This window comes from Tubulanus polymorphus, chromosome 3, assembly GCF_964204645.1.
Source record: "Tubulanus polymorphus chromosome 3, tnTubPoly1.2, whole genome shotgun sequence".
Taxonomy (NCBI): domain Eukaryota; kingdom Metazoa; phylum Nemertea; class Palaeonemertea; order Tubulaniformes; family Tubulanidae; genus Tubulanus; species Tubulanus polymorphus.
In genome coordinates this window covers 27,658,656-27,768,152 of record NC_134027.1, presented here as the reverse complement: position 1 = coordinate 27,768,152, position 109,497 = coordinate 27,658,656, and the positions used below count along the sequence as shown (strand labels likewise).

At 39.4% G+C, this 109,497-nt stretch overlaps 8 protein-coding genes and 1 long non-coding RNA gene across 14 annotated transcripts; 5 read left to right on the top strand and 4 right to left on the bottom strand.

Moving 5' to 3' along the window:
* Positions 1–3,956: 3,956 nt before the first annotated feature.
* On the top strand, positions 3,957–24,522 carry LOC141902276 (uncharacterized). The gene is made up of 43 exons (XM_074789924.1): positions 3,957–3,968; positions 4,109–4,763; positions 4,847–5,182; positions 5,670–5,842; positions 6,370–6,580; positions 6,751–6,786; positions 6,872–6,952; positions 7,309–7,469; positions 8,052–8,244; positions 8,449–8,597; positions 8,679–8,826; positions 9,767–9,946; positions 10,035–10,313; positions 10,697–10,951; positions 11,693–11,869; positions 12,245–12,353; positions 12,435–12,543; positions 12,789–13,038; positions 13,424–13,720; positions 13,914–14,095; positions 14,208–14,367; positions 14,616–14,759; positions 14,861–14,981; positions 15,204–15,427; positions 15,603–15,800; positions 16,114–16,206; positions 16,285–16,538; positions 16,735–16,797; positions 17,159–17,276; positions 17,391–17,558; positions 17,636–17,708; positions 17,976–18,161; positions 18,480–18,603; positions 18,681–18,784; positions 19,224–19,326; positions 19,444–19,591; positions 20,413–20,546; positions 20,639–20,721; positions 20,836–20,962; positions 21,422–21,574; positions 21,851–21,983; positions 22,737–22,766; positions 23,323–24,522. The coding sequence occupies exons 1-43, from the start codon at positions 3,957–3,959 to the stop codon at positions 23,331–23,333; spliced, it is 6,945 nt and encodes a 2,314-aa protein (XP_074646025.1). The 3' UTR covers positions 23,334–24,522.
* A 6,155-nt stretch (positions 24,523–30,677) lies between these two features.
* Positions 30,678–35,020, top strand: LOC141902475 (steroid 17-alpha-hydroxylase/17,20 lyase-like). Its single transcript, XM_074790208.1, has 10 exons — positions 30,678–30,812; positions 30,898–30,981; positions 31,066–31,173; positions 31,281–31,377; positions 31,471–31,629; positions 31,882–32,096; positions 32,420–32,545; positions 32,774–32,878; positions 33,555–33,683; positions 34,369–35,020. Exons 1-10 carry the CDS (start codon positions 30,686–30,688, stop codon positions 34,731–34,733), a joined length of 1,515 nt encoding a protein of 504 aa, XP_074646309.1. The 5' UTR covers positions 30,678–30,685; the 3' UTR covers positions 34,734–35,020.
* A 3,244-nt stretch (positions 35,021–38,264) lies between these two features.
* On the bottom strand, positions 38,265–45,395 carry LOC141902546 (uncharacterized). Its single transcript, XR_012618900.1, has 4 exons — positions 45,110–45,395; positions 44,674–44,802; positions 38,484–38,537; positions 38,265–38,392 (listed from the first exon to the last, which is right to left on the bottom strand). It is a non-coding gene; the product is annotated as an uncharacterized LOC141902546 (long non-coding RNA).
* Positions 45,396–46,773: 1,378 nt separating this feature from the next.
* LOC141902916 (protein spire homolog 1-like) lies at positions 46,774–56,966 on the top strand. Of its 3 annotated transcripts, XM_074790873.1 has the most exons (15): positions 46,774–46,793; positions 47,486–47,698; positions 48,287–48,457; positions 49,240–49,398; positions 50,175–50,264; positions 50,366–50,483; positions 50,579–50,611; positions 50,682–50,708; positions 51,960–52,057; positions 52,523–52,658; positions 53,416–53,663; positions 54,193–54,330; positions 54,411–54,512; positions 54,593–54,690; positions 54,958–56,966. In XM_074790873.1, exons 2-15 carry the CDS (start codon positions 47,591–47,593, stop codon positions 55,322–55,324), a joined length of 1,893 nt encoding a protein of 630 aa, XP_074646974.1. In that variant the 5' UTR covers positions 46,774–46,793; positions 47,486–47,590; the 3' UTR covers positions 55,325–56,966. The 3 variants fall into 3 exon arrangements, with proteins under 3 accessions (XP_074646974.1, XP_074646975.1, XP_074646977.1); XM_074790874.1 differs by lacking the exon at positions 50,682–50,708; XM_074790876.1 differs by lacking the exons at positions 50,579–50,611; positions 50,682–50,708.
* A 48-nt stretch (positions 56,967–57,014) lies between these two features.
* Positions 57,015–61,569, bottom strand: LOC141902917 (creatinase-like). Of its 3 annotated transcripts, XM_074790879.1 has the most exons (7): positions 61,126–61,569; positions 60,968–61,012; positions 60,717–60,868; positions 58,452–59,070; positions 58,164–58,278; positions 57,673–57,917; positions 57,015–57,376 (listed from the first exon to the last, which is right to left on the bottom strand). In XM_074790879.1, exons 3-7 carry the CDS (start codon positions 60,864–60,866, stop codon positions 57,177–57,179), a joined length of 1,329 nt encoding a protein of 442 aa, XP_074646980.1. In that variant the 5' UTR covers positions 60,867–60,868; positions 60,968–61,012; positions 61,126–61,569; the 3' UTR covers positions 57,015–57,176. The 3 variants fall into 3 exon arrangements, with proteins under 3 accessions (XP_074646980.1, XP_074646978.1, XP_074646979.1); XM_074790877.1 differs by having other exon boundaries at positions 60,968–61,569; XM_074790878.1 differs by lacking the exon at positions 60,968–61,012.
* Positions 61,570–62,821: 1,252 nt separating this feature from the next.
* LOC141902286 (creatinase-like) lies at positions 62,822–66,839 on the bottom strand. Its single transcript, XM_074789945.1, has 6 exons — positions 66,663–66,839; positions 66,020–66,171; positions 64,107–64,725; positions 63,834–63,948; positions 63,360–63,604; positions 62,822–63,047 (listed from the first exon to the last, which is right to left on the bottom strand). Exons 2-6 carry the CDS (start codon positions 66,167–66,169, stop codon positions 62,848–62,850), a joined length of 1,329 nt encoding a protein of 442 aa, XP_074646046.1. The 5' UTR covers positions 66,170–66,171; positions 66,663–66,839; the 3' UTR covers positions 62,822–62,847.
* A 9,686-nt stretch (positions 66,840–76,525) lies between these two features.
* LOC141902275 (uncharacterized) lies at positions 76,526–91,457 on the top strand. Its single transcript, XM_074789923.1, has 7 exons — positions 76,526–76,561; positions 76,857–76,966; positions 77,925–78,139; positions 80,981–81,119; positions 88,607–88,712; positions 88,900–89,115; positions 90,549–91,457. The coding sequence occupies exons 1-7, from the start codon at positions 76,526–76,528 to the stop codon at positions 91,455–91,457; spliced, it is 1,731 nt and encodes a 576-aa protein (XP_074646024.1).
* Positions 91,458–92,031: 574 nt separating this feature from the next.
* Positions 92,032–99,121, bottom strand: LOC141901329 (palmitoyltransferase ZDHHC3-like). 2 transcript variants are annotated; one of them, XM_074788507.1, is made up of 9 exons: positions 99,050–99,121; positions 98,639–98,693; positions 97,612–97,975; positions 96,924–97,048; positions 96,704–96,800; positions 96,034–96,115; positions 95,620–95,703; positions 95,064–95,194; positions 92,032–94,407 (listed from the first exon to the last, which is right to left on the bottom strand). In XM_074788507.1, the coding sequence occupies exons 2-9, from the start codon at positions 98,662–98,664 to the stop codon at positions 94,249–94,251; spliced, it is 1,068 nt and encodes a 355-aa protein (XP_074644608.1). In that variant the 5' UTR covers positions 98,665–98,693; positions 99,050–99,121; the 3' UTR covers positions 92,032–94,248. The 2 variants fall into 2 exon arrangements, with proteins under 2 accessions (XP_074644608.1, XP_074644609.1); XM_074788508.1 differs by lacking the exon at positions 95,620–95,703.
* Positions 99,122–100,856: 1,735 nt separating this feature from the next.
* LOC141902274 (myophilin-like) lies at positions 100,857–102,356 on the top strand. The gene is made up of 5 exons (XM_074789922.1): positions 100,857–100,907; positions 101,069–101,146; positions 101,228–101,286; positions 101,900–102,107; positions 102,246–102,356. The coding sequence occupies exons 1-5, from the start codon at positions 100,857–100,859 to the stop codon at positions 102,354–102,356; spliced, it is 507 nt and encodes a 168-aa protein (XP_074646023.1).
* Positions 102,357–109,497: the final 7,141 nt, after the last annotated feature.

Here is a 109,497-nt window from a genome sequence, read left to right as displayed (position 1 = left end):
CCCCTTCCTCATTCAGGACCCCTTCCTCATTCAGGACCCATTCCTCATTCAGGACCCCTTCCTCATTCAGGACCCATTCCTCACTCAGGACCCCTTCCTCATTCAGGACCCCTTCATCAGGCTGGATTCTCCTTCCTCAGTCTGGACCCCTTCTACAAATAGGCCTACCATACATTAAACATTTTATCAGCTCACTTTCCCAAACTTATCGTCCACAATTAACACATACTAATGGAGTCTGAATGTTTCGAGGAAGTGAACTGATGATACATGAATTTGTTTATGAAATGTCGCCTGCCACAGTAAGTGTCTGGTTTCGTAATTTTTCTATCGATTTTCAGCAGCTAATGGGACAATTTCAAAACCGTTAATGACAGCCATATTAGATCACCATGGTGATGGAGTTTTACGTATAAATAATGCAGGTAACGCTTATTGGAAAGTATTATTGAGTAGAACCGATATCGGCTGAAGTTGTGATACCTCCAGATACAGCAGCTTCATTGAATAATCAACAAGTATTAATTGATATAAAACTAGTTGAATAGAGATTGATCTGACCTCCAACCCCTTTTCATTAAGATGAATAGTGTAGGTGTTAAAGATGTTGAAAGCGCCAAAAATGAAAGGATTTTCTTTAAAGCATCAAACAAATATGGTAGCGGTAAAAGACATCTTACGAATACTGAAGACGAGCGTTTCCCCGAGATGACTACAGTTGAATCCGCTTAATTCGGATCATTGGGACCAACAGAATTCATCCATTTTAGGGGAAATCCAGAGTCATCTTTTGTATATTAATGAACAAATTGACTACAATTAATGTTGTCCGGGTTTGATGAATGATGAATGAAAATAATTGAATAAAAAAACAAACCATTTTGGACTGTGTTTATTCTACTTAGTGGCTAGATTTGATATAACATCACGTAGCGCTATTGATAACAAGTATCTTTGATTTAAGAAAACAATTCCGGCCAAAAATTAGTGATCCGTCACCCAAAAACCAGTGATCCATAACTCTAACCCTAGATCGGCCCTAACCTTGATTGTCCCTAAGCCTAACACCACCTACGCGTAACCCTAACCCTAGCTCGGCCCTAACCCTAACCCTAGATGGGCCATAACCCTGGCAAGACTCGAACCTGTCACCTCGAGCATGCCAGTCGAGCATTCTAACCACTAGACCATAGACCAGTAGTGATCCGAAGTGATTGTAAGTTTGTCTGGTCAGTGTGGGTGACCCATTTAGCTGCGGTGACCAGTCAGGTGTGGTCTCATGAGACTTGACCTGAATTTAGTGCTGTCGTAACTCATCCGTACATATTTCAAAGGTCACAATATCATATATTTGAAATGAAAGACCTTTTAATTTAGATAACTGACCAGTTACGTTCTGTATGAAGAAGTTCTAACCCGTTTAGAACCCTGATCCACTCGGGATGGGGCCTCTAATCGTTTTCACAAATAATTCGAAATGAAGCAACATTTTCATGTGAAATAATAAATGTTTGATATTAGAGTTGAATCCATTATCAACAATTCGTTCGTAGCAGCAGCAGCAGCAGCAGCAGCATGAACTCAGGACATCCGAGACAAGCATCACTGGTTGCTATGATACGATCTGGAGGAGGAAGCTGGAAGCTGATACCTGTGGAAACTGTGCACTCATTTCGGAGCCGAGCAGCAGTTATTGTTTGTTCGTAATGGATTCAATTTGAAAAGTGAATTTTAATTTCTAAACGGACAGAGACTCTTGAAAATGTTGCAAACGAAAACTGTTTCATTAAGAAGCTTTGAAACAGAACGCGGTATAAGTTTAAACTTCCCAGCGTAAAGCGGTCCACGCACACCACACCTGCAGCAGTGACTGTAGGATCCTGGATATAGTAACTGGTATCGGTGATCCAGTAAGGCTTACTCTCGAGAGAATGCTCATTCCGTTTTATGCTAATCGCGCAATGCACCGGTTTTATCAAAACGATAGTTCGATCACGTGACGCTGAATTATGTAAATGCGGCGAGAATTCGGTTTAATGGTGTTCTATTGGTTGGATGCGGTCACGTGACGATAGAATATGCAAATCGCGCAAGTGTTGGACGATCAGTTCAGTCTGCGAACAGAGTTGCAGCTGTATAGAAGTGTAGTCGTCACTTCTCTCTCTCTCTCTCTCTCTTTGTCGGTAAGTTCATTTATAAATTCTCTCAATTCTTAATCCTGGTTATCATAGAAACTATTGTAAAAAGGACGATGTCTTCTTTTCGGTATAATTTTGTAACTTTTCTTGGATCCAGTTCAACAGTTGTCAGTTATAAAGTTTGAATCTAAGACTAAAATTAGTTGATTTCAAACGTTTTAAAGATTAAAATTTCAATACTTGGATCCAGTAACTGTGGAATCCAGAAGCTGTGGAACTGTTGAATTGGATTTTGATATTAAGTGAGATTTTGTAATTGAGGTTAGTTTTTTTTACAAAATCAATTTTCTGTATGGTTAAATAATTTTTACTTTATAAATAACTTTATATATATACTGCGTTTTAAAAATCGTGTTTTATCTGAGCCTTCGTTAATTTTTTCAATCGCAAATTAAATAGATATTCTTAATAAGATGTTTATAGACAGCAATAAATGAGAATAATTCGAGGTTTGATGTGTTCGAACTGTTTTAAATGCGCAGCCTGATGTCAGAAATAGAAAATTCCATTTGTCTACAATCCTAAAACGTCAAAAAATTTCTATTATGTGGAAAAATAACTTTCTTCTATTGTTTTGGAGAATGTGCACGAAACTTTAGAAAAGGTTTTCTTTGTCCCGAGGTCCCGACGAAATCTGCATCATGGTTTTTTGAAAATATTCGTTGGGAAAATTTAAAAATCGTATTTTGATGCCCTCAGGACGCCAGAAAATAAATCTGCATAACGCCAAAATATGAATTTCATTTCAGTTCCTCTGGGGTAAAAGAAAACTGCAGATAATGCTAACAACATTTTCTATTGTGTTCAGAGAGAACGTTTCATTTTCGATTAGACGAAAATTTTCTAATTCAAATTTTCCATTAGAAAATTATATTTTCTCTTTTTTAAATTCATCCACTTCGGACCATGAAAATTCATCTCGATAAAACATCAAATCAAGTTTATGCAATTGCTACAAAATATTAGGAGTGATAAATATGAATTTATTCAAAATAAACCGCTTTGGATTCTAATGAACAAATTTAAGTTTAATAAATCTGGATGACGCCAAAATGTGAATTTCATTTTAGTTTCCTCTGGATGGAAAAAGAAAACTGCTGAACAACATTTTCTATTGTCCCGAGAACGTTTCGTTTTCGATCAGATTGAAATTAACGTTTTTTAATTGAATCTTTCTGTTAGAAATTAAATAATTCATTATTTTTACACCATAAAAATGTAATTATAAATATACAAAGTACGTTCATCTAATGATGTTTAAAACAAACTACGAAGCGTTTATTATTGATAGGAGTTTGTCATAAAAAAGAGTTCGGTATCGAATAATCAATGAACTTATGAAAACTGATGATTATAAAGTAGAGAATCAAGATAAAAAGTCTATTGGAGTCTATAGCATTGCACTGAATTAGGCAAATCGAAATTTAGACGAATTTAACTTTCTATTAGAAATTAGATTTTCTATAATTGAAAATTGAATTTTCTATGAAAAAAAGAAACTCACTCTTTATGATAGAAATAGAATGGTTTTATTTATTTTCTATTTTCAGGTTTTATCGATTTTCCTGAACATGGTGTACTTCGATTATCAACCAGAATATAATCAATATTTCACCGTTTTGAGTCAGAGTTATCTGTGGTTTCAATTATCGATCGCAAACTGCGAAAATTGATTTTAACGAGGGCGATTTCCCCGCTAAAAATCATAGAAATTTGGTTTTAAAAAAAACATGAAATTTTTGGGGGTTGGTTTTCATGATGAAACTTGAGGTAAGTGAATTTTTATAACTCATTTATTGGTCCATGTGATGATGTATTGAAACAGAGAAGGCATTAACTTCAAACCAGGTCCGTAGAGTAACGCACTAATAATATACTTTCTTTTCACAGCAGTTGTTTCATCGTTTTAGAATTTGTTAGTCATTGATGAGTCTTTTGTAGAAACTACAACTACTTCAACTACTACAGAGGCAACTACAACTACTACCGAGGCAACTACAACTACTACCGAGGCAACTACAACAACTGCAGCTCCGACTACAACTACCACAGAAGCAACTACCGCACCACCAACTACGACAACCACAGAAGCAACTACCGCACCACCAACTACAACTACCACAGAAGCAACTACCGCACCACCAACTACAACTACCACGGTACCAACTACCCCAGAGCCGACTACAACTACCTTAACATCAACCACTTTGGCCGTTACTTCAACATCCACGGTTCCATCTACGACATGTGCTCCCGGAAGTTCAAATTGTCCGACAACTTCTACATCTACAGAATCTACATCTACACAGCCTTCATCTACAGACTCTTCATCTACAGACTCTACATCTACAGCCTCTTCGTCTACAGGCTCTCCATCTACAGATTCTTCGTCTACAGGCTCTCCATCTACAGGCTCCTCATCTACAGGTATTACAACTACAGCAATATATTCCACATCTACAGCAATAGATTCTACCGCATCTACGCAATCGACAACCACTGAAGTGACGATAACTCCAGTTTCCGGTTCCGGTCCCGGTCCGCCGCCTGATATAGATTTATCAGGTAATATATGTAGTCATCTTATTTACATAAATTAATAATTAATCGTTAATATTCAACTGATCAACTGTGAATATTACTTTCAGATATAAGATATCACTTGACCGCACACTTTCACTACCCGCTGACTTCGGTTAAGACGACTTCCGGTTCTTATACGTTTCAAAATGACGGCCAAATATCCGGTTTCGATATCAGTGACGTCACGAATTTGAAATTGAGTAAAGAGAGTTTTTTAGGCGAAGGAATCAATATCGATCCGGTGACGAAATCATGTCTGAAGGTTTATCCGTTTGGACAGTCGCCTACGAACGAGCACCGGTGTACAGTACAGCCTGAATGGTGTTATAGCGGGTTGACTGTAGGAATGTGGGTGAAATTCCTCAACTGGAATAGCGGCATCAAAACTATATTCTCTACAGGTAAAAACTAATCAAACTTCTTCTCCGAAAATATCTGCTCTAGTTTAATCAAAGTCCAACGATAAAAGTAACAGCTGCAAATTCTAAAATGAATTTTCGGTCATTTTCACGTCCTGAACTAATTTAGGTAAAATTACAATTGATGAAATGATTAATGATATGATATGATGATATGATATGATATGATATGATATGATATGATATGATATGATATGATATGATATATTTTCAAGTAAAATTTTTACAAAATTAATGAATAAGGAAATGGATTGAAGATGTAATAATATTAAATGAGGGACTGCTTTGAAGCAACATTTAGCTTATACAAGAAAGCAGCCCTAGAAATAATTCTACAATTGATGAAATATCTTGATTATGTTCTAACAGTGTCAGGATTTTTCATTTAAATATCGGCTATGTCAATGTAGTTGTCACTGTAATTCAGAGGCAAAATGTCGTCAGTTTTTGTCTGGTACTATTTCGATAGGAGCTGATCAGGGTTACTGGGTCTACCAAGACGCTACTAATTTACACGCTCAACTTTCTACCAATAACAAGAAATGGACGATACAAATATCATTGACTGATAATCTCGGGGATTCCCCGCTCCACACCTGGATTCATATCGCTATTCGCTGGAGTTTAAGTAACGGGTTAGATGTGAGTAATTCAACAAATAGTTTTAAATCGTTTTGTTTGGGTTTATTCTTGTTGATTGTTAATAAGAACCACAAGTAAAAACCGGTACTATCGGGATCCATCTCCACAGTTGACCACAGAGTCAGATGTAACTGTATTACCGGGACTATCGGGATCCATCTCCACAGTTGACCGCAGAGTCAGATGTAACTGTATTACCGGTACTATCGGGATCCATCTCCACAGTTGACCACAGAGTCAGATGTAACTGTATTACCGGTACTATCGGAATCCATCTCCACAGTTGACCGCAGAGTCAGATGTAACTGTTAAGAGTTTAAATTGGTTCAATTTTAATGTTCTGTTGAGTCTAATTTCACTCGGAGAACTCCAATATGCATATGCTAATCATAATTTGAATATATTATGCTAATTAGCTTAGCCGCCATCATGGATTTAGGGAATTTCCCAAATCGATAGAATTTTCAGTCCAGCCTTGAGAAATATTCATAAAACAAGGAAGTGAAAATGTTTTTTTTTCAATACAGATGTTGTTGAATGGAGTGATTTATGGTTCAGATCGATTAGGTCAACAATTAACCACACCCATCACAAGCCGCCCTGTGTATCTATATGTTGGTTGTAGAACAGACTCTAGTGGTAACTATGTCGATATCACTAACGCGGAAATCGATGAGATCGCAATTTGGGAATGGCCAATACGTGATAACCAACTGGTGATGGTTACCGGGGCTTTAAGTAAGTACGACGATTATTAATTCTTTATTCATCCTCAATTAGATAGAATACACAATTACAATAGGTATACATGGAACATGACAGAATTAGTAAATCGATGACAGTATAATTTGCAATGTTTTCAAGTGAATTTACAATAATTTAATGGCTCTTATTCTATGTATTTACAGATTACATATTGAATGGATTACCCACAATGCCACCGTGTAAGTGTCGTCTTTCGATTATTCAATATTTCATATTTCGGCTTCATTTGAATATTTTTAGATATCTGTTATTCATTTATTTTAGTAACGACTGTAAAACCTCCGCCACCGAAACCGGCTTATCCCTATGGTAACACCAGTCGACTGTTGATTGATAAAGATGCAGGTTTGTTATCCCAGATAGAGTCCCACAATAATATACTGTATTCGATTAGATTTATTGAAACGATACCGCACAATGTGACGACTGTTGAATAAACGGCCATCATCAGAATACAATAACCATAAACGGAAGCATCTTCAAACGGAATTGATGAATATGTGAAATGAGTTTATAGGTGTTTCATCCATTCTGTTTGGGATGAATTCATCTGGTTATGTCTATTAGTCAACAGGTGAAACCGTCGCCGTTTCGTTTTTACAGAATTCTATTACGGCACTTTTTTCAATAACCTGTTCTATGTTTATGATGTTTATTAGCACTAGCTCTGCGATAATGATTAATATTGTTATTTATTTCAGGTTTGAATCCATATTACACGTCAGCTGATTTTTATTGGCAGTTAAATCCTATCGATTCTAGTAGTAATGGCGCATATACGGGGTCTCCCAGTTCGGCTCAAGGTTTACTAGGTTTCAATGATACGGCGTTCATGTTACCAGCGAACGATGCTTCAATCCCAGTAAGTTTATATCACACTTACTTCGTAAGGATGTCTTTTTTTATTGATGATAACTTCTGAACCCACTGAGCATCACAGCAGGTTCCCCTCAACCCCATCTCTGTCTGCCCGGTGCTGGAGGACCAGTCTCTGTTTGCCCGGTGTTGTACCAGTCTCTGTTTGCCCGGTGCTGGAGGACCAGTCTCTGTTTGCCCGGTGTTGTACCAGTCTCTGTTTGCCCGGTGCTGGAGGACCAGTCTCTGTTTGCCCGGTGTTGTACCAGTCTCTGTTTGCCCGGTGCTGGACCAGTCTCTGTTTGCCTGGTGCTGGACCAGTCTCTGTTTGCCCGGTGCTGGACCAGTCTCTGTTTGCCCGGTGCTGGACCAATTTCTGTTTGCTGCTTGCTGCTTCACTATCAACTACATGATAATGAAAAATAAATTCGGAATTGTTCCCTAGACCCTCTAGAGCATTTTGATTTTAATCTCTCCTTTTATTGAGAACCTTGATGTTTGTTAATCTCGATGGGAGGGAGCGAGAGAGCGAGAGGGAAACTCTGCCACCAGCTCTGCACGATTGACGACATGTTTGTAATATTTGTAGGTTGTTGGACCGAACTGTTGTTCAGATGTGACGTCATGTAGTTCTACGGGTTTTAGTGTCGGGTTGTGGGTAAAAGTACCCGCTGTTATTAACCACGCTCCAGGTGAAGCCGTCATACTCGTGGCCGGGATGCGAGGGCCACAGGTGAAAGGTTACGCCATCTTGTGGAAAGCCGATAAACCAATTATCAGAGGTTAGTAAATATCAGAGGATTTTGTTTTGTAAATTGTGAAACTGTCATTTATAATTAATGGTGTAAAGTTCATTCTTCTGAATCTTATCGAAATCCAATCTTCACAGAAACAATAATTAAATGTTGTTTTTAAGATCTGATCGTTACAAATAAAGTAACGGGGAATAGAATAGAATACACAATTTATTAATTTCTCTGCTGCAGTTTCTGACGGAACGAATGCGAAAGATATCGAGATATCTTCAACATTTAAAAAAGATTTCTGGCACAATATTGGATTCGTTTATAAGAATGGTGAATTATCTGCGTATTTGGATGGGGTTAAACAGACCGGTTCAGTGCGAACTGTTTCCGTAAGTATCTCCCCTAAAGCCAATTAGCGTTTCTTCAGTTTATGGTGTGGTCACTGTTTTTGAATATCGGTATATTTATAGATGACTCCGATTGGATCCAGTGGATCTGCTGCTGATATAAGAGTAGGTGCTGCCAGCGTCACGTTACCAGGGGTTACTGTAGCACATTTTGTTTGTTGGAGGAAGATGTTGTTTGATTTTCAAGTTCATCGATTTCTAGGAATAACAGGTATATATCGTCGTATAGTGCTGCCACCTCGCTATAGGCTGTTTCTACCCTGGCACGTGGAGTTACACCAGACCTACTTGCCACAGCAGGATCGGAAATATATCGTAAAGTAGTGCCACAGCGGATAACTTCACTTGCCAGGACATGAATCACATAATACTTCAGTTTAGTGCCTGCTGGGCCAGTCTCTGCCTGGTCTGAATACCAGTCGTTGTTACGGTTCCGAACAACGGCTAGGTACTAGACTAGTCTCTGCCCGGTGCTGAAGTCTCTAATGCCCGGTGCTGGACCGGTCTCTATATGCCCGGTGCTGGACCAGTCTCTGCTCGCTGCTGGACCAGTCTCTGCTCGCTGCTGGACCAGTCTCTGCTCGCTGCTGGACCAGTCTCTGGCCGATGCTGGACCAGTCTCTGCTCGCTGCTGGACCAGTCTCTGCTCGCTGCTGGACCAGTCTCTGGCTGATGCTGGACCGATCTCTAATGCTGGACCAGTCTCTGCTCGCTGCTGGACCAGTCTCTGCTCGCTGCTGGACCAGTCTCTGGCCGATGCAGGACCAGTCTCTGCTCGCTGCTGGACCAGTCTCTGCTCGCTGCTGGACCAGTCTCTGGCCGATGCAGGACCAGTCTCTGCTCGCTGCTGGACCAGTCTCTGCTCGCTGCTGGACCAGTCTCTGGCCGATGCAGGACCAGTCTCTGCTCGCTGCTGGACCAGTCTCTGGCCGATGTTGGACCGGAATCCCACCAACCATATAATAATGAAAAATAAAGTCGGAAATGTTCCCTTGAGTTGACGATCTTCTAGAGTCTCTTGAGCATTAGTGTCTCGTCGTTTGATTTGATTCTCTTCTCTTAAATAGGTTTTTAAGATTTTGAATGGTTGTTGAATAGTTGATTTATTGAATTCATTCACAAGATGTTGACGTATATTTGAATATTTGTAGCGTCTGAACTGATATATCGTAACGATCTAGCTGGCTACTGGAGCGCTGATACATTCAATGTTAAAGCACAGAAGATAGGAGCCGCTTACTGGGGTCGAAACAGTGGATTTGTCGCGGGTTACGACGTCAAAGGAAAAGCAGTTTCTGTGATCAATAATCCTGACGGCTGGATTTTATTGAGTCAGTAATATTTGCGTGTCATGAATAGTGAATTAATTAATTCATTACTGCTGGGTTTATTTCAGTTTGTAAATATCTATAATTTCAGCTCCACACAAAGTAAAGATAACTCGGGGTATGGGAAAGATCGCCGGACATTGTTTGACGAATTTGGAAGCTTGTAACTCGGGCTTGTCGTTCATGTTACTGTTTAAACTGACGGAATTACAAAGTGCATCCACTCAGAAATATCTAGTAACAACAGGAGAACAAGATTATAATTCACGAGGTTTTACTGTGTATCTGGCTGATAACGCGCTGTTTGTCGGGATGGCGAATGGAAAACGATTGTGGAAAAGTAGAATTGATCGCACTTTTCTTCCTATTGGTGAGAATTCCTTACACACTGACTCCTACATCAACTCAATTATCTAAATCTTTATCATCTAAATCTTTATCATCGTAATCTAAAGATGTAAAGATATCAATTAGAGTAGAGGAATTTTAAAGTTTTTTCATTGAAGTTGCTTTTCTAACAGCCATCATCAGGTGTCTGTTAGAAAATAGCCCGAACCTCTGTCTCAATGAACTGTTCATTCAGGGATTTCACTTTCATTATAACGTACTATTAAACTGATAAGTCGTCACATTACTGAAGATATCTATTCCTTCGAGTCTTAATTTGTATATCTATGTGTAAGTAACTATTTGTCGTCTCAACGATAACGAAGTCTCGAGCAGTAGCGAGTTTGACTCTCTATTCTATTTCAGACACGTGGCTTCATCTAGTTGTATCGTGGAACGCCGAGAATGGTTTCTATGTGGCGATTAACGGACAGATTTTATCAGTGAATAAACAAGGAAGTCCTGATGTCAGATACAGAGACCGATACACGATGTTTCTTATGGGACGAGAAAATAATGACGAATTCGTAAAAAATTTCGCCTCGTTTATATTCGATACGTTCGCGTACACTGAGAAATACATAGAACCGTTTGAATTCAGGCAGACATTCGGAATAACAGGTAAATCACTATCCTGTACTACATAACTACATGTACAGCTAGCTGTATGTACATGTACAGCTGTATGTACATGTACAGCTGTATGTACATTAACATATATACTGCACATCGTCGACTATTTTCAACTGATAATCGACCAGATTATCGTCGAGTTGAAATTTGACCTAAGAGTGGTATCATTGAAATTTTATATCACTATGGAACTGGATCCTGAATAGTAGAATAACCCCTACACTCTGACGTGGAAAGAGCCGTGTTAACCAGGGCCCAGTTTTAGAGACTGGTTAAACCTTTAACCCGGGGGTTAGCTCAATATTGATAATGAATTGAGTTAAGCCCCGGGTTAAAGGTAATACCAGTTTATAAAACCGGGCCCTGGAGTAGAATCAATAAAACGAGACAGATTGTACTTAATATGCGAGATTGTTTATTTGAAGTTCGAGTTTTCGTTACTGATGTATAAAAGCTTCATCAGGTGAATGAGTCGATGCATTAGATTCTAATGAAGTGAAAACTGGTACTTCAAATAAACAAGTGACGCGTATAAAGTTCTATCAGTCTCATTTTACTGACTCGGACAAGGAGGACACGTAGATCCGTAATACAATCAATATCTAATAAATACAAATTGAAAAAATTGAAAAAAGAAATTTATTTATTCAATCTAAAATTAAAAGACTCAACTTTTCAGACTATCATCAGATCAGGTGTTTGATTGGTTCGCGTCGCTAATTTTTTCAGATAATGATTATTACTCGACTTGTGTTTATTACTGGCAGAAACAACAGTTTATTGATAGTACAATAGATTTACTGTATGAGAGTAAACAAACAACTAAACCTCTACCGGGACTATCACAATCTGCGACTCCACGACAACACTGGATTCATCTAGGACCTGCTGGTCAGATTATACTAGGTCAGTCTCCAATCTCCCCTATGGAAAATTTAAAAAAAGATTCGATAGATTTGGTATTCTGTATGTAGAAATCAGGGGCCGGTTGCATAGTCATGGCTTAGATTTAAGATCGATCTAAGACCAACTTAGTTCTATAGCCAATCTAACAACTTGAGACCAGTCTTAAGATTAGTTTTGAACTCAAGCCACGACTTTGCAACTGGCCCCAGTATTCTATTGATGCTAACTTTGCTGTTGATGAATGGCCTCAATCTATTTTCTAGTACACACGTCTGATATTTCTATCCAACTAACATTTATCCATCTACTGAAAAATTTCTTTATATAGAAAAATTTCTTCTATTTTTCACTGATTTGTTTTTATTTTATTTACAGGACAATTCGCTGCGGATCATTTCCTATCTAATTTCACAGTATCAGCGTTCAGTATCGCTCTGTACATCAGAGTGAATAGAATCACTCAAAATGTTGTCCCTCTCCTCGCGTAAGTCTCCAGTATTTACTCGTCAATTATCGTGAATAATGTATCATACAATAAATGAAATGACGTGTGTTTTGTTTATAGATCTGAAGCTTTGCCCTATAGTTGGAAATGTGAACTATCAACAGTCAATAAAATGCTTCAACTTATCATTCAGAATAATGGAACTCGACATATTTATAGATCATCGAAGGTGAGAATTATGAACCCAGTTTCACAGTCGACTGTTCTCTAGAGTTAGTTCCACCAATGATGGAATCTTCAACTGTAGAACTGGATCCACAACTGTGGAACGGATCCACAACTGTGGAACTGGATCCTTTAAAACAATTGTTACCACAAAACGATTTCATAATGAAATCGTACTGATAAGTTGCTCAGGAAGTTCCTGCACTTGATTTCTAATAAATGAGTTAATCGAATGAATGTTGTTTTTAGGAAATTCCAATCGGGAAATGGATGAATGTCGCGTTCACCTACATGGACGGAAGCGATCCCGCTATTTATTACAATGGTAAAAAACTGAGTACAACCTATTCGGAATCATCTAACGGAGTTTCAGAATCTGGCGCTGTTCACAGTCTTACAATAGGTGGCGCTGCGGTCGAGGATATAGATGTGTTTAATGTAGCTGTTTGGAACTCGATTATTTATCCGAGTCATTCTTACAAATTCCTGGGAATGGACAGTGAGTAAACATGGAATAATTATACAAAATCTAATGAATACAAATAACCATTGATGAAACATTCAGATTTAAGATATGAAATCCCTGCACACTAAGAATAAAAAGAGTCTGAAATGTTTCTTTTAGCTAGTGTAGTTTATTCAACGTTTCCACTATATCCTAATAGTCATCTTCACGAATACTGATGTTGTCCTCATTATAACAACTGATGAAACAATCAGGGCCCGTGTTGTAAAGATAATTTCAATTCTACAATAAGAATAAAAAGAGTCTGAAATGTTTCCTTGAGTAGATCATCAAGAATATTACACGGAACCATTGCGGACCTCTGATCTCAGTGTGGGATGCGAAAGGTTTATATGAAATGTATTTGTCTCTATTTCAGGTAAAACTGCTCCATTATTCAATAACAGCGTTTATCTATGGATGATATCAGGTCCTACCGTAAACATGTTTACACAACCGACCCTTCACGGTGGAGCTACCGAGGTCCAAGATAGATTCATGACGGGGAAAGCCCTATTTACCGATGGTGCTACTCAGTGGATATCATTAGGGAATCATTCTCGAGGATGTATCACAGATCCAGCTCTTTGCGTCAATGGTTTTATGATTAGTATGCATCTAAAACTCTTCTCAAAACAAACAGGAATCATTTTAACATCGGGAGCTCATGATAACAGTAAGTAGATTTGATAGTTCGTATAGTAATAAATAGATGGCATCTGCGTCAATACAGAAATGACTGTTTATTTGCATCTCTGATTAAACTTTTATTTGTTTGGCTGAAATATCTAATAATGATAGAACCAAAAGTCGAGGCGTTTGATTCAGTGAATGATCCTCAATAAAATGATTTATGATTTCGTTTCCAGGCACGAAAGGCGTCAGTTTTGAACAGAATGAATCGATGATTGATATTACTGTCGCTAATGGGACGATGGTTTGGAAGAAATCCGTCGATGTCCCGATTGACCAATGGTTCCAATTTCAAATTATTTGGATGAGCCAATCAGGAATAAGCATTGTACTGGACAGCCAACGGAAATTAAGTCCGGTAAGTATCGATGATTAACATGGAAGATTATTTCACCGCTTTTTGTTTTTACTATGTTTCCACTTGTTTCCACTTGTTTCCACTTGTAAAGTCAATGTTTGAATGTTTACAGGTGGCTCGCACTGAACAGTCGAGGAATTCAGTTCTATCTGAAGTCACTTTAGGAAAATCAAATATTGATAATTCTGGATTTCTGAAAGCGACATATGACGATATTTCATTGAAATATTATCCGACTGCTAATGATTTCCCTGAAGGTTTCTCATTACAAGGTAAAGTATATCGAGTCGATCTCACTACTGTTTTAAAGTCGTCTGACAACCATTAATTACGTCGTTGATTTAATCCAAATGAAAGACTAAAATCTAAAATGATTGAATTTGAAATACAAATTGAGTCCTGAAAATAGAGTCGACCGCAGTAATGTGTGACAACTCAACGAGTTTTACAATCAGTTCTACATATCTCATGATTTCATGAGTTAATTGGTGTTTGATATTTTCTGTATACTCTGTTCTAGAATCGTGTTACCAATCCAGTGAACAGGTTTTCTATATCAGTGAAGATGACGGAGTTTATAAAACTCAAGGTCAATACGTCACGGATCGTCATAACTCCAGTAAAGGCGCTTATGACGTAGGAACAGCAGGATACATCAAACTAGGTATTAATTCTACCCCCTATTACCGGGGGGAGAGGGGCGTGAGGGGAGTTTTATTTATTCAGGTTATCAGGCTAATGTAACATATTTTTATTCTATTACAGGTAATTTTAAAGGCAGGTGTTTGAGTGATCCAGCTCTTTGTACTAATGGAATAACGTTCTCTATGTGGGTCAATATCAAAAATTGTCCCCCAGCTCAGCAGAAAGAAGGAACTATATTCTGGTTAGTATTAACATTGCGCGCCACCTGGGCCCGGTTTTATAGACTGGTATTAACTCAATTCATTATCAATTCAGTTAATTATCGTCTATGCTAAACTAACAAAAAGTTTCACCTGCACCGTTATGGCTTAAATTCAAGACCAGTTTTAGACCACCATGACCAAGTTTTAAATGTGCTGCCCCCTACCGACGTTTTAACGGTTTATTTACGGTTAATTCACAGTTCTGGGTATCGGGCATCTCGCGGATTCCGTATTTACATGACGTCATCGACTTGTCGGACCGATACGCTGAAAGCGGAGATATTCTTTGATATGACAGACGGTAAAGAGACGTGGAGAACGTCAGCGATGATTGACATGAGGGAGTGGTCTAATTTAGGGTTCATCTGGAAAGGAGATGGTTCTAATAAAGGGTTCTTTCTGTTCATAAACGGGAGACTTAATAGTAAGTATCTGATTATATAGAAATAAAGAATTATAGAAAAGTTGATGATAATCTAAATGAAATAGGCTACAAATCTTGTCTTTTTTGAGAAAAATTAAAAATTAATTTTCTTTTTTGAAAATAAACTATTTGATTGTATTCTAAATGAAATATGAATGATATTTCTATTTTCTAGTGTCAACTACAGTCCCATTCGCTAAAGCGAATATAGGTATTGACAGTTTACAGATGGTTTTCCTAGGAAAGAGTTCGTACAGTCCTCCGCAGAACGCTTACGTTGTTTATGACGATGTAGCTATTTGGGATCATGCACTTTCTATAACTGATCCATTCCTTACTAAAACATTACTGGGAATCTGTAGTAATGGAATAGGTAAATATAATTTATCTACTTCCCGGTACCCTGCACCACATCAGCCTGGTAGCCTGCACCCCTCAACCTGGTACCTGCACCTCCAGCCTCGTACCTTGTACCCCTTCAGTTTGGTGTTCTAAACTGACTGAGCGGATGAGGGGTACAGGCTGAGGGGTAAAAGTTCCAGACTGTTGTTTGAGGCAACAAATTGATATTTGTATTCGAAAAAGAGTTAATAATAACGATAGAATAAGCGGTACTGGACCCTCAACACGTGGAAAATATAAAAATATCAATCGGAAAAAATTATGTGTTCTTGTGTATTTTGTAGAGGAAGTGAATCCAAATGAGTTTACTCGACCTCCAGTTACATTTTACCCTCCAACATCAACACAACCAGTTACACAACCGTGGGTTACTCCTTGTAAGTAGACGCTTCTATAATACCTGTATCATCCGACATCATCGAATTAAATAATTCATCTAATTCCTCTTAATTCAGATATTTGCGCCAGCGGTTGGAAAGATCGCGTTTGTTTGGATCAAACTGCCGAGAACGTGGCTAAACTCGCTAAAGTTGTGACGTCAGTATCGACGGATGAAGTCGACACGTATCTCAATATGTTAAATGTAGCTTCTAAAAATGGTGGATTGAGTTCGAATCAAGTGAGCGCGACTATTAAATGGACCGGTTTAATCGCTACTGCTCCTCCGCCTGCTGCTGTTAATAACACGGTGTTCGATGATCAAATTCAGGTAGAATTATCGAGTTTTATTCCAGAAACGTTTTTATTTCATACAAACAAAATATGGATCACGATTAATAAGACACTTTATCCGTAATGAGAATCACATAATGATGAAATCAAAATAAAGCCGGAAATGTTTCGTTGAGCTAGTGTGTGTAGTTTATTCAATGTTTTCACTATATCCTAATCATTTTTGTTTTTAGAAATATCTCACAACAGTAAGTGACATTCTGAACCCGACTAACGATCTGGGAAATGTAGATAAGGTGAGACTTATAAACAGTTACATATTGACTGAAATTTCAAATTCAAATTCAGATTTAACCGAATTCCTACCAGATTCGAATCATAACGGTTTTAATATAATTCCACGCGTTAATATATTCTCAGCCCAGAATAAAGCCTTCTCATACTCTATCCTAGTACTCTGGTATACTTTAGCTTGTCCCGTCAAATATAGTCAATCAATCGATATTTTCAAATGAAATCTTTACACCCCATTGTTCATCAAACTAATTTCAGTTTTTTATCTGCTGTAAAGCCATTGAACTTATTGTTTATGGATTTTAGGCAGAATAAGTTATTTTTATCATTAATTTCTAATTCATAAATTTTGATTGATTGCAGTCTAATATCAGCTCAATACCAGACAATACAGAGACATTCGTCAGTTCATTAGTTGACAAGTTTACTGAGGGAAATATTCCGAATTGTTACACCAAGAATTTCAACTCCAATAATGCCAGTAAGTACTACATCTCGCCTAACTTACATCTCGCCTAACTTTCAGATAAGCAATTCTTGCCAGATTAAACTGAAGACCTAGCTCTAACCTTCAGGAACTATTTTCTATTTTTAGTAATGACTGTTGGTAAATTAGTGGTTACAGATTGTCAAAATGAAACAATAAGTTTCCCTAGTTACACTGATACAGCAGTTAAAACAACTCTTACAAAATGGCGTCCAGATTACAGTGATTTTATAGAACTACCGCCTAATGACATTTTAATGGATCACATTGTTTCTGGTAGGTTTTAATTCTCGACTTCGATTTGTATACGAACTATACGAAATTATTTAACACGTTTTTCATGTTATTTTCAGGAATAAAAGCGAATTTAGTTATGTGTTTATACAACAATATCGGACATTTTTATCCATCTTCAGTTGAACCAAAGTAAGTATAGCGTTTATAAAGGTATCAATTTGCTGCAACCCAACAGATATTCATTACTCCAATTTGTGCTATCGTCAACATGTGTCCAGTATTTCGCCTGAGACTTTTCTAATTGAAAATGAACTACAAACACCAGAGATTACACATTTTATCAGCACACTTTCACAAACTGATCGTCCACACTTCACACGTAGTGGTGAAAGTTCTAAGATTGATACTCAGAATTAGGCCTGATTTTACTAATGATATTGATTTCTATTTTCACAGTTCTCACACAATAAATGATAGTGTAGTAATAGTAAACAGTAATATAATCACAGCCAGTGTTTATCCATCTCGTACTACTGGATTTAATAACGGAGGAGTCGTTAAATTCAAACTAGCGCATCAACAGGTTAACAGCGGTAAAACTAAACTGAATGTTTATTGCGCATTCGTCAAACGCGTTTCAAAGTAAGTTCAACTTGACATCATCAATCTGTGCCTTTTACAATCTACATTGATACAGCGGAACCTCGGTTATAACGATTTATCGATTATTACAAACCTAGAATTTCGAGCCAAATAAGATTAACGGTTATTAGAAATTTAGTTTTTTGTTAAATAGGAAAATTTCGTTCATTCTGGATGCGACAAACTGTAGTAATAAGGAATATAACTATTCTTTCTGGTCCCAAAAAGTGAATGAAACTGTTCTACTCGGTTATATCGTTGATAATAATGTTTTGTGTAGTAGTGGTCATCATGTTGTATATATATATATTTGTGTAGGAACGGACATATAGAATGGGGCGGTGATGGATGTAGAGTAATCTCTACTGATAAAACACATACAACTTGTGAATGTAATCATTTGACTAATTTCGCCATTTTGATGCAACCGATTCCTGTTCATGTAAGTCTATAATACACGTCTTCATTAACCACTGAGCTGGAATTTAATGGATGAAATGTTGATGTTTTATTTTATAGACTCCAAGCGTTCATGAAACAGTCCTCAGAATTCTGACCTATATCGGTTTAATCGTTTCATTGTTGTGTTTATCGTTATTCTTCACTGTACTCGTTTCTAATCGGTAAGTATTGAATTGTCTTACACAACCAGAGTCCATGGGGCAGGGGTCCATTGGACAGGGGTCCAGGAGGCAGGGATCCACGGGGCAGGGGTCCAGGAGGCAAAGAGTCAAGGGGGGGGGGGGTCCATGGGACAGGGGTCCAGGAGGCAGGGGTCCATGGGGCAGGGATCTAGGAGACAGGGGTCCAAGAGGCAGGGATACATGGAGCAGGGGTCCATGTCTTGCAGCTAATCATGCATAGTACTTAAAATCAACAAGATCATCTATTGATACGCAAGATGAATCGATGCTTATTCTTATGGGAATTCGTAGGTTTTTTATACACTTGTATTTTGTGTATTTTCAGACACCTGTATTTTGTGTATTTTCAGACACCTGTATTTTGTGTATTTTGTGTATTTTCAGACACCTGTATTTTCTGTATTTTGTGTATTTTCAGACACCTGTATTGTGAGAGAAATTTCATCCATCTGAATTTAGTGATTGCTATGATTTTTGCTCATTTCTTCTTCTTATTGAGCGATTCTGCTTTAGTGAATAAGGTAGGCCTTTAAAATCGATCAGCACATTGTGAGAGATGGATGAATACCAGTTAATCCCGCAGTTTGGCAACTATATAGACATGTGTATAAATTTACAATTAATATGATTTATTATAGAATTTCTGTAAAGCAGTATCGATGCTGATTCACTATTTCTATGTGGCGACATTCGCTTGGTTATGGATTGAAGGATTGTATATATTCTACGCCGTCACGTCAGGTGTCACTAAAGGACGAATCAAGTGCTATATTCCGTTTGCTTGGGGTAAGATTTCGTTATTACAAGAAACGATACTTCGAAAACTGCTGATATCATCAATGTTTACATGGTTGACGTCATAGCCAATCACAGCCCTATCCCTAGGTCAGGTGACTGACGCGATAGTTACCCGTAACTCTAACCCTAGGCACGACCTGAGGCTACTAATCCCGGGTGACTGACGCGACAGTTACCCGTAACTCTAACCCTAGGCACGACCTAAGGCTACTAATCCCAGGTGACTGACGCGACAGTTACCCGTAACTCTAACCCTAGGCACGACCTAAGGCTACTAATCGCGGGTGACTGACGCGACAGTTACCCGTAACTCTAACCCTAGGCACGACCTGAGGCTACTAATCCCAGGTGACTGACACGACAGTTACCCGTAACTCTAACCCTAGGCACGACCTGAGGCTACTAATCGCGGGTGACTGACGCGACAGTTACCCGTAACTCTAACCCTAGGCACGACCTGAGGCTACTAATCCCGGGTGACTGACGCGACAGTTACCCGTAACTCTAACCCTAGGCACGACCTAAGGCTACTAATCCCGGGTGACTGACGCGACAGTTACCCGTTACCCTAACCCTAGGCACGACCTGAGGCTACTAATCCCGGGTGACTGACGCGACAGTTACCCGTTACTCTAACCCTAGGCGGACAGTCGGATGACCAGCCACTTCTGACCTTAGGCCACATGACAACTGGCAGGACAGTCCGATTGAGTTACTAATCCTAGGTGGAATAATGCCACATAATTTTTTTCGTCCTAGAATAAAAGTGACAATCAACTTTACTTAGAAATGAGATGATATATTTGTAGGTATACCGTTGATAATAGTTTGCGCTACAGCTGGAGTTAATGTTGAGGCGTATGGTTCTCCTATTAGATGCTGGCTTTCAACACAAGGAAATTACATCTACGCGTTCATCGGTCCGATACTGATGTTCATTGTGGTAAAATCACTTAACAACTTTTTATTGAGATAACAAATAAAAACAGGTGGATAATTTGTAAATATTGATTATTATTTTTTGTTTCTATTCAGCTCAATATGTGTGTGTTATTGATAGTTATGTGTAATATCTCAACACCAGCGATTAAACGAGAAGATCTGATAGTAGACCTCAGGTACTAATCATCTTACCCCGTTCTCTCATAAATACACTCAAACCTTACTCGTAACTGGGACCTTCGGGTTTTTGTTGTCGGCGATATTTTCTAAATGCGTGTTTCATATTATAGAAAGGCGACGTGTAACGGAGTATTGTTGTTACCAGTGTTAGGAATATCGTGGTTACTCGGTCTGTTCTCCGTGTTCGACTCGGCGATTACTGTGCAATATTTCTTTGTCATTTTCAACACGCTACAGGTAAATATAAAACGGGTTCAGTTCACGGAGTAAAACTAATTTATAACAGTTTTAGAGATAATTAGTAAAATAATGAATAAATGAATTATATAATGATACATCTCCCGGACCTGATGAATTGCCTGGATCCGTAGGGTCCAGCCTGATGGAGTGCATGGTCTGGGCTGAAGGGGGTTCAGGCTAAGAGAGGTGCAGGTTTTAAGGGGTCTAGTCTGAGAAAGGTTTCAGGCTGAGAGGGGTCCAGTCTGAGAAGGGTCCAGTCTGAGAAGGGTCTAGTCTGAGAAAGGTTTCAGGCTGAGAGGGGTCCGGTCTGAGAGGGGTCCGGTCTGAGAAGGGTCCAGTCTTAGAAGGGTCCAGTCTGAGAGGGGGCCAGTCTGAGAAGGGTCCAGTGTGAGGGGGTTCGGATGCAGTCTTCAGATCAGAGACGTGTATAGTTGATGTGTGTATATTATTTTGTAGGGTGTTTATATATTTATATTCTACTGTTTGGGAAGTGTTGAATTAAGAGCTGCTTTAATTCAAATGTTCCGATGTCGTCGCCACAGAAAACTGAATTCATTACGCAGTGAATCACCGGATTCAACGAATCTATCGGCGAGTACTGAAAAACTAGTGAGTATTCCAGACATGAAACACTCCGATCAGATAAGGCGCACTAGAAATGAAAAGAAATGACTCAATGAAACATTTAACGCTTTAATTGAGATTATTAGACACTTTATGAATATTCTGCGAGTAAATTTGTATCATTTGTTACGTAAATGTTTATAAGTACAAATGCGCCGGTTCCGACTCGATTCGATTTTACATACTGTGCAGAGACACTTGTACTTGATTGACGTGTATTAATTTTTGATGTATTTTTGATGTATTTGTGATGTATTTCAGCCGCTATGCGTGCTACAAGACTCACAAACTGCGGGAACCAGCACTGATTATGTTCCAGTGAAACCTCAACCTAGAAGTCGCCCTGTAACGCCTCGATCTAAACCGAATACTCCTCTTACACCTCCACCAGTCTGTAAGTATTGAGTATACCTCTCGCTATACCTCTCAATTTCCCAACATGTGTTTGACTGTAGCAATGTCATAAATGAAAAATCAAATACTAGAAAAATATACGAAACATTTCTAATGTTTGATTTTTGCATTTATTGAGATTCTGTAAGTTCATAAAACAGTGATTATAACATTTCGGCTGTTGAATTCCATCATTAGGGGGCGCTGCGGTTGTTTTAAAGTTGGTTCAAAGTTAACCAGTGGATAGAACTGACAGTTACAGTTACAACTACATCGTTATCGTGGTATTCACGTGATGGTTAACCTTGACCCCGGTGACAACAGCCGAAATATTGTGGTTTCTCTTTCTCTGTATCTGTGTAAATTTCCAGTAAGATTTTCTATATCTAAAACTCGTGAATTATTGAGAGAAAAAAACTAGAATATGAATATAAACTCTAATATATATATATATATATAGATGATTGTTAGGTAACTAGTTTCCTCTTACTAACATGAACCACTCCCTCTTACTCTCTTTCTCTTACTTTCTTTCTCTGTCTCATTACTTCTCTAAATCACTCGATCACTATTAACAGCAGTTTAAAACAGTAAGTAATCAACCCCGTCATTTAATAATCGTTTAAATATTTTCAAACATGAAAATGAAATCATTATTTTTCCTATACCCGTTGTCGGCGTTATTTCTTTCTAAACGTTTCTTCCAAACCAAACATTTTATACCCTAGTTTTAGTGTAACCCATCTCATTTTAGTGTTACCCAATGTCCCACAAGAAACTCATTGTAAGTAATAAATACATTGTAATACAATGTTCCCTTTCATGTATTACATTATTATATTCATTTAGTTTGCATGAAATTCTTAATATATAAAAAGTCCGAAAACTTTAGTTACAATTTCTAGATTTAAGATATATAAACTTTATATCATTTCTCTCTGTTAACTTTGCTCTAATAAATATGTATTTAAAATATCCAATAAATTAAATTTTTTTATCATATTCATAAATTCTCAATTATTGAAAGCATGGTTTTAACTCTCTTTCCTGCGAAAACTTCAAACTCTTTTTTTTAATTCTTATCTTTCTGTGGTGTTTTAAACGGCGTTGAATTTAATCAGTGAAAAATATCGAAATTTTGAAACATTGTAACATTGAAACATTGTAACATTGAAACATTGTAACATTGAAACATTGTAACATTGAAACTTTGTAACATTGAAACATTGTAACATTGAAACATTGTAACATTGTAACATTGAAACATTGTAACATTGAAACATTGTAACATTGAAACATCGTAACATTGAAACATTGAAACATAATATTTTTGTTTTTAGATGTTCCCTAATGAGACCAACACGAAACACGCCACCTTTCGACATGAGATGAAACTAAATGAAACTGCACGCCACCTGTCGATGTTTAGTGGAACTGATTGAATCTATATATTTTTCTACTGTTGTCCGTCAAGCGATGTCTGTGATAGACCGGAACTAGGCGGATATATTCGCCTCTCGCTGTGAAGTGGTTTCACTACTGGAAAGATTTTATTTTTTCGAAGATGAATTACGTAGTTTTCACAGAAAAAGATGAATTTTATAGAGAAACAAAGTGAAAAAATCCAATAAGTAACTTTAAAAACTTGTTGGGTTCAGATGGAATCCTAGGGAGACGTGAATCCTGTAATCGCTAATATAGATTTTGAGTTGCGAGTTGTTGATCATTTCAATTAAACATTTTCCGTTCTAAATTCTTTAAAACCTGTAATTAACGATACAGTTAAACCTGACAGCTTCACTCTGACGTGGTCAACTTGGACTTTTGGCTGAATTCTAAATACAAAATCATTTTTTAACTTCAACTCCTTAAACAGAGATTTCACCAAATTTTGACCAACTTATCCGAGGTGTAGCGAGGTTTATATCTGTAAATCTTCATTTTATCAGTGCCATATAAACATATGCTGTATGTAGTGTAAGACACTGTAAGCAGATAGATGTATTAATATAGATTAGATTAATATTGAATATTGTACTGTTTATGCTGATTAATATATGCTGATTTATGGTAATATATGCTGATTTATGTTTCTAGTGATTGTTAGTAGGTTATTGTATTCAGTGGTTATTACTGCTCAGCTGGTCTACTACATTTTAACTACGTTTATCACTCCTCAAATTCAGTGTTCAGTTTGTAACTTCATCGATGTAATTTTGTTTCGATTTTATGTAGTTCAATTCAAAAACAGGCCAATATGACGCACATTACGGCCAATATAACGCACAGTACGGCCTATCATCATGATTTAATTTTCGGTGAAAATAAGAATGAATAAATCGCATATTGTCGATCAACTTCAAATTCAGGATTTAGATTTTTTTTTCGTATGATATCGAGACTTGAGACCAGTGACCGAACTACACTGAGACTCCGCCCACTTGTCAATCAATCCGTCCATGTTTAGCTGCTGGTTATCATTTGTCGTCAATAAAAATGCATTTGATTTGAACAAAATGTTTTGTATATTGTTTTTGTGGTGGCTTTTGAGGTGGAAATTCAATATTCATTGACAGCGCCATCTATACTGCCGCGAGGGAACCCTTATTGACTTATCTTAGCGCCCTTAGCGCTTATCAGGAAAAGTATGAAATAATTTTAGTAAAAATTTCAAATGCAATTGGATTAATTTTGTTATAATAATAACAATAGTTAGTAATGATAATTATTATTACCGGTATTTATTATTGGGGATCGTGGTGAATTTATTGTTAAAGAGAACTAATTTTGTCATGGTGAATTAGTTGTTGAATTGTGATTTTTATTAAAGAGAAAATGTAGTCGAAATCATCATCAATTCTTTCAGTGGCCATGTGTAATTAGAGAAAACCCCTCAGAGTGCCCATCATTGTTACCTAAAAAGTAGGAAAATCAGTAGAATTTTTGGAGCTCCGTAGAGTGAAAACTGTAAGAGATAGAGCTTTATGATAATTGAAACGTTTGTAGGGTATGACCCTTGGAAAATTTTGGTGATAATTTTTCTCACTAAAAGTGACGTCTTTTGGAAATGAGCTAATAAATTATTGTCGGTGATCTATTTATTTGATAACCCATAAATAGCATCAGCTAACAGCTGGCAATGAAATATTTCAAGTCTAAATCAGAAATATAAATCATTTGGGTAGTTATAGTTGGAAAATGAGCTTATAGTTAGACCACGTGACCTCCGGATAAGCACCCGCTACTTTCAAATGCAAAAAACCAAATATTTTGAATAGCAACACCACAAAACGCAGCATAAAAACAAACTAACGTTGCGCTGCCATCTAGCGGCAGGTTTCTCTGCTGAATTCTATGCGAAAAACTAAAAATAAAACTGCTTTAAGAAATGTCGACGAACAAGTTCTTTCATGGCAGTTGAGGATTCCACGTATGGCAGGCGAGGATCCACCAGGTTCGCTAGTAGTTAGTTTGTCGTCCGAATTTTGGGAAAACACTCCACTTGACGCCCGCGCTCTTATTTCAGGATTAATCCATTTAGGTCTGTCTGCAGAGTTTCCAGAACCTGTCATGTCAGGGCCCAAGACCTGACATGACAGGTGGGACCTCAGGTGACAGGTCGATTCGCTAAAATGAAAATCGTTATGACTGAACCGATGATAGTCGATTAGAAGATATGATAGGCGCGGATTTAGAACAAATGATAGCCGATAAGAACACAAAGAACATATCGTAGTGCTTTCTGAATATGTTATTCAAAAACAAAAAACAAACTATGATGTGTTATAAATTCATTTAAGAATTTATGTTTGTCCGTTTATAAAAAGTTGTTGAACTATATCGCCTTATAATAATAAAGATGGAATGATTGTGAATTATTGGAGAACATTGAACGAATTGTTTACAATTAATTTATTTTTTTGTAACACGAAACATAAAAATATCAAGATCAGGCAAAATGATACCAGTAGTGCCTTGTAATCATAATCAGTATTAATAACACTCATTAAGATTAGGCCCTATATTATTATATATTATTATTAATTACTCGCAATATAATTAATTAACCAAGTGTACATACAATTCAAAAACATTTCAGTCCAAGCTTATAAGTTGACATAAATTAGACATAACACTGATTAATTAGTGAGGCCTCACACGGCAACGCGCGCTATTTTGCAGAGCTTCGGGACCTGTGGTGACAGGTCTGCATTAAAACTGATGAAATGAAGGAAAACTTTAATTTTTATGGTCTCTTTATAGCAATGAATATAATATTAAATTGCTAACCATGGATATAGGTAATCTTAAGTTACTATAAAACAATAATTTTGAAGCGAGACCTCACACGGCAGCTCGCGCCATTTTGCAGAGCCTTCGGGACCTGTGGTGACAGGTCTGCATTAAAACTGATGAAATGTAAAAAACTTCACTTTTTATGGTATCTTTATAGTAATGAATATAATATAAATTGCTAACCATGGATATAGGTAATCTTAAGTTACTATAAAACAATAATTATGAAGCGAGACCTCACACGGCAGCTCGCGCCATTTTGCAGAGCTTCTCGGGACCTGTGGTGACAGGTCTGCATTAAAACTGATGAAATGAAGGAAAACTTTAATTTTTATGGTCTCTTTATAGCAATGAATATAATATTAAATTGCTAACCATGGATATAGGTAATCTTAAGTTACTATAAAACAATAATTTTGAAGCGAGACCTCACACGGCAGCTCGCACCATTTTGCAGAGTCTTCGGGACCTGTGGTGACAGGTCTGCATTAAAACTGATGAAATGAAGGAAAACTTTAATTTTTATGGTCTCTATTATAGTAAAGAGTATAATATAGATTGCTAAACATGGACATAGTTAATCTTAAGTTACTATAAAACAATAATTTTGAAGCGAGACCTCACACGGCAGCTCGCGCCATTTTGCAGAGCCTTCGGGACCTGTGGTGACAGGTCTGCATTAAAACTGATGAAATGTAAAAACTTCACTTTTTATGGTATCTTTATAGTAATGAATATAATATAAATTGCTAACCATGGATATAGGTAATCTTAAGTTACTATAAAACAATAATTTTGAAGCGAGACCTCACACGGCAGCTCGCGCCATTTTGCAGAGCCTTCGGGACCTGTGGTGACAGGTCTGCATTAAAACTGATGAAATGTAAAAAACTTCACTTTTTATGGTATCTTTATAGTAATGAATATAATATAAATTGCTAACCATGGATATAGGTAATCTTAAGTTACTATAAAACAATAATTATGAAGCGAGACCTCACACGGCAGCTCGCGCCATTTTGCAGAGCTTCTCGGGACCTGTGGTGACAGGTCTGCATTAAAACTGATGAAATGAAGGAAAACTTTAATTTTTATGGTCTCTTTATAGCAATGAATATAATATTAAATTGCTAACCATGGATATAGGTAATCGTAAGTTACTATAAAACAATAATTTTGAAGCGAGACCTCACACGGCAGCTCGCACCATTTTGCAGAGTCTTCGGGACCTGTGGTGACAGGTCTGCATTAAAACTGATGAAATGAAGGAAAACTTTAATTTTTATGGTCTCTTTATAGCAATGAATATAATATTAAATTGCTAACCATGGATATAGGTAATCTTAAGTTACTATAAAACAATAATTTTGAAGCGAGACCTCACACGGCAGCTCGCACCATTTTGCAGAGTCTTCGGGACCTGTGGTGACAGGTCTGCATTAAAACTGATGAAATGAAGGAAAACTTTAATTTTTATGGTCTCTATTATAGTAAAGAGTATAATATAGATTGCTAAACATGGACATAGTTAATCTTAAGTTACTATAAAACAATAATTTTGAAGCGAGACCTCACACGGCAGCTCGCGCCATTTTGCAGAGCCTTCGGGACCTGTGGTGACAGGTCTGCATTAAAACTGATGAAATGAAGGAAAACTTTAATTTTTATGGTCTCTTTATAGTAAAGAGTATAACATAAATTGGTAACCATGGATAGAATTAATCTTAAGTTACTATAAAACAATAATTATGCAGCGAGACCTCACACGGCAGCTCGCGCCATTTTGCAGAGCTTCTCGGGACCTGTGGTGACAGGTCTGCGTTAAAACTGATGAAATGAAGGAAAACTTTAATTTTTATGGTCTCTATTATAGTAAAGAGTATAATATAGATTGCTAAACATGGATATAGTTAATCTTAAGTTACTATAAAACAATAATTATGAAGCGAGACCTCACACGGCAGCTCGCGCCATTTTGCAGAGCCTTCGGGACCTGTGGTGACAGGTCTGCATTAAAACTGATGAAATGAAGGAAAACTTTAATTTTTATGGTCTCTTTATAGTAAAGAGTATAACATAAATTGGTAACCATGGATAGAATTAATCTTAAGTTACTATAAAACAATAATTATGCAGCGAGACCTCACACGGCAGCTCGCGCCATTTTGCAGAGCTTCTCGGGACCTGTGGTGACAGGTCTGCGTTAAAACTGATGAAATGAAGGAAAACTTTAATTTTTATGGTCTCTATTATAGTAAAGAGTATAATATAGATTGCTAAACATGGATATAGTTAATCTTAAGTTACTATAAAACAATAATTATGAAGCGAGACCTCACACGGCAGCTCGCGCCTTTTTGCAGAGCCTTCGGGACCTGTGGTGACAGGTCTGCATTAAAACTGATGAAATGAAGGAAAACTTTAATTTTTATGGTCTCTATTATAGTAAAGAGTATAATATAGATTGCTAAACATGGATATAGTTAATCTTAAGTTACTATAAAACAATAATTATGAAGCGAGACCTCACACGGCAGCTCGCGCCATTTTGCAGAGCTTCTCGGGACCTGTGGTGACAGGTCTGCATTAAAACTGATGAAATGAAGGAAAACTTTAATTTTTATGGTCTCTTTATAGCAATGAATATAATATTAAATTGCTAACCATGGATATAGGTAATCTTAAGTTACTATAAAACAATAATTATGAAGCGAGACCTCACACGGCAGCTCGCGCCATTTTGCAGAGCTTCTCGGGACCTGTGGTGACAGGTCTGCATTAAAACTGATGAAATGAAGGAAAACTTTAATTTTTATGGTCTCTTTATAGCAATGAATATAATATTAAATTGCTAACCATGGATATAGGTAATCGTAAGTTACTATAAAACAATAATTTTGAAGCGAGACCTCACACGGCAGCTCGCACCATTTTGCAGAGTCTTCGGGACCTGTGGTGACAGGTCTGCATTAAAACTGATGAAATGAAGGAAAACTTTAATTTTTATGGTCTCTTTATAGCAATGAATATAATATTAAATTGCTAACCATGGATATAGGTAATCTTAAGTTACTATAAAACAATAATTTTGAAGCGAGACCTCACACGGCAGCTCGCACCATTTTGCAGAGTCTTCGGGACCTGTGGTGACAGGTCTGCATTAAAACTGATGAAATGAAGGAAAACTTTAATTTTTATGGTCTCTATTATAGTAAAGAGTATAATATAGATTGCTAAACATGGACATAGTTAATCTTAAGTTACTATAAAACAATAATTTTGAAGCGAGACCTCACACGGCAGCTCGCGCCATTTTGCAGAGCCTTCGGGACCTGTGGTGACAGGTCTGCATTAAAACTGATGAAATGAAGGAAAACTTTAATTTTTATGGTCTCTTTATAGTAAAGAGTATAACATAAATTGGTAACCATGGATAGAATTAATCTTAAGTTACTATAAAACAATAATTATGCAGCGAGACCTCACACGGCAGCTCGCGCCATTTTGCAGAGCTTCTCGGGACCTGTGGTGACAGGTCTGCGTTAAAACTGATGAAATGAAGGAAAACTTTAATTTTTATGGTCTCTATTATAGTAAAGAGTATAATATAGATTGCTAAACATGGATATAGTTAATCTTAAGTTACTATAAAACAATAATTATGAAGCGAGACCTCACACGGCAGCTCGCGCCATTTTGCAGAGCCTTCGGGACCTGTGGTGACAGGTCTGCATTAAAACTGATGAAATGAAGGAAAACTTTAATTTTTATGGTCTCTTTATAGTAAAGAGTATAACATAAATTGGTAACCATGGATAGAATTAATCTTAAGTTACTATAAAACAATAATTATGCAGCGAGACCTCACACGGCAGCTCGCGCCATTTTGCAGAGCTTCTCGGGACCTGTGGTGACAGGTCTGCATTAAAACTGATGAAATGGAAAAAACTTCACTTTTTATGGTATCTTTATAGTAATGAATATAATATTAAATTGCTAACCATGGATATAGGTAATCTTAAGTTACTATAAAACAATAATTTTGAAGCGAGACCTCACACGGCAGCTCGCGCCATTTTGCAGAGTCTTCGGGACCTGTGGTGACAGGTCTGCATTAAAACTGACATGACAGGTGTTCTGGAAACTCTGCAGACAGACATCAATCGATTAATCCCTGATGCTGTTATACTATACACGCAGACTTATTGTTGGTTCGTCTGTGATGTCAGGTACATTTTACATATTCTCCTAATGCTAAATTATTCGCTGAGATTAAACCACACCCGGGCGTCACAGATTGAATCTCACACCAGTCACAGATTGAATCTCACACCAGATATAAAACTGATTGATATAAAAAACTAATCTCACATCGAGTGCTCACTCCTGACTACATCACTCTTCAACATGGATCCGATAACGTTAACACTAATTGCCGGTGCGTTAGTTATAATCTATTTGTATTTGAGGAATGGTAAATGTTTCAATCTTCCGCCAGGACCGAAAGGATATCCTTTAATCGGTAATTTGTTAGGTAAGTTGATATTATATTTGTCGAACCACGAACGGTCGTGCGCATGACTTAAAAACGATTCTAATGAAATCTCTATATTTTCTAGACTACAAGAGGGATGGTCGTCCACCTTGGTTACATTTTCATAATCTTACCAAAACTTACGGTGATATTTTCAACTTTAAATTAGGTGAGTTTTATTCTCGTAGAGAAATTTCCGATCGATTGAAAACAGTGGAAATATTTGAATTGGTTTTGACGTGGTTTATTTCAGGATTTGGTTTTCTAGAGAATATCATAGTATTAAATTCAGGTGAAAGTATAAATGAGGCATTTTTACAACCGAAATCTCCTTTTGATGCTCGACCCAAAACCTGGTCACGTGAGTATAAACCCTGCTTCTCAACTTATCAGTTTTTTGAGAATCTCAATCGAGAATCTCAGTTTCAATTCGTCATTTCATTTACGAAAGTTTTCCATTATGAATAGTTGAGAAGTTCACAGATGGTGGTAGAGATATAATGATGGGTGACCCTGATGATCCTGTCTGGATGTTAATGAGAAAACTCACTTCAGGAGGACTCCGGTACAAACAACATTCTCAAGTTTCTATAGTTCTGAGATCTGACAAGCCTATTAAATCTCTACATTAAATTCATCTGTTTTTATGTTTTGATAGGAATTTTCTAAGCGGGGCTCGTATGGATCATAAATGTCATTCTTCGTTAGAAAAAGGCGTGACATTATTGAAACAACATCTCGGAGAACCGTTCGATACTAAACCAGTCTTAAACCTCATGATATTCAACGTCATTTGTGATATGTTGTTCAATGCGCAGTAAGTTTCGATTTCGATCACTAAATGAATGCTAAAACTCTAAGCAGTTGGAATTAGTTCATTCCGAAATTAGTAAGTTTTTAGCCCAACATTTTGTATAACTGGGTCTCGAGTCAAATGAAACAATACTGGTAGCTATTTTGTTACTGATTTAACATAAAAACTGGCCTATACACAAATACAGTTCTTTTCATACTGATTAAAAATAGAAATTCAACTGGAATATATGAATGAATATTAATTTGTGACTAGGTTTGAATTTGACGACGCCGAATTTGAAGATCTCTACACATCGCTAGACGCTGTCGATAAGATATTCGGTAATGTAATATTAGAAGATGTGATAACGCCGTTACAATGGCTACCGTTTAAAACACCGACTACAAGGAAAGCTATAGAGTTAGATACACATGTGCTGGACATACTGGGAAAATACGTCACTGATCACCAGGAGAAATATGATCCGGGTAAATTATGACTAACTAACCCTATGATTATCTCATTAACATTAAATCGGCCATATTGAATCGCGCGAGAGGATGCGAGATTCAAAATGGCTGCCGTTTCAAGTGAGAAACGTTTTTATTTCATTTCTTTACATGAACTGTGTTTGTGGTGTCGAATTGATAAACTCGAAAATAGAGGAAGTAAAACCTCCTGTTTTTATAAATCACATTCTTTCACACAATGCAATAATTTTACTTTTTTTTTAATAATAATGAACGCTTTTAGCAATAAGCAATTTAGATATTGAAATAAAATTGAATTTATCTGAACTTTGAATTTGTAGATGACATCTCAGATCTGATTGATTATATAATCCGAGCTAAAAAGAAATTAGAAATAGAAAATCCGAATCTGGCGGCGAAATTAACAGAGCGTCACATGGTACAAATTGTTAATGATGGATTTGGGGGTAAGTGGTCAGTTATCTTTCGAACTGTTCAAAATACCAGGATCCAATTCCATAGTTCTGAATTCAAATTCAGTTCATAGTTAATTCTAATTCGTAACTAATGGAACTGGATTCGGTGACGTCATCTGATATTCAATGCTACAATTACAATATAAATGAAATGTTTGAAGTGTTGAAGGCGTTTGTGACGCTGTTTGTGTGATACATGTTTTACCGTGTTTTTTGTAGCTGGTACATCAACATCAAGTCAGACTTTATATTGGATGATATTCTTTATGGCAAAATATCCAGAAATTCAAACTCGTGTTCAATCGGAGTTAGACGATACGATAGGTATAAACACCCATTTCCACAGTTCAGTATCCAACTCCACAGTTCTGTTCCAAGTTCTACAGTTCTGGACTCAACTGTGGAACTGGATTTTGTTAAATACAACCAACAGAAAAGAAAGCTTTAATGTGATTTTATTTCAACATAAAACCAGGATAAACAGTAACACCAGGTCACAATCTGGGACCGGTTGAAAAAATATCTTACCCTTAAAATCAATTTCATTTCTTTAATTCGGCGGTAAATGGTCATTCGAGCTTCTGTACCCCCCCCCCGCCATTTACCAGGTGGTTTATTCATCCTTATCGAGGCTTTTCATAAACATTCATCATATAGTCAGAGAATTAGGATTAACAGTATAAATCCACGTTGAGTATTCATGTATTAAATGGTATTGATAATACAACTGGAATTTACCGTAATTTGTTTAGTTTATTCACCACTTGTACCACGAGCTGCTTCCAGTAGGGTAGATACAGTTACTCAGGGCGCCATAACAGGAATCGAGGATTTCAAATAGATAAACAAGGGAATTGCCCAAACGACTTGCCAAAAATTATGTTAAGATATTTAAGATGCGAAATATTATGAGGGCATTATTGGTGAATATACATTTTTCTCTGGAACCCAGCCCTGGATCCGCCATTGTTACCAAAACTTTTACTTAAACTATTTTCAGGACATAATTTACCATCGATGAGCGACAAGCCTAATTTAGTGTATTGTGAAGCGGTAATGTTAGAATCAATGCGATTCTGCCCGTACGGGGCTTTAGCTTTACACGCTACATCAACTGACGCTAAACTATGTAAGTATGATTTACATAAAGTGTCTATACGTGCAACATATGCTGGAATTAAACCCACTTTATATTCATAGGAATAAAGATAAAAATGATCAAAATGCGTCTCATTTCGAATATTCATCGTCAATATATTTCCTGAACTGAATTTAATGAGTTTTATGTATCAGCTATATGTGTATGATGTATTCAGCTACGAATAAACAGTTTTATACAGCTATATATGTGTGTATGAACAGTTTTACAAATGTAATTGAATCATAATTGTGAGATTTGAATGTTTAACCAGAGAAGCGTAATGATGTTATCTAATGTACAGTTGACGTGTATATGGTTAATGTATCGGGCCTCGGTCGAATGTGATATGACGTCACGTGGTCTCAGGCGGTTGTGGTGTCGTTTGAAACACTAGTTAAAAGTTATTTCACTGATTGAATCATCTAATTCTAAACATAAATCTTTAACTCCTCGTTTTATGCGCGTTCAGTCAGACCTGACGATGATCTCTACAGTCAGTCCATCACGTTGTGTCTTTGATCTTTTATTTCAATTTTTGTTAATTGAGTTATTATTTCTAATCTTTGAAACTTGTATAATATAAAGGATTGTTATCTTATTTAGTATTTATGTTTTCTTTTTCATTTATCGTGAAATTTCAAATTATGTTTTATCTTTACATTTTTGATTACAGTTGATTTCGATGTACCAAAAGGTTCTCAGGTTTGGGCTAATATCTACGCTAGTCACCACGATGAGAAGATTTGGCCCGATCCGGATGAGTTTAAACCCGAAAGATTCATACAAAAGGACGGGAAGATAATGCCTCGTCCTAGATCGTGGCTAACATTCGGAGCTGGACGCCGTTCCTGTATCGGTGAACCAGTTGGCAGACATCAAGTCTTTGTATTCTTCACTAGTTTAATGCAGAAATTCAGATTTCGATTCCCGGACGGATGCGACTTTAAAGATAAACCTATATCTCCATCACGATTTGAAAGTAACGGATTTGTTTGTATGTCTAAACCATACGATATAATAATCGATGAACGTGCTTAAATTCCATCTTCAGAAAATACAGTTAGTTTAGATAACACTAGACTGCGCCATACTAGTTATAACGTGTTGGGATTGCTGTAAATATTCCATTTGAAAATCAGGGGACGTTTTCCCAAATGAACTTTAGTTGTAGCCTCGTAAAACCAGGTTTCAATGTTGTGAGTTTAGATTTGACTCAGAGTTCACTCATCGAAAATGAACTAGTTTTAACCACATCCTGGTGTAGAATCAGTAAAATGGAAATAGTATTTGTTAGTAGTGGCTTCTAGTAGAGTTATATCTCTTCTTATATCAATCACGTATATTCAAATAAACATGTATATTTATTGTAAAATATGATTTATGTTTGAGTTATTTTTTCTTTCATTTGCAAACTCTCAACGCGAGACTCTCAACACGTTGCTTTACTACGGAACTTTTTTATTAGCGTAAGGTTGTGTAAAAAAGTCGCACGCAGTCTCGCGTATAGTTACTGAAACAAGTACGAATCTTTTCTAACAGCCGCGGATCCGAGCTCAATGTACCGTCAGGTGCTGCCGCTATGCTCGTCATTAGCGGAATTTTTATGAACTGACACGAGTTGACTGTGGCAATCAACGCACTCGACTGCCGCAGTCAATTCTCGTTAGTGTTTGATAGTCCCGCTAATGATGGGTATAGAGGCAGCACCTGATGGTACCACTTTATTCATCCCTGTATATAATGGTAACAGATTGAACTTTTAGTATCGAAATTCATTCATTCAGTTTCGGCCGATTTTATCCAATACCCAAAGATTAATAGCATTGATAAATCACTATAAAGTGGGTTTAGTTTTAATCACCTTTAATCAGCTTCATATTCATGAACGTAGACTGAGAAATCTGTGCTGTTTGACGGTTAACTAAAACATAGAGCAACAGATCGATTTTATAGGTGAACAACTGGTGTATGGCATATAAATATGTATACTTCAATCTACCATCACCGAACCTAGACAGGCTAATCGGAACTGCATTATCCTGTCCGCGTTTCTCTTGTGTCTAATCGTCTGAAAGAAACATAGAACACGCGCAAAAACAATCAGTAGTTTATTGGAAAAGACTGCTCGCTCTCTCTCCTAATCCTAGTATCTTATTAATTGAACTCAGTTATTCTAAATATCATATCATATTCATTCATACATCTTGGAGTTTTTACAAACTTAAAGCAAAGAAGCGCAGTCCATTGATCCATATATGTATTTAATTGTGTCGCGTGAACGACTTCATTTCAGTTTCAGAGTTGTTACTTTTGAGTAGTAGAATAACCAGAAGACGTAGGTTCCCCTCTTTCATCGAACACGTGTTTAATTGTGTTAACATTATATTTGTTTATCGTTTTAGATACGTGTATTTTGTACGTTTGAACAATGAATATCGTGTTTATGATATATTATGATCGGACAGTAACTGATTGACAGGCTCAGTGTATCAGTATCAGAGACTGTCATCAGCTTTCAGAGTTCGGTCTATCACACATGTGGTTATATAATATTGTGGAATATGTCACTCTTCGTTTTGTTGTCCGATTCTCTAGTAAACTGCCCGTGCAATGGTGATTTCGCCAGCTGAAAACAATTTTACGACCCCTCTAGTAATAAACACCGAAAAACATGTTTCCCTGCAGCTGCAGCTGCTGCTGGTTTACGTAACCTATCGAGTCACAAGGCAGTTTGTGATAGAAGTTTCAATAATGTTCATTCGTATTCGTGAGTTGTGATTCAGAGTACTGATCAGATCAGAATGAAGTTAGTAATGTTATTTTACAATTTTAGGAACATTATAGGAAATACATCGGATATTTCATGAGAAATATCCCATTACGTATTTTATGAATGGGCAATAATTAATTACAAGTAAAGGATTTTCATGACGTGGTAAAACTTCGAGTGAAATATGCCCCACGCAGCTGAAAAACTGAAAATATCATAATGGATTAAATTAATCAATGGGTTAAAATTCATTAAAATCTGAATTTTCGGTTTTTCCACTAAAAAGCATCGCCAGGAATGACTTGATATGCGGCGTATCAGAGTTTATACGACATGATAAACGATTTATTTATAAGAGAACTTTCAATTACGCACAGATATTCTCTTTATTTTGATGTTGTTTTTTTTTTTTAATGAAGTTATCCGGCGAGTCGCGTCGTGTCCGCTGTTTTATTGGTCAGCGGTGTTTGTTTGCTGTGTTACGCGCTGATGTATATATCTACGTCAAGAAGTGATATTCATGGACTTATTGTGACGTTGATCTCGTCTGAGAAGGATGTCGATGCCGTGGAAGAACCGGAAGTTATTATCAACCCGAGCAAAATCGATTACGGTGATAATTCCGAATTCAATCTTCAATAAAATCAGATTCTAAAATTTGACCGCAAAAATAATCAAACTAACATTTTGTTTTTAGATTCGGACCCGCCTCATGACTTCCCTAAAAGGGAATATTATATTCCGAAATGCAACCCGGCAGTGAATAAAACAGTTGACAGCGGTGTATGCCGGTTGTTAAAGGCAACAGTAAGCGAATCACACAGACAGGCCTACATGCGACAACTGAAATATCTGGATGATTTGGCTACTCAAAGAAATTGGACGTATTTTATGATATTTGGCACTCTAATCGGTTCATGGAGACATCACGCGCTAGTTCCATCTGACGCAGATATCGATTTGATGATGGATTATAAACACAGACACGACCTTCTGAACACAATGGAGGCGCAAGCGCGATATATTCCCAAACAAATGTTGTATGATAAAATACGCCTTCACGATGCCAAATATATTCGTGGAACGGCATTTTATAAGAATGTGGGACGATGGTTCACGCCATCTTTAGATATTTTCTTTTACAAACAAAACGAAACGCATATTTTCAGTTCTTCGAATTCGAAAAGGCATATACTTAAAAAGAGCGACGTGTTTCCGCTGCACAAGCGCCCTCTGGAGGCGTTCATGCTACCAGCCCCGAGAGATCCAGTGCAGGTTATTATAGATGAATACGGTTCGTCGAGTTTATGTAAAACGTATTGGATTTTTACAGAGTGTAAAAACATGAAGCCGTATTTACCGTTCGTGTATAGGAAATGGCTAGACGGTAAAATGATTGAAACTCTGAAGTTGAATGATCGGGTTTTACACGTTCAGGAAGTTGATGAATTAAAGGAAAATATTCCCTTTAATCCGTTTACTTTCGAGACAAAGGGGAAAAAATCGCATCCACATCACTGATAATTCCATAGTCTGATTCGGGGTTTGTTTTAATGTGCTTTACTGATATTGTCTATAGAATAGATGGGGATGTAGGGTTTGGGAATCTGGTTTATAAGAGTCAAAAATTGTACTGATTGTGCCTCAGATCCTCCACTACTGATTGTGCCTCAGATCCTCCACTACTGATTGTGCCTCAGATCCTCCACTACTGATTGTGCCTCAGATCCTCCACTACTGATTGTGCCTCAGATCCTCCACTACTGATTGTGAGATGGACAACACAAAACAATTAAAACGTAACTGTAACTCTTTTATTTAGAACATATATATCTAATAACAGAGCAAATAATTCAAGCTTTTTTCAATCTTTTTGTTTCTTCGTTTTTGTGGATTTTGTCAATTGGTGTTGGTGGTGATCTGTGTACTGAAAAATAGATAATATTAGATATGAACCCGATATACATGTGAAATTATGACAAAAGTGAGGGATACAGGACATGAGACGCATTACTTACACAATTCTGTAAACTGAGACGATGCTCTCCACACTGTTCAGCTGTGGGAAATACCTGCAATATTCAATATTACAGGGCTAACTGACAGTCCGGAGACTGACAGTTAGCCAGCAGAATTATCATAGCCCATCTGGGCTGCAGGGTCAGCTAGCTGACTTAGGGTTTGCCCATGGGCTGCAAAAATTATTCAGGGTTGCCCATGAGCTGCAGGGTCAGCTAGCTGACTTAGGGTTTGCCCATGGGCTGCAGAAATTATTCAGGGTTGCCCATGAGCTGCAGGGTCAGCTAGCTGACTTAGGGTTTGCCCATGGGCTGCAAAGATGGACTCGAGTCTGCCCATGGGTTGAAAAGATGGACTAGGTTTGGACTAGGGTTTGCCCATGGGCTGCAGAGATGGACTAGGGTTTGCCCATGGGCTGCAGAGATGGTCTAGGGTTTGCCCTGAATGGACGGTCGAAGCATCACCAGCTCCTTATGGTTAATATACTGCAACCTCTTTTATTACATTTACAATGTAATAACTCTGAACCATTTCAAACGTGCTAAGTTTATCCAGAATGGTGCGGTTATTAAGTCATGCCTAGGACAAGAATGGGACAGTAGGTAATGGGACAGTTCAGTGGCTCGGAGAACCTGGGTTTTGCATGGAGGGCAACAACGTGTCTTATACAGTTTCTTTCTGATCGGTTACTGAGGCGAAACTTCGGTAAACACTGAACTGAGAAACCATTGAACCTGATGCATCCTAAGCTTGATCACAGAAGTACAATTAGTCTAGATCACAAGGTCTCATATGGTCACTTAACTTCTAACTCAAATACTGTTCACTTGTTGCGCGCTGCGTGTATAAAAACCCGTGTCTAATCCTAGTTCAGCATGATTCCTGCACTGACACTGACGAAGGCAACCTCGCCGAAATATCTGTCAACGGAGCGATCTAAGAAGAAACGACCACCAGCTGAGAAGACCAGCAAGGGCGGAGGACGCCCTGAGCGACACCAGCAACCCGGGATGTCGCCGAAAACTTATTATAGAGCTCTTCAAGTGGCGCACCACCTTGCCCAGTTGAGCTCTGGTCCGAAAGCGATTCGGAGGAAGAAGGACCATCTGAAGATGTTCCTGCGGCCGGCGGCTTGCACCGAAGCAGTGACGGTGCAGCTGCACGCTGCCGCGGACGTCTGGATGGAGACAGTTTCGAAAGAGCTGACCATCCATTATGCTGCCACATTTGTTGAGCTTATGAGTGATCCTCTGCCGGACTGTCTGTCAGCACAGGATGTCGCCCTGACATGGGCCCGGAGGAATTTCGGCTCCCGTCTGAGCCCCGGAACAATCCGGCTTTTCAATATCGCGCTCGATTTCCGGTCGAAATTCTGCGCACCACTTTGCACAGCTGAGCGATGTACCGCGAACCATCAGAAGGACCATCTGGAGACGACCAGCTGCCTGCACCGAATAATGACGGCCCAGTTGGCAAAACAGCTGCTAGTCGTAGATGCAATGTCCGCTGTCGCAGATACCGTACATGCAGCAGATATCGCAGATGCATCAGCCGAAGAAGATGTCGCCGACTTTCTCGCAACGAACGAGGTGTAAGATTTTCACTAATTTCAATGGAAATAACCTTTTTTATTAATATGGCATTTGTTTCAATTGTTTCAATTCTCCACTGGAATGATTCCGAATATTACATTTTCAGAGACTAGCTTTGGTGCTCGCCGCAAGCCGTTATCGTTGCCCTATTGGCGGTTGTCCGGCGAAAGTAAGAAGGTTAGACCGCCACCTGCAGACAAAAACATACACGGCATTCATAGAAATCTATTGCATGGCCTGCGGCCGAACGAACCCAAACCCATTAATCCTCATTCGACCCTCACTCGACCCTCACTCGACCCTCATTCAACCCTCACTCGACCCTCACTCAACCCTCACTACCCGATGTATGATGAATAACAAGAGAAATCCCACTATAACTACAGCTAAACAAACTAATGATACCGAATGTTTTATTTTCAGCGACTCGCTTTAATACCACGAAGGTATCGTTGCCCGATTGGCGGGTGCCGCGCTGTGGTTAAGCGATTGGACCGCCACCTACAACGAGCATGGCCTGCAGCCGAACGACCCGCGCTATCGGGAATTCTTATTAAATAAAGAAGTTGTGGTAAGAGATTTTTAAAGAAATTATCAAACCCATTAATCCTCATTCGACCCTCATTCAACCCTCACTCGACCCTCACTCGACCCTCACTCGACCCTCACTCGACCCTCACTCGACCCTCACTCGACCCTCACTCGACCCTCACTCGACCCTCACTCGACCCTCACTCGACCCTCACTCGACCCTCACTCGACCCTCACTCGACCCTCACTCGACCCTCACTCGACCCTCACTCGACCCTCACTCGACCCTCACTCGACCCTCACTCGACCCTCACTCGACCCTCACTCGACCCTCACTCGACCCTCACTCGACCCTCACTCGACCCTCACTCGACCCTCACTCGACCCTCACTCGACCCTCACTCGACCCTCACTCGACCCTCATTCAACCCTCACTCGACCCTCACTCGACCCTCACTACCCGACGTATGATGAATAACAAGAGAAATCCCACTATAACTACAGCTAAACAAACTAATGATACCGAATGTTTTATTTTCAACGACTCGCTTTAATACCACGAAGGTATCGTTGCCCGATTGGCGGGTGCCGGGCAGTGGTTAAGCGATTGGACCGCCACCTACAAACAGGCATGGCCTGCAGCCGAACGACCCGCGCTATCGGGAATTCTTATTAAATAAAGAAGTTGTGGTAAGAGATTTTTAAAGAAATTATCAAACCCATTAATCCTCATTCGACCCTCATTCGACCCTCACTCGACCCTCACTACCCGATGTATGATGAATAACAAGAGAAATCCCACTATAACTACAGCTAAACAAACTAATGATACCGAATGTTTTATTTTCAACGACTCGCTTTAATACCACGAAGGTATCGTTGCCCGATTGGCGGGTGCCGGGCAGTGGTCCAACGGCTGGACCACCACCTCAAAACGCAATTACATGGCCTGCGGCCGAACGACGCGCGTTATCGCGAATTCTTATCAAATAAAGAAGTTGTGGTAAGAGATTTTTAAAGAAATAATCAAACCCATTAATCCCACTGTTTATTTTCATCCGGAATAATAATTCATGTTTATTGTTATTAGTTAGATGGAGAAATGGCGGAACCGGCGGATGAACCGGAGGCGGAACCGGCGGATGAACCGGAGGCGGAACCGGCGGATGAACCGGAGGCGGAACCGGAGGCGGAACCGGCGGATGAACCGGAGGCGTAACCGGCGGCGTAACCGGCGGATGAACCGGAGGCGGAACCGGAGGCGGAACCGGAGGCGGAACCGGAGGCGGAACCGGCGGATGAACCGGAGGCGGAACCGGCGGATGAACCGGAGGCGGAACCAGTGGTTCATGAGGTAGGAGATTTTCTTGTAATTCCAATGGAAATAACCATTTTTTATTAATTTTGCATCTATTGTGTTTTTTAATGTAAATCATGGCAATTATTTCTTAAGTTCTTCGCAATATAAGCGAATTATATCATCGATTATTTTTGTTAAGAAAAATGATTTCTTTGTCACAGAAATTATCAAACCCTTTAATCCCACTGTTTATTTTCATCCGAAATAATAATCAATTTCTATCGTTATTAGGTAGATGCGGTGGCGCCTGCCGGGAGATGCATAATTAATTGAGATTAATGTATGATAGAAAAAATAAATAGATAAAATAAATGTAATATGTAAAAAATGAAGTATGAATGTATGATAAAGAAAAAATAATCAATTTTTATTGTTAATAGTTAGATGAAGCTGCAGCAGAGCCGGCTGTCGACGAAATTAACGAGGTAGATTTTTTTCTAATTCCAAGGGGAATAACCTTTATCAATGTGGCATCTATTTCTCGAGTAAAGAGAGATTTAGCGAACACTGGGAAATGAAACCGCAAGGGTAAACAGGTGCGCGCTTTATAATCTTTATATCTTTATTATTATTAGATGGAAAAGCGACCAGTCGCAGATCCATTAGAAGAAGGAACCAATGGTTGATGAGCTTGCCGCTGTCGATGATTTGCCGGCAGAAGATGAATTAGAGGAAATCGTTGATGAAATGCTTGATGATGTCGCGGATTTTCTAGCACGGGTGGAGGACACCCCCAGCGACACCAGCAACCCGGGATGTCGCCGAAAACTTACTATAGAGCTCTTCAAGTGGCGCACCACTTTGTCCAGCTGAGCGTTGTACCGAAAGCGATGCGGAGGAAGGGGGAGCACCTCAAGACGTTCCTGCGACCAGCTGCCTGCACTGAAGCAGTGACGGTGCAGCTGCACGCTGCCGCGGACAACTGGATGAGACAGTTTCGAAAGAGCTGACCATTCATTATGCCGGCACATTTGTTGAGCTAATGGGTGATCCTCTGCCGGACTGTCAGGACAGGATGTCGCCCTGACATGGGCCCGGAAGAATTTCGGCTCCCGTTTGAGCCCCGGAACGATCCGGCTTTTCAATATCGCGCTCGATCTCCGGTCGAAATTCCGCGGTCAGACTGTCTGACAAACTCAGAAATGTCTTGTCTAATCCACCCACTACCCAATCTAATTTCACACAGAGCGCCGAGGAGCCGAATGTTTAAACTAAATTAAGTCTAGCAAAGCCAAGTGAAAGTAAATCAATAGACGGTGTGGTTGGTTGAATGAATGTGGTTTTAAATAATATATTTATATATCTTATTTCTAGCGTTCATCAGAAGTTCAATATTCCAGTCTTAACCGCATCGATTCATATTGACTAGATGCTTAAACCAGGCACCTGAAGGAACTGCGATTGAATATCTACAAACATGGACTGCATCGAAATGATGCCAGATATACCACCAAGAAAAACGAGTTAGAAGTCGTTGGCGAGTTTCACGCTGTTTTCAGCCGGAGAAAGTAAAATGAGGTAAAATTGTTCTTCAAATTCATATCTATCAGACTCTGCGATACGCAAAATGTGATGCGATCGTATAAAAACTCAATCGTCATCAATAGTCTGTATTACTCTATATATAAACAGTACGAGATAAAAACCGTTGAAAGTAATGAATTAGAGACGAATCAACTGATCATCCTCTGTAACTTCTGCGTTAATACGCATTTCTGTGTCTATATGAGATATAACTATATATTGTATAAACACGTGTCCGAGACGCGCGGTAAAAACTAAGAGTTTGTCAAATTTTAAGTAAATAATTATTTATTAAAGCTTAAATAAAGTAAAGCAATGGAAACTAGTGGTCGAATGAATCACGCAGTTATATATATATATATATATATATATATATATATATTTACCATGAAGCTGATGTTTCATTTATTCATTTACTATTGATATATTTTTATACCTCAGAAAACCACCCCGTGACTGAATAAACACAGTACGCCTGATGATGCCTAATAGCATTTAGCCGAAACGTTGCTCCTCAAATATAATCATTTTAATATAGAACTTTACAATTTTGGCTTCATTATTGTGGGATTTATCTCGTTTTATAAACACAGCCTATATTGGTAAAACTATAAGGGTACCTGGCTACAAGAGTCAAGGAAGATTAATTAAGGATACAAATAAAGTGTATTAACTCCTCCTCCAAGTGAAATATCCCGCGTACTAGCAAGTCAGCAGTGATACCAAATATGATGGGATTTTCTGTATTTTGCGAGATCGAAATTCAGGGAAGATTCGAAGAACATTTACAAGAATATCACCGTTTAACTAGAAATGCAGCGCAGAGAAATTCGTGCAGCATCTGTTCCAAGTCAGGTTATAAGGAGAAAAGATCATCATGATGATATGGATGAATGAATCAGGCAGTTATATTCATTTTTTCATAATCTATCTAATGTTATCATTTTTACAAGCTTTAGGTTTCTTTTGGCATCCTTGCTGTTGTATTGGAAATGTTAATAACTCATTATAGACTATTATATATTGTAAATTATTTTTTCTATGTATAATGTTCATTTAGGTAACTTCAATTCATCCAGAAATAAACAATATCAATACGTTATTTCATTGATTTCCTAATAATGCATTTTATATTCTATTCACGGTATCCACAATATATAATATAGTACATGTATAACAAACCTCAGAAGTGACGTCTAAGCGGGCCGGGGTTTAGTATCTTCTTCTTGCTGCCTGGTTTCAAACTCTCTGAAATTTCGGTGCTGTGTTGAAGAGATTTTCAGTTGCTCGGTCCTTCTGAAGATAACCTCCCTGAAAGAATAGGAGAATCGATAATTGTTTTACCTATACAACTGTGATACTTAGTAACTACCGGTGATGAAATGTTGGTTTCTTGTTCTCCATATTCTAATATTTACCAATCCAGAAACACGAGTGAAAAGGTTAGAAAACTTAGAAAATCCGATACCGGTATCTAATGAATACCGGGTATCCAAATGATTTCACAGGACGCTCTTTTCATTGATTTACTAATTGGTTTTTACGTGAATTTATATCAGCCGACTCGAGAAAATAAACCAACAGTAACAAGTATCGTATACCTATAATATTAACATACCCAAGAAGTGATGTCTCGGGTAACGACTATCATTGTATCTTTCCATCTCGTCTCCTGGTTTCAAAACTGCGGCTGTCAAGTTCAGATATTGTGAGTTCCTTTTTTCTGCCTTGTTTTTGACGATATCTTCCACGAGACTCCTCTCTGTACTATAGGCACCACGTGCACTGCTGGTCTCCGCGACACTCCTCTCTCTCTACTGTAGACACCACGGCGCACTGCTGGTCTGTCTACTGCGGAATGACGGGGCTCACGCTGGATGCACCTCTGATATCGACCAAGTATCTGTCACATAGTGATGCGTTTCATATTACGCATTATTCGTCTATTATAACCGAAACAGGTCATTGGAGGATTTCCGTCAAACTTACAATATTCACTATTAACTTTATACAATATTTAAATCCACTATTGAATTGTCGCCAGTAAATGCAGGTCACTTCGACTTAGGCCAAAAATTCAGAATTTCTGGTGTAGCCTTAAAACGCACTGACCTATTTTCGTCATTCAGTTCAAAAGATGAAAATAGAATATCGTTCAGGGAGTGGTGCCGGGAAAAATTTGTGCCGGGTTGGCTCGCAGGCCGCGATGCGGGCGACGCATGAGGGGTTCTCGGCCCTCAGTTTCAGAATGAGTCAATTTCACTGCATTTTCCACATGAAGGGAAAAATGAAGGGATGGACCCCTGAAATGCGTCCCGGGACACCCGTTGCGGCATCTGATTAGTGAGCCCTAATAGTCTTGGCCTACCTGATGATGACACACACTGCGGGTTTGAATGTTTTGGGTTTGGATCAAGTTGATCCCTTTATTTTACACATCTTTGAATCGGCACCACGCCGGACGGCACATCAATAAATTATTAATTGAATTAAATAAAGTAATTTTGAATTTGTTGTATGTTGTAAGTTGTATGTCGGTTTAGTGTATGTTGTAAGTCGTACGTTGTATGTCGTATGTATTGAAATAATAATAAAGATGGCGGCCGGTAGCGGTAATGATACTGATGGAAGACTTTTAAGTGAGATAGTTGAAGTATTTAATGCTCCTATCAATGAGGAACAGGCCTGGGCTGTTTGTTACGAGTGCGCGTATTATTTATCAGACAGATGGAACTGTGTGAAGGGCGGAGGGAGCGGGGAGGACGGTGTGGAACAGGGCGCCAGTCAGTGTTACTGTTTAAACGGATTACAATCAGTTTTTATTCATAAAGATGGACACATTTCTACGACTGCTCGAGATTGTACAGGTAAGATGGTATATCGGTAGAGGTTAAGAGGAGGTAGGGAGGGGTAGAGAGAGGTCAGTGAGGGATACAGGGTTAGAGGAGGGCTGAGTAGGGTAACAACACAACAGGGAGGAGTACCGTACAATTCCTGTGTGGTGACTCATCTGTGTTTGTGTCTGACTGATTTCATTTTTATGAACAACAAGTTGATTGATTACAAAAACATTAGATCCCTTCCATCAAATTCATGGGTAATTGTGTTTCATGATAACAAATGTGCAGGATTGATAATGAGCTGAGCTTCTGACCCCCCCAGACGATACACCAGACACGCATTCTTCACAACAGACACAGTTTATCACTGTTCATTCCACTTGTAGGCCTAAATTCATTTCTTTTTTTGTTTTTCTATTGTTCTGTTTTGTATTTTCAGATTTGGCAGAGACAGAATCACAGGTAAATTAGCTACAAAGTGTGTAGCGGGTGAGAGAGGCTACTGTGGGGGGAGAGGGTGAGAGAGGCTACAGGCTTGAGGGGGTTGAGAGGCTACTGTGGGGGGAGGGTGTGAGAGAGGCTACTGTGGGGGAGGGTGTGAGAGAGGCTACAGGGAGGGAGCATATGTAAGATCGGTATCGGGTCCTGTTTCTCTGTCAGAGATGTTTGAGATTGATTCATAAGTCTGATATATTTTCAGAGTGTTTGTATAATGATTTGGTGAGAGACAGTTTTATTAACATGAACTATTACAACTTACCTCCTCAAGTTCATTATACTATGATAGTTTATAAATCAGAGAATTGAGAAATGATTTGAATGGTTAAGTTTTACTTCTCTCCGCGGAAACAACCTTCTCTACCCCCCCCCCCCCCCCTTCACTGGTTTCTCATTCCCAATCCATTCATTCAATTGAATTTTAGAAAATTATGGGTTGATTTTAATTGAATCTGAGTAAAAATCCGGCATTGTGGGCCTACTGCACACTAGCGACACCTGGTGGATTTTCATACCACAAATGTGGAATCCTCTATTGTCAACTACTGCGACAATAGTGGATTCCACTTGTGGCGTGATCATAAACTGTTGATGTTCTAGTGCCTACTGCACACTAGTGACACCTGGTGGATGATGTGGAGTCGTGTTTATTTCAGTTATTGGAATCTCTCGGAGTTGTGATATACAGAGCTTTAGACTACGGTTTACAAGCGACTGAGGAACATTCACTGAGTTCACAACTCGAGGAAATCATCTTAAAAATGACCGATTCGTCGAAACACTCTGAATCAACGGATGGAATCGACGATGAAGGAATCGAAAATGATTCAATTAATCAGAATTCATTCACTTTAAATGATGTTTTGAAGGTAAAATTAATTGGTTCCAGTTTCACAGTCACATTCTTGTTCTATAAACAATCTAACAACTTAAGACCAGTCTAAGCTCATTTCGGTTCTATATAAACCTAACTAACTTTGGACTGGTGTTCTGTTACGGTAAAACAACTGCGCGATGTTTTTATCTGATCTATTTTTGCGTTGTTTGTTGTCCGTAATTGAGAGTAATTTTATACATTATTTTACTGGTCATGTGATATATAAATACTGTTGATAGATGTGTAATTATAGCGATTGTTGTTTTGCTGATCAATTACTAGAAATTACTGTTTTCTATTAGATACTGTATTACATATATCATTAACAGGGGGGGGGGTCCCCGGGAGAATTTACTATTATATCTATTCAATCACTGATACAGTATTATATCAGCTAGACGGGGGATGGGAGGACTCATCTGGCTGAATATATCTGTGTGCAGTCTGCAGCTAGTAGAATAATACTTCAAAAATAGATCAGTTTTAAAAAGTATGTTTTCTGTGAGTGCTGCAGCAGTTTCCTCGAGACCCCTCCCTCCCTGTGGTGTCTGTTGTCACTGTCTATGTGTATCTATTATAGGTTTGTCGTAGACATTTACCTGATGACAGTGATTCACACTATAGAGCTGTATGTCGAGCGTTAGTGAGCGAGGCTGAGGAATTAGTGACGTTCCTCGAGAAAATATCGTTTAACGAAGAAAAAGTTCGAGACGAGGAAAAACAATTAGAAGATCTGGAAAGAGTTGATTGGGTAAGAATTTGATTACAGGGTACAGACTCAATCAATAGAGTCACATCATAGATCATCAGATCTTAAAGAATCAATCAATAAAGTCCAATCATCGGATCTTAAAATACTCAATCAATATGATTATACCGGTCATGACTCCCAGTGGACTCAATAGTCCTTATTCTATTTCAATATAACAGTCAGTTTTATGAGTACAACATACCAGACCCGATAGCTACAGGTATGTACTACTGAAACTGACATGAGTTAGGCCACTTGATGTCCCTTCAAACCGAGCTATATCAGGTATATGTACTACTGAAACTGACATGAGTTAGGCCACTTGATGTCCCTTCAAACCGAGCTATATCAGGTATATGTACTACTGAAACTGACATGAGTTAGGCCACTTGATGTCCCTTCAAACCGAGCTATATCAGGTATATGTACTACTGAAACTGACATGAGTTAGGCCACTTGATGTCCCTTCAAACCGAGCTATATCAGGTATATATACTACTGAAACTGACATGAGTTAGGCCACTTGATGTCCCTTCAAACCGAGCTATATCAGGTATATGTACTACTGAAACTGACATGAGTTAGGCCACTTGATGTCCCTTCAAACCGAGCTATATCAGGTATATGTACTACTGAAACTGACATGAGTTAGGCCACTTGATGTCCCTTCAAACCGAGTTGAAATAGACATAATTAGTCAATCAATATACAGATATTGAGTTCATCATCATCATCACTGTTATCTATGATTAGTTAATTATAATTATGATGATTAATTATAGGCTCGAATATGGATTCAAGTATTGAAACAGATGAGAACCGGAATTCAACTCAAAAAAACTCAAAATCATTATTCACAGTCTATAGAGTATGAGTTAACGCCTTATGAGATGTTAATGGAGGATATTAGATACAGGAGATATAGACTGAATAAAGTACAGGTAAATTATACCTACCTCCCACCTCCCTCCCTACTACCTCCCTATCCATTTTACCACCCTCCCTACTACCTCCCTATCCATCCTACAACCCTCCTTCCACCTTCCCTCCTACCTCCCTATCCATCCTACCACCCTCCCTCCCACCCTCCCTTCTACCTCCCTATCCATCCTACCACCCTCCCTACTACCTCCCTATCCATTTTACCACCCTCCCTACTACCACCCTCCCTTCTACCTCCCTATCCATCCTACCACCCTCCCTACTACCTTCCCTCCTACCTCCCTATCTATCCTACCTCCCTATCCATCCTGGCACCCTCCCTACTACCTCCCTATCCATCCTACCACCCTACCTCCCTATCCATCCTCCATGGCAGGGATTCCAACCTGATGACATCACTTGCTACACTCAGCCACGGCATGAAGGCCCCTGCCACACTAGACCGGGTGCGCAGGTACATGCGCAGCTTTACCGCACGAAAACTTGCGGCACCAATCAGATTGCTCGTTGTATAATCGCTTGTGCAAATTTCACAAAAGAACTATAAATGGGAAAACCTGTGCTGAAATAAAGCGGGATATCTGATTGCAAATAATGACATCATCTAAGCTGTGCATGTAGCTGCGCACTCGGTCTAGAGTGGCAGGGTTTCATACCGTGATGAGTCTCGATGCCATCAAATCCCTGCCACGGGAGGATGCCCTCCTCCCTACCTCCCCTTCTACCTCCTTCCTTCCCTCTGAATAAAGAATAATCTTACTGATTTATTCTACAGATTGAAACTAGTAAATTGCCGGCTAAAGTAAAAGAAGATGCGCACGCAGTGATATTAGAGTTTATAAGATCTAGACCTCCGTTACATCCGGTAAGTACTAGACCTCCGTTACATCCAGTAAGAACCGGTATCAATCACACACCTATAAATCATGGCTTTTATTTTGACGATGAGTCATGATATTTTGTCAGGCTAAAGACCGAGTGTTGAAGTCTCCTCCAAAACGTGATTTTGATCCTCGCGAGGAGTTAATGGAAGCTATTCGAGGGTCAGCCGGTGAACATCGTCAACTCAAACCGACCGCTTACGGTAAAATCTCAAGATTCTCTTGATTCAGTTTTTGTTGTGAATTCATTTATTTTTGTTTCAATATTTTAATGTTTATTTGTATGTAATTTATAAAGGTGATTTACAAAGAAGGAATACAATATCAGGAGGTAATGATGAGAGATTTATCACGTCTGTCACTAGTGTTTCATATATACAGTGATAATTATTCCATTTCAGGCCTGCGAGAACCTGTAAAAAGCTCGGGTGATTTATGATTATTAATTAAAACAGTTTCTATTTTAATTTCTACTATATAATCGGGTTTTGGTTTCAATAGCCGACTGTTCACCTTCCCCTGACTTTAATCGGAGAGGTTACAGTATTGTACACCTTCCCCTGACTTTAATCAGAGAGGTTAGAGTATTGTACACCTTCCCCTGACTTTAATCGGAGAGGTTCGAGCACTGTACACCTTCCCCTGGGTTCATGGTGTTAATCATCTAATTTTAGTAGTAAGAATTAACAATTTAACTCTACACTCTACCGACAGGGTTCATAGTCAGTCTACAAGATGCTTAAAAAGTGCTGACTTTTACAATCAAAAAGAGCGTTAAAACGGTTTACTTTGTCTCAGCCTGTACGACTATAAACCCTGACTGTGTCTGCTATAATACTATACATGTAACAGTATCGCTGCTGCAGTACCAGTACAGTATCGCTGCTGCAGTACCAGTACAGTATCGCTGCTGCAGTACCAGTACAGTATCGCTGCTGCAGTACCAGTACAGTATCGCTGCTGCAGTACCAGTACGGTATCGCTGCTGCAGTACCAGTACGGTATCGCTGCTGCAGTACCAGTACGGTATCGCTGCTGCAGTACCAGTACGGTATCGCTGCTACAGTACCAGTACAGTATCGCTGCTGCAGTACCAGTACAGTATCGCTGCTGCAGTACCAGTACAGTATCGCTGCTGCAGTACCAGTACAGTATCGCTGCTGCAGTACCAGTACGGTATCGCTGCTGCAGTACCAGTACGGTATCGCTGCTGCAGTACCAGTACGGTATCGCTGCTACCAGTACGGTATCGCTGCTGCAGTACCAGTACGGTATCGCTGCTGCAGTACCAGTACAGTATCGCTGCTGCAGTACCAGTACAGTATCGCTGCTGCAGTACCAGTACAGTATCGCTGCTGCAGTACCAGTACGGTATCGCTGCTGCAGTACCAGTACGGTATCGCTGCTGCAGTACCAGTACAGTATCGCTGCTGCAGTACCAGTACGGTATCGCTGCTGCAGTACCAGTACGGTATCGCTGCTGCAGTACCAGTACGGTATCGCTGCTACCAGTACGGTATCGCTGCTCACCAGTAATCACTGAATATAACTTGAAATGAATACTATTTGATTTAGAAATGAACTGTAGAATCTGTTACTGTCTCTTTAATCCTTGTTCTCATAAACAGCTCTGTTTCTTCCATGTAAATTCATTCAGAAGTTTTATTTATATATTTCAGTTGAAACGTCGAGGACGAAACTATTTGAGGACGGTTTAACGCCGACACCGACGAGAAAATTAATCAAAGCTGATTTCAATTTGTTGAGTAGTTACAGCGTAAGTGAGATTCATGTTTTACACGTCATTCATTCGTTTTAGAACGCGTGTTTAAATTGTGTATGGTTAATTTCATCCGTTTGAGAACGCGTGTTTAAATTGTGTATGGTTAATTTCATCCGTTATAGAACGCGTGTTTAAATTGTGTATGGTTAATTTCATCCGTTTGAGAACACGTGTTTAAATTGTGTATGGTTAATTTCATCCGTTTGAGAACACGTGTTTAAATTGTGTATGGTTAATTTCATCCGTTTGAGAACACGTGTTTAAATTGTGTATGGTTAATTTAATCCGTTTGAGAACGCGTGTTTAAATTGTCTATGGTTAATTTCATCCGTTTTAGAACACGTGTTTAAATTGTGTATGGTTAATTTCCTCCGTTTTAGAAGGTGTGTTTAAATTGTCTATGGTTAATTTCATCCGTTTGAGAACACGTGTTTAAATTGTATGCGTGGTTTATTTCAGGATGATGATGAAATGTCTGAAGATGAAGATGAGGAAATAAAGAATCGCGTTCACGTGTCACCCGCTAATGTTGTACAGTTATCACCGATAACACCAGATACAAATCAACAACATTTACAATCCTGGCAAAAACGAGGTATATCACAATCAATCATATAATTTTTACCTCAACTAAATCTCGTTAATCATAATTCGATGAAATACTGAGAAAATCATTGACTGTTTAAGTCAATCATTGTGTTAATATCTGATCCAAATAATGACTTATACTAATAGTTAATTGAATTAGCAGTATAAATTGAGACTCAAAAATAGCAATGATTTCTGTGTTGAGTTAATGCCTCAATAATAGGGTATTTCACAGGACTTTCGTGATGACTGACTGCAGATACATGACTCCCCTGATGACTGACTGCAGATACATGACTCCCCTGATGACTGACTGCAGATACATGACTCCCCTAATGACTGACTGCAGATAAATGAATCCCTTGATGACTGACTGCAGATACATGACTCCCTGATGACTGATTGTAGATACATGACTCCCCTGATGACTGACTGCAGATACATGACTCCCCTGATGACTGACTGCAGATACATGACTCCCCTGATGACTGACTGCAGATACATGACTCCCCTGATGACTGATTGTAGATACATGACTCCCCTGATGACTGATTGTAGATACATGACTCCCCTGATGACTGATTGTAGATACATGACTCCCCTGATGACTGATTGTAGATACATGACTCCCCTGATGACTGATTGTAGATACATGACTCCTGTGATGACTGACTGGCAGCTACATGACTCCTGTGATGACTGACTGGCAGCTACATGACTCCTGTGATGACTGATTGTAGATTCTTTAATTTCTCTGTTTGCAGTCACTTTAGATTTAGCTACCGAAGAGAGAAAATTGAACAGTGGCCCAGAACGCAGGCACAGTATAACAGTTTGTCAATCACCTGTATCTGCTGCTGCTGCTTCATACCCATATAAGGTATTGAGTCCTTTATTATTATTCGGTGAAACAAAACGTGATGAAACCGATGATTTTATTGATCCGCATGGAGTTCCGTGGACTGCTAAACATTCACCACCTAACATTCTCAATATCTCATCCTCTCCTAATGTAAGTATGTTCGTTTATTACTAATATCTTTATTTATTAATGATTGTTTGTGTGAGTTTTATTAATGAAATTAGTTCAGTTTTATAAACTATACAGCAGTAATACTCGCAATCGAGTTCAAGATAAATATGGAATTATAACAAGTTTTAGAGAAATTGACGATGGAACCTCATTATTACGAGTACCTGGGACACTGGATTATAATGATCGCCGATGAATAATATTTTCATAGAATTTGAGTGAGATTTTGCATGATTTGTTCCCAGAGGAATGTTAGCTTGAACTAAACACTGGCATTGAAATAGATAGCATCGTTATAACAGACTTTGGCTGTTGACTCCTCTCAAGTCAGATCTTTTTGGTCCTAAATTCTTCGAGGGATGGCATTTTGTGTTAAACAAATATCTTTGAATTGATCAGATCTGATGTCAGCTTGTTTCTATTGCATGAATATCGCGTTAGAACAAAAGGCTGAACAATTTGATAAAATGTTTTAAAATTTGGTGTCGTTTTGTTTTGTTTCTTGTAGTCTAAATTTAAAGATCCGCTACAGTGTTTGTCTCTAACAGTCGAGGAAGTTATGCATATCAGAAACGTTTTAACTAAAGCAGAGTTGGAAAGTTTAATAGTAGACGCAGAGTTGTATAAACTAGTGGAAAAATCAAAGGTAGCTCAACGATAATCAATCAATATTATCTATTTATCAGAATGACATTGAGTTTATTTAATGATTCGTTATTTTTCTAGATCTGTTTTAATTGTAAATTGACTCGATTCACTTTGTTCGGAGAATGGGGAACTAAATGTAAATTCTGTAAGAGAACTATTTGTAATCGATGCTGCAGGAAGGTAAGATCAGTATTTCCTATTTCTGTTGATTATATCGGTCTGACTGACTGAGAGCTTCACCGGAATACTGTTTATTTTAGATGCACATACCGACTGAACATTTTGAGAATATTCCTGTTTACACATTGAGTCCGAGTCCGATGTCACCAAACACCGAACAGCAATTATTGAATGATATGTGAGTATTTTAACAAACACTCAGGAGCGCTTATCATGAAGTTTATGGGAAATTTAATCAATTTAGAATTTGTGTTTGGGGAGGGGAAGGAGTGCACATTCAACAGAGATGGAATAGAATGTCCTACTTCACACTAATGACACCTGGAGGATCCTCTATTGCCACAAGCGGAATCTTCTTTTGCTGCATTTTTAGTTGATGTCCTACTGCACACTAGCGACACCTCACTTGCCACAGTAAACTGCACAGAGTTGTTGTATTTTCTAGGACTGGTTCGTGTCCATCTTCTCCTGTGATAGCATTGAAAACAGTTCAAAATAAAACACCGCCTAAAACGAGTACACCAACCGGAGGAGGAGGAGCAGGAGGAGGAGGAGCAGAACACAGGCGTACCCGGTTCCAACGAGCTCAAACTACTGTCTCCACAAAACCACAACAAATCAATCCTAATTTAAAAGGTCCTCAGATGACGATTTGTAAAGAGTGTAAATCGATGATAGTGAGTATAGTACGAGCAAGTCGTACGTCTGTTCATAAACAACGTCGAAAACGACCAACAATTGATGACTCATCAGCGGCACCGGCGAAACCAAGTCGTAATTTCCATCTGAATTTAAAACCAGTTTACAAATGAATCTCTAAAACTCAACACAGCCCGGTTTCACGAAAAAGTTACAGCCCAGGGTTTCCAGCGGTCCTTCCAAGTCCTTCTTTGTCATTCTTTTGGAAGACGTTTGGACGAACATCATCTTTGGTCTTCTATTTGACTCTAAGTCCTTCCTTTTGATAAAAAAGTCCTTCCAAATTTGATTTTTATGTATTTTTTTGTGGGCAATTTTGTCACAAATTCGATCGTTGAAGTATTTTATTACTCAGTAACTGGTAATTCAATTATCAGTAAAATCAAACACTCCTCTTTATGTATTTTTGGTAAGATTGAATCTACAGAAAAGTGTTATGGAATTACCATAAAATATATGATTGGTCTACATGACTAGAATTCGGGCAAAGGCATTGCAAAAATGCTCCTTTATGGACCCTCATTTTACTGGAAAGTATACATTTCAGAGTCAAAAAGTCCTTCCTTTTGGATCTGGGTCTAAAATTGCGAAAAAAGTCCTTAGTACTTCTTTTTACCCTGGCCTTACCACTGGAAACCCTGCAGCCTTATTAAGTTAGAATTGTTGTCCTCATTGAAACATGAAGTATCCAACAGCAACTAAACCAAAAATTTGAGTTTTTGTAAAACCGAGCCCAGCAGAGCGCGCCACTGAGTGTTACAGAAATATCAGAATTTCTTAAACTTGCGAATGATATTTTTGCAAATAAATTTAGTCGTAGAAATGTAAAAAATAGATTTGTAGAAATAGTTTAAACTATGAAATAGTTGTTTAGAAATGTTTATAGAATTCTCTGTAAAACTCAGCCTTATTCTACAATTGTTAAAATCTCTATACAACAAGTTTTAAAAAGTTAAATTACTGTAAAATATGATCGTGACTCTAGGATGACATATTTCTATGAATCGTTGATTAGAATTTAGTGTAGAATTTCATTTCCGTCCAATCAGGAATTCATTCGATTTGGAATCATTTAATTTATTGCAGTAAAATTAGTCGGTTTAATTGTTTGATACCCAACCAGATCCAATTCTACAGTTCTTGGTTCAGTTTCATCGTAGGGGTAAAATTAGTTAATTTACGATGTTCGAACTCTTAGAGATAAACCGATAACCTGTCAGGTCATGCAACCAGTGTCAGGAGGTCCTGCGACCAGTTTAACAGTTGCAGTGGTCGGTTCAGTTAGACTAAAAAAGCTCGAATTTGTTTAATAACTGCTGTTTGAACTGCTGAACCGAGTTCAGTATATTAAACCAGCGTCTATAGTTGTTTACGACTTTAGATTTTACTCATCTGATATTAACTAATATTTTCTCACATTTTTATCCCACAATCGAAGAACTGGATCCAATAAGTTAAGAATAGATAAAACAATCCCCATTAATTTTCTCTCATTAGATCCCTGTATTTCCTTTCACAAGATGCAATATTTGTGTAAATAAGTATAAAATACGTAACGTTTAATCATGTTTCACGTATAAATTCATTGTGTAGATTTAATGTATAAATATTTTCCTGTTCAGCTGATTGTGATTCATATTTATTTGTAGTAAAATCGTTCGTTTTTATAAGAAATTATAAACTTAGTGATTTATGCGATCTATTTACACGCGTTTTCCGCTCTTTACTTATCTCGGTGCGAAACTGTCACTGACGCCAGAAAAATTCAATGACAATTTCGAAAGATGTACGAGCAACGTGGGTTCCAGAATGACGGATAGTAGCAAAAAAATCACATTTTTTTATTTGAGATAATTTTATTGAACACAGTATATAAAATTCAATTAAATAACCGGGAAAGCATTAAAGCAATGGCGACGCTATAAGAGTATATTATTATTATTGATAATTGATGAGACAGCGAGTTTATTTTTTAATGATATTGTGTTCGGGACCGAACGGAAATTTAGTAATATTTTCAGCACCTGTTTCAGTAATGACTAGTATATCATGTTCTCTATAACCACCAGCTCCAGCCTCTCCTTCCGGTACTGTTATCATAGGCTCCATCGATATTACCATATTTGGTTCCAATACTGTCTCAATATCTTCCCGTAATTCTAGAGCTAAAATCGAAAAAATTATTCCAACCCATTCATTTTGGAAGTCTTGTAAGATAATTAATGCAGATATATGTTAATTTATGTAGTATCTTTACTAAAATACAATAATTTATGCAGATTTATGTAAATTGGCGTAAAAAACCTTCTTACAGTCGAGACCTCAATAATGAAGAAAGAATGAAATCGTGTAATTATCTATTTTTCTTCAGAATAATTTATGCAAAAATATGCTAATTCATGCAAATTTATGTTTAACAATTGGAAACTAAAGGATATCTACGATGTATTTCTGTTCTTACCGGCCTCTCGTCCGTAATAATGACTCAATGACCCAAACGAATGACCATAACCAAAACTACGATATTGTAACAGCCCAAACTGACGATACATTTCATTCAATTCAAGAGCTATATCTTTACATCTAACGCCCGGTTTTATTAGTTCTAAACCGCGTCGATGGACGGCGCAGTTCTTTTCAAACAGTTCCAGATGTTTGTCCGAAGCGTGATCGAGAAATAGCGTCCTCTCTAAAGCCGTATAATACCTGTGCAAAGTGAAGAGTATCTTTTTAAATCTTATTTTATTTACACTCAAATCCCTGGCAGGTATTAGAGGTATAAGACAAACTTGTGTACACTTTGTTGAAACCGACAAACGCTCTCAAGAGCTTAAGTAAGTTCAATAAGGATCAAATTTCGACCGTTCACAACATCTTGAAAAAATACAGCGTGCGGCGATGGTGCTGCCCCCTAGCGGTTTTACGACGAAAATATCGTGACGTCATACATACCCAGATATCATCGGGAAGCAGTTCAGACTGAGTATATCACCTTTCTGCACTTTACGAGTAGTTACTGGATTATGAGCGCCATCTGTGTTCATTCCAGACTGGAACCAAGTCCAAGCTTTAGAATAATGTCATTGAAACAATTAGAAACAATTTAACATTTTAAACTGGGATAAAGATGGCAACAACTGGAGCCGGTTTCACAGTTGTGAGTTCAAATTTGACTCAAAATCAATGAGTGAATTTGAACTCACAACTGTTAAACTGGAGTCCTGTAGTTTATAGACTTACTGTCCATAATTTCACATTGCGGGTATCTGTGAGAAATTTCACGAATCATAGCTTGAGTCGACGCCAGCGCCACCTCGTGCTCGGGTACGCCATCACGTAACGCGTCGACTCCTGCAGCGCCACCTATATCGGCTACAGCAGCCCCGGATTTAATGACGTCGATTTCTTCAGCGGATTTCACCATCCTCATTCTCATAGTCGGCTCACCGATATCGACCTTCTCTGAGCCGTTCGGTAAAGCTTTATCGAACTTCTTGAAATTATCCAAACTGACATGGTCGAATTCGAGACCTATTTTACCTTTTGTGTCTTTCAGACAATTCTGTACTGCATGGAAATAATTATCACGCTGCCAATCTGTATAAGTGACGACATTATCGGCTATGAGTGATCTCCTCCAGGGCTGACCCCCATCAATACCGTGACAAACTGTCGTACACTGATCGTGTGTAACCAGTAAACCATAGTTTCTCCCGAAAGCACAGTAAACGAAGCCACCAGTGTAGTAGTTTATATTGTGGTATGACGTTAACACAATTCCGCCGATATCATTCTGACTCATGTAGGATCGTAATTTCGATATTCTATTTTCGATTTCAGTTGTTGAGAACACGCTCGCCTATTAAACAACGAAACAAACCTATTAAACAACGAAACAAACCTTTTAAACATCGAAACAAACCTATTAAACAACGAAACAAACCTATTAAACAACGAAACAAACCTATTAAACAACGAAACAAACCTTTTAAACAACGAAACAAACCTATTAAACAACGAAACAAACCTTTTTATACAACGAAACAAACCTATTAAACAACGAAACAAACCTTTTTATACAACGAAACAAACTTATTAAACAACGAAACAAACCTATTAAACAACGAAACAAACCTTTTTATACAACGAAACAAACCTATTAAACAACGAAACAAACCTTTTTATACAACGAAACAAACCTATTAAACAACAAAACAAACCTTTTTATACAACGAAACAAACCTATTAAACAACGAAACAAACCTTTTTATACAACGAAATAAACCTATTAAACAACGAAACAAACCTTTTTATACAACGAAATAAACCTATTAAACAACGAAACAAACCTTTTTATACAACGAAACAAACCTTTTTATACAACGAAACAAACCTATTAAACAACGAAACAAACTTTTTTATACAACGAAACAAACTTATTAAACAACGAAACAAACCTTTTAAACAACGAAACAAACCTATTAAACAACGAAACAAACCTATTAAACAACGAAACAAACTTATTAAACAACGAAACAAACTTATTAAACAACGAAACAAACCTTTTAAACAACGAAACAAACCTATTAAACAACGAAACAAACCTATTAAACAACGAAACAAACTTATTAAACAACGAAAATAAACTTATTAAACAACGAAACAAACCTTTTGAACAACGAAACAAACCTATTAAACAACGAAACAAACCTATTAAACAACGAAACAAACCTTTTTATACAACGAAACAAACCCATTAAACAACGAAACAAACCTTTTTTTACAACGAAACAAACCCATCAAACAACGAAACAAACCTTTTAAACAATGAAATAAACCTATTAAACAACGAAACAAACCTTTTAAACAACGAAACAAACCTATTAAACAACGAAACAAACCTATTAAACAACGAAACAAACCTATTAAACAACGGAACAAACCTTTTAAACAACGAAACAAACCTATTAAACAACGAAACAAACCTATTAAACAACGAAACAAACCTATTAAACAACGGAACAAACCTTTTTATACAACGAAACAAACCTATCAAACAACGAAACAAACGCTATCTTGAGATAGGGGTGATTCTATATACGGATCTGTAGATAAGAATTTATTCTCGTCAGGAAAATGGTTGTTTATTAGACACGTATCCTTGTATGAGTTGAAACAAATCACGTGTCTAAAACAGAAATTATTCAGGTATTTGAACGATCATCAGGTACGATCTTTAGTCAGAGCTATTTCTAGTCCAAATTGTTAAATCGATAAATTCAGTTCTAAAACTTTTAAATTCTATATAAGAAATCAATTGACCGCGATTATATTATATGTCCTTGTTCTACTCGTATCACGAGGGCCTTTATCAAACTGTGTCAGAGATCTTTTATATGAGTCTAGATAATTGTCTAGACAATTATTCACTATGTGTTACGTAACTTGGTTAAAAGCCAAATGACACTCGCAAAATTTGACAGGAACAAACTGGAATATAGATACCTTTTCACCCTGTTTCATGGTTGCTATCAAACGAGGTCTACTATCGTCTGCAGTTTGTGACGAAGTCGTATAACGGTTTAAAGCACTGAAACTAACGCCGGTCTTCGGCTTCAGGTTTCTGACATTCCTCAGAAATAATTGCAGAGCCATCGCTGAAAATACAAATACACATTTAAATACACAGTACAATAGCTGGAAATACAAATACACACAAATAGTCCTACATTCAGGTTCTACATTGTTTATTATACCTTGATTGTTTTAATCCCCGCACACGTAAGAAGAAATCGTGGATCCTGTAAACCGCATGAAAAAAACCCGCAGAATATTTTCATCTGGTGCCTAGATACATCTAAAACAACCTGTGCACAAGTTTATGCAACATACTTATACAGCAGTTTAAACGTACCTGACAATAGTGAGTTTTACCAGTCGGAGAGCTGATAATCCTGACAATAGTGAGGTTTTACCAGTCGGAGAGCTGATAATCCTGACAATAGAGAAGTTTTACCAGACGGAGAGCTGATAATCCTGACAATAGAGAAGTTTTACCAGTCGGAGAGCTGATAATTCTGACAATAGAGAAGTTTTACCAGTCGGAGAGCTGATAATCCTGACAATAGAGAAGTTTTACCAGTCGGAGAGCTGATAATCCTGACAATAGAGAAGTTTTACCAGTCGGAGAGCTGATAATCCTGACAATAGTGAGGTTTTACCAGTCGGAGAGCTGATAATCCTGACAATAGAGAAGTTTTACCAGTCGGAGAGCTGATAATCCTGACAATAGAGAGCTTTTACCAGTCGGAGAGCTGCTTATCTAATGAAAGGCACGGTTTACCAGTCGGAGATTACAGTGGCGACACCTTCCTTTATCAGTTTGAGCCGGGCTCCACCAGATTGATCCAGTAAATATTATCAATTTCTCGCATATCAGAAAATCGACACTTGAACAAAGTACAACAAAAGTTTTAAGTGTGACTCTAGTATCAATTGATCAGTAATCGACTATCAGTTTATACTGTGAACAGTTGTGTTGAACAACAGTCGCGTTCTAGATTTGCTAGTCACGTTTTAAATTTGTAGCCAATTGTTTCAATGATTATTCGGGCGAGAATGTTGAAATCAGGTGATCAGCGGAGATCTAATGGCACTCGGCCCTACAGTACATTCCAATATAGCAGATATCAAACTGTTTCAGTCTCTCAAAGGAGACCACAAGATCTGAGGTCGAGCCTCGCTGAGAGACTGGCCGCAACTGGAGATATTTGAGGTTGAGCCTCGTTGAGTGACTGGTCACAACTGGAGATATCTGAGGTCGAACCTCGTTGAGTGACTGGTCACAACTGGAGATATCTGAGGTCGAACCTCGCTGAGTGACTGTCCACAACTGGTGATATCTGAGGTCGAACCTCGCTGAGTGACTGGCCACAACTGGAGATATCTGAGGTCGGGCCTCACCGAGTTCAAATATATCTCACACAGAGCGTATAACACTGAGATATTAAGAGAAACAAACAAACAAACAGCAATAAGATTTGATAAATTTTCAACAAGCTCAATATAAAATGTGAGAAAGAGTCACTGGCCACAGCTGGAGACACGCGAGACCGGGCCTCACTCGAGTGATGGGCCACAGCCTGAGACACGCGAGACCGGGCCTCACTCGAGTGATGGGCCACTACAGCCAGAGAGATCCGAGGTCAAGTCTCTCACTAGGACGACTGCATCAGAGAGGTCAGCCCCAGGCTCGCTTAGGCTTGATAATTTCAAAACATCTCCAATCATTCCGATAGGAAAATTAGTTATCTCGTTAATCGGAGAATCTTTGAATTAACACTTCTTGTAAACTTTAGCGCCCAAGATTCCGAAGATTGTTTCATGTTGATGTGGGTCATGTTGATAGTGATCACTCAGGAGTTCGGGCCGGTGACCCAGTGGGCCGGTGGACTCAGGTTCGAATCCAGACTACAGTTGAGCGACCCAGCAGATAAATAAAAAACAATTAAACTGAATTAAAAGATGAATTTATTTAAGACTTTTCATAATAATTGATGAGAGGTTATTATTCTATATACGAATAAAATCACATTAGAAAATAATACGTGATTGAATAATGTTATTCGAAAGTGGATTATTTTTTAATGATATTGTGTTCGGGACCAAATGGAAATTTGGTAACAATATCAGCACCTGTTTCAGTAATGACTACAATGTGATGTTCTCTGTAACCACCAGCTCCAGCCTCTCCTTCCGGTACTGTTATCATAGGCTCCATCGATATTACCATATTTGGTTCCAATACAGTCTCAATATCTTCCCGTAATTCTAGAGCTAAAATTGAAAGAATTATTCCAACCCATTCATTTTTAGAATTTTTTTAAGGATAATTAATGTAGATTCGTGCAAATTAATATAAATATCTTTACTATATTAAAATATGATAATTTATGCAGATTTATGTAAATTTGTGTAAACACCGTCTTACAGTCGAGACTTCAATAATGAAGAACGAATGAGATAATGTAATTATCTATTTTTCACTGAATAATTTATGCAAATATATGCAAAATTATGCTAATTAATGCTAATTAATATTCAACACCTGGAAACTATAGGATATCTACGATGTATTTCTGTTCTTACCGGCCTCTCGTCCGTAATAATGACTCAATGACCCAAACGAATGACCATAACCAAAACTACGATATTGTAACAGCCCAAACTGACGATACATTTCATTCAATTCAAGAGCTATATCTTTACATCTAACGCCCGGTTTTATTAGTTCTAAACCGCGACGATGGACGGCGCAGTTCTTTTCAAACAGTTCCAGATGTTTGTCCGAAGCGTGATCGAGAAATAGCGTCCTCTCCAAAGCCATATGATACCTGTGCAAAAAGTAGTATTGAATATTAGCCATCATCAGGCGATCATCTGACGAATCAATCACGGATGTGTTTCTTCTCGACTCGATCAGAGACTCTAAATTACAAATTAGATGACTCAATAGAAACATTACAAACTGTGAAACACAATAAACTTGTTCAAATAAACAAACTAGTAATAGTGCTGCCCCCTAGCGGTTTTACGAAGAAATAATCGTGACGTCATACCTACCCAGCAATATTCGGGAAGCAGTTCAGACTGAGTATATCACCTTTCTCCACTTTACGAGTAGTTACTGGATTATGAGCGCCATCTGTGTTTACTCCAGACATGAACCAACTCCAAGCTTCAGAATAATATCATTAAAACAATTAGAAACAATTTAACATTTTAAACTGGGATAAAGACAGCAACAAATGGAGCCGGTTTCACAGTTCCTCAAAATCAATGAGTGAATTTGAACTCACAACTGTTAAACTGGAGTCCTGTAGTTTATAGACTTACTGTCCATAATTTCACATTGCGGATATCTGTGAGCAATTTCACGAATCATAGCTTGAGTCGACGCCAGCGCCACCTCGTGCTCGGGTACGCCTTCGTGTAACGCATCGATCTGTGCAGCGCCACCTATTTCAGCTATAGCAGTTCCAGATTTAATGACGTCGATTTCTTCAGCGGATTTCACCATCCTCATTCTCATAGTCGGCTCACCGATATCGACCTTCTCTGAGCCGTTCGGTAAAGCTTTATCGAACTTCTTGAAATTATCCAAACTGACATGGTCGAATTCGAGACCTATTTTACCTTTTGTGTCTTTCAGACAATTCTGTACTGCATGGAAATAATTATCACGCTGCCAATCTGTATAAGTGACGACATTATCGGCTATGAGTGACCTCCTCCAGGGCTGACCCGCATCAATACTGGGGCATATGGGTAAACATTGGTCCTGTGTAACCAGTAAACCATAGTTTCTCCCGAAATAACAGTAAAGGAAGCCCCCAGTGTAGTAGTTTATATTGTGGTATGACGTTAACACAATTCCGCCGATATCATTCTGACTCATGTTGGATCGTAATTTCGATATTCTATTTTCGATTTCAGTTGTTGAGAACACGCTCGCCTATTAAACAACGAAACAAACTTATTAAACAACGAAACAAACCTATTAAACAACGAAACAAACCTATTAAACAACGAAACAAACCTATTAAACAACGAAACAAACCTATTAAACAACGAAACAAACCTATTAAACAACGAAACAAACCTATTAAACAACGAAACAAACCTTTTAAACAACGAAACAAACCTATTAAGCAACGAAACAAACCTATTAAACAACGAAACAAACCTATTAAACAACGAAACAAACAAATTAAACAACGAAACAAACCTATTAAACAACGAAACAAACCTTTTAAACAACGAAACAAACCTTTTAAACAACGAAACAAACCTTTTAAACAACGAAACAAACCTTTTAAACAACGAAACAAACCTTTTTATACAACAAAACAAACCTTTTTATACAACGAAACAAACCTTTTAAACAACGAAACAAACCTATTAAACAACGAAACAAACCTTTTAAACAACGAAACAAACCTATTAAACAACGAAACAAACCTATTAAACAACGGAACAAACCTATTAAACAACGAAACAAACCTTTTATACAACGAAACAAACCTTTTAAACAACGAAACAAACCTATTAAACAACGAAACAAACCTTTTAAACAACGAAACAAACCTATTAAACAACGAAACAAACCTATTAAACAACGGAACAAACCTATTAAACAACGAAACAAACCTATTAAACAACGAAACAAACCTTTTAAACAACGAAACAAACCTATTAAACAACGAAACAAACCTATTAAACAACGGAACAAACCTATTAAACAACGAAACAAACCTATTAAACAACGAAACAAACCTATTAAACAACGAAACAAACCCTTTTTCAAGAATGTATTTTGAGATAGGATGATTTGGGGAGATTCCCTCTTTATTTACATTTTCAGCTAAGAGCTATAAAATACTGGCTAAAACTCACAGACAATAAACAGACGACTCTACCTCATTGTGAGGCATGAAGTTATAAATAATAATGAAAATAACTGGGCATCAAATATTAAAAATATATTGTATGGTTTAGGTCTGCAATACGCATGGATTACTTATATACGGATCAGTAGATAAGAATATATTCTAAACAAGATAATAAATTCTGAATTCTATAGACAATCCCATGACCACGACTGTTAGAGATTGGTCTATTCAAATCATGCGAGCTCATTTATCAGACTGTCGGGTATTGAGACAATTATTCACTATGTGTTATGTAACTTGGTAAAAAGCCAAATGACACTCGCAAAATGGGACAGGAACAAACTGGAATATAGATACCTTTTCACCCTGTTTCATGGTTGCTATCAAACGAGGTCTACTATCGTCTGCAGTTTGTGACGAAGTCGTATAACGGTTTAAAGCACTGAAACTAACGCCGGTCTTCGGCTTCAGGTTTCTGATATTCCTCAGAAATAATTGCAGAGCCATCGCTGAAAATACAAATACACATTTAAATACACAGTACAATAACTCAAAATACAAATACACAGTACAATAGCTGGAAATACAAATGCACAGTACAATAACTCAAAATACAAATACACAGTACAAAAATTGAAAATACAAAACTGAAAAAGCTGTAGGTCGGGGGTCATTTCTTCAACGCGACACGTTTAATTTTCATTTGGGGGGGGGGGGGGGGATTCTGGTCAGAAGTTGTAGGATACCTTCACTTAGAGATGAAATTTTGAAATTTGTCTGATCCCATCTAATGCATTCTTACCCTCCTCGGAGCACTCCTTTTAGACGATGTATCCTATTTCTATTGGAAACCCACCTCGCAAAATCCTGGAGCCGCCCCAGAAAACGTGGATCCTGTAAATCCCGTGAATAATCCCGCAGAATATTTCACTTGTTCCTATAGATGAACTTCACATATGAAACCTGTTGCACAGATTCACAAAAACGTAGTCATACTTACTTTACGATAGAGAGGTTTTACCGGTCGGAGAGATGTGAGAATCCAGTGAAAACTGTCGCTCTGACAGTCCAGTAAATATAATTAATTTCTCCTTAGAAACTTGAATATAGTTCGAATAAGTTACACGTTTTAAGTGATCCTTTCGAACGTACACGTATTGAGTGTATTCAGTTGAACAGTACGGTACTGTATTGTGTTGAACAGCAGTCGCGTTCTAGATTTATAGTCGCGTTCTAGATTTTTGGCGCCCGTAACCGCACATCAATGAGAACCATAAAAAACTGTTCATAAGCCACTACGAATGAGAGATGTTTAACAGTCACACAAAACGTCATCGAAACAGAAAAAGCTGCTTCTTTCCTCTAATTCCTAAAGGCGGCAAATTTGATAATGCAATATTATTGCAAATAATATAACCCATCGATTGACACCAAGTGAAAGGTTATAACATTTACTTAATGACAGCTGAAGTATTGTGGGCGATGTACACCAGTCTTATAATCATGTCCAAAGTGACCACGATGTCCCTGGACCCCTAGTTACATGAAAAATCCCCAAACACACAAACCTCCATGTCCCATTTCACCTATACGCATATATCACTATATTCTCCATGTTTCCACCAGGCGACAATATTTTCTTCGTAAGTATTTTTCTTGTTGTTTCAATGAATATTCGGGCGAGAATGTTGAAATCAGGTGATCAGCGGAGATCTAATGACACTCGATCCCTAAACATTATTTTCCAATATGGCAGATATTAAACTGTTTCAGTCTCTCAAAGGGGACTACAAGATCTGAGGTCGAGCCTCGTTGAGTGACTGGCCACAACTGGAGATATCTGAGGTCGGGCCTCGCTAGGTCGACTCGCTCAGGCTGGGTATACACTAAAACAGAGTATTGATGAAATTTAGGGGTTAGATTTCATAAGAACTTAATCAGTGGTAATAACTTATTTTTGTGGTATTATTTTTGTGATATTTCTAGTTTATTTACGGTCCCTGCTGATTTTGTACATATACACGTAAAATCAATACAACTGGCAAAAGAGAGCTATTTCACCACATGCCGAGGACGCGGTAGTATGACTTGAAGGTCTGGTTCGATCAATGCAATTTCTTATTGATTTTGGCTCCATGAAAAAAGACACATATAAAATGCCACCAGAGTATCTCACCGATGAGTTGTAGGACCAGTAGCGTTAACTAATAAAAAATCAGAAATCTCATAAGATTCCCTCCCGAATTGTGCGCAAATTCCTTTACAAAGAAGCTTCATATCAACTTGATTTGTTGTTTCGCGATCGAATTGTAAGCATTCAGCAACCACTTGAGAAATGCTTGCTCCAAATTATGTTTCTTATTTCGAATTTGTATCTGAACCTTCAAAGATAGATCTGTAATTACATATACACAATCGAACTGTTGAACTAATACCAGACGCTGGGAATATTGATTTAACAAATGAGTGAATACTTGCGTGATTTCCCATGGCTCTGATTGGTCAGTTCCAATCTTCTACGCTACGACGATTTGTGTCGCTGATGCATCGATTTTGTTTCTCTGCCCGATCATCCTCGCGAGTATCGGCGAGAGAGAGGAGAGAGGAGAGAGGAGAGAGGAGAGAGAGCACGCAAACAGTCTCATCCGGATACACCAGTTGTCATTCACTCGAGGTATGTTTCTGTTAAACATATATCCAGATTATTGTTGGTTTATTTTCTATTCGAGTTTTCTGCCATATTTTCTGTGTTTACGATTATACTTTTATTCACATTTTTCACAAAGTTAGAAATTAAATTCAAACTTAGTAAACTTTGAGTTACCGCTTGAAGAGTCCGACTAGCTCACGTTCCCTATGTTTAACTAAAACGTGCGATCCAGTTCCGCAGTTGTGAGTGAGAGTCTAACTGCTGAGTTCAAACTATATTTCATTAACATTGTTTGAACTTTATAAAGTCAAATTGAAACTCGGAGCAGTGAAGCACTGGGAATCAACTCTCTGGGCTAGCTAGTGAATAACTGTGGGTGGAACCGGGTCCTGTGAATAACTGTGGATGGAACCGGGTCCGGGTCCGTGAATTACTGTGGATGGAACCGGGTCCGGGTCCGTGAATTACTGTGGAACCGTTTAATTGAAATATCGTGTTTTTTCTGATCGACATCTCATTATGATTTTTCCTACAAACATGAATAGAATTTTATTTCTAGTTCGATTCGTCTCTAAATGTTTTGTTAATGCATTCTATCTGTAATGACGATTGAAGCACCAAAAATGCTTAAATCAAACATGATTTGATTCGTTTGAATTGGGAGATTAAAGATAAGATACGTCATTAAGATGTAATCATAGCGAATGGTTTATAGAGTTGGCTGCTGTTGATAACACGTGATCATTGACAATTTAACAACATAAATCTAGTGAAATACCGGAACCATAGAAACCTTATCGTCCTCGATTCATAGGGGTTACCAGTTAGTGCACAACATCTCAACATCACAACAAGTCAACCAGTCAACTCACCAACCAACCACCCTATTAAACAGGTAAACCAGCCAAACAGCTAACCAGCCAACTAAACAGCTAACCAACCAACTAAACAGCTAACCAGCCAACTAAACAGCTAACCAACCAACTAAACAGCCAACCAGCCAACTAAACAGCTAACCAGCCAACTAAACAGCTAACCAACCAACTAAACAGCTAACCAGCCAACTAAACAGCTAACCAACCAACTAAACAGCTAACCAGCCAACTAAACAGCTAACCAACCAACTAAACAGCTAACCAACCAGCTTACCTTCTTATTATTTCATATTGTGAATGAATGACATATTTGCACATTATTCGTGATAAACTCTCAAAGCGGGCGCGCACGAGGTAATTCTCTGTTACTCGAGGTGTGGGAGGTTTACATTGTACAAACACAGATAAACATCAGTTACCTGTAAAATCATCAATATTGTGTAGCAATAAATCACCACAGTGGATAAGGGTCCCACATCAGGACTCAGTTTCCCAGCATCCCTGCAGCCTGCATCCATGCTATAGACCCGGCAGGTTACTGCACCCTGCTTACAATGTCAGTTTTTAAAGAATCAAATTGGATAAGAATTGATGACAGAATTGAGTTAACTCAGGTGACTGGAGGCTAGGTGAGGTAAAGGGAGGGAGTATAATTAGAGGTATTCTCGTGTGTCTCGAGGGGAGGAGAGAGGAGGGGAAGGGGAGGATGGAGCTGATGGCTGGAAGTACACACGGCATGATTTAACCTAATATAAATGGACAGTACAGTTACAATATTGTCAATATTAAATTATGAGTCTTGTCTTTTTCTAGGAAAATCCACCGAATGTCTCTACATCGCCCCCCCCCTACTCTCGCCTCCCCTCGCCCCACGGTTAAACACCACTAACTACGTTCGGCGTTATTGTGTTACAAATCGACAGTGACAGATTCCATGGATTCTCTCTCTCACCTCATAACAGTACAATCTATAATCATTCAGTCACGTTATATTAAAACGTCGGAATAGATCCCAACATCCTTATTCAAAAAGTGCGAATTCATCTTATTGTGGAGAAAATATCAAACCGTTTATTTGTATTTCACATGTATTTCGAGCAGTTACTGAAAAAAATTGTTTAAGGCCAAAGGGACCAGTCGTCCAAAAGTGGTCTCATTGATACAACCAAAATGAGCTTAGATTGGTCTTAAGTTATTAGATTGGCTGTAGATCGAAAATGAGTTTAAGTCTTAAATTGTTAGTTAGAGGTTTATATAGAACCAAAAAGAGTTTAAATCCAAGCTATGCCTGTGTAACTGGGTCTTGGTGTTTGGTACTGTATCAGTAACTGTCCAGATATTTCTGGTACCGGTTTAGTATGTTTCAGTGATTGGTGTCCGTTATGGAGAGTTAATGATAGCCCAAAAATTAACTCTGATTGAAAAAAATAAGAAGTCAGCGAACAAAGGAATTTCCTGCGAACCATTTTATTTTTCAATTGAATGCGCGTACAGTTAGAAACGCGTAGAGCAGCGTGTGGGAACTTGTCTCCGAGTCACATACTGAAATTTAAATCAGTTTCATATTTGCTGCCGCTGCCGCTGCTGCCGCTGCAGCTGGTGCTGATGCTGCTCACAATGTAACTGTTTTTATCACCTATCTCACATTTACAGACATTGATTGATAGTTAACCCTGGCTTAATACCCTCATTCAGGATTAGAGAATAAGTCCATTCCTGTGTAAAGTCAGGGATTAGTATCGCGGGTAACCGAATCTGTTCACATTATTGCCACTAATGCAATCGTTTCCTTGGATTCCTATCGAAAGAATGTCACTAATGCGTCACCGTATCAATCACATATTTCACAAATGCCTCATTACCTCTCACATACCTCTCACATACCTCACACAAACCTCACACATACCTCATACATAGTTCTGTTACGACAGACTCGGGATATTGTCAATAGGCGAAGGAGCCATAAGTCTTCGCCAGGTACAGGTTATTCACTTCCCGAGATACCACGTGGTCTCCGCAGGGGGCACAGGTTATTCACTTCCCGAGATACCACGTGGTCTCCTCGGGTACAGGTTATCCACTTCCCGAGATACCACGTGGTCTCCTCGGGGGGTACAGGTTATCCACTTCCCGAGATACCACGTGGTCTCCGCGGGGGTACAGGTTATCCACTTCCCGAGATACCACGTGGTCTCCGCGGGTACAGGTTATCCACTTCCCGAGATACCACGTGGTCTCCGCGGGGGGTACAGGTTATCCGCTGCCCGAGATACCACGTGGTCTCCGCGGGGGGTACAGGTTATCCACTTCCCGAGATACCACGTGGTCTCCGCGGGTACAGGAGACACGTATACCATATAAAATGTTCCTTATTAAATTCATGGCCAATAATTGCAAATAGACTCTAGTCCTAGGGGAGGGGAGAGGAGGAGAGTAATCATCATCACCAACATCATCATCATCATCATCATCATCATCATCATCATCATCATCATCATCATCATCATCATCATCATCATCATCACCAACATCATCATCATCATTATCATTATTCAACATACCACAGTGTTATACGGAACAATCTAAACACAATGGCGACGTGTGTCACAAATATTCCTGATGAATACGATATGAATTTATTCTGATATGTAGATGACAGTTATTTATTTATAGACTCCTTCCTTAATCTCGTGAGAATCTCGTGAGACTCTCCGTTCCGTTTATTAACGACCTTCCTGCCTGTCACCGCGTGTGTGTATATAGGTCAAGGTCACTGCAGTTTACACGGCATCGGTTTCGCAGACGATCTTCACTTCAATATAGATTTCATAATTTGTTTACGGGACCTTAAGAGGTCCATAGATTGCAGCTCGATGGCTTTTCTGTGGCGCCCCCTACAAGATTCCGACGTTTGTTAAAACGACCGATTGAAATGGTTTTTGTAATGATTTTTTTTTTCTAAGAGAAAATAATTTGATTCGCGTTTCTTTATTTGAACTATTTTATAATTGAATGACAAAGGGCCATGTGAACGATAGGATTGAATCAGAACCTGCTGTAGTTTGTGGTTAGATGATCTGGATGTCTGCTGTTTCAGTTACTCTATTGCCACAGTCTCCTCCTCTACACAACAACATCTACAATAAATAGATTCAAATTGATGGAATTGAACTGATATTAAAATTCCGGGTGAATTTCAGTTCACCTCGTAAATCATTCATACACAGCAGCAGCAGCAGCAGCAGCAGCAGCAGCAGCAGCAGCAGCAGCAACAGCAGCAGCAGCAGCAGCTACTAGAATGGAATTCATTTAATTATAGCAAATAAATTCTCGAGATATCACAGTGAACTGTTAATGAAACACTGAGTTCTAACGGTGATATTTTTGATAGCGCGATGCTCCGCACACAAACAATGAAAAATAGAGTGCAGAAATATTCCTGAACTTCATACATCGTTATGACTGTATCCTTATATTTCAAACCCTGGTGGCGACAGAGTTTCTTGGTCGGAGGTTCTTCTCTGGTCTCTCCCCTATTGGGAAAAAGAAACATCGAACCCACTTATAATGCCCTGCGTGGCGCTTAGCGGTTTGAGGGTGTTAAAAAAACTGTATCCTTATAATAGTGATCTTCAGGAGTACTACTGTTTTATCTCGATATATCTTTTAATTGTCGATGAGTTTTCTTAAACAGTGCAAATAATTCAGTAATTCATCAACTATTTGCAGCGGATTTGGTGGCGATGTTGACAGCTCAGTGATTAACTAGTAAATACCCTTAGTAAACGTATCTGACAAACCTCATACAAATCAATCACAGACGTTACCGCCGTGTTTATTGTCTAATCGTCTATTGCGGCTCTAGGGTCATCTGATTATCATCATCACGTGGTGTACGCGCATGCGCAGCATCTGTTGATTTAGTAGTCAATTCGTGACAATTTCTAGAAAATGACCGATTGTCTTAAGACGAGTTAGTGATGTGATTGATACACTGTGGCGACTGAGGGGCCAAACAGCGGACTGTGTGTGGGTGTCATCAAACACTTCAAACTCACAGAGGTTCGAGTTTAGTCCTGGTTCTAGTTTTAACTACCAGTGCCGTGTATTTGGCAATTGTCCAGATCCATGAGAAAAATTGTGCAGACACCTGCACGAACACCCTGTAGAACCTACTGTTCATACGCTGTCGTCAAATTCTAATTATTTGAATGAATTTTTTCCATTTCTGTTACAGTGTCGTTAAATATCGGCGATGTTTTTATCAGGGCGGCAGCTTCTCACGTGACCCGAATTTCAGTCGTCAGTCGTATGTATATAAGAAATGACCACCTATGACGTCATCAGATTTGAGTACCCTCCAGGTGGTGCTGTTGTCGATTACTGGATGCTGTATGATAGCTGTATTCATAGTCTGCATATTTACTTTACGATTCAGAAAAAATAAGGTAATAAATTGATTTATTCATTAATTTTCTTGTTGAGATCATTTTTGTTGTTGAAGACGCAGTGAATAGAACCGGTATAATATCTGATTCAGAATAAGCAGGCTGCTGATTGTCGGTCGAGCAGGCTGCTGATTGTCGGTCTAGCAGGCTGCTGATTGTCGGTCGAGCAGGCTGCTGATTGTCGGTCGAGCAGGCTGCTGATTGTCGGTCGAGCAGGCTGCTGATTGTCGGTCGAGCAGGCTGCTGATTGTCGGTCGAGCAGGCTGCTGATTGTCGGTCGAGCAGGCTGCTGATTGTCGGTTGGTTTATCAGCTGAGACCGCGATGATAGGGAATTGATTTCTAACGGATGAGCGGAAATGAGATGAGTTTATCATTGATTACCATTTAACACATATGAGTTTAAACTGCGAACTGTAACATATTTAAAAAAGCATCTCCTCATGTTTGAAATGATTTAAATTTTCAATTCTCATCTATCTATCTATCGAACGATGCTCGAGTTGATAGCTGCAATTTAGAATTTAATTCTGATAAAATATCGGGAAATACTAAACAACATTTGACTGTGGATCCGTGATAAACGGGAAACAAAATATCGTCACAAATAAATCAGTTCAATATCTCAATGAAATTCTAAAATCTTCACTCTATAGACTATAGACAGGCTACCGGTATATAGCTGTCTAATATTCACTCTATAGACTATAGACAGGCTACCGGTATATAGCTGTCTAATATTCACTCTATAGACTATAGACAGGCTACCGGTATATAGCTGTCTAATATTCACTCTATAGACTATAGACAGGCTACCGGTATATAGCTGTCTAATATTCACTCTATAGACTATAGACAGGCTACCGGTATATAGCTGTCTAATATTCACTCTATAGACTATAGACAGGCTACCGGTATATAGCTGTCTAATATTCACTCTATAGACTATAGACAGGCTACCGGTATATAGCTGTCTAATATTCACTCTATAGACTATAGACAGGCTACCGGTATATAGCTGTCTAATATTCACTCTATAGACTATAGACAGGCTACCGGTATATAGCTGTCTAATATTCACTCTATTTTATACAGCTGTGAGTCTAATAGTAGTGTAGGAATTTTCTACAAGTTGTAAGTGAATGTTGTAGTAAAAATGCTTTGTTTGATTAATGATGCACCGTCTGCTGTTTGTTACTCGTTCGAGAAAAAATTGAAAATTCCGTCCATTCTTCAAAAAGAAAAAATTAAAACGAATAAAAGAAAACCCTGCTCAGATTCTGCAGATTGAAAGAGTTTAAACTCAGCTCAGATTCTGCAGATTGAGAGAGTTTAAACTCAGCTCAATTTCCTCCGATTCAGGGAGTTTAAACTCAGTTCAATCTCCTCTGATTCAGGGAGTTTAAACTCAGTTCAATCTCCTCTGATTCAGGGAGTTTAAACTCAGTTCGATCTCCTCTGATTCAGGGAGTTTAAACTCAGTTCAATCTCCTCTGATTCAGTGAGTTTAAACTCAGTTCAATCTCCTCTGATTCAGTGAGTTTAAACTCAGTTCAATTTCCTCTGATTCAGTGAGTTTAAACTCAGTTCAATCTCCTCCGATTCAGGGAGTTTAAACTCAGCTCAAATTCCGCAGATTGAGAGAGTTTAAATTCGACTCAATATCCTCCGATTCAGAGAGTTAGAATATAAATTGAAACTGGTGTAACTGATGATGTTATTGATTGATGACACTATGTGCGATATTTGTTTATCAGCAAGGTTCAGAATTACCAGAGGAGGCCACGCGATATCTCTAAATGTTTTCACTGAAAATCTTTTTCTTAAATCGATTGAAATTCTTTACGTGAAGAAATTCATCTAAAATAAAAAGATTTTTATAAATCTATTTTTTCTTCTTCACGTTTTTTCTTTTTGAGGAACCTTTTTCTTGACCCGAATATCAGTCAACCTAATTTTGATACGATTAGAATTTATAATGCATCGCTTTAAGATGAAACGTTTTATTGCTTGAAAATGTATAAAATTGAATGGATTTTTCTTTATAGATTTTTCGCGCATCAAGTCCAGGTCTACTGTACGTCACATTGTTCGGATGTTTGATATTGTATTCCGAGGTACGGTTCGTTCTAGTAATTCATTAAGTGCCGCAAACATTCCTGTTTTTACAATCAGAAGACGACAGAAAGAGGCTCGTATTGTATTTAACTTATTGCGCGTTGGGAAAATAAGCGGGTTGAATATTTCACAATCACACTGGGAATTTATGACATATGTAAAATTCATGTTTTAATCAATAGAAATGGACTGGTTTTATTTCCCTGTAGACATGTCTCGGTTTAATGAGATATTTCTGAATGATTCGTTGCTTTATTCCGCTGCCCCCTCCTCCCCTCCTCCTCCCCGGAGCCACCCTGATGTAGATTGATACTATAAACGACTCTTATTCAAATAAAAGACGTGTTTCTCGGATTATATTTACCGATAAAGTCTCCGGTAATGAACTGTGTGAACGTGTTGTAGTCAGCGTGACACGTAATGTAAATATACATTGAGTTATTGGAGATTTGTGAAGCCAAATGAGTGTGTTTAGTGGACCACGTCATAGCCCACTCTTCTGACCACCTAGCCCATCACTGCGTGTTCAGTGGACCACGTCCTAGCCCACTCTTCGGACCACCTAGTCCCGTCCTCTATAGCCTATACCCTCCGGACCACCTAGTCCATCACTGTTGTGGTCCACAGAGCCCGCTCGGCTTACCTCCACTGACCTACCGGACTCACAGCCCTCTCCCAGATACCGACCACTGTTTCTATGATGACGCGTGCAGACCGTGACGATTGATAGAAAAACCGCATTATTTTCTGATACGCAATTTTAATGGAAGAAAATGGTTTTTCTCGCTTTGAAAATTGCTCCGAAATCTGTAGACTGCGGTTTATAACGCGCTATGAAACTACAGAGCAATTTACCGGCAATTTTCACGCTAAATTTCTCTCAATTATTTCTATTTCGTTTCGACTTGTTTTTAGTTCATTCGTCACGCGATTCAGAATCATTCATACCATGAGGGGGGGGCAGTGCGTGATGATTCCTTCAGGTCTCTCGTCGGGAGAATGCCTCGCACCTCGCTCCATATCGCCACTGGGGGCTATACCGTCTCTCCCTCCTCACCCAATACTACTAGTATTAGATATAGTTGCATTGTTTATATTTTGTAGGGAATTGTATCGTTTTTGACCGCTAATAATGTCACGTGCATGATGAGACCGAGCTTCCATTTACTCGGATTTACTCTCACTTATGGACCACTGGCTCTAAAAATTTGGAGGTAGGTTCAGAAAAAAGACCCTCTCTCTCTCTCTCTCTCTCTCTCTCTCTCTCTCTCTCTCTCTCTCTCTCTCTCTCTCTCGCTCTCCTCTCCCTCTCCTCTCTCCGTCCTCCCTTCTCTTACTCTCTCTCCAAGCTGTTTGGGTTTTGTCAGAAATTATTAATTTCCCCTGAGGGAATTGTTCGGTTTCTCGGTTAAGGATCTATTAATAACAAAGTCTAGACGTAGATATATTTGATTATTGTCGGGATTGATGTAAATGATAATTTCCATTTCTAAATGCTGTTCGAATTGATATCAGTAGTAATCGATATTCTCTTGAAGACGTCGCAGCAGCAGCAGCAGAAGCAGCAGCAGCAGCTGTTTGGGACTATGACAACAAAAACCGGATTGTTATTATTACAGGTGTAACTAATATTAGCGGATGTGAAACTATGATCAGTCGTTATACTACATGTCGTATACATGTAACAGCGCCACCGCCGCCACCGCCGCCACCGCCGCCACCGCCGCCACCGCCGCCACCGCCGCCGCCGGTATAGAATATTGCTTTTCTTCTCTTTGAAGATCCAAATATCCGTGAACGAAAAGCTTTTATCTTTGCAAAAAGCTATAAGAAAGATCAAGAAAAAACCATCGGTCAATCGTCCCCCGCCCTACTCCCCCTTGGGGGACAGACACAATATAGAAGCCACCAACCGTCTGAGAGCGAGGAGCGCAACTGTGAAACTGGATGCAGAACTGATTAGCTGGATCAGGGAAGTGTAATGAGACACCTATTACACTTCATCGGCTGGATCCAGAACTGTTCAGCTGGATCCAGAACTGTTCAGCTGGATCCAGAACTGTTAAGCTGGATCCAGAACTGTTAAGCTGGATCCAGAACTGTTAAGCTGGACCCAGAACTGTTAAGCTGGTGCAACGTTTTCTACATGATTTGTATTTTCTATATTTGTAGAGTTGCGGTGATCATGCAGGTCGTGAAAGCTCGAGTTTACCGTATGAAAAATTCCGCCCTTTACAAAATACAAGCAGTATTACTAGCAGTTGTATTCGTGTATTTACTCGTGTGGGCAGTGACTAAATCGGTACCAGTCATACAGCGTAAAAACAATCGAGGAATGATGACGTCAATGTGTAGCGACACCTGGTGGCAGTTCGCAGGAGCTATCGGTAAGCAATGATTGTCTAATTCATTTAATTGCCCCTCATAAATTAGTTAAAGACTCGAGCTGCTTTCATTGTTCGTTAGATGTTGTAACTTTAACCAACGTGTAGCAATGAAAAACTGAAAATCGTACGGAAGGAAGTTCTTCAAGGGGGTGGGTGCTGCCCCCTGGATCCACGCCTGTTTTATATTCCGATGAATTACCGGGAGGATTCGAACCCGTGAACCCAGTATCGTACGAGTGAGTTACGTAGATTTAGAGTGGTCACTTCGATTCAAATCAATATCAATTCACATACCACAGCGAGTGGAGAGTCGCCACATACCACAGCGAGTGGAGAGTCGCCACATACCACAGCGAGTGGAGAGTCGCCACATACCACAGCGAGTGGAGAGTCGCCACATACCACAGCGAGTGGAGAGTCGCCACATACCACAGCGAGTGGAGAGTAGCCACATACCACAGCGAGTGGAGAGTCGCCACATACCACAGCGAGTGGAGAGTAGCCACATACCACAGCGACTCGAGAAATGGAACGCAATTAGTGAGTGAAACTTTAATTAGAGCAATTAATAATCGCGGCGTCACTCGCACTGATCTGAGCACCAGCAGTAGCAGCAGCAGTAGCAGCAGCAGTAGCAGCGGCCGGTGATTGGCAATCTTGAGTGGAATTTGTAGAATTGAAGTTAGTTTACTGCAGCTTATAGACAGTTCACACTTTAATTCAGGCCTCCCCTCTCCCCCTTCTCTCACCCCTTCTCTCGCCCTCCTTCTCTCCATTCTCCAATGTAATTACGTTTTTACTGACGGTTCCCCTGTTACCCCGGTAACGTGTGTCGCATTATTGACGTACGGTAGAAAAAAGTATGGTAATTTGGTTTCCGAGAGTTTGAGAAGGAGAGGGAGCGGAAAGAGGGAGAGGGAGAGGGAGAGGGAGAGAGAGAGAGGGGAGAGGGAGAGGGAGAGCCAGGAGAGGGAGAGCTAGGAGAGGGAGAGCCAGGAGAGGGAGAGCCAGGAGAGGGAGAGCCAGGAGAGGGAGAGGGAGAGCCAGGAGAGGGAGAGGGAGAGGGAGAGAGAGAGGGAGAGGGAGAGGGAGGGGGAGAGGAAAGAGGGAGAGGGCCAGGGACAGGGAGAGAGAGAGGGAGAGGGAGTGGGAGAGGAAGAGGGAGAGGGAGTGGGAGAGGGGGAGCCAGGAGCGGGAGAGGGAGAGGGATTGGGAGAGTGAGAGTCAGGAGAGGGAGAGGAAAGAGGGACAGGGACAGGGACAGGGACAGGGACAGGGACAGGGAGAAGAACATGTTTGTAACGGGTGTATATGTCGCGATCGGTCACGATTCACAAAGTAAAAATCGTAAAATCGTGCGGTCTTTAGAATGTGTGAAATACAGTAATAATAGCGATCATTCGGTGAAACAAAACCCCGCCCCCTCCCCCTCCCTCCCGCCCCTTCCCCTCCCTCACTCCCTCCACTCCCCGACCTCCCACAGATCTCACACAACTCCCTCAGTTCAAGACTAATCACTCGCATTTATGATCTGCACGAGTTGACAATTTATGTCGAACGTTATCTTTACAAAATAAAAACTCGAAAATGTTAGTGCAGCTAAACTGAATAGAGATGCGACACTAACGCCCCCTGCGCCCTCCCCCCCCCCCGTAGAGGTATACCATTAATTTAAGTAGCAGCCGCTAATGCAGTTCATATTGCGCGCGCACTCTTTCTATTCCGTTCAATGGAAAAAATTCGATGATGAAAAAACGGTTTTTTCTGATGTCAGTTTTTTGTGATAATTTTGTAAATGTGACCCCTGCTTCTCAATTTCCGTGACGGATTAATTCAGCCGGGATAAACGTGTGGTGATTTATTTTCCATTCCGCGCTGATTTTTTGCACATATAAAATTCATCTATAACTGGTGAGCCGGTGATCACCAGCTCAACAGCTCAACAGCGGTTATTTGCGGTACAGAATCGAATGTTTTTATCCACGTTACTGAAAGAAGCGACGGTCACGAAATTTATTTCATCATCATCATCATCTTCATCATCATCATCATTATCATCATCAGCAGCAGCAGCTTTTATTCATTCGATCATTCATCAGTGAAAAAATATCATATAATCGTATTACATATACGTGTGGTGCATGAGGTGATACTCTCCCTCCCCCTCCCCTCCCCCTCCTCCCCCTCCCTCTCCCTCTCCCTCTCCCTCTCCCTCCCTCCTGCGCTGTATGTACAGTATATACAACAGCCAGTATGGTACTGATGACATACTCGCTTCCCGCAGCCGCCTCCTCCGTTACCGATGCTAGGTTATTGATTTATAATCAAAGAGATAATCAGATATGGAGAAATAGCGATTAAATGCAGATGAGATTTGACACTTGAAGCAATTGAGAGAAATTGTAATCATTAATACGTGTAAAGGGAGGTCCACGGAACTTAGTGGAGAGCGTGCGAGCCCTCAGGGAGTGTGCGAGCCCTCAGGGAGTGTGCGAACCCTTAGGGAGTGTGCGAACCCTTGGAGAGCGTGCGAGCCCTCAGGGAGTGTGCGAACCCTTAGGGAGTGTGCGAACCCTTGGAGAGCGTGCGAGCCCTCAGGGAGTGTGCGAGCCCTCAGGGAGTGTGCGAACGCTTAGGGAGTGTGCGAACCCTTGGGGAGTGTGCGAGCCCTCGGGGAGTGTGTGAACCCTCGGGGAGTGTGCGAACGCTTAGGGAGTGTGCGAACCCTTGGGGAGTGTGCGAGCCCTCGGGGAGTGTGTGAACCCTCGGGGAGTGTGCGGACTCTCAGGGAGTGTGCTAAATGTTACAGACCCAGTACTATACGTATGATATTTGTTTCAGGTGAATTATGTTTTCTGATTTGGGGTATGATACAATGTGTGCGCGCGCGTCAATCACCCAATCTATACAACGACAGTAAGATTACCGGATTCATATTCTACAACCAATCAGCTTGGCTTATAGTCTCACAATCTATCAGGTAAGCAACCAATAAGCTTGGCTTATAGTCTCACAATCTATCAGGAAAGCAAGCAATTTTTATACTGTGTTCAAAATAAACAAACTGTGTTTCAGAGTGTTTTACAGTCACGTGTTCAAACATTCATTAATTCCGTCGTGAATCTTCATAGTTTGCATTTTATTCATTAAAATCAGAGACAAAATATCTGATAAAGTCGCTATAAATTCACCCGAGCCTCTTAAATATTCATGTTTGAAAAATGCCTTTAATGATGGAAAAAATGTTCGAATTAAAAACTGCCTCTGAAAATAACCCTGAGGAGATTGATGTTGAAATCAGAGAAGCCGGTACGGGTAGTCAACTGACCTGACTGGTCACCAGTCACCACACTAACCAGACAAACTTACAAACTCTGTAGATCACTACTGGTCTATGGTCTAGTGGTTAGCATGCTCGACTGGCATGCTCGAGGTGACAGGTTCGAGTCCTATTAGGGTTAGGGTTACGAGCTAGGGTTAGGGTTAGCTCAAATGTCAGGCGAGCACCAAATTTTTCCTATAGGTAGAGTTACTTCTAGTTTTGCCCTGAAGATCCTTTTCCTATTGAAAAGATCTGAAACAAGAACTGTTCAGCAGTCTACTGACCAGACAAACTCCAGCTCAGTGGTCTAGTGATGCTGGATATCCTGGGTGTTCGAGGCTGGCATTAGTGTTATTTTTAATATTTGGTATGAAGATGCCTTTCCGCTCGATTATTATTTTTTCAGTCGAGTTCTAAGAACTGTTGGGAATATTGTGGCGAGCTTTTTACTTGTAGTTGATCAACAATGAACTGGGTAGACACTATTTAACGGTCTGTTTTCTATCGATGAAAAGAGAGGCAGTTCCTGTGTACAGTCCACTCATCCGTACTCTCATCAAAACCATTACTGATGCTTCACTGATCTGATTTCACATCTACTGGTTTTCTCTCTGTACAGCGCGCTCTCTCTTTTTGTACCGGGACATTCGTTGAGATGATAAGTTCAGCGTCCGTGGATATAGCATAGATAAAGACAAGTCGAGACCCAGTGATGATAAGCTTACATTTCAAATTTCAAATTTTATCTTAAATAACCTTTATAGATTAGAACCAATCTAACAACATGAAATGATGCAACCAATACGGCGTGTGTCCTAATGTATGGTTTTAATTTTTGATAAATGCATCTCCTTTTTTTCATATTTTGTTTTTATGCTTTTAAATATATGTTCGAAATATAAATAATGTATTTAGATTATATCTATATAACTTGGTTATGAATTCAATCTGTTTATATTTGAATATGGGGTTTGATTCTATCAAGCGATTTGTAAATTATTCTTCTGTTGTTTTTTTTTTAATTGTGGATAGAAATAAAGTTGAGGTTTTTATTTCTGTTTCTGATGGTGATAAACAAGGAATTCGTGACTGTCATTTCCTGTAGAGATTAACAACAGAAAACACGCGCCGGTGACACGAATAGAACGAATCAGTGTCGAGCAAATTAGGTGTAGACAATTTGTCTAGAGCGGAATAGACAAGACTTAGTCAATAACCCTCTCCTCTCTTTTTTCTCTTCTCTCACCTCTCCCTCTCTCTCCCTCTCTCTCTCTCTCTCTCTCTAATACTCCCATGACAACTAAACAGCAGAAAAACGAACAGCCAGAGTCTCTCGACATCGGAAAACACCAAGTGTTTTTAGTAAAACAGTAATTTGTCGTTTCTGTTCTCGTGTGTTTAGCCACGTGACTCGTTCAAGCTACCGCGCAGTGAATATGAACAAGTGTTTTTTATGAAGATATTGAAGATGATTTTCTGCTGGTGTTGATTGGCGGAGAATTGATATAACATTCACCAGACACGCGTATGATGAGAGAACCTTTAACCGAGTTCATCCACCGACTCATCCACCCTCTTCATCCACCGCGCGACCCAGTTACTCATCCACCCTCTTCATCCACCGACCCAGTTACTCATCCACCCTCTTCATCCACCACGCGACCCAGTTACTCATCCACCCTCTTCATCCACCGCGCGACCCAGTTACTCATCCACCCTCTTCATCCACCGACCCAGTTACTCATCCACCCTCTTCATCCACCGACCCAGTTACTCATCCACCCTCTTCATCCATCACGCGACCCAGTTACTCATCCACCCTCTTCATCCACCACGCGACCCAGTTACTCATCCACCCTCTTCATCCACCACGCGACCCAGTTACTCATCCACCCTCACACTCGCCGTTACATTGAACGAGTTGATGAGATCATGTTTAACGATCTCGTTCTGAGCCCAGTTGCACCGTCATCACACTTAATGTTTAATAACAGGTTATAACTGGTTATAGAGGCTAGATGAGCTCAGCCTGGTCTTAAGTAGTTAGATTGGTTATAGAAGTAAAATGATCTTAGACTGGTCTAAAGTTGTAAGAACCCAATGGTAGCTTGGACAGGTTTTGAATATAAGCCACTGTACAAACAACTGTTCCGTCCAGGTTGTAAAATGGATAAACTGTACATCCTTGTGGTGCTCCCCCTAACTGACACTGTATGTTTACGGTTCTGGTGCTCCCCCTAACTGACACTGTATGTTTACGGTTCTGGTGCTCCCCCCTAACTGACACTGTATGTTTACGGTTCTGGTGCTCGCCCCTAACTGACACTGTATGTTTACGGATCTGGTGCTCCCCCCCTAACTGACACTGTATGTTTACGGTTCTGGTGCTCCCCCTAACTGACACTGTATGTTTACGGTTCTGGTGCTCCCCCCTAACTGACACTGTATGTTTACGGTTCTGGTGCTCCCCCCTAACTGACACTGTATGTTTACGGTTCTGGTGCTCCCCCTAACTGACACTGTATGTTTACGGTTCTGGTGCTCCCCCCTAACTGACACTGTATGTTTACGGTTCTGGTGCTCCCCCCTAACTGACACTGTATGTTTACGGTTCTGGTGCTCCCCCCCTAACTGACACTGTATGTTTACGGTTCTGGTGCTCCCCCCTAACTGACACTGTATGTTTACGGTTCTGGTGCTCCCCCCTAACTGACACTGTATGTTTACGGTTCTTGTGCTCCCCCCTAACTGACACTGTAATGTTTACGGTTCTGGTGCTCCCCCCCTAACTGACACTGTATGTTTACGGTTCTGGTGCTCCCCCTAACTGACACTGTATGTTTACGGTTCTTGTGCTCCCCCCTAACTGACACTGTAATGTTTACGGTTCTGGTGCTCCCCCCTAACTGACACTGTATGTTTACGGTTCTGGTGCTCCCCCTAACTGACACTGTATGTTTACGGTTCTGGTGCTCCCCCCTAACTGACACTGTATGTTTACGGATCTGGTGCTCCCCCCTAACTGACACTGTATGTTTACGGTTCTGGTGCCCCCCCCCCTAACTGACACTGTATGTTTACGGTTCTGGTGCTCCCCCCTAACTGACACTGTATGTTTACGGTTCTGGTGCTCCCCCCTAACTGACACTGTATGTTTACGGTTCTGGTGCCCCCCCCCTAACTGACACTGTATGTTTACGGTTCTGGTGCTCCCCCCTAACTGACACTGTATAGTTACGGTTCTGGTGCTCCCCCCTAACTGACACTGTATGTTTACGGTTCTGGTGCCCCCCCCTAACTGACACTGTATGTTTACGGTTCTGGTGCTCCCCCCTAACTGACACTGTATGTTTACGGTTCTGGTGCCCCCCCCCTAACTGACACTGTATGTTTACGGTTCTGGTGCCCCCCCCTAACTGACACTGTATGTTTACGGTTCTGGTGCTCCCCCCTAACTGACATTGTATGTTTACGGTTCTGGTGCTCCCCTAACTGACACTGTATGTTTACGGTTCTGGTGCTCCCCCCTAACTGACACTGTATGTTTACGGTTCTGGTGCTCCCCTCTAACTGACACTGTATGTTTACGGTTCTGGTGCTCCCCCCTAACTGACACTGTATGTTTACGGTTCTGGTGCTCCCCCCCTAACTGACACTGTATGTTTACGGTTCTGGTGCTCCCCCCCTTAACTGACACTGTATGTTTACGGTTCTGGTGCTCCCCCCTAACTGACACTGTATGTTTACGGTTCTGGTGCTCCCCCCCTAACTGACACTGTATGTTTACGGTTCTGGTGCTCCCCCCCTAACTGACACTGTATGTTTACGGTTCTGGTGCTCCCCCCTAACTGACACTGTATGTTTACGGATCTGGTGCTCCCCCCTAACTGACACTGTATAGTTACGGTTCTGGTGCCTCCCCCCTAACTGACACTGTATGTTTACGGTTCTGGTGCTCCCCCCTAACTGACACTGTATGTTTACGGTTCTGGTGCTCCCCCCTAACTGACACTGTATGTTTACGGTTCTGGTGCTCCCCCCCTAACTGACACTGTATGTTTACGGTTCTGGTGCTCCCCCCTAACTGACACTGTATGTTTACGGTTCTGGTGCTCCCCCCCTAACTGACACTGTATGTTTACGGTTCTGGTGCTCCCCCCTAACTGACACTGTATGTTTACGGTTCTGGTGCTCCCCCCTAACTGACACTGTATGTTTACGGTTCTGGTGCTCGCCCCTAACTGACACTGTATGTTTACGGTTCTGGTGCTCCCCCCTAACTGACACTGTATGTTTACGGTTCTGGTGCTCCCCCCCTAACTGACACTGTATGTTTACGGTTCTGGTGCTCCCCCCTAACTGACACTGTATGTTTACGGATCTGGTGCTCCCCCCTAACTGACACTGTATGTTTACGGTTCTGGTGCTCCCCCCCTTAACTGACACTGTATGTTTACGGATCTGGTGCTCCCCCCTAACTGACACTGTATGTTTACGGATCTGGTGCTCCCCCCTAACTGACACTGTATGTTTACGGTTCTGGTGCTCCCCCTAACTGACACTGTATGTTTACGGTTCTGGTGCCCCCCCCCCTAACTGACACTGTATGTTTACGGTTCTGGTGCTCCCCCCCTAACTGACACTGTATGTTTACGGATCTGGTGCTCCCCCCTAACTGACACTGTATGTTTACGGTTCTGGTGCTCCCCCCTAACTGACACTGTATGTTTACGGTTCTGGTGCTCCCCCCTAACTGACACTGTATGTTTACGGATCTGGTGCTCCCCCCTAACTGACACTGTATGTTTACGGTTCTGGTGCTCCCCCCTAACTGACACTGTATGTTTACGGTTCTGGTGCCCCCCCCCCTAACTGACACTGTATGTTTACGGTTCTGGTGCTCCCCCTAACTGACACTGTATGTTTACGGTTCTGGTGCTCCCCCCCCTAACTGACACTGTATGTTTACGGTTCTGGTGCTCCCCCCTAACTGACACTGTATGTTTACGGATCTGGTGCTCCCCCCCTAACTGACACTGTATGTTTACGGTTCTGGTGCTCCCCCCTAACTGACACTGTATGTTTACGGTTCTGGTGCCCCCCCCCCTAACTGACACTGTATGTTTACGGTTCTGGTGCTCCCCCCTAACTGACACTGTATGTTTACGGTTCTGGTGCTCCCCCCTAACTGACACTGTATGTTTACGGATCTGGTGCTCCCCCCCTAACTGACACTGTATGTTTACGGTTCTGGTGCTCCCCCCTAACTGACACTGTATGTTTACGGTTCTGGTGCCCCCCCCCCTAACTGACACTGTATGTTTACGGTTCTGGTGCTCCCCCCTAACTGACACTGTATGTTTACGGATCTGGTGCTCCCCCCTAACTGACACTGTATGTTTACGGTTCTGGTGCTCCCCTAACTGACACTGTATGTTTACGGATCTGGTGCTCCCCTAACTGACACTGTATGTTTACGGTTCTGGTGCTCCCCCCTAACTGACACTGTATGTTTACGGTTCTGGTGCAACTAATTTCTTTCAACTTGTCGTCGATCTCAGTAATTCTATGGTTTCTATTGTAACCATGGTGTTTATTGTAAGGTGGAAGTTTTCAAATGAGTATTGAACACGTATTGCTCGAGCCGCTACTGGTGCCGCTACTGGTGCTGTGGCTGCTGGTGCTGTGGCTGCTGGTGCCGCTACTGGTGCTGCTGGCGGTGGTGCTGTGGCTGCTGGTGCTGCTGGTGGTGGTGCTAGTGATGGTGCTGGTACTGGTGCTGGTGGCGGTGCTGTGGCTGCTGGTGCCGCTGCTGGTGCTGCTGGCGGTGGTGCTGTGGTTGCTGGTGCTGCTGGCGGTGGTGCTGATACTGGTGCTGGTGGTGGTACTGCTGGTGCTGCTGCTGCAGCTGATGCTGATTCTATCAGTAATGAAGTAGGAGACGTGTTATGACACGACTCTGTATCAACCACACGCCGGGATCTGTCTCTAACGAACATCGACTTAAGGCCAATATCTAATAATCAGACTAGTCGTCATACAACCCATGTGTCTTGACGATAGCAAAAAATATGTCATAAGTCGGATTAATAGAGATCTGGTAGAGCTTCTCTGATAGTCACCGTCTGGTGTGAGATCGTGTCCTCTGATTATTGGTACTTGAGCCTTTTTTCTGTAGGTTGATAATGACACAACATCAATAGAGAACGAGCATCTTAGCTACAGCCCTTTCCGTCAATAACCACTCTCATTTTCCATCGGCTCTCTCCCCTCTCTCTCCCTCTCTCTCCCCTCTCTCTCTCCCCCTCTCTCTCTCCCTCTCTCTCTCTCTCTCTCTGCCTACTGATCCAATATATATACAGTAATTACTAACGGACACTTTCTGACCAGTAAACCAGGCGACAAATTACGAATCATCTCATACAAGTGGTGGCTGCTTCATTAACAAAACAAGAGCTCGACAGACACTCGCCGGGGGGAAAACTCGAACTGGAGACGACGTGATCTGCGGTAAACACCTTCAGCACGGATTCAATTTCACATTCGTTTAAATACCGAGAGACAAGAAACGGCTGTGAATTAGGTCTACTTTATTATTATATACAATTCCAGATTCACACAGAGTAAAAAGAGCCCGAAATTTCAATGATCTTAATATTCATTCAACGTTTCGACTTTATCCTTAGTCATTTTCAGGGATTCCCAGTGTTATAACAGATATATACAGTCAGCCCCCGAATATACCGCCCTCCCATACCAACCCCCACCTGCCACCAGGATTTCTCAATGTACTCAATACAAAAAATACATAGTAAAACACTCCCGATATACCGCCATACTTTCTATACCGTCAAAATCGTTCTGCACCGATGTGGGCCCGTGGTATATCGGGGCGTGACTGTATATATATGTAAGTCCCGAACATAATTAAATGATTGCTGAACAGTATTCTCTCTATGTTCTGGATTATGTATATATATATATTCAACTCAGTATCCCTGAAGATAACTATTAGGATATAGTCGAAACGTTGAATAAACTACAGCTAGCTCAAGGAAACATTTCGTGTTTCATCACGGACTCGTAGTGTTTGGACTCGCAGTGTTTGGACTGGGTGTTTAATCATTTGCTTTTTATATTTACAGTTACATGCTAAAGTTGTATGCAAGTGAAAATCTGTTTTACTATTTGTGTCTGATACGGATTCAACTGACCGTCACTTTAACTATAGCAATCGTGTTCGGCTCAAAGGTAGGATAACATAATTAATACAATCAAAGACCCCGTGATAAACCGCACCTTCATACCGCCAGCGTTATCTGGTAGCGGCCGACAGGTGCTTGACAGGTGCTCGATGGAAGTAATTACCCACGAAATTGCGGTTAATGTGTTTTATTTTCTGAGGTTAATTATTTCGGGTAAATCTGTTTATTTTCAGTTTTATCGAGTGTCTACGTCGTATCGGGAGTTACACGGTACATTGACGGATGTTTACGGAGAGCGGCGCACGCATCGTCTCGCACTGATCGTCAATAAATACGGTGACATCAAAAATATCTATTGCCATCCGTGCGGTCCGTTAAACTATACCGAGTCATCGATAGATTCAACAACTACTGATAATAATCTCAATAAAGATACTGGTTACACTGAGGTAATTAAAATCTCATCTTATCTGGATCCTGAATTCTGAGAACCCAGTTCCAGATCTGGGTCACTATAGAACTGCGGAACTGGGGTACAGGGCTATCTAGGGACTGGTGGCTCAGGGCAGTGGACCGGAGCGACACTTAAGGTCCAGGTCAGTAGGGGTGCAAGGCTGAAGGGCTGGGACCAGAGAGTTGCTCTGTGGACTGTGTCGAGAAATCTAGAGCTGCTATGTGGCTGGGCCCAGGGCTTTAGGGTTGCTATGTGGCTGGGTCTAGAGCTTTAGGGCTGTTATGGGGCTGGGCCCAGGGCTTTAGGGCTGTTATGGGACTTGGCCCAGGGCTTTAGGGCTACTATGGGGCTGGGTCTAGAGCTTAAGGGCTGTTATGGGGCTGGGCCCAGGGCTTTAGGGCTACTATGGGGCCGGGCCCAGGGCTTTAGGGCTGCATGATGATGATGATGATGATGACAGATTTCATGTTATAACGATGCTATGTTTCTAGTTACGCATCACGTGACATTCAATTCATATTTGATAAAGGAAGGCGAGGATAATTTTGGACTGTGAGATTGAATTCATAAATTATTCAAACTTCCATTAATCTACACCGAGGAGTTTACCGGGAGAACAAACACAATTTTTGTAGAAGACATTATTCAGACAAATTTGCCCATTCTAATTCAAATTCAACGGATATACCATTTTTTATAACGCTTCTGATTTCGTAATTACGTCGTGTTCTCCATAGGTCTCAGCAGTGGTAATATAACGGGTACTACACCGTCAGGTGCTGCCACTATACTCATCGTTAGCGGAATTTTCATACACTAACATACTTTTCACGGTGTTAGGGGATAGTGTTGGACGGGTGGGGTAGTGTCAGGAGGGGGAGTGTTGGACGGGGATGGGGACACACTAATACGTGTTTGTCTATGACTGGGATGCGCCGATTCGCAGTATTCCTCATAATCTCATTTGAGCGGCGGTTCCAACCGCGGAGACTGGAATCCCCAATCCCCTTTATCCCCACCGTACTCTAGACTTTCCACGCAGCTCAACAATTCAATGGTAAATTCGTGTATAAAATCAATCGCGTTGCCAGTTTTAATCCAATAAGTCAAATGACGGAGCGGGACCACTAGTTATCGATCGGTGGTGAGACGGTGGAGCAGAGAATCGGTGCTGTGTGTCTTTGATGTTGATAATTGAATTAATATTCCATGTCTACCGTAATCACATTCTATAATCAGATATTCCTTCTTTTTGAAGTTTAAAACAGAAGCCATAACCGTTAATAACCCGTTAATACCCGTTAACGTCATTAGGTTAAAATTCCATAACTTTTGAATCTCCGGTTGAACGAGAAGCGGTCTAGAAAATGAGAAGAATTTATTAAAAGTTTCGTAACCCGCGGTATCATCTTTTTAAAATGTTTTCAGGCTGAAATCGACCGATTGGTGTCGCTGTTATCGAAACTCAGAACCGAGAAGGAAATGTACAGATTACAAGTTCAACAGTTACAGAACGTTCTAAAGCTACAATTGAGCGGAAAAATTAAAACTAAATTTATGAATAACGTTGAAAACGGTTACGATACGAATTTGAATCGTGGAGGGACTGGAGGTCGTGGAGCTGGAGGAGCAGGAGGAGTTGGAGGAGCTGGAGGAGTTTTAGGCAATGAATCGATTAGTTTAGAACAAAAACAAATGACATCCAGATTGGATATAACGACACCACGTGACTACGAGGATAGCGATAAACCGGAAGTTGGTTACAACAGCACTGTTACTACTTACATCTCTTATAAATCGGAACCTTTTAGTTTACATAGTGAAAACAGTTCAAATATGAATCGATTTAAACCGGATAGACGAAGGAGGAACTCTCCGGCTCCTCCCGGGGATTCAGACCGGAGCCCTCCTACTCGTGTCGTACCGGCTGATGTAGGAGACGCCTGTGATAGTATGTGGCCACTCGTCAATCTGCGGCCGGAATTTGTAAATAAAGACAATACTCCACAAACCGAGGCTGGGGTCTCGGGATTAACAGTCCACCAGGTGGCGTCAGGATCGGCCACCCGTCAGGTGGCGTCACGACCTTCAAATCTAAATCTTAAGGACATATCTAACGTGCCATCGGTTTGTCCAACTGATACTTCTACATCGGAGTTCCCCGTTTTAGTTACAACTTCTAAAAGTTCGCAGGCTATTAATATGTCTCCTCCTTCGAACAAAAGTAAACAGAACATTCAACAGCCAGCTGACGTCCTGGGTTCGAATCCAACTTCACCAACCAACCAAGAGTTTTTTATCGATACGAATAAAATGACGTTTATAATGTACATATAACATGCGGGAGACGAAGACAATCATACATGTACATGTACATACTGTGTACATACTGTGTACATACAGCGTCGACTGCCTTATTTCGGCGTTTAGAATTGTATATTACATCCTCGCTTGCCAGGGTTTGATTGCCGCTCTCGCCGGCTCGGCGGGGCGACAATCAAACCCTGGCAAGCGAGGATAGTATATTATAGAAATAGTGTTACAAATTTCATTTTCTATTATAAAAATCATGAGTAGAATCGATTATCATCTTTTACACGTATTTGACTCGTTGTCCTCCACTTTGATCCATGACTAGACTGGTTGCCGATCTCTACTATCTGACTGCGAATGCAGGTGGCGCAGAATTGGACAGGCGACCAGTCTAACCCGTGACGTCACAGCGCGTTATCAGGCTTTCGATATTACTCGCTTTGATGACGTCATGTACTCTCGCGGTCAAGTTCCAGTCGTCGAGATTGTCATTCGTAAAAATCAAACAAAAAAATTCACAAAAAAACTTTTTAAATTCATAATAATAAATATATGGTGTTTTATTTATGACGTGTAGTGTACTACATACACTGGGAACACACTATAAACACAGTAATAATAATATATACACTTCATATCTATTTATTCAAATTTAAAAATTGCTTTTCTTGCAAATAATTTCACAATTTAATTTCTATAAATATGTGACGTCTAGGAGGAGTCGAATGAATAATAATTCACATGACTTTTTAAATCCATTCATATTTCCAGTTTTACAATAATATATCAGTCAATGGTATCGGCTAATGATATATCAGTTGATGATATATCAGTTCGTGAGTAAATGATATATCATATCAGCCGATGATACATCGGTCAATGATATATCAGTCAACCAATGATATATCAGTCAATAGTATATCAATCGATGATATCAGTCCACCAATGATATATCAGTCAATGATATAGCAATCAATGATATCAGTCGATGATATATCAGTCGATGATATAATGGATATAAAATCTGTGTCATTCAAAAGTGATACATTCAATGATGTATCAGTTGATGATATATCAGTTCGTGAGTAAATGATATATCATATCAGCCGATGATACATCGGTCAATGATATATCAGTCAACCAATGATATATCAGTCAATAGTATATCAATCGATGATATCAGTCCACCAATGATATATCAGTCAATGATATATCAATCAATGATATATGTCGATGATATATCATAAACAAACATAAATGAACATAAGCTAATAGAGTAGGAGAGTAGGGAGGAGTAGGGGAGGAGTAGGAGAGGAGTAGGGGAGGAGTAGGAGAGTAGGGAGGAGTAGGGGAGGAGTAGGGGAGGAGTAGGGGAGGAGTAGGGGAGGAGTAGGAGAGGAGTAGGGGAGGAGTAGGAGAGGAGTAGGGAGGAGTAGGCGAGGAGTAGGCGAGGAGTAGGCGAGGAGTAGGCGAGGAGTAGGCGTGCAGTGTGCTGTAAATTCTACAATTCAACATTTTATACATTTTACAAAGTCTTCAAATTACATGTATCAAAAATGAAAAGGAATGTTTTATGAATATAGATGATAAAATACAGTGGAACTTTGATCAACGAACGAACTTCAGGAGACCAGAAAATCTGTCCGTTATAACTGATAGTTCTATATACAGCGGAACCTCAATACAACGAACTTCAGGGCACCAGAAAATCTGTCCGTTATAACTGATAGTTCTATATACAGCGGACCTCAGTACAACAAACTTCAGGGCACCAGAAAATCTGTCCGTTATAACTGATAGTTCTATATACAGCGGAACCTCAATACAACGAACTTCAGGAGAACAGAAAATCTGTCCGTTATAACTGATAGTTCTATATACAGTGGAACCTCGTTACAACAAACTTCAGGAGAACAGAAAATCTGTCCGTTATAACTGATAGTTCTATATACAGCGGAACCTCAATACAACGAACTTCAGGGCACCAGAAAATCTGTCCGTTATAACTGATAGTTCTATATACAGCGGACCTCAGTACAACAAACTTCAGGAGAACAGAAAATCTGTTTGTTATAACTGATAGTTCTATATACAGCGGAACCTCGTTACAACGAACTTCAGGAGAACAGAAAATCTGTTTGTTATAACTGATAGTTCTATATACAGCGGAACCTCGTTACAACGAACTTCAGGAGAACAGAAAATCTGTTTGTTATAACTGATAGTTCTATATACTGCAGACCTCAGTACAACAAACTTCAGGGCACCAGAAAATCTGTTTGTTATAACTGATAGTTCTATATACAGCGGAACCTCGTTACAGCGAATTTCACGAGACCAGAAAATCTGTTCATTATAACTGATAGTTCTATATACAGCGGAACCTCGTTACAACGAACTTCAGGAGAACAGAAAATCTGTTTGTTATAACTGATAGTTCTATATACTGCAGACCTCAGTACAACAAACTTCAGGGCACCAGAAAATCTGTCCGTTATAACTGATAGTTCTATATACAGCGGACCTCAGTACAACAAACTTCAGGGCACCAGAAAATCTGTTTGTTATAACTGATAGTTTGTTGATATTCAGTATGGATTAATCTGGGGAACCATCATTTTAACGAGGAGGTTTCAATCACTGTACAAACCATAAATCCACAGCCTGTCTGAACTATACATGGAAAACTTACTACATTGTATCATACAATAAACTAGTGCATCTGAAGACAGCATCTGATCTATACAGCTACATTGTATCATACAATATACGAGCGCATCTGAAGACAGCATCTGATCTATACAGCTACAGTGTTTCATACAATATATTGATAAGCATCTTTTTTACCGAATTTTGGTAAATGAAACGGACTGAACCATTGAATTGAAAACGGATGTCCAAACACACCCTTCATGCTTAACCATTTACTTTGTTTTTCCCATGAAGGCTGTTCTCGTTTCAACTGTTCAATTCCCTGAAAAAATACGAATATAAAATCATTTATTAGTTCGTGCGTTCATTCAATCCAATTCAAATATATTGATATAAGGTTTACGACTAAGAAGTTTCACGAATCTCATTAAAGAGATTACACGTCTAAACGTCGCAGTTATATCGAAACAGTCTTAAAATTCATGCAGGTTTGATTTTAATTAAATTTCACAGAACAGAAACTTCTCAAACATCAATCAATGTATTAATTAAACCGAGTTGATGCAGTTCCATTGAAATTTCAATTACAGATTCCAGTATAATAACCTCCTCCCGGTAGCTATCTAGACTAGGAAGCTACCTGACAACTAGCTGTCTATCACTAGCTACCTGTAGTGCGATGAAACCCAGTTTTAAACTAGGTGCGAGTGTACTCTAGTGGATGCTAGAAGTTGCAGTTAAAGGAAATCAGGTTTACTAGTTTATGATAACTATCCATTATCTATATTCTAGAGTAACTATCCAGAGTAACTATCCAGAGTAACTATCCAGAGTAACTATCCAGTAACTATCCAGAATAACTATCCAGAGTAACTATCCAGAGTAACTATCCAGTAACTATCCAGAGTAACTATCCAGTAACTATCCAGTAACTATCCAGAGTAACTATCCAGTTAAACTATATAAGGAGTATCTTACCGTTTCATCTGAACAAATAGCACTCATTTGAGTTCCAAACATCACAGCAGTGAAAATTCCAAACAATAACGCTTCAAATATAAGGAATATCAGGAGAATAGTCGTAGCAGCCGGAGAGAATCTCATACAATCTGTAAATATATAAGAGAGAATCTCATACAATCTGTAAATATATCAGAGAGAATCTCATACAATCTGTAAATATATCAGAGAGAATCTCATGAAGACGAAAGTGGGGGAGATGGGGGGATGAGAGGGGGAGATAAAAGAGGGGGAGATGGGGGACGAGAGGGGGAGATAAAAGAGGGGGAGATGGGGGGATGAGCGGGGCAGATAGGGAATAATGGATAAACTAGTATCATATTTTTGAGTGTGATGGAATTTTATATTCAATCAATACATCATTAGTAACTAATATGAATCTCAGTCAGTTTGTCGTATCATTACTAGCTAACACCTGGGGTATCCCTTCTCTCGTGTTTCATCACACCTGGGGTCTCTCCCTTCTCTCTCTTTCACCGGGTAATTTTTTTGAGAAAGGAAAGGTGATACAGACCTTTTTTCGTGTCACCACCCATAAGAAATGTAATCACACCTTCAGGTCCCTTTTCTGGTGATAATTTGGCCAAGTTTCCGGGCTCTGTAAACAGCCAAACAAACAAACAATAACCAATTAATTAGATCACAAAAACTGCTCCGAGAGACAGTCGGGGGGGGGGGGGAGGGGGGCAAACCCGACACCAAATTTAAATAAATGTGGGGAAGATTGAACCCAGTTACCGGCATGAAGACAAAAACATTATTGACAGTCCACCACCCCCTCCCCACCCCTCCCCCTCCCCACCCCTCTCACCTCTCTAACAATACATTTGTTCAGACGTACACAATGGAAACATTATAATCTACGAAACAACGCTATGAGCTGCCACCTAACGGACTGAAGAGGAACTAAACTAATGATAACGCTTACCTGTCCAATCACTACCGATGCACATAACAAAATGAGTAACAGCCATATACATCGCGTGACACGATATCAGACATATATAAACCTGCAATTAATCATCATATCATATATCATAGATTACACTGTACACAAATAGATCTACTGTAGATCAGAGGCAGTTTACTGTAGAATCTACTGTAGATCAGAGGCAGTTTACTGTAGAATCTACTGTAGATCAGAGGCAGTTTACTGTAGAATCTACTGTAGATCAGAGGCAGTTTACTGTAGAATCTACTGTAGATCAGAGGCAGTTAACTGTAGAATCTACTGTAGATCAGAGGCAGTTTACTGTAGAATCTACTGTAGATCAGAGGCAGTTTACTGTAGAATCTACTGTAGATCAGAGGCAGTTTACTGTAGAATCTACTGTAGATCAGAGGCAGTTTACTGTAGAATCTACTGTAGATCAGAGGCAGTTTACTGTAGAATCTATTGTAGATCAGAGGCAGTTTACTGTAGAATCTACTGTAGATCAGAGGCAGTTTACTGTAGAATCTACTGTAGATCAGAGGCAGTTTACTGTAGAATCTACTGTAGATCAGAGGCAGTTTACTGTAGAATCTACTGTAGATCAGAGGCAGTTTACTGTAGAATCTACTGTAGATCTATAATTCAGTAATTGCATTTTACTTACAGTGAATAAAACAAAGAATTTCTGATTATTTTCCCCGACACAGTTATTAACCCACGGACAATGATGGTCCATCTTCTTCACACATCTTCTACAGATACTGAAATATGAAGGATACAGGGGCGAGTGAGCATTCTTTCTTAGACATTACTGAACAGTTTTTTACAATGACTATTTCGATATATGTACGAAGGGGATGCGGGGCGAGTGAGGTATAACTTACCTACAATGATGGGCTCGAGCTGGTTTAATACTACAACATTTAGGACATTTATAAATAACCTGACCATCAGTAAATCCCATACGCATGATATTTTCTTTAGTAGCGTTACCTCTCGGAACAGTTCCCTGTAAATATACAAACAGTAAATATTTAATGTTTTAAACTATGTGCAAGTTAAGCATTCAAAAAAAATTACATTATATCAAATAATTTTCATGTGGGAAAATATGTTTTAATGCAGATTATGAAAGCGGAGACACTAAGGGTGAATTACAGGAATAAATCTGCTGGATCTAGTTCGACACTTCAAAACTGTGGAACCGGATCCACAACTGTGGAATTTGATCCAGAACTGTGGAACTAGAACTGAGTTCAGAACTTTGGAACTGAATCAAGAACTGTGGAACTGGGTGCAGAACTGTGGAACTGGGTTCAGAACTGTGGAACTGGATTCAGAACTGTGGAACCGGATCCACAACTGTGGAATTTGATCCAGAACTGTGGAACTGGAACTGAGTTCAGAACTGTGGAACTGGGTTCAGAACTGGGGAACTGGGTGCAGAACTGTGGAACTGGATCCAGAACTGTGGAACTGGGTTCAGAACTGTGGAACTGGGTTCAGAACTGTGGAACTGGGTGCAGAAGTGTGGAACTGGATTCAGAGTGGAACTGTGGATCTAACACTTACCGGATCAGTGATCATAGCTTTAACATGTGAAGCGACCGCCAGGAATGAAAGCATATTAAAAATCAGAGCGTTTATAGTCGCATATATCGGATGTGTATAATTCATCGGAATTAACATCACAAAATTCACTACATATTCAGCAAATAGAACCAACATCCAGGTTAAAACGGCGCAGATAATACCGCAAATATCCTTCACAAACCAGATATCCATCATACACCGTAGTCTTAAACAACGTTCAGGAATAAAACACTTTAATAAACGACCGCAAGAAGAACAACATTCAGAATCATCGGTTTCATCGGGTTTTTGATTATTATAAGTCCGTACCGTTACTCCATTATCAGGAATCTTTACTTCGTGCCTGAAAATATAAACACCGTTTTATTAAATGTTTTACATTCAAGGATTCATAAATAACTAAATTGTTGAACGCGATTCAGTCAATACTGAAGTCATCTCTACTAATTGTGTGAGGCACAATTTGTTTTTCTGATCAATACAACACAACAACTTCAGCAGCGGCAGCGAGTTTCGATGTAATTTGTAAGAAATTACATTCAATACAACTACGACGACAATGTAATTTGTAAGAAATTACAAAGAACTAAAAAACGTTAAAAACATTGATAATATTTAACATAAAAATCAAGTGACTTTCAAAATATAAGAGCGAAGACAGAAGCGCAGTAACAATACGTAACAATACGTAAATAATCCGTAAATAGAATTTGGTTAAAAAGCTGCAATATTAAAACGGTATTTTACATAAAAGTACATTAATAGTTCAACTGAGAGACGTAAGAAAGAATCAAGCAACTTTCCACAGTTTCAGAACCGATGATGAAAGAGTTAAAAGTATTGTTTTTAAGGGTTCTCAGAAAAAGCTGGAAGCAAAGCGTATGAAATTTATTAGCTCAAGAATTAATAAAAGCAAAAATTCTGGGGCTATCTAAAAGTTAAGGGACCGAGGGACTATTTTAGAGTTAGGGGACAATATGGCGGGTTGCTTGATTCTAAAACTTACCTCCTCACAAGAGACCCTGACTCCATTTACAACACAAATTACAAAACATTTATAACTAAAATGGAATGAATTAGAAAAAAATAAGCTTGAGCAGCGATTGCCATAAAATCCTTCGAAACAATCAACAATGGACACATTTATTTTTTTGTTTTTTAGCGGTGTTTTTTGGGTGAGGTTGTGAATGAAGTTGACAACATCTGTGACCGACTGACTGGCTGAGACTGTGTCTGTATAAATAAATACTTGCCAGTAAAATGATTGAGAATACTCTATTTCTGCTTTATTTGATTTTAATACTTTCCTTACAATTGGCCTGAAATAATAGTTATAGTTAGGACCTAATCTAAGTGAACAAGGCCCAGCTGGGCGCACCTGCTGCACCCAGCAGCTGGGCCTACCTGTTTCACCCACCAGTCCACTGCCGGACCAGCCTCAACGAGTGGCTGCACTCAGGGTCCCTCTCTCTTGACGTTGAGCCTTGACTAAGATTTAAAAGACCAAATTCAAATTCAGCAGTTCAAAATTGAGTTCAGCTACTCGAAACCTCTCTCTCTCTCCTGGACTGGAACTGGTGCTTAACCTCAAGTTTCATTGAAATAAAGCATATAGCATCAAACTCTGGGCTTCGCTATAGGGTAGGGTAGTTTAAGTTAACACAGGTTAATGAGAGAGGGCAGTACCACACCGCGGCCGGGGTGGATGTCAAACAAATAAAAGATTGAATTTAAACTTACATGCTGCTGCTGCTGCTGCTGCTGCTGCTGCTGCTGTTGTTGTTTAGAGATCATTGATATACACCACTGCTGAGTCAAAAGAATCAGTCTGTATGCACGACCGTTCGCTGTATTGTGTAACAAGAAATGCTTGCTATTTATTCTCTTAATTTATTCATCAAAAATTCCCCGAGCAATGGTGGCCGGAAGTTCTCCACAACAGTAGAAAATCGCGCTTGGTTTGTAGTAGACTGGTTGCCGATAATGCAGGTGGCGCAGAATTGGACAGGCGACCTGTCTAGGTTTGTCGCAATTGAAAATTTAAAAACGAAATGTCGATGAAAGCGATTAATCATAGATACAAATTATTGATAGATTGTTTTGATAAACGTTCTGCTCAGAACTGTGAATTTCTAACGTCTATGTGTGCATACACGTGTAAGCGAAGATTTCGATATATCAAGCATCATCTTTCCGATTGATATTTCATATAGTGTTGAAATGATCCACGAGGCGGAAGTAGTACCGGGAAAATAAAATGGCGGCTTTTTGAACCGCAGATAATAGGGTTAAGGATCCAGTGTCGTAGAAGGGTCGATGGAGTTAGGGTTAGGGGTCTAGCGCATCATTTCGCACTCGGTGACAATGACTATTTTCTGAGTTGTTTATTGGATGCCGCATTAATATCAGCCGTTACCATAATGTTCAAGTACCTGCCGGTAACTACGGATTAGACGCATTCTGCTGTGGAACCTGCGCATGACAAATACGAGCCAATGATAAGATCAGGTGACGAATTTCTTTAAAACTGTGAAATGTGTCCGATGATACAGTTGAGAAAAATGAAACAAACATGGTTAACAGTAACCCTGAAACTTTTACTAAATTAGATAAGTATTTGAGATGACGATTGAGAAATACCCCTGAAGTTGGATACTTGTTCCTTATTCCTTATTTCTTTAGAAACGGCGGTTGAGTTACGCCAGCTGTGACTACTAGGTTGTACCCTTAACGATATTTTGTTTTTGAGTCTGAGGGGATGGAATTTCTCTGGAGGTCATTCCACGCGCTGGTTTGTGATTCCCCGGGGCGCGTTAGGTCTTCGCGGACGTAGTTTCGAAAGCGTAAATTTAGGGGACTCAATCAGTCCAAGACTCTAATCAAGACAGTCAGACATGTTTTAAATGTAAACTGTGCAGAACTGGTTCAAGGTCTGGTTGATCTCACTAATGCCACCCGGTCATGTACGATTCCTGGCGAAACTCTAGTTGGGAGAAAACGAGTGCAGGATTGGATCGACTTATTGACCCTGACAACGCTTTAGTACAAAGAATATGAAGCATAACGATATAGATAAAAGCGGAAAGTTTTAATTGGGAGAAGCTTAAAATAACAGAACTGTATAAGGCTTATAACAGCGTAGCGGGTTACGGCTAGAGTGCGCGCACGACGTACGAATCAGTCACATTATACCGGAGTAGATTTTGCCGATTGAATCAGTAAAAATGGCTAATCGTCCTGTAGGTTATGGATATACTGCTGAAACCACAAGTAAAGTAAGATAATTTCATACTTAGACTCAGTACCATCAGAGTTCTGATTGAGACTGTTCTCAGAGAAAATGAACTAATGATCCACTCCTGTTGTTGAACTATGGAACTGTAGATCCTGGAACAACTTGGATTACTATAAATCTCGCCACTTTATCTGTTTACAGATTGATGCCAAATACGATGTGGAATCAGAACGACAAGCCGTAGAGTGGATTGAAGCTGTTCTAGGATATAAATTACCGGTTTGTCTTTCAGGTCAATTTGTGAATTTTCTCAGTCATTGTTCATGGATGAAACATTCTATATATATAATTATTTTACAGGAAGTTTCAGGTCGAGATAATCTACAAAAAGCTCTTTGCGATGGCGTCATTCTTTGCAAGTACGTCTTCAATATATATGCAAATTTATAAGAAGTTCCACAAATGTTAGTTAAGTTTGATATAAGAGTTAAAATTAGTTTATTTCGAATGTTTTATTAACTCTACAGCCAGATTTCAAAACAGCCCGTTGTGCCTCATCAATTCCAAATCCTAAATAAATCTGTTTTTTTTTAAATCTATTTATAGCGGTTCAATTCACCAGCCCGATCTACTGTGGCTAAAAGTACTAATGTATATCTTCATAAGCCGCGATAACACGCGCATTTTTGGCCCGGGCCAAATTTGGCCCGGAACAACTGTTCACATGGGTGCCAAATGTGCCCGAGCCTCCTATTTGGCCCGACCAAAAACGTCGGACCAGGCCCGAGCCAAATTTTAGCACCAGACAAATGATTGCGTTTGAATTGCAACTGGCACCGGAAATGATCCACTTCGCTTTGTTTGAGCATTGTTTAGTATCGAGTGAATGGTTTGCGTGTGAACGCGCTCTCTAATTAGACACGGGCCAAATTAAGCCCGGGCCTGGTGATCGGTGCCAATTTGTCCCGTGCCTAATCGTCTTCGTGTGATCGCGGCTATAATATCTAAAAGTAATCCGCCTATTGTTTTCAGAGTAATGAATGTGGTGTCACCTGATTCCGTTCCAAACATTCACCCGACTTCATCGAATAGTTTCAAATTGATGGAGAATGTTTCTAATTTTCTGACAGCCGCGGAAAGATATGGTTGTGCCAGAGGAGATCTATTCCAATCTGTTTATTTAACTGATAATCAGAATATGGCAGCAGTTATTGCTGGGATTCACGCTTTAGGTAGAAAGGTAAGTATATATATATATATGTATATATATATATATATATAGAGAGATTAAATAAGATATACTTCTTAAACAATCCTCTTTAAATCATACATTTTACATCGCAGTATTGAATACACGATTTCCATGATTTAATTCCAGGCGCAAGTTAACGGATTTAAAGGACCGGTACTAGGACCTAAAGAAGCATCTGCAAATCCTCGAGAATTTAGCGAGGAACAACTATTGCACGGAAGGGTTCACGGTATATAGTTCACAGAGGAGCTCATGGGATCACGGAGGAGCTCATGAGTTCACGGATGAGTTCATGAGTTCACGGATGAGTTCATGAGTTCACGGAGGAGTTTAAGAGTTCACGGAGGAGTTCATGAGTTCACGGAGGAGTTCATGAGTTCACGGTATTACATCCATGAATTATCATTTATTCAATTGCTTTAAAAATAAATCATATTTGCCTATTTCTAAATCCGTAAAATTGTTTTTCTTCAATATTTTTCGGGTCGGGTCGAAAAAACAACTGGGTTCAGTTGCAAAGTCAAAGAGGCCTAAGTCTAAGACCATCTAAGTTCTATAGCCAATCTAACAACTTAAGACCTCCGGGGCTCCGTACTGCCATGTCGGAAAAATGCAATTTCTAATACAAAACGATATTCATGTAAAGAACGGACAACTTCAGTTTAAGACTATATGATCAAATGAATAATAAATCATTTATTAATCAATAAATAAATCAAACTATAATTAAATACAAAAAGATTAACTAGAAAAAATACAGATTGAAATAATTATTTCTATGACTAAAGACTGACTACATCTACGGATTCCTAATTTTATCAATTATTACGAAAAAAGCTTTATGAATATCAAGAAAATCCGAGCAAAACGCCAATTTAGCCAACAACCTCTAGAGTTAGACCTTACCCTAGTGTTTGCCTGCTGAATAAACACAGAAACCCTAGTGTTTGCCTGGTGAATAAACGCAGAAACCCTAGTGTTTGCCTGCTGAATAAACGCAGTAACCCTAGTGTTGGCCTGCTGAATAAACGCAGAAACCCTAGTGTTTGCCTGCTGAATAAACGCAGAAACCCTAGTGTTGGCCTGCTGAATAAACGCAGTAACCCTAGTGTTGGCCTGTTAATAAACGCAGAAACCCTAGTGTTGGCCTGGTGAATAAACGTAGTATTGGCCCGGTGTCGCATTGTTGGTGATATATCTACATAGACTGGTTGCCTGGTCCCATTCTAATTGAAAATAGAGACCGGTAACCAGTCTAATATCTGCACAGAATCGTTGACTGGTTGCCTGTCCCATTCTAATTGAAGATACAGACCGGTAACCAGTCTACATAGAATCGCGGACGCGCAAAAAATAACGCGATTGTGCTATTCAGAAATACAGCGGAGTTATGCACAGGAAGACATATAATGACGTCATAGCTTCATCGTTAATATAAGTTTCATTATTATATAACTCTTTCCACGTGATATATGTTCATGTTTGTCCATTTTCAAATTATTATCAATACGAAATTTGTATCGCGCCATAAAGCGCTTTACACAACATAATGTATTAAAACATACACGCGGTAACTTAAATCCTAGAAAACAAAATCCTAGAGAATCCGTGAATAATTATTCATGTAAAACAAGACTAAACAAGTCGCGGGTAGGACGAAAATATTATTCTGTTGAAATATAGAAATCGAGTTATTGTGACGACTCAGCATCCATTGTGTACCTAAACCGTTACCACTAAAACACGGTCACAGAAATTCCCGTCACAGGAACTCCAAATGACGTCATCAGGTCATCGTTGATATGGATTCATTCTTTTGAAGTAAATTTCTTGACTTCAACTGTTAAAAAATGATAGAAAAAAAGTATTTAATTCAACCAAAAACTAAGTTTCCAAAAGAGAGACCTAATTCCCGGACCTAATTATGATTTATTTCTAAAGTCTAGTAATGATAATCGCCTCAGAGTCAAGTGAATTCACTGCGTGACTCAAATTACACAGAATTCTACTATTTCTCAAACAAATCTTAGATATGTAGAATACATTCTATTCTATTGGAGACAGTGAAAAAAACGTATTTCAGAAAGTTTCTCGACGATAATTTCCTGCACAGTGTAGATGGGTGTTACCACATGTAGATAGATGATAGCAGGCTAGCAGTAACACATGCGTTATTGCACCATTGAAGAGAGTTGAACGCGGTCTGAAGTATCTCTTGTTATTTCACTGGGAGCCGATTGCTACTGCTGCTGCTGCTGCTGCTGCTGCGCTGGTGCTGTAGATGAATGAAGTATGAATTTTACATCTCAACTCACATCCACCACCACGACTGAGTCTCCTCAATGTGTTTTACCACCAGAACGATGGGATCACATGTTTAGTGCGAACATTTATATTTTCGGATATTCATCAGCTTCAATTCTAGGAATGACGCTAAACTGTGTTTCTATTGTCATATTCAGAAGGATCGGTCGCTCCACTTATCAAACTATTATAATTCTTGCCTGGTTTGATTTACTGTTTCTTGTTTCAGTGTTTCTACTTTATCCGTTTCGTATGATTGTTATCGATATCAGCAAACCCACCGATATTCTCGGGCGTTATGATGATTGGTATTTTGGACACGAAATTATAATATGGGCGCTACCATTATTTTATACATTTCAAACTGCCAGAAATTGGGCCGTTGTGATTGTAAATTTTGAAAGACTTCTGGTTGTCGCGAGTCCGCTGTATTTCAGACGATTCTGGAACAAAAAACAAATTATTTCTCTATCGGTTTTCAACGCATTTTTGTCTGCAGTTTATAACTGGCCGCATTATTTTCCACTTTATTTACCCGGAAGGGCAACACATCCTTGTGTTCGGGGATTATTCACAATGAGAGCTTTTGGAGCCAAAACAATTAGAAGCCCTTTTCATTACCATGAAGTGTACGCGTACTACTTCACTTTTATGACATATTTGTTCATGACTGTAATTGTACCTTTTAGTGTCTTGATAGCATTAAATCTAACTTTGTTTGGAGTCATGATATTAAGAAAACGAAATCAAAAGAAACAATTTCACACGGACACAGCGGCGACCAGTGAGAAAACTCAAAATACATCCGCCGAATTGAAAATATTAAGAATGGTTCTCATGATTGTATTGATGTATTTTATATTTGAAATACCGGCATCTTTAGATCGTGTGTTACATTTCTTCAGTGTGTGGTTTGGAATAAGTAGTGGTTTATCTGAAGATGAAAAAATGGTCTTGCGTAAAGTAGGAATTCTGCTCAGTGTTTTTGACTCATCCGCAAATTTCTTTGTTTATTGCGCAACGAATAAAACATTTAGAAAAACAGCTAAACAAGTTTTACTTATCAATTATTTGTGTGATTCACAGTAAAACTATTATTTGCTGGGACAAAGAAAATCAATCAGTTTATAGTGGAACCCGGCGCGCAATGAAACTGCAGCCAAATCTTTCTCATAATCGACCAAACTATAAAGACACTTCTGGACACCTGTGCAACATGGGTACACTCTTAGAGTCGATTCAATCCACCTGTCAGGGGCAGTAAGGTACCTGCAGGCCGATACAAGTATGTATAGAACTGTGATCCTAGAAGGAAATGAAAAAAATGATTTACACAATGAAATTATACCTTAGAACACGTGGTCATCTAGAATTTGTGTTCTTAAAATTGCCATTGAAATTCCTGGGGTTTGATGAGAGTGGGCATGATAGAGTCACAATACCAGTCACCACCGCGGTCACCACACCTGACTGGTCACCAGTCACCACGCTGATTAGCCAAATTTACTCCAGTTACTCAGTCGTGAGAGTACAGATCTATGGTCTGGTGGTTAACAAGCTCTGCTGGCATGCTGGAGGTCGCAGGTTCGAGTCCTGCTAGGGTTAGGGTTACCAGCTAGGGTTAGAGTTAACAGCTAGGGCTTGGGCTTGCGCAGGTTGAGGTAGAGAAATCCTAGAGAATCCGTGAATAATTATTCATGTAAAACAAGACTAAACAAGTCGCGGGTTGGAAGAAAATATTATTCTGTTGAAATATAGAAATCGAGTTATTGTGACGACTCAGCATCCATTGTGTACCTAAACCGTTACCACTAAAACACGGTCACAGAAATTCCCGTCACAGGAACTCCAAATGACGTCATCTGGTCATCGTTGATATGGATTCATTCTTTTGAAGTAAATTTCTTGACTTCAACTGTTAAAAAAATGATAGAACAAATACTTAATTCAACCAAAGACTAAGTTTCCAAAAGAGAGACCTAATTATGATTTATTTCTAAAGTCAAGTAATGATAATCGCCTGATGTAAAGTCAAGTGAATTCACTGATATAGCGTGACTCAAATTATATAGAAGTTTACTACTAGTCACCTGAAACCACCGCTAGTTCGCTGATATAGCGTGACTCTCACCACTCTCGCTGATATAGCGTGACTCAAAATATACAGAATTCTACTATTTCACAAACAAATCTTAGATATGTAGAATACATTCTATTCTATTGGAGACAGTGAATAAAAACTATTTCAGAAAGTTTCTTGCATGACAATTTCCTGCACAGTGTAGATAGATGATTACAGACTAGCATTATTGCACCATTGAAGAGAGTTGAACGCGATCTGAAGTATCTCTTGTTATTTCACTGGGAGCTGATTGCTGCCCTTGCTGCTGCTGCCCTTGCCGCTGCTGCTACTGCCGCTGCTGCTGCCGCTGCCGCTGCTGCTGCCGCTGCTGCTGTCGCTGTTAAAATATGAATCTTACATCTCAAATCGCATCCACCACGACTGAGTCTCCTCGATGTGTTCCCCCGCCAATTCGATGGGATTTCTTATTTAGTACCAACATTTATATTTTCGGATATTCAACAGCTTCAGTTCTAGGAATGATTCTAAACTCTGTTTCTATTGTTATATTCAGAAGGATCGGTCGTTCCACTTATCAAACTATTATAATTCTTGCCTGGTTTGATTTACTGTTTCTTGTTTCAGTGTTTCTTCTTTATCCGTTTCGTGTAACTGTTATCAGTGTAGGCAACACCGACGACTATGGACTCCTCTGGCGTTATGATGATTGGTATTTTGGACACGAAATTATAATATGGGCGCTGCCATTATACTTTACATTCCAAACTGCCAGAAATTGGACCGTTGTGATTGTAAATTTTGAAAGACTTCTGGTTGTCGCGAGTCCGCTGTATTTCAGACGATTCTGGAACAAAAAACAAATAATCTTTCTATCGGTTTTCAACGCATTTTTTTCTGCAGTTTGTTTCTGGCCGCATTATTTTCCACTTTATTTACCCGGAAGGGCCACACATCCTTGTGCAAAGGGATTATTCACAATGGGAGCTTTTGGAGCCACAACAACAAGAACTCCGTTTCATTATCATTATGAGTATGCGTACACCTTCACCTTTATGACCTACATGTTCATGACTGTAATTGTTCCTTTTAGCGTCTTAATATTGTTAAATCTGACTTTGTTTGGAGTCATGATATACAGAAAACGAAATCAAAAGAAACAATTTCACACGGACGCAGCGGCGCCCAATGAGAAAACTCAAAATACATCCGCTGAATTGAAAATATTAAAAATGGTTCTCATGATTGTATTGATGTATTTTATATTTGAAATACCGGCATCTTTAGATCGTGTGTTACATTTCTTCCTTATGAAGTTTGGAATAAGTTATAGTTTATCTGAAGATGAAACAATGGTCTTGCGTAAAGTAGGAATTCTGCTCAGTGTTTTTGACTCATCCGCAAATTTCTTTATTTATTGCGCAACGAATAAAACGTTTAGAAAAACAGCTAAACAAGTTTTACTGATCAATTATTTCTGTGATTCAAAGTAAAAACTTATTCATCCGGACAATGAAGATAAATCAGTTTATAGTGGAACCCGGCGCGCGATGAAATACCGCAGCCAAATCTTTCTCATAATCGACCAAAATATAATATAAAAACCACTTCTGGACACCTGTGCAACATGGGTACAACAACCATGCACTCTAAGAGTCGATCAGATCCGATCCACCTGTAAGGGGCAACTCTCTGATAGCGGTAAAGGTACCTGCAGGCCGATATAAGTATGTATAGAACCGTGATCCTAGAAGGAAATGTAAGATCTGATATCACTTTAGAATTTACAGATTCCGCAACATTTCATCCTGTGATGGTTTAACCAGTGAAACAAACAGAAACTATACTTCACTAGCAGGTCGATACGCGACGAGCGTTGAGACGTATGGATTATAGCAGCTCCTCTTAACTCTCACAGAACTCCAACACGAATCATTGTCCATAAATCGAATTATATCCCTGGCTCGACCATCACTGATCCAAATTAATTCTAGTTCTTCACATGAGTTTTATACCACAATACGTGTCCAGGGGCCAGTTACAGTCGTGACTTAAGTCCTAAAGTCGTCTTAAATCTTATGACTGGCCTTGAAGTTGTAAGATTTGTTTATAGAACTAAGCTAGTCTTAGACTGGTCTTAAGTCTATGCAGTGACTATGCAACTGGCTTCAGTATTTCGGGGGGTTCCAGACAAATTTGACGCCAATAAAATAGAACTAAATGCTACTAATAGTGGAAACTTGTTTATTGTGCGAAAAAAAACTAATTTATTACTAATACGTTTTAACAATAACGGATGGAACAAATACTTGATTCAAAAATCACATTTTACTCTGTTCAGCAGAACTCAGCGTGCTCTAACCGTCAAATACTATTTCTTACATATTGCACATAAAATGATAATTAATTTTTTCACAAAAATTTCTGTCCAGCAGAAATATCAATATATGATTATCAGCAGATTTCACCAGCTCCCATTGAATCATGATCTAATACTTAATGTATTAAAAATACGTGTCAGTGAACAAACATTAGAAATTATTTGTAAATACCCGGTAAATTAAAGCTTCCAGAAATTATAGTTTTGTAATCTATGTAGAAATGATTGAATAACTGATTGATTGATTGATTGATTGATTGATTGATTGATTGCACTGATTGAAAATAATTTTCTAAATTTAGCATAAAATCATATTACAATGATTTAGTAAATAGATATTCTAGTAAATATAGAGATACTAATTCAGCTACTGTGAAACTGATTCAGCTACTGTGAAACTGATTCAGCTACTGTGAAACTGATTCAGCTGCAGTGAAATTGATTCAGCTACAGTGAAATTGATTCAGCTACAGTGAAATTGATTCAGCTACAGTGAAACTGATTCAGCTACAGTTAAACTGATTCAGCTACTGTGAAACTGATTCAGCTACAGTTAAACTGATTCAGCTACAGTGAAATTGATTCAGCTGCAGTGAAACTGATTCAGCTACTGT

What these genes read in the sequence shown, in the direction of transcription:
- LOC141902475 (XM_074790208.1), top strand. Translation starts at nt 30,686, where the DNA reads ATGGATCCGATAACGTTAACACTAATTGCCGGTGCGTTAGTTATAATC. An exon ending in TCGACCCAAAACCTGGTCAC is followed by an intron (nt 31,174 to 31,280) that starts GTGAGTATAAAC and finishes CATTATGAATAG; the next exon opens with TTGAGAAGTTCACAGATGGT. An exon ending in CCAGGAGAAATATGATCCGG is followed by an intron (nt 32,097 to 32,419) that starts GTAAATTATGAC and finishes TTGAATTTGTAG; the next exon opens with ATGACATCTCAGATCTGATT.
- LOC141902917 (XM_074790877.1), bottom strand. Translation starts at nt 60,866, where the DNA reads ATGGCTCTGCAATTATTTCTGAGGAATGTCAGAAACCTGAAGCCGAAG. An exon ending in CCATGAAACAGGGTGAAAAG is followed by an intron (nt 59,071 to 60,716) that starts GTATCTATATTC and finishes GTTGTTTAATAG; the next exon opens with GCGAGCGTGTTCTCAACAAC. An exon ending in TGCTTCCCGATGATATCTGG is followed by an intron (nt 57,918 to 58,163) that starts GTATGTATGACG and finishes CACTTTGCACAG; the next exon opens with GTATTATACGGCTTTAGAGA.
- LOC141902286 (XM_074789945.1), bottom strand. Translation starts at nt 66,169, where the DNA reads ATGGCTCTGCAATTATTTCTGAGGAATATCAGAAACCTGAAGCCGAAG. An exon ending in CCATGAAACAGGGTGAAAAG is followed by an intron (nt 64,726 to 66,019) that starts GTATCTATATTC and finishes GTTGTTTAATAG; the next exon opens with GCGAGCGTGTTCTCAACAAC. An exon ending in TTATTACGGACGAGAGGCCG is followed by an intron (nt 63,048 to 63,359) that starts GTAAGAACAGAA and finishes TTTCAATTTTAG; the next exon opens with CTCTAGAATTACGGGAAGAT.
- LOC141902274 (XM_074789922.1), top strand. Translation starts at nt 100,857, where the DNA reads ATGGCTAATCGTCCTGTAGGTTATGGATATACTGCTGAAACCACAAGT. An exon ending in GATGGCGTCATTCTTTGCAA is followed by an intron (nt 101,287 to 101,899) that starts GTACGTCTTCAA and finishes TATTGTTTTCAG; the next exon opens with AGTAATGAATGTGGTGTCAC. An exon ending in TTCACGCTTTAGGTAGAAAG is followed by an intron (nt 102,108 to 102,245) that starts GTAAGTATATAT and finishes ATTTAATTCCAG; the next exon opens with GCGCAAGTTAACGGATTTAA.
- LOC141901329 (XM_074788507.1), bottom strand. Translation starts at nt 98,664, where the DNA reads ATGGAGTCAGGGTCTCTTGTGAGGAG. An exon ending in TCAGGGTCTCTTGTGAGGAG is followed by an intron (nt 97,976 to 98,638) that starts GTAAGTTTTAGA and finishes TTATATTTTCAG; the next exon opens with GCACGAAGTAAAGATTCCTG. An exon ending in CTATTTGTTCAGATGAAACG is followed by an intron (nt 94,408 to 95,063) that starts GTAAGATACTCC and finishes GTATTTTTTCAG; the next exon opens with GGAATTGAACAGTTGAAACG.
- LOC141902916 (XM_074790873.1), top strand. Translation starts at nt 47,591, where the DNA reads ATGACCGATTCGTCGAAACACTCTGAATCAACGGATGGAATCGACGAT. An exon ending in AAGGAATACAATATCAGGAG is followed by an intron (nt 50,612 to 50,681) that starts GTAATGATGAGA and finishes ATTCCATTTCAG; the next exon opens with GCCTGCGAGAACCTGTAAAA. An exon ending in GTAATCGATGCTGCAGGAAG is followed by an intron (nt 54,513 to 54,592) that starts GTAAGATCAGTA and finishes TGTTTATTTTAG; the next exon opens with ATGCACATACCGACTGAACA.
- LOC141902276 (XM_074789924.1), top strand. An exon ending in GCCTGATATAGATTTATCAG is followed by an intron (nt 4,764 to 4,846) that starts GTAATATATGTA and finishes TATTACTTTCAG; the next exon opens with ATATAAGATATCACTTGACC. An exon ending in GTTCAGTGCGAACTGTTTCC is followed by an intron (nt 8,598 to 8,678) that starts GTAAGTATCTCC and finishes GTATATTTATAG; the next exon opens with ATGACTCCGATTGGATCCAG.
- LOC141902275 (XM_074789923.1), top strand. Translation starts at nt 76,526, where the DNA reads ATGGTTTTTCTCGCTTTGAAAATTGCTCCGAAATCT. An exon ending in ATAGTCTCACAATCTATCAG is followed by an intron (nt 81,120 to 88,606) that starts GTAAGCAACCAA and finishes TTATATTTACAG; the next exon opens with TTACATGCTAAAGTTGTATG. An exon ending in AAGATACTGGTTACACTGAG is followed by an intron (nt 89,116 to 90,548) that starts GTAATTAAAATC and finishes AAATGTTTTCAG; the next exon opens with GCTGAAATCGACCGATTGGT.